Source organism: Dunckerocampus dactyliophorus, chromosome 1, assembly GCF_027744805.1.
Source record: "Dunckerocampus dactyliophorus isolate RoL2022-P2 chromosome 1, RoL_Ddac_1.1, whole genome shotgun sequence".
Classification (NCBI taxonomy): Eukaryota; Metazoa; Chordata; class Actinopteri; order Syngnathiformes; family Syngnathidae; genus Dunckerocampus; species Dunckerocampus dactyliophorus.
Window position 1 is genome coordinate 30,983,969 of NC_072819.1, and position 118,043 is coordinate 31,102,011.

The 118,043-nt window shown below is 41.3% G+C and overlaps 4 protein-coding genes across 13 annotated transcripts in view; 3 read left to right on the forward strand and 1 right to left on the reverse strand.

Moving 5' to 3' along the window:
• Nucleotides 1-24,325: 24,325 nt before the first annotated feature.
• On the forward strand, nt 24,326-88,227 carry LOC129185032 (adenylate cyclase type 6-like). Of its 3 annotated transcripts, XM_054781708.1 has the most exons (23): nt 24,329-24,540; nt 25,587-25,770; nt 25,866-26,760; nt 65,092-65,241; nt 65,575-65,696; nt 67,391-67,502; nt 67,742-67,869; nt 68,014-68,172; nt 68,274-68,415; nt 70,731-70,859; nt 73,072-73,100; nt 73,326-73,473; nt 73,577-73,674; nt 73,781-73,868; nt 74,002-74,118; nt 74,674-74,823; nt 74,938-75,113; nt 77,166-77,195; nt 77,278-77,410; nt 77,488-77,751; nt 80,482-80,686; nt 80,792-80,916; nt 86,627-88,227. In XM_054781708.1, exons 3-23 carry the CDS (start codon nt 25,867-25,869, stop codon nt 86,753-86,755), a joined length of 3,528 nt encoding a protein of 1,175 aa, XP_054637683.1. In that variant the 5' UTR covers nt 24,329-24,540; nt 25,587-25,770; nt 25,866; the 3' UTR covers nt 86,756-88,227. The 3 variants fall into 3 exon arrangements, with proteins under 3 accessions (XP_054637767.1, XP_054637683.1, XP_054637851.1); XM_054781792.1 differs by lacking the exon at nt 74,674-74,823 and having other exon boundaries at nt 24,326-24,540; XM_054781876.1 differs by lacking the exons at nt 24,329-24,540; nt 25,587-25,770; nt 25,866-26,760 and adding an exon at nt 46,782-50,844.
• Nucleotides 88,228-96,120: 7,893 nt separating this feature from the next.
• galnt6 (UDP-N-acetyl-alpha-D-galactosamine:polypeptide N-acetylgalactosaminyltransferase 6 (GalNAc-T6)) lies at nt 96,121-103,058 on the forward strand. Of its 3 annotated transcripts, XM_054780577.1 has the most exons (12): nt 96,121-96,149; nt 96,208-96,250; nt 96,909-97,417; nt 97,874-98,046; nt 99,465-99,614; nt 99,746-99,980; nt 100,063-100,180; nt 100,795-100,992; nt 101,061-101,192; nt 102,027-102,128; nt 102,206-102,364; nt 102,451-103,058. In XM_054780577.1, the coding sequence occupies exons 3-12, from the start codon at nt 96,927-96,929 to the stop codon at nt 102,562-102,564; spliced, it is 1,872 nt and encodes a 623-aa protein (XP_054636552.1). In that variant the 5' UTR covers nt 96,121-96,149; nt 96,208-96,250; nt 96,909-96,926; the 3' UTR covers nt 102,565-103,058. The 3 variants fall into 3 exon arrangements, with proteins under 3 accessions (XP_054636552.1, XP_054636551.1, XP_054636553.1); XM_054780576.1 differs by having other exon boundaries at nt 96,136-96,250; XM_054780578.1 differs by lacking the exon at nt 96,121-96,149 and having other exon boundaries at nt 96,177-96,250; nt 96,542-97,417.
• Nucleotides 103,059-104,011: 953 nt separating this feature from the next.
• LOC129184607 (glucose-6-phosphate 1-dehydrogenase-like) lies at nt 104,012-109,965 on the forward strand. Of its 4 annotated transcripts, none has more exons than XM_054780656.1 (14): nt 104,012-104,096; nt 104,209-104,349; nt 106,899-106,936; nt 107,028-107,136; nt 107,210-107,427; nt 107,501-107,662; nt 107,988-108,113; nt 108,189-108,282; nt 108,356-108,542; nt 108,746-108,981; nt 109,053-109,129; nt 109,211-109,303; nt 109,647-109,712; nt 109,854-109,965. In XM_054780656.1, the coding sequence occupies exons 2-14, from the start codon at nt 104,221-104,223 to the stop codon at nt 109,897-109,899; spliced, it is 1,581 nt and encodes a 526-aa protein (XP_054636631.1). In that variant the 5' UTR covers nt 104,012-104,096; nt 104,209-104,220; the 3' UTR covers nt 109,900-109,965. The 4 variants fall into 4 exon arrangements, 3 of the variants coding, with proteins under 3 accessions (XP_054636631.1, XP_054636641.1, XP_054636650.1); XM_054780666.1 differs by having other exon boundaries at nt 107,504-107,662; XM_054780675.1 differs by lacking the exon at nt 109,854-109,965 and having other exon boundaries at nt 107,504-107,662; nt 109,647-109,783.
• Nucleotides 109,966-116,899: 6,934 nt separating this feature from the next.
• zgc:158263 (ceramide kinase family protein) overlaps nt 116,900-118,043 on the reverse strand; it is an 11,344-nt gene continuing 10,200 nt past the window's right edge. The window contains exons 11-13 of one of the 3 annotated variants that reach the window (XM_054781930.1): nt 117,761-117,957; nt 117,379-117,689; nt 116,900-117,303 (exon numbers count right to left, since the gene is read on the reverse strand). In XM_054781930.1, coding sequence (XP_054637905.1) covers nt 117,204-117,303; nt 117,379-117,689; nt 117,761-117,957 — 608 coding nt within the window. In that variant the 3' untranslated portion in view covers nt 116,900-117,203. The remainder of the gene's footprint in view (nt 117,304-117,378; nt 117,690-117,760; nt 117,958-118,043) is intronic. The other 2 variants (XM_054781921.1, XM_054781912.1) reach the window with 2 other exon arrangements.

Consider the following 118,043-nt stretch of genomic DNA (forward strand, 5'->3'; position numbering starts at 1 on the left):
CCCAACCATAGTAACTCACACGACAGCACTAAATGCCATTTTCTGCTTTACTGCAACTCTGGCTTTGCACACAATCATCCCTGTTGAAAGCGAGGAGTTTTAAACACATCTCTTTAGAAGCCTCACATGTGGAAAGAGAGTCTGTCCTGTCTTACTTTGACGGGGGCTCACGTATCTCTCAAAGTTTCAGTCAACATTAAAGCAGAAATATTTCATCTTTGCATATGATCCAATCTGACATATACAGAGACACGGAGGAGAAAGCAGCGTACTTACTCAGTTGGAGGTTGGAGAGCTACACTCCCCGTCTTGCTCGTCTGCTCTCTCTGCTAGGCAGTCATGGTGCGCTCTCTCTTCTGGGTAACACTGAAGTGCACTGTTGCGTGATTGTAAGCGGTCTATCTCCTGTACTTTCTCCACACCCACCACACACTCCTCTCCTCTCCGTACACAGCTCATTGCTACGTCAGCGAGACGCTATCTGTTGTGCGTATCATGCTTCCCACTCTTTTGCCTCCTCTCGGCTCTTCTCGGCATCCCTATATGAAATGAATAATGCTTGCAAACAATTAATGGACACAAGTATGGGGAAGACATATCAAGATACTCTTATATGATTGAAAGTTATCGCTTAATCATAGCCATGTTATACTGAAGCTTTGACTACAGTAGTGGTCGCTCTTTGATTTAATAATGATGACGAGCCATCACCCGTGGGGCCCGGCTGATCCCAGCGCGGAGAAGCCACATGGAATTTCCCCTTCCTAGACCCACCACCTGCGAGGGCAAGCATAAGGGTCCAGTGCAATATGCTGTGGGAGACATTCCGACTAGACATAGTTTGGGTTCTGGAACCAAACTCCCCTAGAGGGGCTGGACCTTGTTCTACCTTGGAGTTGCTGCGGGGGAGAGGCAGCGAGCTGGTGTGGGCTTATTAATAGCTCCATGGCTCGGTGCCTCTGTGTTGGAGTCATCCCCGGTGAATGAGAGGGTCATTTCCCTACGCCTTTGGGTTGGGGAAAGGGTCTTGACTGTGGTTTCCGCCAAACCGCAGGTCAGAGTACCCAGCCTTCTTGGAGTCCATCAGAGGGGTGCTGGAGAGCAACACAGCTGGTGACTCCGTAGTTCTACTGGGAGACTTCAACGCCCATGTGGGCAATGACAGTGTGACCTTTAGGGGCATGATTGGGAGGAGTTCCATGTTGGAACATAAGGAGGTCCAGAAGTGCACTCGGCATCAGGACACCCTAGGCCGCAGGTCTATGATCGACATTGTAGTTGTATCATTAGACCTGCGTCCGCATGTTGGACCCGCGGGTTATAAGAGGGGCTGAGCTGTCAACTGATCACCACCTGGTGATGAGTTGGATTAGATGGCGGGGGATGATGCCGGACAGACCTGGGAGTCCCAAACATGTAGGGAGGGTGTCCTCAAGGCTATTGATGTTGAGGGACTGTCTTGGCTGACATGTCTCTTCAACATTGCATGGAAGTCGGGAACTGCACCTGTGGATTGGAAGACCGGTGTGGTGGTCCCCCTTTTCAAGAAGGGTGACCGGAGGGTGTGTTCCAACTATAGGGGATTACACTCCTCAGTCTCCCTGGGAAAGTCTACTCCAGGGTGCTGGAGAGAAGGGTACGACTTTGGCTACAGGAGGTGCAATGTGATTTTTGTTGCGGATGCGGAACACTGGACCAGCTCTACACCATTGCAAGGGTAATGGAGGGTACATGGGAGTTTGCCCAACTGGTCTCCATGTACTTTGTGGACTTGGAAAAAGCATTTGACCGTGTCCCTCGCTGTGTCCTATGGGGGGTGCTCCAGGGGTACGGGATTGGCGGCGCGCTACTACGTGCCATTCAGTCCCTATACAACCGGAGCAGGAGCCTGGTTCACATTGCCAGCAGTAAGTCAAGCCTGTTCCCGGTGAACATTTGCCTCCGCAAAGGCTGCCCTTTGTCACAGATTCTGTTCAGAACTTTCATGGACAGAATTTCTAGGCCTAGCCAAGGTGTTGAGGGAGTCCAATTGGGGGGGGCCTTAGGATCTCGTCTCTGCTATTTGCAGACAATGTGGTGCTGACGGCCTCTTCGGGCTGTGACCTTTACTGTAGCGTTTACTGAACCGGTTTTCAGCTGAGTGTGTCCCCCCCTGAGTGTGTTCTACTGGTTCTGCCGGGCTCACCATTCACCATCTCACCGAGGGGTCCTGCCGGCGACCCACCACCGGTCCTCCCACCGCCCATACCTCTTTGACTTTGGACTTATAGGACGCCTGTGAGCCACCCTTGGGGGGGGGGGGGGGGGTTTACTGTCACAATCCGTGAGTTAGCCCGTGTGAGTGTTTGGTTTAATGTCCATTTTATGTCTTAGTTCCTGTTTCATACCCTTATTTTGGTATTACAGTACTTCCATTTCTGCTCCGTTCTGTGTTTCCCTGCTTTGTTTTTCTGTTGTCTCACACCCGCTGCTAATTTTAGTTATGTGTATTTAATTCAGGTGCACGCTTCTTCCCTTGTTGGAGCATTGTACATGTTACTGCTTTTTGTTGGATCCTTACTGCTGCACAGTTATTAAAAATATACATTTTACCTGCAATCAGGTCTCATCTTTCGCATCGTGGGGTCGCTGCCATTACGTCAACATGCCAAACTGTGACAAGTAGAGGTTTACAAGGGGTACACTTCCCAAGAAATTACAGCAGGACACTACACTGGACACAGGGTTCTCTACAAGGTTTGCTGCAATAGTAGGAGCCAAAGGTGTTAATTTTTTGTGAACGACTTTGAAAGAAATTGACAGGCATATCGGCACAGCATCTGCAGTAATGCATTCACTGGACTGGACCTTTGCGGTAAAGAGAGAGTAGAGCCGGAACCATTCGAGCTACAGTATGTTCCCACCCTCACCTATGGTCATGAGCTTTGGGTAGTGGCGGAGAAAACAAGACTGCTGATACAAGCGGATTAAATGACACTCACCCTAACTGGACTCAAACTAAGAGAGAGGGTGAGGAGCTCGGCCATTGGGGAGCGGCTCAGACTAGAGCCACTGCTAGTCTGGATGCCTGGTGAGGTGTTCCGGGCATGCCCAGTTGGGAGGAGGCCCGAGGTAGACCTAGGACGCACTGGAACGATTGTGTCTCAAGGCTGCCCTGGGAATGCCTTGGTGTCCTCTCAGTGAAATTAACTTGGCTTCCCTACTGAGACTGCCTCCCCCAAGACCCGGACCAAACGAAAGAAAATGTATAGATTCATGGATGGATGATTGGCATATGCCCATCAAAGCCATGTAAATTTCCATGGAAATCTGCCAATACTGATTGGTGGCCAATCGATCTGAACATTCCTACTGAAAAGGTTAAAAAACAATAAATTGCATCATCAGTAGCAGGATAGAATGCTTTGAGTCCACTTTGAGACTGAACAGTGGGGCTTAATCGTGTCTTGCAGCAAATGACGCAAAATGGAGTATGGTACACTACTTGTCTGCAACCAGAAGACCCTCTTTTTTATTTGAGCCTTAACTAGTTTGCTGTCTAAAGAAGGACCTTGACATCAACTACGGGAACTCATGAAGCTGTAGTCTCCCGAGAATGTGTGTGACGCACATAAAACAGTCAAACGGAACACAATGCTCTCAAACAATCCAAGTTAAAGTTAAATAGCAAAATTATACCAAGCGAAAACCTATACAATTTACAGTCAACACCTTAAATAATTCAAGGTAGTTGAGGATTACATCAAAGAGAGCTTCTGCCATATATTGTAGTTATGGACAAATCATCGAAGACTCCGATCTCCAAACGGAGATGCACGGAGGACTCTCCCAGACAGGTGTCTCTGTCTATTGACCAGAGACTTACCTGCTTGGATGGCTGCGGAGCGCTCATCAAGGTACTAGACAGGGAGTTCTAGGCCTTCCATGAATCTCTGGACTTCAGCCAAAATCAGTCTCCTTAACCATGGAAAATGCAACTCTCGGTGAGTCGGTCAAATCACTCAGTGATAAAGTTTCACAATGCACCGAGTACAATAAAATCATGAATGGGATGATCCTAGACCTCCAAGCGCGGAGCATGCAGGACAATTTAGTTTGCGGGAATTCAGGAAAAGGCAGAGGAGTACCTGGAGGAAACCATGAGGGTATTCATGGAACAGCAGATCAAACTCAACAAGCGTACGCCAGAAAAAACTTCACCTTTCACCGTGTCCATCAGCTGGGAGCAAAAAAGCCAGACAGCCGAAGACCGAGACCCATCGTGGCAAAACACTTCAAGCAGAAGGAACAGGTGAAGAGCCAGGGCCGAGAGCTGAAGTGAACAGATTCAACCAATTCCCCAGGGAGATCCTAGGCCGACGCAGACTTCTGTTCCCTCTACAGAAAAAACGAATAAGCTGTCATTACTGAGAATAAACTCTTTGTCAACAGACAATTATATCACAATTATACACACCATGGCTGTATTCCAAACATTCGAGTGTGGAAACTAATCTTTGATTAATACTTACACTTTCTCTTTTCCATATAATATGCCTGTTCCTCATATGATACAGCACACATACATATGCCTACAGGTAACCTCCTCTCACCCACAGACTGTTTATATATTATCTTTTTTTCGCTCTTGCACTTTTTCCTTTTTCTTATGTAACCCTACAGTGTGCACCAATCCCTCCTTCTTTTCACGTCGCTTTGTTTACCTGCTGTATGTTTATAACGTCATCAGCATCTTGCCACAATCAGTTTACACACACACTCACAAAATATTAGAAATACACTCCTGATCAAAATCTTAAGACCAGTTGAAAAATTGCTAGAATTTGCATTTTGCACATTTGGATCTTAATGAGGTTTTATGTAGAACTACAATATGCAAAAGCAAGAAGGGGGAGTGAGACAAAAAGCACTTTTAAAAAGTAATTTATTGAAAACAACAATTAAACTGAAATAGGCTGTTTATCAGCTGATCAAAATTTAAGACCATTGCTTAAAAAATAACAAAATACTCTCCAAACCAGAACAAAAAATGTTCTCAGTAGGACTCAGTAATGAGTAGCTCCACGGTTCTTGTTAATCACTTCAAAAATTGCTTTGGGCATGCTTGATGTGAGTGTTTCCAGGAGGCTAGTGGGAACATTGCTCCAAGTGGTGAAGATGGCTTCACGAAGGGCATCAACTGTCTGGAACTGATGGCAATTTTTATAAACTTCACCCACAGATGACAATAAACAATTGTCACACCCACAACCCACAACAATAAATCCAAAGGGTCAGCTTTGAATGACAGTGTCAATACAAATGTTAGAATAATAATATGGGTTTTCATGCCAAATTGCTAGCTAAACATAGACCACTGTCACTCATCGTTCTAGTGAACTTGCAGTTGATAGTCAGTTCCAGTACGTAAATCCATATTTTTTTTTACTAGATCTATTCGACGGATCTTAGAATAATAGTATAGGGATTTCATGCCAAGGCTAAATAACCAGCGATCGCTGTGTATTGGTCTTGTATTTTACAGTGTGCATACAGCTGTCAGTGTCACTTGCTGACTCACAACACAATAGCAGTGAATGTTATTATTCTGTTATTGTTGTGAATATGTCACTTTCTTGACTTTCCTGTGAGTTCATAACTGCATTTGGTTCTCAGAATGTGTTCTGGTAGTGGCGTCGCAGCCGAGATGGCGTTGGTTCAGAAAACTTGCAGGGGGGCGGCGTCTCAAAATCACCACTTCATTTCGTATTTCATAGTTTTTCGTATTTTGTATTTCACACATTTTACACCTACTACATACCTGCTGACGACCAATCTACTTATTGGCATGCAAAATTGCGTACCACCGCGGGGACAAAATGCGTGCAAGTGTAAAAATGTCTTTAATTCACACAATCTGAAGTATTTCCTGTGGTTGTATGACTGCTTGTACTATTAAGGGCTGCAAACTGCTGTTAGACTTCTTATCAAAAATAAATGCATACAAATACAAAAAAAAAAGACTATGGTGAGTTGTGGAAACCACCAGCAAAACTGAGATTCATAATTCATAGGGACGGTTGCAGGAAACAAGTGAAGCTACCAGAGGAAGCCGGGGGGAGAAAAGAAGCAGCCATCAGAATTCTGCATGAGTAATAGATGTGAATAAAACATGAATGAACAGAGGTTTAAAAGTTAAACTCAGTAGTCCTACGCAAGAGGGGGCTGTTTTCGGAGCTGCAGCCAAGCATCGAGTGCAGATGTCTGTCAGTCTGTCCCATTTAAAGCGCCTCAGCTGCTGCTGCTGCTGGTGCATTATGGATGAGCGGCTATTTTAAGGCACTGGGGGTGCTGTGTTTTGATTTTTGAGTGGAGCGACATGACACCTGGCTGATGCTAAATCCCTTCATGCGCCATGTTCGCTACCTGATGGGTTCAGACATGCAGGTGCAACACGTGCTCTCACACGGACCTGAGCTGTCTCCCAATCAAGGGTTGAGCTAAACCGATTGGGTGGATGCAAGATTGGGGGAAGCCAAAGTCACCAAGCAACGCATCACCTTGTCAGTGTACTTTATGTCATGACGAAGACGTTTGGTCTGAACATATTTGAAGTTGTTAATTAAATCACTGTGTAATTTCAAATTAAATACAAATCACACAGAGTGATGGAGTTCAAATCATGCCAAAACCGCACAAACAGACAAAATGTGTTTTACTCAGGCCCAACTATTCACAAACAAACTCAGTGTGGTTTGCAAATACATAACATCATTCACAAGCTAATGCATTTTGTTTTGTAAATAAGAAACGTACCTATCAAACAAATACATCTTGCCTTAGAAACAAATATATGTTTCACACAGAACAAAGGGACACATTTCCTCAATTACAAAAAAATATTGTTTAAGTACAAACTAAAATCTTTCCCGTACAAAAAAGTATCCTTCAAGTCCAAAAACAGAACAACCTTCAAGTACAAATAAAATCCTTCAAGTACAAAAAACAATTCTACAGCTACAAAAACTGTCACGTGACTTTTGGCACAAATTTTCCACCTTGCTGATCCACACACAAATGCACTCTGCTCCACACACAAAAGTGTTCAGATTCACACTGCGGTAAAGCTGGAAATATATTCACAGATTTAATCTCCCGGGTTGAATAACTCTCAAGTGAATGTTAAACAGTAAACAATAAGCTACAACCTATTTTTTAACTAGATGATTGCAATGTCTGAAGACATTGCGTGTGAATGCCTAAGCCTAATGAAGTGGAGGAAAAGAAAAAAAAGCTAAAAAAAAGAACTAATAGAGGAAAGGAAAAAGAAATAAAAGCAAAAGCATGCGAGTGATGCTAACATGCTAATATTAGCATGCTACCACTTAGCATGAACGTACCACCTAACCCTAACCCACCCTAAAGCTAACCCTAACCCTAAATGATTACCCCAACTCTAATGCTAATGTGGAGGTTTTGTGGTTAAGATTCTTGTAAAAAGTATTGGAGGTGGTCTGATTTGGTAGAAAAATGTGAGAAATATGGAAACATTTCCCCATTCATTTTAAACGGGGAAAAAAATCAGTGGTACACAGGCACACCGTACACTATACTTGAGTACCATCTAGTGGTTCAAATGTGTAGTACACCTCATCACGAGTGCAGCTTAGAGGCACCTGAGGGAACGTTCAAAGAAAAGTCCCACAGTATATGGCGTAGACCCAGAATTTTAGCAGAAAAAAAAATTCTCCAATGATTTGAACATTCTGTCTTGGAGATGGTCCGCATGGTGGAAGTTTGAAAAATGGCCCATTGAATTTCAATGGGAAAAAGTCTGGAATTTTTGGATTAACCCTAACCCTAACCCTAACCCTTTTTTCTAATGTTAGTGTGCTAGCAATGCTAACCTCAGTCGACATTCTCCTGATATTTTGTTGTCTTATATTCCATAATGAGTCGCAGAAGTAATTATACTTCTTTTCGTATGTCTTCATGTGCCTCGATGACGGACTTATGCACATGCGTTCTTTCTTCTTCTATGGTTTAGAGCAGGGGTACTCACACTTTTTTAGCCTGCAAGCTACTTTTAAAATGACCAAGTCCCAGTTATACATGTATATCAGGAGTGCACGCACTTTCTCAGCATGCAAGTACAAGTCGAAATGATCTACCTCTTTCTATAAAACATATACAGTCAAACTTGTCTATAGCGGCCACTAGAGGGAGTCTGCAAAAGTGGCCACTATAGACAGGTGGCCTCTATAGACAGGTTGGCGTTCAGTTTGAATGTTGACCAGTAGAGGAAAAAAAAGAAAAAAAAGGGAAAAAAAAAATAATAATAATGTTGACCAGTAGAGGGCACTGCGGACTGCGGATAAAAGTTGTACAGCACTACTAGGCTTGTTATTATCATGGTTCATGGTTTTAATCCTGAACATGCATATGAGTCAAACAGTAGCACATCACATAGTACAATTCACAATTTTGCATGTCCAAAAAGGAGTAGGAAGAAGCAAAGCTTATTTAATCCTACCCCTCATCAGTTTCACATCAGTTGCAATACATTTATTCACCTCTTGTTCTTCCAAGTGTACTTTGTAGGTCTACATGACAATGTAGTGCAATCATAGCCAAGGTTTTTACTTACTAAAAGGAAGCTAGAGGCTTAATATTAACTGATAGAATATATCCACGACCCACAGAACAAAGCTGTGCTAGTAATGTCTTACGCTTGTTTTTAATATTTTACTTTTTATACGGCAGAGTGTCATTACAGTTTTAGTTCATCAGGAAGTGACGGGAAGTGACGGTGGGCGTCCCGAGCAGGAGAGCTAGGCTCAGTGCTAGCTGTGAGTTTCGAGAGAGTTGGGAAGTGTGTTTATGTTGGCGTGGATGTAAAGTCCTGCAGTGTTCTCCGCTGTTAATAAAGCCATTAAAGTGCATCGGCGACGTGAGTCTCTCCTTCCCCACAACAAGCGGCATTACAGTATTGACACACATTGTGCACATTGTCTCACACTAGGAAATAAACGGTGTCACTTGTTACAGGCATTGGCTGGACAGCTATATAGTGGGGCTTGTTTAACCTTTGCCTTGTGGGCAAGCAGGAAGAAGAGACGATGCTGAGAGATGTGTGTGTGGCCGCGTTCAATAAATAAAGTTGGCAGAAGCAACAGGAGAAGTTTCCTTCTTTGCTTCGGAGCTGAATAACACTGACAAGTTAACAGACTACTAGCGAACGGAAAAGAAGACAGCTTTTTTTTTGTGTCGAATACAGAACATGAGGACTTTGATGGATTTGTGGATGAGGATTGATCAAAAATAACGTGAGTACATTCTAAAATACTTCAATTAAGTACAACCGAACTCAGTTTTGCTCCCCCTGCCGCATGCATGCTAGCGTATATATATATTTTTTTTATTGTAGCGTCGCTGGGAGCACATCCTGTTCCCAGCCTAATTTGCGGAATGTTTTGGTGCAAATGCTCTTAAAGTTACATGTTTGACCAGGAAATAGCAAGCTCAAAAGAAGACGGCTTTTTTTATGTGGAACAACTGACAGTTTGTGTGGATCTTGTGAATGATTGTGACTGAGCTAGGACTCAGTAATTAAAGTCTACACGCGACGGCTTCATTGATTGAAAAACGAAACTTTTTCGTGCATGAAGCTTCTACTTGAGTTGGTAATTTGGTCGCTATATGCGGTCAGATATTGACCAAGGGAGACAAAATGGCTGGCCGCGTTGGACAGGTGACTGCTATACACAGGGTCTATAACATGTAAATTTGCTGCGGGGGATTTTTCAGTGGCTGCTATAGGCAGGTGGCCGTTCTATAAAGGTGGCCGCTAAGACAGGTTTGACTGTAATATATAAAAAATGTAACCACTAAACTCTGAAATTCTATTGTAAATATTAATGATTAGTATTTCACGTTCACATTTTCAAAGTTTACAGGTAATCAAAGTAGTTGCTAAAGATAATTACACATAACTCCTAAATAGTTGTGTACATAACCTGACTAATATGTCAGCCAAATTAGCTAAGTTCATAACGTTCATTAGGGAACACAGTTCATGTATTACATCTAGTTAACATTTGCTATCAAACATTACCCATATACAAGAATTTAAAATGATTATGCAAAAGACAATGCAGCCAAAGTCAAGGCAACATTGAAAAGGTTTCACTAATTGGCACATTTTTAATTTCATCATGAAATAATAGTTTAAGAAGCGAACGTGTAGAAAACACTGATTTCTGTAGTAGAGTTTATGACGCCAAGCAAAGCCAGTAAACAATACACTTGTTTTCTACGTAACTAGCCGCTACAAGTGAACAGATAACTTTAGTTACAGATATAGACATCTTACCGCTGAGTTAGTTTATCCATAATCAGAATAATAAAGATGAAAGTCGCATCTTCGTGTGTAGCTTGAAACGCTGCGGGGGACCAAGCGCGAATCAGGAGGGGAGCTTAATGTCAGCTGACTGATGTCATATGACAACTACAAAGTGACGTTTACGCGATCGACCCAAACTACCTTGGCGATCTACCGGTAGCTCGCAATCGACATAATGGCCGCCCCTGGTTTAGAGTGTCATGTGGTTCTGTCTGTGTGCCTGTTCACAGCACCACACGTAGGTGTGCCTTGTGTATTACATCGTTTTCACTCAGTGATGCGTTCCCGTCTGGATGCAACTACATACTAATGCGCCACAGGTTGGACGTGACTTTTTTGCAACCCACCAAAAAAAATAAAAAATCCCAAGAACGTCCTCATGCCTGCCTCCACAAAGAGGCTGAATTAGATGAGAGCCCACTCTCCGCTCATTCCACGACAGAACCAATGCCCGCACTGCAAAAACAAGCCATACTCGAAACAAGCCCAAATTATCATAAAATGAGACAACTTTTCTTATTTCAAGCAAAAAAGTCTGCCAATGGGGTGAGCAAAATTTGCTTGGTTAGAATTCTTAAAACTATAATATTTTTCTTGTGACTTTAAGAATATAATGAGTCCTTAAATAAGAAATCAGGTCTAATTTTAAGCACGTTGTTTTGAATCACATCACTAGATTTAAGTAAAATGTTCTTATTACAAGTTAAGATTGAGCCAGATGTTCTTAATTAAAGATAAAGTTAATTTTATGAGGCAAGACTTAAGCAAAATCTCATTGCATGTTCTAGATTTAGGAAAATTGTTCTTTAGTGACAAGATGTGTGCTCTTAAAATTGCTAGTTGTTCTAATGTTACACTTGTTTTAAGCAGAAATAGAAGGATTCCTAGATATGTAAAAGGGATATATATCTAAAAATAACACAACTTTAAAAGAGGTTTTCCCATTGTATACACCTTATTTAAACAAAAACGTGTGTTAAATGGTTAACGCTGAATGGAAATAAATGCACAGTATATTGTCATGGTATTGCATGGTGATTGATGGCAGTGACTTCAAGATGCAGAGTTGACCCAGTGCAGGTAAAAACTATCTTTATCAGCCGTAGAGCAAAAACCAGAAAGCTCGCAGCAGGAATGTGTAAAAAAAACCTCACACATACAATGTTCCGACCAACTAAAGATTACATGGCAAAAACTACATTTCAAGAAAGTAAAAAAGTCCCATTTTAAGCAACCATTTCTTATTTATTTCCTAAAAAATAACTTGTCTAGTAACTTTCACTTGAGAAAATAATCTTATATTAAAAAAATATAGCTAGCCAATTCTTATGAAGATATTTTGTGCCAGAAATTAGTTCTTTTTTCTAATAACAAGCTAAAAACCTTATTTGGATTATTCTTCAACAATAGATTAACAATGCGTCTGTGTCGTCAACATCGCAGGGAACATTCTAGTGGGCCTCAATCAGCAGTACATCTACACCTTAAAGCAACCAATCACTCTTTTGAGGACAGCGAGGTAAAGATTTTGGCCAAAGAAAACAGATGGTTTGAAAGAGGAGTAAAGGAAGCTATTTTTGTCAAACAACAGAACCCATCATTGAATCGGAATGGTGGTTTGAGGTTTAATTTGGACCCTGTGTTAATTTTGGACCCACAGCTCTTAGTCATGCAAATGAGGTGAAGCCAGGGCCGAGCCAGAACAATAGATGCTAACGAGCCAGTATGAGAGTCGTTCATACCCAACTACAGGGAGCTACACTTCCCTTTGATCGGAGGTGCTAATGGCAGGAGAGGATTAGACCACAACTCCGCCCAGTCTTAGTGTAAGGAACCAATAGGAGGAGGGTGTTGGCACACCAATTCCGCCCACTCTTATTGTATTTAAGGCCTAGGCTACCAGCACTTGTTAGTTCGCTGACGAAGCTCACCCACCAACCCACCAACAGGAAAGTTGCCCTCTGGGTGCAGCTGTTACCTCCACATAACATTGGTTTGTTTTTGATTGGTTGTTTTTTGGTTGCTGCAAGAACGATGACAGTGCTGACAACAAATTTCATGATTAGGCTATAAATGATTTGAAACATGTCTCAACTCTTCCCTGTTTTAAATAAAGACTAAATACTAAACTATTTTTCTATTTTCTAAACTATTTCCGAGCGATTAGTGAGATGTGATTTTTTTTCAAAGAGGCATTTTTGTGGTGCAAATGTATTGTATTACTCTTTTGAATGCATATTGTTTTGAGAAGCCAAACTCCTTACTCCTAACCCGAGCGACTACCTGGAACTATGGTCTTCATCACCGACATCTGACCAGAACTGGTCTTAGGGCACCAAGTGGGGGGTATGTCTCTTTTGGTGTACTACACCACTGATGGGGATGTCATACAACTTAATGTCAAAAAATCCCAACTATCTCTATGGGACTCAACTATGGGACTTTCTTGAAATATAATTTTTGCAGTGTGGATATATTTTCTGTGTGTAGGTCCATTCTTAAATTTCGAAAGTTTAGAAACCAGTTTTATTCTCAATTTAAGACAAATACATATTAAAGTGTTGTTGAAGAATAATCCAAATAATGGTGTTAGCTTGTTGTTAGAAAAATTTATTAATTTCTGGTAAAAAAAAAAAATATCTTCATAAGAATTGGCTAGCTATACTTTATTAATATGTGATTCTTTTTCTCAAGTGAAAATTGCTAAACAAGATTTCTTTTTAGAAAATAAAATAAAGGGTTGATTAAAATGGGACTTGTTTTTACTTTCTTGAAATGTAGTTTTTGCAGTGTAGGTATGAATGGTTGTTTGTCGATAGGAAAATATGTCTTAAATAACAATACTCTTACATCTACAATATGTAATCATTTTGCTTAAAGTACACTCTATCATTCCCTGTTTAAATTCCTAGCATCGTAGCGCACATGGAGAATGTGATTGAGTTGCGTCAACTGTTTCTAGACCTCCTGTAGTTGGCCTGCAGGAGACACACTGATGCAAATAATACAATCTTCCTTTATCTAGAGGCACTTTTCTAATTTGGATGAAGCTTTCTTCTCAGTCTGTATCATCTCTGTCTTCTGACTTTTTAATAACCTTGAACACAACGACTGAATAGGAAACTGAGATGGATGTTGATAATGTTGCAGTTCATTGAGCATCTATTGATCCATCTGTATGAGGGGATTTGTTTACTTAGGCTAAAAGCTAAATTTAGCACGAACCAATGCGCACATTAGGTGGAATAACCTGTTACAAGAGTAGTGTATTATCAATTTAATGGATGGTGGTCATGATGATTAATGTGGTTATTTTAAACAAATGACTGCATTAATACAGAAATACTACTGTAAAGTAACTTGGTAACTAAACCATACTGTACATATATAATTTATAGTTCAGACATAATCCCTTCACAAATTTTTGTCACTAATAATTTACATCTATCCCATTATTAGTCCCAGTCACTGTCAATTTTTCTGTGGTTAGACTCAATTTGAGTCGCTTTTTTCTTTGTCAACAAGCCTTGAAAAAGCACACACTATAATGTGACTTTTCACATTGGGTTGCAAAACTAAATAGAGAATGCATTGCACTAGTGAAATAGGAGCATGGCGATATTATCAGAGCAATAATGATTTTGTCCAGCAAAAGACACCCATTTCTTATTAACTGCTGTTCCAACTTAAACATTTACACAGCATGTTAGTCCAAATATTGATCACAGATATTAAGCAGCCCTTTGCTGTCTTTCAACTGTCACTTATTTAAACTGGCAGACTCCGAGCCATTGCACACTGTCCCACTTGAGATGTGAGCTCTATTAACACTGTCCGACCTGCCTTGGACCTCCTCTGGGCTTGTTCGTGTTTGAAGTGTGCAACATTACGCAGCTTCAGGCATGCATGGTGTGTTCTGTGCTGTCCAAGCAATCCTCAATCTCCCCGTGCCTTTCACGCATGCAGATTTGGTGTGAGCAGACATGAAAAAAGAAGGAACCCACCTCGTTGAGGAGGAAGACGCTTGAATTGGTCAGGGACATCCGTGCCTAAACCAGGGAATCTCGGTCACGCCGGCAGCAAGTTGGGGGGCGGGGGGAAACAATCCCTTTTTCTCCTCAGTGTCGATGACACCAACTGAAGGCAGAGCACCGCGCAATGTCCAAATATTTCTACACATGGAAAAAAAAACAAAACTGCCACATGCGCACCCGTAGGCCTTCACGTTAGCTTGGGTGGATTACAGCTAGCTTCATTCATTATGCAAGACACTTTTCACACTGCCCCTGTCTGCGGCCTCTGGTGGATATCTTAATTTTTATATTCTAATTTGACCATGTCACCAAAAGTCGCTGTTTTAGCATAGTTTAGAGCGTTTGGTACATGTCCTGCACCTGTACCCATACCTGGAAGTGATGTCACGTAAGCAGGACACCTATTTTACAGCAAGGTAAGACATTTTGTTTTTTCAAACTTTAGATTTTTTTTCGAGAGGATAATTATACTGTCCTGAGACCCAGCAATGTCTAACAACATTATTTCAAAACATTGTGCAAGAAAAGCCGGGCTTTCCAGTGATACTGTATGTGATAATGCAACTCACTGTTGATGAGATGGTGTGTTTATGTTGTTTTCCAGACAAATATGGGTTTTCATAAACACTATTGTAACATTATCTATCTCTAAATATTTAGATTCCGCCATAAGAGCCATCTTGTAATGGCTAATGTTGGTTCGTAGTAGTTTTTAATGGTATTTACCACTTTTATTATATATTGGTTTATCACAGACATACAGAGCTACTCGGGAATTGTGCATATCATAATCTACAAAATATAATAATAGTATGTAGCTTTTCAAACTTTTGTCAATGGATTATAGGACTTAATAATACGACTAATAATAATAATAGAACTTGGTGTCAGTGGCGATAATGTTTAAAATAACATCACAGAACATTATGTTGTGTTTTTGACATTGTATGAATATGTTCAATACAATTAATTTGTTTGGGAAGATTTTACTTTCAAAGCCCCAAAAATATAAACACACATCCATATATTCACTCCTGATCAAAATCTTAGGACCAGTTAAAAAATGGCTAGAATTTGCATTTAGCACATTTGGATCTTAAAGAGGTTTTAAGTAGAGCTACAATATGCAAAACCAAGAAGGGGGAGTGAGACAAAAAAAATTTGGGGATTGTAATTTAAACAAAACAAAAAAACTGAAATAGGTGGTTTATCAGCTGATAAAAAGTTTAAGACAATCGCTCCAAAAATAACAAAAAAACAGAATCAAACCAGAAAAAAAAATGTTCTCAGTCGGACTCAGTAATGAGTAGTTCCACCGTTCTTGTTAATCACTTCAAAAATTGCTTTGGGCATGCTTGATGCGAGTGTTTCCAGGAGGCTAGTGGGAACATTGCTCCAAGTGGTGAAGATGGCTTCACGAAGGGCATCAACTGTCTGGAACTGATGGTCATTTTTATAAACTTCCCTTGCCATCCATCCCCAAATGTTCTCTATGGGATTTAAATGAGGAGAACATGCAGGATGGTCCAAAAGAGTGATGTTATTCTCCCTGAAGAAGTCCTTGGTCAAGTGAGCATTGTGAACTACAGCGTTGTCCTGTTGAAAAACCCAGCTGTTACCACACAGACGAGGGCCCTCAGTCATGAGGGATGCCCGCTGCAACATCTGCACGTAAGTAGCCGTTTGACGACCCCGCACCACCTGAAGCTCCAGTGTTCCACTGAATGAAAAAGCACATCAGATCATGATGGACCCCCCTCCACTGTGCCGGGTAGAAAACATCTCAGGTGGGATCCCCTTGTCACGCCAGTAACCTTCGAAGCCATCTGGACTGTCAAGGTTACATTTTTTCTCATCAGAGAATAAAACTTTCTTCCACCTTTCAATGTCCCATGTTTGATGCTCCCTCAAGTTTTGCAGTTTTGTGACGTTGAAGGAGACAAGGTCTTTAAATTCCTTTTTTGTTTTTTCAACCCTTTTCCTGCAGATGCCGTCTGATGGTTATTGCGCTGCAGTCGGCACCAGTAAGGGCCTTAATTTGGCTGGAAGACCGCCCTGTGTCTTCATGGACAGCCGATCGGATCCTCCGGCTCAGCGAAGGTGTGATTTTTTTGGGGGGGTCTACCACTTGACGTTTTTGTTCCATAATGCTCAGGATCTTTCAAAAAATGTAGAACGACTGTCTTACTGCGCCCAACCTCAGCAGCAATGGCACGCTGCGAGAGGCCTTGCTTATGCAGCTCGACAATCCGACCACGTTGAAAAAGAGAAAGCTTCTTAGCTTTAGCCATCAGGAGGGCATGACAGTGTGAATGCCTGACAGAAAATGAACATTTTGAGCAGATTTTGGCTTTTATAGCCTGTGGTCTTAAACTTTTGATCAGCTGATAAACAGTCTATTTCAGTTAATTCTTTGTTTTCGATAAATTACTTTTTCAAAATGCTTTTTGTCTCACTCCCCCTTCTTGTTTTTGCATAGTGTAGCTCTACTTAAAACCTCATTAAGATCCAAATGTGCAAAATGCAAATTCTAGCAATTTTTCAACTGGTCTTAAGATTTTGAACAGGAGTGTATTATATTGTCTCCAGTATTGGCTTGAAACTAATATAGCTTCTGAGCTTGGATTGGCACCAAAAGCCGATTGGTATCTGTGCAGCTCTTCCTTTGTTTGCTTCAAATTGGACTTTAAAATGTAAGTTTTAAATAGTAATTGTCAAACTTTCCACAGTATTAAGGTAGAAAATATTATAGAAATAAATCACATGGGACAATATTGATTTATTTTTGGGCCTTGGCCATAATTGTGATTCACAATATCACAATAATTAAATATGTCCTATTCCTACAACTCGCTCTAAATTATCCATCCATCTTCTATGCTGCTTATCCTCACTAGGTTTGCGGGTATGCTGGAGCCTATCCCAGCGGACTTCGGGCGAGAGGCGGGGTACACCCTGGACTGGTCGCCACCAATCGCAGGGCACACGTAGACAAACAACCATTCACACTCACATTCATACCTATGGACAATTTAGAGTTGCCAATTAACCTAACATGCATGTTTTTGGAATGTGGAAGGAAACCGGAGTACCCGGAGAAAACCCACACAGGCACAGGGAGAACATGCAAACTCCACACAGAAATGCCCCATGTAGATTCAAACCCAGGTTTTCTCGATCTCCAGACTGTGACTGTGTGGCCAACATGCTAACCACTAGGCTACCGTGCACTCCCTTCATTGTTACATGGCTGTTTGAAATGCCAATTGTTTGCTGTGTCTACCTCTGTGTGACGGTTACAGATATTACCATTTTTAACATAATTTAGCGACATCTAGTGGTCTGCTAGGGTGTTGTACCTAGGTCATTTGACAATGGTGTTGACAGCTTCTAGGAATGGCAATGGCATAGGAATAGTTGTTTGGTGAATATTTATCTCGTAAATATTTTGTTCATAAGTATGTTGTTCTGGGAACCACTATCCATTCTTCACAGACACTGAGGCACTTGATTCTGCGGCATGATATGCGAGTAGCGGTGTCACGAGACACCCAACTCACGAGACGAGACAATACACGAGATTCACTCTACAAGACAAGATTTTAATGAGTCTAATGAAAAAATGTGACTGGACAAACAAACTTTTTTTTATTTAAACGAGTCACTAAACAATACAGGTGCGTTTTTACATTTTTATTATCCCACAAAATGACGCAAAATTATATTATTAGCAGCAAAACAAAGCACTCCCAGCCCCCTCCACATGACAAAGGTCAGATAAGTCCCCTCTTTTCATTGCAGTCCTGGTTCGACTGAGTATTAAGGCCACATTGAGAAAAAAAATAGTCTGGCATTTTGAGAAAAAGTCGTAAATTTACAAGAAAACACTCGTAATATTACGAGAATAAAATCGTAAATTTTACAGTCGTAAATTTATGAGAAAAAACTTGTAACTTTATGTTAGAGGCGTTGCCTGAGACAGCTATGAAAAGGGGGGACATATGTGACCTTTGGCTTTGGGTGAGAAGTAAGGAAGGCGGAAGTGAGAAGGGCTACACATCTCACTTTCGGGCTAATCTGTTTGTGCTCAACTGCTCTGGTTTGCTGTCACATTATAAATAAAGGCTTGCCTGAAGCAAGAGGGAAGTTTCCTTCCTTCGTGAAGAGCTATGCTCTATTTTCCCTCTATGACACGTAATATTAAGACTTTATTCTTGTAAATTTACGACTTTATTCTCAGAAATTTACAACTTTTTTTTTCCTGTAAATGTACAACTTTTTTTGTAAATTTATGACTTTATTCTCGAAACCTCTGATTTTTTTTTCAATGTGTCCATAATACTCCGTCGTACGGAACCTGAACTGGTGGATGGTGGGTCAGCATTTATTTTGTGCTTTTAATTTGATGTTGTTCATGTCTTAGTTTTACACAATACATAATAAATAAGATAAATTAGATCGCTATAATGTACGAATATCAATGCAAATCATGACAGTATACGTCACACTGTGTTTAGTAGAGACCATGCTCAGTTATTAAACATGGGTTACCGGCACAGTTAAAGGTACTAAAGAAAATAGCATTTACAGTCAAACCTGTCTTAGCGGCCACCTGTATAGAACGGCCACCTGCCTATAGCGGCCACTGAAAAAAATTTGCGTGTTATAGACCCTGTGTATAGTGGTCACCTGTCTAATGCGGCCAGCGGCCACCCATTTTGTATCCCTCGGTCAACATCTGACCGCATATAGCGGCCAAAATACCAACTCAAGCAGAAGCTTCATGCATGAAAAAGTTTAGTTTTTTAAGCAATGAAGCCGTCGTGTGTAGACTTTAATTACTGAGTCCTAGCTCAGTCACAATCATTCACAAGATCCACACAAACTGTCAGTTGTTCGACATAAAAATAGACGGCTTCTTTGGAGCTTGTCGCAGACAGTGACACCGTTTATTTCCTGGTGTGAGACAATGTGCACTGGTCAATACTGTAATGCCCCTTGCTGTGGGGAAGGAGAGACTCACGTCGCCAATGCACTTTAATCGCTTGATTAACAGTGGAGAACACTGCAGGACTTTACATCCACACACTTCCCAACTTTCTCGACACTCACAGCTAGCACTCAGCCTAGCTCTCCTGCTCGTGACGTCACACCGTCACTTCCTGATGAACTAAAGCTGTAATGACACTCTGCCGTATATATAGTAGCACAGCTTTGTTCTGTGGGTGGTGTAGAATAACAAGCCTAGTTGTTCTTTACAACTTTTATCCGCAGTCCCACAGTGCCCTCTACTGGTCAACATGTAACAGTATAATTACAGTATTTTGCTTATCGGATAATGGGGTGAATGGGAATTGACAATTGTGTCAGAAAAGCAAGGACCTTGGTTTGGATATATGCCACTGGAGCAATAAATACTGCATGTATATATTACAAGTGACACGTTCACAAAGCACTTCAGTTTATTACACTCACCAAACCAGATTTGTCACATTATCACTGGGTTTAAGTCATATTATTGGATTGACAGTGAATACATGTTATGTCTTTCAAAAAAACACCTAGTGTACTTTATTCTGTACATTGGAGAATAGTTTGTATTATAGGTAAAATTCCAAGCATTTGGTGCTGAAACCCTAAATGCTTTCTTGCCCAGTTCAGATCGTACTCTGGGAACGACAAATTGCAGAGTATCCATAGATCGGAGATAGTGACTTCCATGTTTCCTTGTTAAAAGACAAGACAAATAGGAAGGAGTAATACCCAGAATGCTTCTGTAAATAAATACATACCAATGACTGGGGCGTCGGGCACATAAAGATGTCCAGTTAACTTTGGAATAGAGTACACAATGGTGAGTAAGGGGACCACATTTGGTGATGAACCTCAGTGCCCCGTGGTACACACTATCCAGCCTGTTAAGACAGTTGGCAGAAGCATTCATATATGACACATCTCCATAGTCAATAACAGGCAAAAAGGTTGTTTCCACCAATTTCCGTTTCACACAAAAAGAAAAGCAAGATTTGTTTCTGAAGTAAAAAAGTAAAAGAGTTTCAGTTTTTTGACCAAATACTGACTGTGCTCTTTAAAAGACAAGTGGTCATCAATTAAAAATCCTAAATATTTAAAAGTAGATACCAACTCAATTTGTTGACCATTTCTTGTTAAAAATTTTCTCAGACAGTGCTGATCTTGCAGTTTTTGAAGTAGTAAATAACATACATTTTGTCTTCTCTGCATTTAGAACAAGTTGCAGATGACAAAGTTGTTCTTGTATTCTATCAAATGCAAGTTGTAAATACTGAAAGGCCTCAGCAGGAGCGGGTGCTGCACAGTATATGATAGTGTCATCAGCGTAGAAATGAAAAGCTGAGTTTGAAATATTCTGTCCGAGATTATTTATGTAAATGGTGAATAATAAATGGGCCCAGCACAGAACCTTGAGGGACGCCCTTTTTCACTTGTAATACCTCTGAGGAAGAGCCCTCCATCTGAACAGCCTGGGTTGTGCTTGTGAGATAATTTGCAAACCACCCAACTGCTTGCTGAGAAAGACCAATAGCTGAAAGACGTTTGATTAAAGTAATGTGATCAACAGTGTCAAATGCCTTTGAAAAGTCAAAAAAAGGGACAAACAGCATTGTTTATTGTCCAGAGCTTCAGTTATATCATTTATGAACCTTCATGGCAGCAGTAACAGTACTGTGATTTTTGCGAAAACCTGACGGAAATGGTGACAGAATAGAGTAGGTGGCCAGAAATTCTTTTACCTGTTCACTGACAAGGGATTCAAGCACCTTTGCCAGAACAGAGAGTTTAGATATCGGTCTGTAATTTTTTAAAATACTAGGGTCACCTCTTTTTAGGAGGGGGATAACACGGGCAGATTTCCAGTCCAAAGGGAAGTCAAACTTAGGTTAAAAATGTGACACAGTGGTCCAGCTATCATTTCAGCTACCAATTTTAGGAAGAGTGGCTCCAAGTTATCTGAGCCAGCTGGTTTTCTAGGATTAAGTTCTTTTAGAGCCCTCATGACCTCTGTTGTGGTAAAGGAAGTAAAGGTAAAAATCTGAGTATTGTCAATGGCTATTTCAGGAGTTAGCGATACTTCAGTAGTATTGTCAGAATTATATACAAAACCAGAGGAAATAAAATTATTATTAAAATAATTCAGCATTTCTCTTCTGTCACTTACTCTGAGACCATCAACAAGTATACTAGATGGAAGGTTTATTGAGTTACAGCAAAGACAAAGATTTTAAGGTCTTCCAGAACTTCTTTGGGTTCTTAAGGCTTTCCAATGTTGTGGAAAAATAAAATTCTGATTTTGCTTTACGAAGCAGAAAGGTAAATTTATTTCTCAATTGTCTAAAATTCAGCCAGTCCGCTTCTAATCCTGACTTGCGTGCCCTGGCCCAAGCAGCATTACGCTCATGCATTACATCTGACAGATCCGTTGTAAACCACGGATTATCACATCCTTTAACTCTAAATTTACAGAAAGTAGCATGTTTATTCACTATACTCAGGATGCTTTTGTGGAAATATTTCCAAGCCAGCTCAACGTCATCAAAAAGAGCAATTCTATCCCAGTTAAAAAGATACAAGTCATGCAGAAAAGCTTGCGTCTCAAATCATTTCATATTACGTTTTTCAACAAAACGAGGCTTACTTTCAGGAATCCTTGTGTCTCGCACTACTGCAATCACACAATGATCACTCACATCATTGGGGAAAACACCTGATGCAATAAATTTAAAAGGCATATTTGTTAAAATTAAGTCAATGAGTGTAGATTTTTGAGGGCATTTGGGATTTGGTCTTGTAGGTGAGTTAATGAATTGCATAAAATTTAAAGATTCACACTGCGCTTTCAATGGGTCAGACACAGATGTGAGCCAGTCCCAGTTCAAATCACCAACTAACACTATTTCATTGTATTTCAGTTGTGACAGAAGCTTCACTAGAGTAGATAGTGAGTGACTAGGGGCAGATGGAGGCCTATAACACCCCACTAACATAATATGGTGATTTCTGGACAATTTGATTTCAAGCGCTAAGTTCTTTACTTACTGACTCAGAAAGCACTAATTTCACATCAAAGTTCTGCTTAATGTATATGGCCACTCCACCACCTTTTCTTTGTCGATCAGTACGATAGACATTATAGCCATTAATGTAAATATCTTTATCATACACATATTGTTTAAGCCAGGTTTCAGATAAGACTACAATATCAGCATTTGTTGAGTCTATCCAGATCTTTATCATATCCAGTTTAGAGAGTAAACTCCGAACATTGATATGAATAATCCCAAGACCAGATCTAGCTTTAAAATCTGCAGGTGTAAAACATTGTGCAGGTGTGTCAGGACCTGGATTAGTTTCAACATTTCCTGAGAGCAATAACAATAATACAGCTAGAAATCTGTGCTTTGTGTTACCATCCTTTGAGTCATCCTTTAGTCTACAAAAGAGTGTTCTCACCAAAGGGGAGATAGCAGTAATAGTAAAATTATCTTTCAAAACAAGGAAACAGTAAGAATGAATGGACACTACAATTGTATGCAGCCATTTTGTTTTGTCCAGAGTCACAAAATTTCTCAGTTGAAATGAAGTTGAGGTGATTTTGTAGCTGCCACTATAATGGAATGTTAAATTATCATAATTGTCAAACTGTGCATCTTGAAGTAACATAACTTGTGAAGGGGGGTTACCAGATCCGTTTGAGATACCAAAAGAACCACACAAAAGTATAAAACACAATACAATGATTTGTGACATGGTGAAAGGAGACGCTCCACTGTTTTACCACTTTTGATGATAGCAGGCAGGGCTGATGGCTGAAGGCTAGCAGTCAGGTCCAGTAACTAGAAGTTAGCGGACAAAGCTGACGGCTGGAGGCTAGCAGGCAAGGCCGATGGCTAACGGCTGGCAGGCAAGGCTGGTAGTTGGAGGCTACCAGGCGAGGCCGATGGTTGATGGCTACCATGCGAGGCCGGTGGTTGATGGCTACCCGGCGAGGCTGATGGCTGGAGTCTAGCAGGCAAGGCCGATGGTTGGAGTCTAGCAGTCAAGGCTGATGGCTGAAGGCTACCAGGCAAGGCCAATGGTTTAAGGCTGCCAAGTAGGGCTGTCTGCTACTACTACTCCAACAGGTGGATTGTAGGTAGGCCAAAGCCTATAGCAATCCAGTGACATCTGACGAAAATGTATCCACCAGAGATCCCACTTTGCAAAGAATTTGTTGCTCTTGCAGTGTACCACTTATTCAGGCTCAAATGAATAAAGTCTCATACATAAAAACACAAACACTCAGACCTCAGGAACTGACATACTTAACACAAAATGACATATATGGCAATATCTGATATCTGACTACATGAGACCTCTAAGAAAATACATTGTTGAATTCAATGCATTTGTTCAGGTTGTGTTTGAAAATAACATGTTAGTTATATATGGAAAAAATGGCAATTGCAAGGGAAGTTTATGACATTGTTTATGAAATAACAAGTCAAAAATTGTCCCGTGTCAATACACCATTATGTAAAATGTAACCGAAATGTTTTTTTTTTATTTTTGCGGAAGCGCTTTTGCTGTATTTTGTACTTCTAAAAACTTTAAAATAAAAATACAAATTTCATTAAAACTCTGAATTCACGTCATTGGTTATTCAAAACAAGTCACTTACTACAAATAACCACTAGATGGTAATATAAGCTGTCTCGTGAGTTGCTCCTGTTTTTATATGCATTCAAATAAGAAAAACTAATACTGTATAAATACATCTATAAACATACCTTTTGGTGACATTGTGAGCTAAAAACAATCCAAGGAAAACTACACTCCTGGGCTTCAGGACGCACTGCGTGTGATTACGTACGTGCGAGTGCGCATTTTCATGTGTGTTTTTTGAGAGAGAGAGAGAGAGAGAGAGAGAGGGAGAGAGAGAGAGAGTGAGTTCCTAGTACAGGCAGACTACTCCGGGCTCTGAGGATATAGCCTCATCAGGTCGTGTCGGCGGCTACGTTGAGCCTGGAGTCCCGGGGCTCAAACTGGAGCTCCTCTGCTGCTGTATGCTGTATGCTGTGTCCTCTCCTGTACGGATGATCGCCAATGGTAAGTGCACCAACCAGCTTGTCCGATCGCTGCGGTCATGTGTTAAAGTGATATACATTCTTGGTGGGGGTCACCACAGAGTGTGCACATAGCTGCTTACTGTCAGCGTTATCATGTTGAGGAGTGGTACGCGTTGCGGGACTGTGCTTTTTTTTTTTTTTACTGTTTGGAGTTCAAACACCCTCTGTATGTTAGTTCTGTAGGATGGGCTGCACATATCCAAGTTGCTCCACGGAATGCTTGGCTCCCCTTGCATGTTGTGTCCATCCAGGCTGCACAGCAATGAGCTGTCGACTCAATTCGCCTCTAGGCTACTCGTAGCGTCCTGTTATGTAATGCCGACTGCCCACAACCATCAGTCTGGGTTGTACACTTGTAATTATTACTAAACATGTCTTAGGGGGGGGAAGGCCAGTGTTAGCGGTCATGACATACTATATATAGAAATAGTTGCACATAATGGGAGGCAGCGTCAACACAGCCATGCATGCGGGACAAATCGACCCATATGTTGTAGTCACATTTTATCTGGTTTATAGGTTGGATTACATAACAGTGGATGTATCAAAGGTGATCTTAGGAATGAGGGTCCTGCAGGAAGCTTGCACATACATTATGATTGTGACCGCACACAATGCAATGAATATGATGTGTATCATACATTTTCTCTATGAGTCCATAATTGAGAATCTTCACATTTATGCTCGTTGCTGTTTGTCCCAGTCAGAAATTTGCTTATTGGGTTTAGAGATTGGTGTCCTTGATTTGTGCTGCCAGAAGCCATCTTTAGTGAGTCATCAAAGCTAATGGGGGAAGCATGGACAATTTAATGTGACTGGAGAGCCCTTGATCTCTGATTGGTGCCCACTCAGCAGGCCTTTGTTGTCAAATGGAGCACATCCATCCCTGCCCACTGTACAATGTCAGGGGGACAATTGCAACGACTGCAAATCTCGAAACCAGTCTGTTACCAAGGAATATGGTTTGAAAGCAATATAGGCCTGATCTTGTTCTGAACGATTTTGTTTGTGTGTTTGTTTTCCCAGGGGACAAGAAGGCCGATGGAGGCAAGCAGTTGGGTGCATGGCTGAGACATTAACAGTTTAGGAGGCTGGATGCAGAAACATCTCTGATGTCCCTGGTCGGCCTGTGCCCATGGTGTGTACCTGCTGGGATGAAGTAGTGACCTTTCCAAAGAGCAAAGTGTTTGACTTGACCACACCCATACAGGTGAGTGGATTTCTATAAAAACATATGGGTCCTATAACCAATAGCTACAGAAGTGCTGATTACTCCATAGCACGTTGTCTTTTGCATGTTTTTAGGATGTCGTGGGCCAGGGGGGTCTTTGTAGGCAGAGTGGACGAGCGAAAGACGGCGTGGGGAGAGCGCAATGGCAAAAAGAAGAAAGACAAGTCCTCCCTCTGCAGTTCACGCTACATGAGCTGCCTAAGGGACCCTGAGGACTTGGAGCCCCCTAATGTAGCCTCTCAGCATTACCACACCCGAGCAGGCACAAACCGGGGACATTTCGGTCTGCGCTGTGGATGGCAAGAGGACCATTACGGGAAAAGGATGGGTGATGGCATTGATCTGGGCCTAAAGGCTGTAGACTTGGGCTTTGAGGATGGTGAACTGAAGGGCAAGAAAGAGGATGAATACGGGGAGTTGTCAGAGGGCCGGTGCAAGAAGATGAGCGCTGCAGACTGTTGGATGCGCATTGTATGGGTTTTTCAATCCAAGAAGTTCCTGTCGTCTAAACTTGAGCGTCTTTACCAGAGGTACTTCTTCAGACTCAACCAGAGCTCTCTAACCATGCTGATGGGTGTTCTGGTCGTGGTGTGTGGGGTCATGCTGGCCTTTCACTGCATGCAGAGGGCACCGGATGTGGCCTACGTATCAGTACTGTCCGTTGCCATGGTGCTCTTTCTTGCCATGATGGTGGTGTGCAACCGCAATGGCTTCCACCAAGACTACATGTGGATTGTGAGCTACCTGGTGATCGGGGTACTCATCGTTGTTCAGCTTTTTGGGCTGCTGATGGTAGACCCCCGCAGTGCCTCCGAGGGCATTTGGTGGACAGTCTTCTTTATTTACATCATCTACACTCTGCTGCCTGTCCGAATGAGAGCTGCCGTGCTCAGTGGAGTTGTGTTGACCACCATACACACCATTACTGCCTGGCAACGCAACCAAGAAGACAAATTCATTTTCACACAGGTAAGGTGCAAAATCACGTTTTAGATTATTTAGGTGCCAATACAGAACTGCAAAGCTCATGCACACTCACCGATTCATGAGGTACACTTACACAATCATGTAGTCAAATGTTTATTATTGCAGTGGTGTATATCTGCTCTGCATCATACCGAGGGGTGTTTCTTACAATGCGCCCCAAGAGGTTGCCAAATGATTACAAACACTTGAGTATGATGCATTGCAGTTATACACTACTGTAAAAATATTATGAAAGGTACATTGTTTGATGCAGATCATCTCATTAGAATGTGCGTGTGTGCCTAAAACATGAACATAAGTGTCTGGCAACATTAATTAAAGTATTATTTAATAACTGTCAAAATCTCTGTACTGTACATGTAAATGCTGGTTTTAAAACACCATACTTTACAGCTATAGGTGTTATTTTGAAAAGTGTACATATGACCACGAAGCATTTAAATTACTGGGTCAAACCTCCAAAGGTAGACAGTTTGAAGCAAAATACTCCTTTATTTCCTTATCATGTACTCGCACTAAGGTTCTTATTGTTGCAATTACTATTTGCAGGCCCACCAGATAGTATTATCAAGACTGCTGCTTGCCAGCCCAGGTTACCATGAGCCACCATGATCAGCATACAATTGAGCACAATATTGTGACTAGGGATGTAACGATTCGTCTTAATAACGATTTGATTCGTATCACGTGGCTGGACGATATTGGTTCATTTAGAATGATGCGAAACGATTCAGTAACTTTAAATCTATTCAGTAACTTTTTACACAAAAATTGAACCAGTGTGACTGTGAAATAAATATCTGGATACTGGACAGGTGAAGTTTCCTAGATTTGGGGGTTTTTTTTGTAAGGGAATCACATATAAATTATTAATAATGCTGACATATTTAAGAATAAATTATCAACGAGTAAATTATATTTTTTTAAATGCAATACTAAATCAGGATGAACAGAGGTTGGTATAGCTTGCCATGCATGGTTAATTATTTATTTTAAATAGTGCAATCCAAACCTGCACTTTGCACCCAAAGGTGAAGGGCATTATGCACATTTGTCAGCAAATGAATGTGGTATGCTCTCTTGTGACGTACTTTTTGCCTCCTTGTAACTTTTGCCGCTGAGAGGGTTCGGATGGGTCCTTTGACTTTATGACGTCCTTAACAGAGACACTGAACAGGATACCGTGGTGTGATGGGTTTATAAAAATAAGTTTTGAAAACGATGAGACCAAACCAGGAGAGAAAACAGATACTTTGCATTTTAAGTGATGGCAGATCGCGTGCAGCAGTGTAAGGAAACATGGTAATGCAGAAGAAGAATACATAAGAAACGCAAGTGTAAATGTGTGACAAAAGGAATAAACGGTCAACAAAAACTACGGCTTCCCAGCCTTTCCTCTCTCCTCCTTCCTCCCTGGCACAAGCAAGTGCGCCCCATTCATTGCTTCCTTGTATGTAAACGTATGTTTTGACCTGGATACGCCGCGCTGGATGATGATGTCACTGCTACTGGACCGTAAACAACCGTCTATTGGTGTACAAAACGTCCTTTCTTTGCATATTGTCCCCGTAAATGTCACTTAAAAGGAGTTGAAAGAAGGACAGATTAGTTAAATATGATTACTGAATGAAGTGTATCAACTGTCCTGACCAAAAGAAGAAAAAGCGAATCAACTCTATTTCACACGTCCACTACAACTCCTATGACCACCGCATACCCGGAAGACAATGACGTCACCGACAGCCAGACTGCTGCATTTAACATCTTTATCATTAAAAGTGCTAAAAAAAAACACATCCAAATAAAGCCTGCCGTGCATAAATCCATTGCTTCCTTTCCTAGTATCGATTCCAATTGATTGATTACCTTTTAAGCAATGCTTGATTGATATATACTGTATGTCGTCCTGAATGGAAACTTGAGAATCTAAATTGATGTAGTTGAATCGTAGGAATATAAATTGATACATCAATGTAGTGAATGAATCATTACACCCTTAGTTGTTACCCATACTCACATGTGGTATTGCCCCACTTTCTCTTACCATCAATTTAGGACAAACATTCAGCCTCGTCAGCCACTTCTCTGGTGTCAAAGGTGCTATACTAAAAGTAGATGGTGCCTAAGATATTGTCAGCTTTTCAAATGAGATTTTTAATGAGCCCATGTTTTGTGCTGTAAGGCAGCCACTGGCTTCTCTGTTGGCCTTTGCGGAAGTTCATGCGGGTTGAATGAGCCTATTTAGGCATATTGTTGACCAATATCGCGATCATGTAGCACGGTGCCATTCAGCCTACAATCCCCGAAGACAAGGAGGCTATTGTCGCAAAATGAAACAGGACAGGGTAGTATGTTCAGACTGTACAATGAATGGCATGGAAAACAATTATATATATACAGTATATTCTTCTTTTTGGAATTTGTGGAAAAATACAAACTATTATACTTTTAAACTGTCTCTATTCAACACACTATACATACTGTAATTTAATGACTTGTGTTGTGTTTTACTGTGGTTTTGCAGAACATGCTTTTAAATTATTTCATCTAAAGAGACATGTATAAAATGGACAATAGAAAGTTGTAAGTTGTTAACAGAAAATTTAGAATATTTATTGTAGCAAACAAATTTAGCTGCAAGTTGCCCGAGGAAGATATAGGCAAAGGAGCCATACTGTGAAAAAGACCTTAATAATAATATTAATAATAATCACTTGGTTTTATATAGAAATACAGTCGGCCCTCGTTGGTTCCAGACCCGACCGCAATAAGTGAAGTTCCCCGAAGCAAGATACAATATTAATAAATGTAATATTTTTGTAGTTTGAGCATAGAAAACCTGTTTATGACTTTCTAAATACATTTTCTTTACCATCATTAGAGCCCTCTAAAGATAAAATATCACCCCGATAGTCGCCATTACACTCCTATTATTCATTGTTTACACCACATTGCTAATGCACTAGCTATGGGATTACTGCAGGGGCACAGAGAAGGGTACGGCTGCATAGCATACTTGCGAGCTAACTAGTTATCTCTCAGTTTATTTATTCTACACTTATGAAAGGGTTTCAAACGGTGTGGGGTAGAAAGACAGAGTAAGAAGCCAAAAACCTACAACTTCTTTTCACTCTTCATGTCGGACATGCCGTGGCTGACTACATGCAGTGTGACGGTAATGTCATGTCTCGTCAATGTTTTGTGCCATTACTGACGCCTATTGGCCAGAATACTACATACAACTTGTACAGTATTTCAATATTTTTTGACTAATACTGGGCTATAGTCAACCACAACAGTGATCATTTATTAATACATTTTTTTTTAAAACCGCGATAGAGTGAGGGAGCGATATTCAAACCGCGATGTAGCGAGGGATGACTGTATTAATATTTAGATTCATTTCTTAGATGTAAAAATAGTGTGAAAAAAATCTGTGTACGACTGGCACCAGCAACATGAATGTATATAAACAAGGGTTGTAAAAAATAATGCATTAACGGCGGTAGCTAAATTATTTAATTTATTGCGTTACTATTTTTGTAATTTTGTTATTAACAGAGCAGGTTCTGTTCAGGTGATGATGCACTGAAGGGCACTGCCTAACTCTTAAAATGGAAGTACAATTTGCTATAAATACACTCAAAACATGTGAACGCAACTTAAATTGCGTAGTGGCTTTGAATGTAACCCGTTCTCATAAGAACACACTTGTGATTTAGTGTGATTCTAATGTTCTGCTTAGAGTCCGACCTATGTGGAATTTTTGGGGCTGTTGCCGATACCGATATCTTGTGCACTGCAGATGTTGCATCTAACGTAACGCCTGTTCAGTCATTTGTGAAGTGGCTCCACACCTTATATCTTCCACTCTGCCTGTGAAATGAAAATATATACATTTACTGCGTTTTGGTAATTAGCATAGAATTTGATACTTTAGCTGACCATTTTAAAATAAAAACAAGTGGCTGCATTGGTCTGAAAGTGATAATACATAGGCTAATGTGAGGTGTTTTTAAACTCATTATGTGTTTATAAAAGGCTTATTCACAAAAACATTTGTCCAATAGTCATATTTACTAGCTATTGAAAAGTTTCCATCTGCCGCCATTGAGTATTTGCAAACTGCTGAAAAACAAATGCTTAAGCAAATATTAAAAAGTGAAAAAAAGTTACAAACAAAACAAGAAATAATCAAAACATGCATCACGTTACTAGACTTAATACAAGGGACTAAACTGCCTTTTATGTAACAATGTAGCTGCTTTCAAAACATGCAATATATAAATTACAACTAAATACATTACTTGGAACATTTTCAGAATTATTTGAATGAAGACATTAACTTGTGAATGTATGAGCCCCTGTAAATCCTGCATGGAAATATCAAGTGAAGTGGGACAGTGTGTAGTAGTCTTATATTAATGACTGACATGGGAGTTATATCTTTATTTCACTATAAAACGCTGTATAACAGTCTTACATTAGATCATGGTGGAGATCTTTGTTTATCTTACCAACATAATTCGTACAACTTTAAAACGCTGTAAAATAGTCTTAGATAATGGTGGATTAACAGTTGCATCTATCTTTATTTATCTCACAGTGATGCAATTTACACAATGTTAAAAAGCTGTAACACGCTCTCTAAAGCTTGCATGAAGAAAACTAGAATGTTCTTGACAGGGCCTGACAGCGTGGCACTAAAGCGTAATGTTATATTGTTTTACAAAGTCACAGCTTAACATGGTGTCAAAAAATGCAGTTTCTTCCGTCATTTAAGGTTTAAGGTTCAAAATATAGTTTTTTTGTACTCCACGGTCACATATGTACTGTATTTAGAAGTTTTACATTTTCTGTATGTTGTATAAAGTCACCCTTCAATTAATGTTTGTCACTAAATGAGGACAATTCATTTTATAATCTTGTAGTACACAGATGATGGCATAGAAATACTTTAATGTTCTTATTTGTTTGGCACAACATACAGCACAGCACTTACAGGTACAATATGGATTGAACTTGCTCAGTCAAATGCACGGCAGGTTACTGGTTTTCTTTACCAAGCATCGCTATTAAGCAACCAGATGACTGTGGAGCCACTGGGAATGAGACAATATTGACACAACTCCACTGGTTCAGTGAGCTTACAATGTGTGTTGAGTGCTGCAGACCAGACAGACTGACTACATGCACATTTGTCTGCTGCCTCCAATGTTGTCCTGCCAGGGTCAGTTGTGTTACTCTTCTGATGGACGTCTGCCCAGCCTCAAGGCCAGGCTGGACCACCGACACAGTATGTTCCACTTCCATGAGCAATCAATGATGGGACATAAGCTTCAGACTGTTCAGCAATATTGCTGCTGTCTCTCTATCTCTCTCACAAGCTTAAAATAGATGTGGGAGGAAGGCTAGCAACTTTGTTTGGGGTTGTTTATGACACAGATGAACCGTATCCTACGTTTCTAAGCATGAATCTCTATAAATGGAACATCCTTTTGCTATTCTGCCCAAAGAATACAGCAGTATCTCATTGGGAGCTCACTTTCAACAGTTATCACTAGGGGTGTCACAAGATGCGACGATACACAAGATTGGGTCCACGAGACAAGACACGCTTTTAACGTTAATTTAAAAAACAAAAAAAAAGTACAATGGAAAAATATGATTGGACAAACATTTTAATTAACCGAGTTACAAAACAATGCAGGTGTGTTTTGAAATGTTTGTACCACAAACTGATGCTAAACGATATTATTGTCAACATATTTTGAGACCAAATAAACCACAAAAGTTATGACAAGATATAATAATAATAATAATAATAATAATAATACATAATAATAATAATACATAATAATAATAATACATAATAATACATAATAATATATCATAAAAATGCAATATTTACTTTAATATGTGATCTTTCACACTGTAAAGTTGACATGTATTTTCTCACAGGCAATTTGTACCGTCTGACAAATGCTGGGTGTCAGCATTAATAGTTCCAGTTTGTAGTTGAACAATGCCAGCCCACTGTCTTTGTCTTATATCCGCTACTTGTCTTTGTCTATATATCAGGGCTGTCCAGCTGTTCTTTGATATGTATGATGAAAACAAATTTACAATGTATTATAAAAAAATAATAATGTTATTCAGTCGTCCTTCACTACATCGCTCCCTCACACTGTCACGGTTTTCAGAAAGTAATTAATTAGTAAATGACTATGGCCTATTAATAATCAACATATATTGAAAGACAAGTTATATGTAGTGTTGTGGTCACTAGGCATCAGTAATGTTACAGTGATAAGACATTACATTATATTAAATTACACAAACACTGCTTTGAGTCAGCCATGGCATGTCCGACATGATAGAGTGAAAAAAGTTCCTCCTCCCATTCCGTGTGGAAGTGGTACGTGTTTGGCTTCATACTTTGTCCTTCTTCTCCACTCTGTTTGAAACACTTTCTAAAGTTTAGCATAAGTAAATTGGAGAGGCTAAATAGATAGCTCGGTAGCTTGCTATATGCTGTGCTAGCAGTGGCCGTCTCTTATGTCCTTGCAGTTATCCCATAGCCTGCGCAATGTGGTATAAACAAAGAATAACAGGAATGTAAAGTGACTATAGGGGTTATTTTAACCAATTAACTGCAATAAACAAGGGATGACTGCATATATTTAAAGACAAATCATTGTCTTTTTATTAGTTACAATTATCAACATTTTCACACCGATTCAAAATCAGAAATATGGTGTAATGTCCATGATACGCATTACAATTTAGTTTTCTGGAGATCTTTTTCTAATCAATACATTTTGGAGAACTATTTTTACCCCTATTCGCTAAATATAGCGACCATGGCCTGGTTGTTCAAAACTCGGTTATTTTAACCACTGGTTAACCCCTAAACACCGGTTAAATTCTTAACCCGCCATTAGCTAACCCACCGTTAAATATGCGTTGTTCAAAACATGGTTAGTCACATCGTTAGTTAACATCACCATCAAAGTTAACCGTGTGGTTGGCATCAGCGCCAATATATCCCATGAGTAAGTAATATTTAACATCATTTCCAGGTTTACAACAAAATGAACCTCGGGCCCTACACCGGATACCGGAAATACTTAATCAGCCTTGAGCCCAAATTGTATTCTGCAACAAATGAAGCTAAATGTTTTACGAATTAAAAGAAGCAAGCGATTCATGAAACACCCAATTCAATAAAAATGTTCTTGGTTAAAAATATTTAGCTAAATTGTCAACACGGATCTCTTCTATGTATGAGATATGTTATGAAGAGAGTTGGTCACCACAGTACCATTAGATTCAAGATTCAAGAGTTTTATTGCCATATGCACAGTAAAACCTGTGGTTCTGCTATGCAATGAAATTTTTGTTCTGTTCATTCTCCCAAAAAAGAAAGAAAGAAAAACACAAGCAAATGAGTAAGAACAGAAGAAACATTAATATCAATAAATTAAGCAACAACACAACAACATAAGAGACATTAATACAAATAAATAAATAAAGTGCTATGAGTGTGTGCGTGTGTTGCGTGCGGCGTGTGTGAGTGCTTCGTTGAGAAGCCTGATGGCCTGTGGGTAAAAGCTGTTTGCCAGCCTTGTGGTCCTGGACTTCAAACTCCTGTAGCGTCTGCCTGACGGTAGGAGTGTGAATAATGAGTGTTGTGGATGTGTGCTGTCCTTGATGAGGTTGTTTGTTCTTCGTAGGACTCTAGTTTTATAAATGTCTTGCAGTGAGGGGAGGGCTGCCCCAACAACGTTCTGTGAGGTCTTGATCACATGCGGGAGTGCTTTCCTATCACGTGTTGTACAGTTACCGTACCAAACAGTGATGGAGGCGGTAAGGACACTTTCGATAGTGCATCTGTAGAAGCAACTAAGGATTGTGGTGGGCATGCCAAATTTCCTCAGTCTTCTCAGGAAGTACAGTCTCCTTTGGGACTTCTTAATGATTGGTTGGGTGTTGTGAGACCAGGTGAGGTCCTCGCTGATGTATGTGCCAAGGAACTTGAAGGTTTTCACCCTCTCCACCTCAGTCTCATCAATAAACAGTGGTCTATGTGGCTCCTTTTCCCTTGTTTTGGGGTCAGTGATCATCTCTTTGGTCTTATCTGTATTGAGAAGGAGATTGTTATTATGACACCAAGATATGAAGTCCGCCAACTCTCTTCTGTATAACGTTTCAACATCACCAGTGATCAGGCCGATGACTGTCGTGTCATCCGCAAATTTAATGATGCTGGTGTTGTTGTGGGAGGCCACGCAATCATGGGTGAAGAGCGTATAGAGGAGCAGACTCAGCACACACCCCTGTGGGGTCCCAGTGCTCACAATTCTTGAGCTGGATGTGCGATTGTGGACTCTGACTGACTGGGGCCTGCCTGTTAGAAAGTTAAACACCCGGTTACAGAGGGAGGGTGACAGGCCAAGTGTGAGGAGCTTATTTGTGAGTTTGTGGGGACTGACTGTGTTAAATGCAGAGCTATAGTCTATAAATAGAATGCTGACATATGTGTCCTGGCCCTGTAGGTGTGAAAGGGCTGTGTGGATGGCAGTGTTGACTGCATCATCAGTGGACCCGTTCTGAAGCAAGACACCCACTTAACCCTTTATCTTCCAATATATTGTCACCGATATGCCTGACTTTCATTTCTGCAAATACTTTGGAGCATTAACACTGCATAAGCTGTTCACCTCCGATGGGAAAAACCAACCACACGTCACTTGTTGACGCTGAAGTTGGCAACACCAAGATAGGTTGCAGGCAAGTAGGGATTTAAGTGAGAAAATCCGATATTGCCATAAAAATGTAATATCCGTTGATATCGGTATCAGGTTTTTCCATATAATGAAAACCGGTAATAAAAAACCGCTGTGTTCGTATATAGGCTTATGGGTTCCCGTACTTGCCGTCATTGAGGCATCCAGCGGCGCCAATACGTGGAAATACTTTGTCACATACTGTGTTATTCCTCGCTGTCGGAAATGGGCTTGATATGTTGAAACCACGGTGGGCATGGGTGTGCCACAGGTAGCACCAACGTTAGCTAACTTGTTAGCTTGTAGTGGTGCCGGCACGGTCTCTGTTATCAGTCAACATTTTTACCCATTTACCCAAATTTGGAGATGTGATTCACAACGAAACAGGAGTCGAGGGAGATGGCACCAATCAGTTTACTGTCCAAGTGGTTACCAACAACCTCATGACCCAGAAACGGAAGTACACTAGATAGAGCCAATATTGAACATCCCTAACTGAAAGGTTAATAGTGTGCATAAAGCACTTAATGTGCGGTTGCAGTTATGCCTCGCACACCACACTACTACTTCCATATTACTGTATTATCATTCATAGTAGCAATGCCATAGTTCACAGTCTTATTGGCTTCTGGCTGCAGCTGTTCCGTGGAACAGCTTTTCTCCAAACGAGAAATCTCATCATGTTTTAATCTACGCTGCCCAGTGGCCGAGTGGTTAGCATGTTGGCCACACAGTTACGAGATCGGCAAGACCTTGGGCATTTCTGTGTGGAGTTTGCATGTTCTCCCTGTGCGTGCGTGGGTTTTCTCCAGGTACTCCCACATTCCACATTCCAAAAAAATGCATGTTAGGTTAATTGGCACGCTAAATTGTCCAAGGGTATGAATGTGAGTGTGAATGGTTGTTTGGTAATGGTTTAATTCATCTTGAACATGCACTCAAATTACACTGAAGTACATCACAATTCACAATTCCGTATGTCCAAAAAGGAGAAGGAAGAAGCAAAGCTTATTTAATCCTACCCCTCATCCGTTACATATCAGTTGCAATACATTTGTGATAGTAATGAAATGATAATAGCTGATGAAATAGTTGACAGAGACACAGTTTGATGATGAGTGAGTACAGACAATGTACTCACCAGAAATGAAGAGTTAGTAGTCAATGTAAGACTGTTTAGACATAGCATTGTATGTGCACAGTGGTTCAGGTGTCTTCTTCTTTGTACTTTATAAACATAAACAGTTTCTTGAAATTGCTCATTTTAGTGCATTGTTTGTGTTCCTTACTCAATCCATTCCACAACTTGATTCCACACACAGAAATGCTGAAGGTTTTTCGTGTTGTCCGTGCATATAAGTGTTTTAGGTTTAATTTTTCCCTAAGATCATATTTCTTAGGGAAATATGATCCTTTTGTTAGGGATGTGGTTCTGCGATCCCGTTAATAACTTTTTATATCGTTTCCATTCCTATTCCAAATTCCTAAATGTTTGTGCCCTGCGATTGGCTGGTGACCAGTCCAGGATGTACCCTGCCTCTCGACCGTAGTCAGCTGGGATAGACTCCAGCATACCCCCGGAAAATGGATGGATGGATGGGTTTTAATCGACACGAGATCTCGTGATACTCCTAGGTATCACACTGTGTCACTGTGTGGCTTCAGGCTTCTTGCACTTTGATGAATACAGAGGGACGCTATTCTCTCTGTTACGCCCTCTGTATCACACACATAACCTCAAACAAGCTTTGTGGCCCCTGGCGTCACATGGCCAGGCTCCCTGTTCTGGGAAAGTAGCTTTCTCCTTCTGGGACCTCATGATCCTCCCAGCCTTCTCTGTGTCCCACTCTTGTTTTTCCCTTATTTGTATTTTCCCTATGGAGATATCCATGCAGCACAGAGAGCTGAAAAGATATGAGTGATGATGGTTTGGACAAAAGTGTTTTTATGAGAGACCTCCTCAACAGAACAGGAGGTTCCTATGGAGGGGAGGTGATGGAAGCAATTCCGGCGACAAGGGGGTGACCATGGATGGAGAGTATGAACTGATGTGGGGATGACTCACCCGACTTCATAAGGGATGTCTGTCTCTTCTGCCTTTTTATCTCGTGCCACTTTTTTCTTTCTTCTATATCTGAATCCTAAGTCCTTTCTCAATAGATCCCTCTCAGACAGAGTGGACTTTCATTTCACAGAGAGCTGACACTGCGCTCCCCAAACTCACGGCCATTTTCTGAGCATATCTCCGTGTCTCATTATCGCCTCTGAGGGGGTTCGGTGGGCAGCTGCAGGCAGATGAAGATAAAACTGCTCTGACACCAAAGGAAGTTCACGTCAAGTGTCACTTTTTAGGACAGTCATTCTGGGGATAACTGGATAACATGATGAAATGTTGTCCTTCACAGGCCAGTCATTGGCCTGTGACTTGTTCTAACTGGAATGATATGGCCACGCTTTAAAATTGTAACTTGTCCAATATCCGCCAATATCCACATATCCCACCCTATTTGCCCCCATATTTGACTTTTTTCACTGGTTGCCAATCTTGCATGTTCTATCTTTTAGTCCTTCCGTTTATATTCTTTGGATATAGGATGTCAACTTCAAGAAAGTGCCTACCAACATAACTTTTACCAACATAACTAGCCTGTATTATCTCATGTTTATGACAGACACACTGCAGAGAACACGTACAGTCATGGAAAAAATGATGAGACCACCCTTGTTTCTTCAGTTTATTGATGCATTTTAATGTCTGGTACAACTAAAGGTACATTTCTTTGGACAAATAATATAATACATAATGATGATAACAAATATAGCTCACAAGAGTTTAATTTAAGAGCTGGTATCTAGCAACATCTATGGTTTTCTTGATAAGCAAAATCACTTAAGTTCTTACACGAATAGCTATAGCATTTAAAGCCCCCACAAAATTTAACTCTTATGAGCTATTTTTGTTGTCATTGTTATAGTTGTCCAAACAAAGGTACCTTTAGTTGTATCAGGCATTAAAATAAACAAAGGTGATCTAATAATTTTTTCCATTACTTTATATTAGGGTTGTAACAATACGTGTATCTGTATCGAACCATTCAATACACATCCGTACCGAACCGCGACCCCTGTATCGAACAATATGCAGTTTCACATTTATTTTATCAACTTCTGACGGTGCTCTGTGCTGAAAGCTCAGTGTAACTACTCTGGCTTAGGTTGCATTGTCAAGCACAGAGCCACTGAGCTCCGCCTCCCACATTCATACCATGCTAAAAATGTTGAAAAATGAGAAAATGTGAAAAATGTTGGCAATATCAATAAAATTCAAATGAAAAAGGCAAGGTGATTTATTTTTTGTATTGAAAAAATATCGAACCGTAAAACAAATGCATTGAACTTAACCGAAGCGTGAATTTTGTGTATCGTTGCACCCCTATTGTATACACAGTAACATACTGTATGCTTGAAATCTGCATTTGCCCAACTAATTTATGTCATAAAGTTTCACTTCATTCAGATTCACATGAGTGCTAACAAATGACACTGCCAACAGAGGAGAGCACTGTGTGACACTACGTGACAGTATACCAACTATTTGGTATGTGGGTGTATAAGGCTGTTTGTCAATGCTTTTCACCCTTGATTATACATGTACAGATAATATGAATATGGCTGCCACTGAATTAACCTAATGACCAAAGACATTTCTTACTGAGACGAGGTTTCAAGCATATAAACACACATGGTCCAAACCAGATTACTTTGGCTCCTAGTGTGAGCCCACCTGTCTCTGGTGCTTTTGTTGTCCCAGCCTCTCTTTTGGTCTTGTAAATGTACATAAGGCATTCATTGCCGAGCATGGCCTTTTTACTTTGATATAGTGCATGTATTTCTATAACGTTAGTATGAACAGCTGTGTAGCTTATATGTCTTAAAGGGGGATTATGTGCTTCACTCAATTGTTCAGCTATTGTTTTACCTCCAGCCAGTCATGAAAGATGTCAAACATGGATTTACTTTGACCCAAACACGAGATATTCTTTGGCCTACAGCAGGATATATTTGGATACCAAATCCCAAACGGGCTCCTGCATAGAGAATCTATTGACAGACAGGTCAGAAGGAGAGCCAAGTATCAAAGGTACATCAGGGCACGGCTTTTGTTTTGTGTGTTGTTCCAGCAGAGGAGGAAAAACCTGTTCCCTCACTAGATTGTTGTGGGGTCAGTGGATGTGGGCCTGGTGGAAACTTACTGATCCTTGTGCTTAACACCAGTGAAAAAGATACCAATCAATGAAATGTCATAGGCATGACACAGGCCTGCATAATTCATTCAAGCCATAGTTGCATAAGAAAAACGTGACTGCAACCTTTATAACCTTTTTTTGCAATTATTTACACTGAGTGGGATTTCACACTCAAATGTAGGATGGTGAAATGTGATTTCTTAACATACAAAAATGTGCATTTTTTATTCCAGATCAGAGGCTCTCAACTTGCCTCAACTTGGGACTTTTATTAGATGTATCTAGCAAATGTATTTAGAAATAATAACCTTCAAAAATACATCTTTTTTTAGCATAAATAGCAGGGCTGTCAAAAATTTCTTAACGGCACTAACTAAATTAAATTACAGTGGTATGCAAAAGTTTGCATACCACTGTTTGTACCACTGTTTGCATAAATTTGGGCACTCCAACAGAAAAATTACATCAATATTTACTAGATCCTCCTTTTGCAGAAATAACAGCCTCTAGACCATTCTTCTTCACAAAACATCCCCAGTTCAGTCAAGTTTGATGGTTTCCGAGCATGGACAGCCCGTTTGAAATCACACCACAGATTTTCAATAATATTCAGGTCTGGGAACTGAGATGGCCAATCCAGAACGTTGTATCTGTTCCTCTGCATGAATGCCTTAGTAGAATTTGAGCAGTGTTTAGGGTCATTGTATTGTTGAAGTATCCAGCACGGCGCAACTTCAACTTTGTCACCGATTCTTGAACGTTGCTCGCAAGACTCTGCTGATACTGACTGGAATCCATGCAACCTTCAACTTTAACAAGATTGCCAGTACCTGTACTGGCCACACTGCCCCACAGCATGATGGAACCACCACCAAATTTTACTGTGGGTAGCAAGGGTTTGTCTTGGAATGTTGTGTTCTTCATCCACTATGCATACGGCCCCTTGTTATGTGCAAATAACTACACTTTAGTTTTGTCAGTTCACAGTGCCTTATTCCAAAATGAAGCTGGCTTGTCCAAATATGCTTGCACATACCTCAAGCGACTCTGTTTGTGGAATGTGCGCAGAAAAGGTTTCTTCCGCATTACTCTCCCATACAGCATCCCCTTGTGCAAATTGCGCTAAATAGTTGAACGATGCACAGTCACACCATCTGCAGCAAGATCACGTTGTAGGTCTTTGGAGCTGGTCTGTGGGTAGAGTTTGACTGTTCTCACCATCCTTCGCCTCTGCTTATCTGAGATTTTTCTTGGCCTGCCACTCCGGGCCTTAACTAGAACTGTGCCTGTGGTCTTCCATTTCCTCACTGTGTTCCTCACAGTGGAAACTGAGAGCTGTAATCTCTGAGCTAGCTTTTTGTATCCTTCCCCTAAATCATGACGTTAAACAATCTTTGCATTCAGGTCATTTGACAGTTGTTTTCAGGCTCCCATGTTGCCACTCTTCAGAGAAGATGCAAAGAGGAGAACAACTTGCAATTGGCCACCTTAAATATCCTTTCTAATGATTGGCTTCACTTGTGTATGTAGGTCAATGGTCAATGAGCTTACCAAACTAATTTTGTGTTCCAATAATTAGTGCTAAAGATATTCAAATCAATAAAACAAAAAGGGTGACCAAATTTATGCACCTGCCTACTTTTGTTTAAATAATTATTGCACACTTTCTGTAAATCCTATAAACTTCATTTCACTTCTCATATATGACTGTGTTCGTCTGCTATAGGATATATTTAACTGAAATTGCTGATCCAAACAACCAGTGACTTATAAAGGAAAATCTTGAAAATTATCAGGGGTGCCTTAACTTTTGCATACCACTGTAATTAATTATGTTATAAATGTTAACGTAATTAACACATGCACATCATGGCAAGCCACACCTCTGTTATGATGATAGATGGAGGCACAGTGTATCATCCCCACACAGTCTGAGGCTCTTTTATACATTAATTCTGACCTGAACACATCAACAGGAGTGCAATTCCAACACTATATATGTATCTCCAAATCACAAACATATCTCTCCATCCATCCTCGAAACAACACTTCCTTATTTTCCCCGCACTCGCGTGAGGTGCATTCAAGGACAACATATTTATTGTATGTCTATGTGTGGTCTAAATAAACATAAAGACAAAGAAAAACAATAAGTGAAAATCACTCCGTTCATAACTCTTATGGCATAAGTACAATTTGCTGTATTTAAATATGCTCAGAAAACCCAGAAAATACACAAAACATATGAACTCATCTTAAATTACCCCTCATTGCTCATAATAGCACGGTGTGATTCAAATGTTCTGCTACTATTAAAGAGACTATCCATCCATTTTCTATGCCACTTCTCCTCATTAGCGTCACAGGGGTATGCTGGAGTCTATCCCAGCTGACTTCAGACGACAGGCGGGGTACACCCTGGGCTGGTCACCAGCCAATCACAGTGCACATATAGACAAACAACCATTCACACTCCTCTGTGGACATTTTAGAGTCGCCAATTAACCTAACATGCATGTTTTTGAAATGTGGAGGAAACCGGAGAAAACCCACGCACGCACGGGGAGAACAAGCAAACTCCACACAGAAATGCCCAACGGAGAGTCGAACCCATGTCCCGACTGTGACTGTGTGGCCAACATGCTAACCACTAGACAACCGTGTCTATACATCCATCCATCCATTTTCTATACAGCTTCTTCTCATTAGGGTCGCAGGGGCATGCTGGAGCCTCCTAAAGAGACTAGTGTTGGGCAAATAGATTTTTGGACATCTTTTAACGTGATTTAAATTTTCATTTCATTTGGAGCTGTTACTAAATAAAACACAGTTGAAATGGGCATATTTCAGACATACCAGCAAATTATTCATTAAAAACTGTGATTAATCTGATTTAAAAATGTGAATAATTTAACTGCCCTAATAAATAGACATAAGTACTTGTGCGAAGTACGTCAGAGCGCGGAAGGAACGCACGCATTGAAAAATTAATAGTTTAAAGTTAAATTAAATATCAATATTTCACAAAATAAACACCACAACTTTTGATTCCACTTATATTTCGGCACTGAGAACAAACATGACAACTACATATGTAAAATAAATAAATAAATATAAAAGTACAAACATATACAAAATGTCATTGCTATATTTTTTTTTCATAATTTCCTGCAGTTTTTCCGGGAATAATACCACAATCGGACAAGCTCAAAAGGTGGTTATCTATAAAGGGTGCTGCTGATTCAAATCAGTGGTAAGTCTGAGCTGTACTGAGTGACATTCTGGTTATAAATATAAAAGTACAGACCATTGAACATGCAGTCAAATGATAATGATAATAAAACAATATTGTTGCAACAGCATTCTTTTCAATAAATAAATCAAACGCGACATTACATTTTTAACAGCTTTCAAAACTTTTCGGTCTGCAGCTCAAGTGAGATTTTCGGCCCTTCACGCCACACATACTGTAGTCTGTCAAATGGCTGTGATATCCTTGCATCTGAGTAAGCTACATGGATTAGTACAGCTCACTTGGCTAAAAGCAAATGGTGAGAACCCATCATCAGGTTCTCCAAACAATGTGCTGCTTCAAATAATAGATTCCCCCATTTCCCTCCTCCGCCCTTCAGAAAGAGAGTTCATGCACATATTCTATTACAACTAGAGGCAATGGCACAGAAAACATCCACAATCATGGGTGGGAACAGTTAGGATCAGTCATGAATTAAATATTGCTCTTAAAACATAGTCAATGAGAAGGAAAATAATAGCTGGGCTAATAATAGCTGAGTGAGTCGGGATAAGGAACTGCAATCTTCTAATAGCAGCTCATGGTTTACTAACAACTTGGCTCTTTGTGAAAGTAAATACAGGCTGTACTGCGGTGGCGGACAGCCAACAGATATATATTTGGAATCCATTAGTGGTGTTAAATGTTGATCAGTGTGGCATGCAAACCCCGAGGCTTTTATGGCCTGTTCTTTCTCTGCGTCCCACTAAGCGGAGCACACTCTCAGTGACAGGAAGGTAAATTGCTCTCTGTCAAAGGTCAGTGGTCACTTGTTATTTTGCTATCCCCCCTATTAACTGTAGCAGAGTTAAAAAGGCAACCGCATATGTAACGGTGTGATAATGCATTGTTGTAATGGACCAACATGCTTACCATCAGTGTGTAAACACGGAACAACGTCCTGCTGTTAAAATATAACACACACACACACACAAGGCTGACCTCACTGTCAAAACACTTCATGGGCCTGATGTAACCTGTGCAAACCAAAATAGAAGATCCTAACAATTTTTTGTAGCCACTATAGACAAAGACGTGTTGTCTCATTGCACATACATTTTGTAAGAGGTAAGCCATCCCATATACTGTACATTAACAAGCCCCTTGTCTTATGATTACTCACATACACAGGAGAAGACACAGGATCCTCTCACTGAGGTGCAAAAAGCATCACACGTTGTCTCTTAATGAATCACACTCTCTCCATGCACATGCAAAGTAAGGGACCATTTTAATTAAATAGAGAAATGCTAACATTTGAAAACACATCTTGAGAAATGCTCATTTTCTTGTACAACAATAACAGAAGGGCTTGATAATGCTTCACTCGTGAAGTGAACATTTTACTGTGACCAGAGAAGTCACGTCAGTCTCATAACTCAAATTCTATAATCCACTTTTGGATAGGACAAATGTACACTGGGTGAAATAATTACTTTTTGTAAATGTATGCCCTTATAAAGACATGGCCAGTCCAGAATTTTTATGTTAGGTTTCTTTTAAAACAAAAAAGAGATAGTATAACAACAGCAAAATACATTAAAGATTATACATTCTTTTGAGTTGAAATAAATAATTTGATACCCAAGCACAAAATGGTTTAGTACTATGTGGAGAAATCTCTCAGGAGGGATTTTAATCCACTCCTCTTTACAAATACTCTCCAGATTCTGAAGGTTTTGAGGCTGTTGTTTCAGCCTCCCTGCACAGATTTTCAATGGGATTAAGGCCGTGAGACTGGCTACGCCACTCCAGAATCTGAATTCTGTATGTACGCATATTACAGTGTTTTCCAAGACCATGTGACCATCATCATCTGTGTGTAAAAAAATGTCAAAAACGCAGAGATGAAATTGTTGTCCTGTAAATATACGCCAAGGGCACACTCAGACTAGGCAATTTGTAACATGCTTGGGTATGCTTGACACCTTCAGTTTGGTTTGTTTGACTAGGTGAGTGCAGTACACTTTCCTGGTAGGCATTAGAGGTGGGAATCTCTGGCCACCTCACAATTCGATGCGATTACAATTCAGAGGCCTGCGATGCGATGATAAAACGATTATTGATGCATCTCTTTTTTTTGTGATCATTAGTTTGTCCGTTTTTTCATGCATAATTTTTTTCTGTATATAATTTATTTTTACTTACTGTGTACTACTAAAACAAAGCAATTTTGTAAGGATCCACTATTAAAATAAACATGAAACATTAATTTACTTCCATTATCTTTTAATAATTGGAAGGTTACATCTACCAACATATTTCCCATTGCACAGAACCAGCAGGAAAAGTAAAGTCGACCAGTAGCAGCATATTCTGAGTAACCAACATAAAAAATCGGCCATTATTCACAAATAAATAACAGACTTCTGAATTCAAACTAAAATCCTCATCATATAATCTTTGACAAAATAATATTTTTGCTGTATAGCAAAGTCAAAAATAGCTTTCATACAAAATATACATTTCTGTACCAGTGGCTTTCATACAAGAATAATGCTTGCAGACGTCAGTATATTATGAATAACCCAAAAAAACTACCTGACCTTGTTCACAATTGCAGTGTGATTCACTTTGTGATTCACTTCACCTTTTCAGAGTTGGGAGGAAAATTAGTTACCACCTGCTTGATGGTTCTCTGGTTGGCAGCAGCTTCAGCTGGCTGTTTTTCCTCCTGGTTCGGGTGGAAACGTGCTATGTGGTTTCTCATATTTGTCGTGTTCCCTAAATATGTATGACAAAGCTTGCATATTGTCTGGCTCTTGTCCAGCTCATTTTTACCTTCAACTATGTGAAAGCCAAAGTGCTGCCAGATGCTCGCTTTAAATCCAGCAGCAGTCGGAATTTACGCTCAGCCATTTCGGTAGCGTCTTACACTTGTCTTACACTGTATGGCGGCACTTCGGCTTTTCGTCTTTTTGTTCTGTTTTTTTTTTTTTTTTTGTTCCGTCAGCATCGATTATTGACATTTATGAATCGAGTAATGTCGAATCGAGTCAATGTCCGCATCGCCATGCATCTACGAATCCTTTGTAGGCATGGCCCCAGCTCTTGCACAAGTGCCCAACCTGGCTGTGTTACATAATCAATGCAATTGTAATTGATGATTACCACCTCTTTGCATTATGGAAATAAGAAAGGCTAAAAAAAAACACACACACACACTCATCAAAGTTGCAGTGTATACTGTAGTGTTTTATTATTTAGTGATGGTTCATGTAAATGTGCTTAAGTCTGACTGAGTGCTGCACTGTGTGAGTACGGGAGGTAGTACTTGGGCATCTTGTCTATAATCTAACTTCATCAACAGTTTTTTGCAAAATGAGTTGAGCTAGTCTTTGACCAATCAAGATGAAACAACAGCATGGACTTGCCAAACTGTTATTGTGTTTCTGGTGTTTAAACTATAACCTGTTGTTCTGGTCACAGTATTGATTTGTATGCTTTGGAGTAAAAGTAAATATTGTGTTTTGTTAGTTGGGAGGGGGTCCGGAACTGGAAAGAGAGCACGCTGGTTGATTGGGTGGTGAATGTTATTTGATCTTGTATAACTCAACACTGAAATATAACTCTTGTGTTTTTATTAGGAGCTGCTCTTGGCCCACGCGCTCTCATTCAATGTAATTTAATCATCCTATTTTTATTACCTGGTATAGATGCTGTCTGACTGATGTTGGAGAGCTGAAGACATACCAGGAATACATGTACTCCAGCGTGTATTCTAGTCAAATGGTGGCCTTGGGCTCATATTGTACATTGTACTTAAAAGGAGATGGAATGGGAATTCCTGGAAGTTTAGCTCATCGTTCCACAGTTAAAGGTCTAGACTCCTTCACATAGCTGAGAGCCTTGATGGGAGGCAACAGAGGAGTCATAAATGGGACTGGTGGGTTGTTAACACTAATTAACCAAATCTTTGGTTCCTGCAGCCTCCACGTTGTAATTGCAGCTGTGCCTGCAAGGGTGTGAGTGGGCAGGAAATGAAAGGTTAGTGGGGACACAGCTGGGAGGAGTGCTGCACCACTCCCCCCCCAAACCTCCTCCCGCCGTTTTTTTTGTTGTGTCCAATCAAACTGACTGCACTGAGCACTAAAGACCTCGGACAAATAAATACTTGCACATTCCACATGAGCTTTCTATGTAATTCAGTGGCAAATTGAGTACTCCTAGCATTGACTCCCACTTAATGCAAATGTTGTGAGATCACAGCGGGCAGTAGAACCTTTTGGATAACTTCACACATTCCTATACAATGCAAGACCTTTTCTGAGAAAGGCTCATTTAATTCCTGGAAACATCAATATGGCCTGTTTGAGTACAATATAGTCAAGTGGGTTCTTACCATTGGCCGCATTCAACACAGACAGGCATACATACACAACATGGGTGGAAATGTAACCTCCCGAGCAGAGGTAATGAATTATAAGTAGAAATGGGATGAAAATATTCATTTAAAGGAGAACTGCACTTTTTGGGGAATTTTGCCCGTTCTCCACAATCCTTATGTGAAACACGAACACATTTTTTTTTACCTTTTCTCTGCGTTCTGAAAGAAAATGAGTTAGCATGAGCCAGCTAACATTGCACGTCATGGGAGGTACCTTTTACGACTAAAAGTCCTCTAAAAACAAAACCTCTATTAACCCATAAAACCTCTGTTTTATGGTTTATATATATATATATATGCTGTTATCATGCATTAACATGATGATTGATGATTTAAAACATTGGAACTTCTTTCCTAGGGGCTTTGATTTGACATAACCCATAGGAGCTACCGCTACTTCTGTCAACAACAACAGCAGTAGAGAAACAGCGGTGACACTTACTATGTCCGCTCTCATTGGGATGGCTGTGTCTTTCATCACAACACTTGTGCTCCAGTCCTCAGGTAAAAAATGCCGACAGCAAACGAGCATCTTGTTGAGCCTTCGTAGCGAATTTGAGAGCCCGTAGTATCCACTCTTCCGTCTGTCCCGTTGCAGTGGCTTGAGGCGTTGTGAGTGACGCTGAGACGAACAAGGCGCTGTGTTACTCCGCAAGATAAATATAGTTCTTTGCGTTAGCTGCTACAATAACAATATCACTGTAGATTGGTTAATATACAGGTCAGTTTTGTAAATGGAATTTATTTTGAATTTGATTTTTTTTTAGCGCTTTATCATAAAAATAGATACCTCCCATGACGTGCATTGTTAGCTGGCTCATACTAAGTTGTTTTCTCTCGCACAAAGAAAGGAAAAGGAATATGTGTTCATGTTTCACATAAGGATTGTGGATGATGGGCAAAAGTCCAAAAAAGTGCAGTTTTCCTTTAAGGTGAAATTGTAAACTCATTTCCTAGGGCAGTATGTTGAATGTGTGGACATTGTGTTTACTGTGTCTTGTGGCATTACACAGCACCGTGGCTGAGTGGCATCTTTGTGTAGAGTACTAACTAACTAAATAAGGATAGTATCACAATAAAGTTGCAAGTTTGCAACATTAAAGTCGTAATACTGTACTACATGAAATAACTGTAATTTTACCAAAATAAAGTTGTAATATTATGACAATATTATTATGAAATTGCGAAAATACTCATAATGATACTAGTATAAAGTTGTATTAAAACTAAAGCTATACCTGCATTAAAACGAGGAATATTGAAATTTTTAAGTGTCACGCTAGGCTCCAGCATACCCGCGACCCTAGTGAGGATAAGCGGCATAGAAGATGGATGGATAAGTGTTGTCACGTTCGGCGTAAGGCCGGGTTGGGATCCCAAGATGCAGAGAGGAAAAACACGCGTGTATACAAAAAGATTTATTAACAAAAAATCACTCCACAGGAGCAAAAAGGCACACAAAAGAATAATTAAAAAAGGTAACACAAAAACACGGCAGAAGCTACAACTTAACTAAAGGCGCTGCGGAAATTTAGCAGGGAAAAACGTGTAAAAAATCCAGAAACAAAAGACGCTACCGAGAACCAGGTAGGTGGCAATGAGTATACAGTCCAAACAACAAAAGGTGCCCACTGCTGGAGAACGCCAAGCAGGGAATAATGTACTTACAAGGAAGATGAGAATTCAGGGTAAGGATATAAGGCTAACCAGTAGTCGGTGAGCAGGAATACAAGGAAGACAGTCTGGCAACGATGTGAGGTCTGCCAGCACTATAAATAGTCCCGTGATAAATTGGCTGCAGGTGTGGAGTTCCTGGCTCCTCCTCTGCGGCAAGAGGTGCACTGCAACAGAGCGGCAGACAGGCGGCAGTAGCTTGGCAGTGCAGAGCATGACAAGTGTCACATGACGGCATGGTGTTAATGCTGGCGTCAGGATAAAGACTAAAGTGCAGGTAAAAGGTATATTTATAATTATAATGGCTGCCATGCAGAGGCAGGAATGCACAAAAGAGCCGTAATAATCATCAGTGCTCCGACAGGTGAGTCTCAGCAGGAAAGGAAAAGTGGAGGAGAAAAGCATGAAACCAAAGAGGAAATATAACACAATAAAAGCATGACAACCGGAACTCAGGAATAAACAGAAACAATAACAGGCTGTCACACCGGATGTCACGCAGCACGTGACAGTACCTCCCCCTCAAGGACGAATCCCAGACGTAAAAAAAAGTCCACAGTCAAAAAGAGGGAAGGCTGGTGGGAGGACTGGTGCTGGGTCGCCGGTGTGGCCCCTACGGGCATCGGCTGGGTCTAACGGAGCTGGTGAGACCCCTCCGGGGGTCGGCCGGGACGGAGAGCCCAGCGGAACCAGCAAGACCCCTCCAGGGGGCGGGCGAAGCAGTGAGCTCGGCAGAACCAGCAGGACCGCTATGGGGGGCAACCAGGGCGGTGAGCTCGGCGGAGCTAGCAAGACCCCTCCAGGGGTCAGTCAGAATATCAGGTCCAATGAAGACAGCAGGACCCCTGTGGGGGACGGCCAGGATGGTGAATCCGGTGAAGCTGGCGAGATCCCTCCAAGGGTCGGCCGGGAAGGCATGCATGGAGGAGCCGGCGGGACCCCTGTGAGGGACGGCATGCGGGGTAGAGCCAGTGCAGCTCATGCGTCGCCATGAGACGCGAGGAGAGGAACGAGAGCTGGCGCTGCACGTTGGCGTGTTGGCGAAGCCAGGACAGGAACTGAAGCAGGAGGCGTCTCGTCCTCTTGACTTGACGAAGAAGGAGGAGCAGGAGAAGCGGGCTTTGCTGATGCAGTGGGCCCTGCATCTTGACTTGCAGGCGAGGAAGCGAACTGCGCTTTCCCATAAGTCCAGCAGATGGCAGCATTCCCCCTCTCCACAGGCCGGATGGACTGTGCTCCTCCGTCCCACAGCAGGTGGTACTAGGCCCTCCTTCCGAAGGTGGATCCCAGACGCTGTTCACCGCTTAAACCGAAACCAGGGAAGGGAGGCAGGGTGCTTGAAGGAGGGTCTCCAGTTCCACCCGTTGTACCACCCAACTGAAACTGCAGAGGGCCTCAGGTGTGGTGTGGGTGCCGGCTTGAAACACCGTGGGGGGGGCCACCGTCTGGCACCCATACTATGTCCTGCATACCATGTCCTGCAGTGCCTCCAAGGAGTACTTTAAACTGTCCTCTTCCAAATTCTTTAGGACCCGCCAGGCCCAGTAGTCCATCTCTGCGAGGTCGTCTTGTCATGGTCGTAGCATTCTGTCACGTGACGGCATAGTGCTCATGCTGGCGGCAACCCTGAGATGCAGAGATGTTAATGCTGGCATCAGGATAAAGACCAAAGTGCAGGTAAAAGTTATATTTTTAATTATAATGGCTGCTATGCAGTGGCAGGAATGCACAAAAGATCCGTAATAATCATCAATGCTCCGACAGAAAGAGAAGCGCGCAGCTAAACTAAATAGAACACAAATCAGCGCCAGGTGCGTCTCGACAGGAAAATATAAGTAGAGCAGAAAAGCACGAAACCAAACAGGAAATATATACTGTAGTAACACAATAAAAGCATGACAACCAGAACTAAGGAATAAACAGAAACAATAAAAGGCTGTCACGCAGCACGTGAAATAATTACATATATATATATATATATATATATATATATATATATATATATATATATATATATATATATATATAAACAACATCAACACCATCATCAGAATGAAACGTTTTTTGTCTTTTGTTCCATCATCAACAAGAGGTGTTTTTAATGATGTTACTGGATTAATTCATGGCAGGTCTATTGAGAAAGAGAGTGTGTGAATTTTGTCATTTAGTCATTAAAATTAGGACTTTTTTTCCTCATAATTTTTCCTTTGCTTTATTGTCAGAGTGGCTCTAATACTGCTTTATAATATTGGTTATATCACCATTTTGTAACTTAAAACTTAAGGTGTCAGGACATGTTGTATTCAAATAAATGTAATGTTGTTTAAGTATTCCAGATGAGCCAAAGACAATACAGTTTTGCTGAGTCAGACCTTAAAACGTGTTTAATGTCAATGGAAAAGTGGTAAATGGTAAAAGTAGGCATGCCACCGGTACGAGAGAACGATGAGAACTGGTTGTGAAAACATAAAAGTTGACAGTGTAGTTTAAGATTGTGGTTACAATCTATTTTAATCCACAGTTTCAGAGCGGCTGGGAATTTTTCCTCGTGTTTGGGCACAATAGTGTGTATGTGCAAGTATTAATCAGGATGCCTTCTTCTGGCAGATGTGCAAACTGAGTCTTGTTCTTTTTAGGCCACGCAGAATTTGCCTCAGCATTTCACAAAGATGGCTCTGTGGCTTCTTTGGTCACAAGAGACCAATTTTGGTTTCGGCCGATCCGTGACAAAAACAGAGCTCCGCTTCCAGATGTCAGGGACCTAAGACGGCAAAGGCAGGCACAGCTACCGCTCTGCAACTTTTATCTTTTCAAGGAATGGCTTGTTTCTTATGATGACTGTTACACAGTATACTAACCCTATGATTAATCAACCACAGTGTTCCATATTTACTACAATCTGGCACCACATGTTTGTTCTGACAGTGATCAGCAGGCTTCAACTGGGCTTTGACTATAGTCTTTGTAAGAGTCCTCCAGATCCCGAGGAAAGGTCGTTTGGGAGAGAATAACCCCGTCTAAAAACCACAGCATGTGTGTGTGACAGGTCTCAGTATGAGATCCCATGAACAGTTAATAGTTCAGCTGGTTGTGGAGGGTGTGATGGCCTGGCAAAACAGGGATAAATAAGTAAGACATGCTAGCAATGTCTTCTCCATCAAGCCTCCGAAGTGGAATTTATTTACATTCCATTAATAAACATTGACATACAATAGTGTGTTCTTCTGACATCACCACATATCATATCACTTTCCCCAAAAATAAACTCACCTTTCTTTTATAAAAATAAGACACAATTTGCATTAATAAACAAATGTTCTTTCTAGGGCTGTCAATCGATTAATATCGTTAATCGCAATTAATCTATTTTTGCCCATAGTTAACTCATAATTAATCACAGATTAATTCACAATTAATTAATTAATCACACTCACATTTATATCGTTAATCGCAATTAATCAAAAAATTTTGCCCGTAGTTAACTCGTAATTAATCACAGATTAATTCACAGATTAGTTAATTAATCACACTCACATTTAATCACAGATGTGATTTTGTCATGGACGTGACTTTGTGGTCATGTCGTCGGACTTGTGGCCACATGTTTTGGACATTCGGGTGAAGCTCGAGCTGTCAACTGATCACCACTTGGCTCCGATGGTCGGGGAGGATGCCGGTCAGACCTGGCAGGCCCAAACGTATTGTGAGAGTCTGCTGGGAATGTCTGGCAGAGTACCATGTCAGAATGAGTTTCAACTCCCGCCTCCGGGAGAGCTTCGACCATGTTCCGAGGCAGGTGGCGGACATTGAGTCCGAGTGGGCCATGTTCCGTGCCTCCATTGTCGAGGTAGCTGATCGGAGCTGTGGCGGTAATCCCAGAACCCGTTGGTGGACACCAGTGGTGAGGGATGCTGTCAAGTTGAAGAAGGAGTCCTATCAGGCCTTTTTGGCCCATGGGACTCCGGAGGCAACTGACGGGTACCAGCAGGCCAAGCTTCATCGAGCTGTGACCTTAAACTCTCACTGGATCAGTTGCAGCTGAGCAGCTGGAATGAGAATCAGCACCTCCAAGTGGCGAAACTAGGAATGTCCCATTAATTATAATGCATTTGGCAAAAACAGCTTTGTTTCAGTGAAAGTGTAATTTTACTTAAAATAGGAATGTCCCAAACTAATTACAATCTCTCTGATTAATTCAGGCAAAATAAAGTACATCTCACAAAAGTGACCATACATTTTGTGTGTGTCACACGTGTCCACTTACAGGGGATGTTTTATAGAGGATGTAACAGTCCTTTTGAACTTTGCAAAGCATTCAGCTGCTGGCAGATGTGAACTTTTCTTCCAATGCAGGGCTCTTCAGGTGCTGATTGATGAATGAAAACATTGATAATTACAGAACAATGGCTTACTTGATGAGAGCAAGAGCACTTTATAACTGTTTTTGTCAGTTTCAACTCTGTTACTGTATTGTCACTGGAGTTAATAATAAATTCATTTAGAGTTACAGTTTCCCAAAGGGTCAAACATACACCAATCATTTGTTCATTTTCTATACCGCTTAACCTCACTAGGGTCTCGGGTTATGCTGGAGCCTATCGCAGCTGACTATCCAGCAATAAAAAATAATGTATACGTAGCAGAAAGTGTGTATCGAAACTTTGACTATACATCACTGAAAGCGATCTACAGTGCCGAAAGCACTATAGACACACAAACCAAAGCAGATATCATTTAAACACACATCAAAACATTACCGACAACACGTACGGATTCCCAGTTACCATGCATCGGTACCGTATTATTTCAAATGTGAACTGTACCCATCCCTTTGCGTAAAGCACTTAGTATGTGCTTCCAATCCTGCCTTGCACACTGCTACTTCCATATTACTGTATTATCATTCATAGTAGTGATGCCATAGTTCACAGTCTGATTGACTTCTGGCTGCACTGTTGTCGCGAGACAGCTATCTCCAAATTAGAAATCTCGTCACGTTTTAATCTCGCATGATCCCCTAGTATTGCGATTATAGTTTGCAGTAGTTTGCAGTGGTGTAGAGCTCTGATTGTGTCAAAGGTGTTTTTGATTAAATGGATACATGTCTTTCATTGGATCTTATTAGATTGTGAAGTTGCCAGTTTGTGTATATGTAAAAAAAAAAAAAAAAAAAAGCAAATCTTGCCGATTTCCTTAATTTGATCCTTACATATGAAACAAACTTTACCTGCCACCGCAAAGGTGCGTCTGTTGCACGGGTAAGCAAGAGTCATTTGGAGCACTGCTGTGTGCTAGCTAAAGCCTGCGGAAGCATAGAGCCAGGCAGCAGCTGTTTCGGTCAGTCTGTTACTTACTTAGTTCCCCTGCAACATGTGCTAAATCAAAACATTTACATTATCATCCCATTGTAACAGCAGCCCGCTGTTAGCGCTTATGAGCAGAAAAGAGCAAAGCTACTACAAGGAAAATTATGGAGTAGAGATCAAATGATATGTTTTTCATGATATCGATTTTTAATAATCAAGGAGGCCAATAACAAGTTGGGGTGCTCTCCAGCACCCCTCTGATGGAGTCCAAGAAGGCTGGGTACTCTGAACTGCCGTTTGGCGCGTACGCACAAACGACAGTCAGGACCCTTTCCCCAACCCGAAGGCGTAGGGAAATGACCCTCTCGTTCACCGGGGGTGACTCCAACACGGGGGGGCTATTAACAAGCCCACACCAGCTCGCCGCCTCTCCCCTGCAGCAACTCCAGAGTAGAACAAGGTCCAAACCCTCTCGAGGAGTTTGGTTCCAGAACCCAAACTGTGGGTTGAGGTGAGTCTGACTATATCTAGTTGGAATGTCTCCACCTCTCGCACAAATTCGGGCTCCTTCCTCACCAGAGAAGTGACATTCCATGTCCCAAGAACCAGACCGCCCCTTAAAACACATTTCACCGGACCTTTATGCTTGCCCCCGCAGGTGGTGGGTCTACGGGGGGAGCATGACAGTCAACAAGGTCAATTGAACTTGAACTTGTGCTTTTTATTATTTTCAATTAAGACAAAATATTAACAACAACAATGTTTTTTTCTATTGTGAATGAAACCAATAATAAGACATTATCCACCGACATAATCCAAATGATTATGCGTGCGCTAAGGATTTTGCAGATGCTGAATTTGCTCATCTGATGTGTCCATAGATGGTGGGGTTACGTTGAGCACATCAGCAAGCACCCTTTTCTGTTTTCTATGGTCTCGCTGATACGTTATCCACTTTTGCTTCAACTTCTCCTGCTTTGATTTGGAAAGCTCAGCTATTGGAGTACTTGTAGTCTTTCCCTTTTTTAATAACTAAACAGTAAAATAGAAAAATAAAATCACTAAATGACTCTGACTTTAACCTAACATTCTTTCATTCTTTCCATTCAGTATTTCACTGGTGTGTGTGTGTGTGTCTCACTGCCTGTGCGTGTCTGTGTAACCCGTCTGGTCAGCCCCTGCGCACATGTGGGACTCGAACCAGGGTACCTCAAACCAGCCGGTATCAGTTACATCTGCATGTGTGTGTGTGTGTATGTGTGTGTGTGTGTACAACCACCTTTCATACCTTTTGTCTAGTTAAACGGTCCTTACTGGATCTTAGGTTGACTCGTGTTATGTGTCCACTTTTCTTTTTGCTACATAAAGGCATCTATCTGTATTGGGGGAAAATCATTTTTATCTTCGACTATCATTTAACATGTTATCTGAGTTTAAAGTCTTCTTAAAGCTGCTGTTCATTTTCAACATTCAACTGCTCATCCATTGCTGCTACATTATGAAAATACATATATTATGTATAGCTTATGTTGAAAGTGAATGGAACACAAATATTTATGATGTAATTAATATGTATTGTAGATAAACATTTCAAAAATATTAAAGCCATGCAAAATAAATAATTTATCCTAACCTACCAGAGCTTTTTTTGAAGAAAAAACACTTAACACTTAAAAAGACTTCCACACACTAAGTTAGTGCACATTTTTAATCTGTATTAAAAACCAGATATTTGACAAAATCAGCCTCTAACCAAAAGGAATGTAACGCCAGATGCTGCAACCGGTTACACCATTTTACACTGAAATTCAAATTTAACAGGCATTGTTATGGACGTGACCATCTTGTGACCATCGCCTTGATGTGAAGATTTTAAACACATTTAAAAAAAAAAAAAAAAAAAAAACATATGTTAACACTTATTATGAATTATACATGGTTTTCTAAGGTCATACCATTGGATATGAAACTCTAAGCACACCTGACCATACCCTAAAAATGTCAAATTATCAAGATTTTGAAGAGAGCTCCTAACCTTGGCATGCAGCAGTTAGGCTAAACACGGGTCCTTCTTTGTAATATAATTTCCTGCCATTTGGTCATCAAACACAAATGAACAATATTGCTTCTTGAATGTTGGTTAGAGCGCCTTCACAATTAAGAAAGTTGACTTGATAGACGCAATTCCCCAAATTAGTTGTAATGTTCAGAACAATACAATTCCATTTATTTTATTCATTGTTAAACAACACAAATGTACGACTATGCCGAACTAGTTGATCACATGTTTTACTGAATTTCACCTTTTTGAAGAAGTTTAAATATTTGATAAGTTTTTTTTATTACATATTAATATTATATATATATTAGTATTACATATCTTAGTTTTTATATTTTACGTTGACATTTTTACCAATATCCCCTGAATACTCTCAAAATTTATAAAATTCAGAAATTTTAGACTTTGTCTTCGAACACAGAATGTACTCAAGTAATGTGTTTTTTTATGAATATTCATAAAACATACATTGTTTTAACTGGAGCATGCCAGTTGGGATACAATATGGGCATCTACGAACATAAATTTCTATCTCTCTGTCAAGGAAAATTTCAATTATATTTAATTTTCTTAGGTAGTAGCATGACATTGTAAGTATCATCTCTCAATAATCATTGAAACATTGTCTGAAGATGTGTTTAGTTTGATCCCTGTGCAAGACAGAATGGATTTTTTGTGCTTGCCAAGTACAACGTTTTTTTCATCCCTTCCTTTCTTTTGTTCCTCAAAAGGCTATGCACCTTAACAGTAGCCGCACCTTATAAGCCAATGTTTGGACTCCTGCACTGAAAAGCAGTTGAGTAAATGTAGAGCCAGACTTGCAATTGCGATCCAGTCAGGAGACTTTGCTGGAACATTCTCCAGATGTGGTTTTGCTGATGAGATTTGAGCCGAGATGTAGAAGTCTGTTTTCATGGAGTGATTGGCTGGTGTGATTGATTTGCTGGTGTGCTGTGGGGGGCAGGGGTTGTGGACGCAGCAAGCTCTAAGATCAAGCAGTTGAGTTTGTGTATTTCTTTCTCAAAAGCACAATCGACACAAAAAAATCACATCAAACTTCAAATCAAACATCAAAATCAAATCAAATCAAAATCAAATCAAAATCAAACATCAAAACAAGAAGTTCACCGTGCTTAACGGCGCTTTATTTTCACCTTAGTGATCAGCCTAGTATGTTGCTTGTCACATTGTCATCCAAGAGTTAGTCCTACTATTGTCAATGCAGAACCAGACTACATGCAGCCTGTATTTTGCCACTGATGCTGTGAGTTTCAATAGACACTGTGTTTGCATTGCATTTGCAAATACATGCATACAAATCACTGCATTAGCAAACATTTTCCAACTCAGCTCCAAAACCCTCAACTTGGGAGCCACTCAGGCACATTTAAACTCGTTCCTCGCTCATTGCCAAAATGACTGACATGTTGGCTTGGATTGAAATATGAGAATATCACGAATATCTTGTGATATGAAATATCACGAGTCATGGTTCATTTTGGTTCGATTTTGGTTCATTTAGAAGGATACGATCCAAAACGATTCAGTGAAGTTTCCTAGATTCCCGTTGTTTTTTGTAAGGGAATCCGGTATAAATTATTAATAATGCTGACATACTTAAGAATAAATTATCAATGAGTACAAAAATGTTAAAAATGAGTTAAAAATGCAATACAAAATTAGAGTGGAGAGAGGTTGGTATAGCTTGCCGTGATTAATTATTTACAGTACTTTAAATAGTGCAATCCAAACCTGCACTTTGCACCCTAAGGTGAGGGACACTTTGCAAATTCCTCAGCAAATGAATGTGGTATGGTATCTTCAATTAGGTGTGGAAACTTTCTCACCTGTACGGCCGATGGCTGCAGTGGCTTTTTTGTGCTGACAATCATCCTGATCAGAGCAGTCGTTTGAAAGAACGGCCTCGTTGTACCTTTTGCCGCTGACAGGGTCAGGATTGGCCCTCCGTCTTGATGACGTGCTTAATTAACAGAGACACTGAACAGGATACCATGGTGTGGTGGGTTTATGATAATACGTTTTGATAAACCCGGAAAGCAAACAGATACTTTGCATGTGAAGTGATGGCAGATGGCGTGCAGCAGTGTAAGGAAACGTAGTCACGCAAAAGAAGAATACATAAAAAACTTGAGTGTAAATGTGTGACAAAACGAATAAACGGTCAACAAAAATTACAGCAATAATGCAGTAATTAAGGCACAAGCACGTGCACGCCATTAATTGCTTCTGCGTACGTAAGTGTATGTTCTGACCTGGACACGCCGTGCTGGATGATGACATCACTAAGCGTCACTGCTGCTAGACCGGGAAGCTCTCGACAAAAGTCGTCCGAAACATCCCTACTTTGCATATTGTCTCCATAAATGTCACTTATAAGGATTTTCAAATAAAGACATATGAATTAAATATGAATACTGAATGAAGTGACCAAAAGAAGAAAAAGCGAATCAACTGTATTTCAAAGGTCCACTACAACTCCCACGACCACCACATACCCAGAAGACCATGACCGAAGATGAGGACCGTCTTTATCGTCTTTATCGAAGGTTTATCATTAAAAATGGAACAAAACACACATCCAAATAAAGCCTGCCGTGCTTAAATCCAATGCTTTATTTCCTAGTATCGATTCAATTGATTGATTACCTTTTTAAACAATGTTAGATCGATATACGCCGTCAGGAATGGAAACTCGCTAAACACAGATCAATGTACAGTAGTTGGATCGGAGGAATAGAAATCGATGCATCGATGTAGTGAATTAATCATTACATCCCTACGAATTGGCTCAATGTATAGCAAATGCATCGCCCTCTCTGGGAAGTGCAGGTGGCCCTCTGTCTCAGACAGGCTACTTGACGCAGTTAAGCGGGCTCCCAGTGTTCCCAGCTATTTGTTTGGGATCAGTGTGATCAGGTTAGATCAGACGACCCTGTTCTGTCAATAAATTATAAACACAATTGGGTAAACGCTAATTGAGTGCCCATGCTGCGCAAATTCAATACTGTACTTAGATAATAGCCGCTTAGACAGTCTTGGAAAAAAAGCTACATGGTTTTTAGGTAGGTTGTGTAGCCTGATGCCACGCATCTCACACCTCTAAAAATGTTGCACCTGAAAACAGCCTGACAGTTGGCATCAAGCATTCTCCATCATCCTGACATCAAGGAGGAAAAGCAGCTTATTGTATCCAAACCTGACCTGACAGAATACATGTAACTTAGATGTGATTTATTGTTGCTCTCTACTTGCATCATGTGACTATTCAGCCAATAAAAAGGCTTCTGCAGCTGAGAACTAACAGTATATTTATTTTTGCATGCTCCCTGTTTATGTTGCCTATTTGTTTTAGTTGCAAATGGAGGTCATCAGCAGCTGTCTTTTGGAATAAACATACTGGAATTAGTTTTCCTCCTAATGGAAGTTGTCACATCGTCTCTGCCTTGTTGTGGCAACAAATGGCGACTCCTTGTGTATACAGTGTAAATATTCTCTCAGAAACTGTTCCCAAGTTCTTACACAGCTTAGTCCGGAAGTGTTTAAAATCCATCTGGATTCAATTTTCATTTACATTTTCATGGATAAATATGCGTGCGTTGTTTGTATGCTAATCTGCAGTCACGTGCCTCACGTGATAAACACAAGTACACAAACAGACAGTGGTTTTGCAGTTATTTGTGTATTATTTGTTATTTGAAATGTGGTTACTGTTAGAGTTTGAAACAGTCATTCAAGTTAGGCATAAGATTTCCTTTTCAGACAGATTGAAAAGTGTCCTGTATGTGTACGCTTGCATGTCTTATTCTCATTATTGATGATATGATCTTCAGAGGAAACACTCCATGCTCTGGTCATAGGTCAAGTGACTTTCCCAGGCTAGAGTGTGTTTCTGAGCACGGAGGGGACACAGTGTGTTTGTGTGTCTGTGTGGGTGTGAGTGTGTGTTTACATACATGTGTGCGCTTGAGAGGGGAAGTCCACAGCTCAAGGCTCTGTTTCTGATGTGCAGGCTTTGGCTGTGGACGAGTGAAGCAAAATCACTAACAGACACATCTCCAAAAACACAGCACACATTGAAAGCAGCACAGCAGAGGAATGCTTTTAAAGTTGATGACCCCACAAAGCTAAATGTCATTCATAATGCTGTTTTTCACTCACCATCATTTGTCAAAATTGTTCTACTTTGGGAACAATATTGGCCTGTTTCTTAACATTCATTCATTGATTACAATCTTTCCTGCTTTATATTTCTGTCGCACTGCGCTAAATTGTGTCCACTCCCCTAAAAATTCTGGCTATGTGCATGGACATGAATGTTATCACCATTTAGGGAATCTAAGGTTTCACCCAAGCTATGTTTCTCTGCATATTTATCTTTGGTGCTGCCAGTGTCTGACATGTTGTTCTTCACAGTTACAACTATGCAGTGAAATCACATTCAACAATTAGATTAACCTCATTTCTAAATCAAAGTAATGAATAGTAGTGATTATTTCCAGTCAGTGAGTGAGATTAGGTTCTCTTGCACAGTCTAATGAGAACCAGTACAAAAACTGTGTGGCAAAACACTGTAAAATGTTCTGTTTAAAGATATTGATTTTTTTAAAACAGTAATCCCTCCTTTAACATGGTTAATTAGTTCCAGACCAGACAGTGATAAATGCATTTCCGCAAAGCAGCATTTTATATTTCTATGTAGCTAGCATAGAAAACTTGTTTACGGCCTTCTAAATAAGTTTTTGCCATCATTAGAGCCCTGTGGACATGACCTAACATCCCTATAGTCACCTTTACACTTATATTCCCCAATATAGTAGACATAACAAGAATAACTACGCCATTTAAGACATAAATAAGACTCTTGCTCGTGTTTGTTGTGTTGCCTAGTGGAGCAGAGTGGCGGGCGAACAGGAAGTGACGTCTGGGGTTCAGAGTCGCGTTTTAGCTTGCCGTGGATTGCAGTAGATTACAGTAGCCTGTGTTTTTATTAGGGATTTGTATTCAGGATTATTGTGCCTGTTGTGAGATAATTCGCACCTGCAATAAAACCCTGTTGCTCCAGCAACCAAGTCTGGTGTGTGTGTATGTGTGTGTGTGCGTGTGTGTGTCTAACCCAACATTACAGTGACATTACTGACACCTAGTGACCAGTGTACTACATGTCATACATATCTTTGAATGCGATGAATGCGCTACATCGAGTTTTGGCCGGTCATCTCGTCCGATAAATTCAATAATTTTTTGGTTTATTATCTTAGCCATCTGACTGTCACGTACATACGGGAGATTGTCCACATGGCAGCATTAGCTGCCATTTGACTGAGCCTCGAAAACTCACCATAGTCCATCAAGTATTTGTTCTTCAAATGCCGTATTAAAGCTTTTTATTGTGCTAGCCCCGCAAGATAGTTTTTGTGGCATGTTTTGGTAGGTGAGTTCTACATGGCAGACATGATTGTTTTTGTTCGGCACGCCTGTGCACTTTGAAGGAAAGTGGGAGGAGCACGCTGCCCAAGACATTAGTTAGGACAAGACACTACACTATGCATGGATCGCTGCCGGCTGCAATAGAACTAGCCACAGGTGATCAGCTTTTGTGATCGGCATGGAGTGGATGATTTGGAGCAGTTGACGCTCATGAACAATGTAATTGTAACTGGGCTGTACATAACATGCAGGTCTTATGCCAGTGCAGCTGATAACGGAGGAGGACACAGTGTTGCTCCAAAAGAGCAACAGGTGGCCAACTTTCTGCAGTCAAAGGGGGTGGATGTCTGGCAGGAATAACAATACAACACCTGTCATCATCAGAAAGTTCAACGACAGAAAAAACAAGGTAGGATTGCTGAGGGAGAGAAGTAAGCTGAAAAAAACAAATGTCCACATCAATGAGCATCTGACAAAACGCAGTGCTGACATCGCCAAGAAGTCACGTGACTTAAGGAAGCAGGGAAAAATCCAAGGCACTTGAAGCACTAACTGCAAATGGAGGACCGGAGGAAGCCAAACTACTTGTTGTCAAAGACATCAAAGAACTGAACAAATATTGAACATTACATCACATTGACTACAACGAAATTAAAGACACAAAGACTTGATGCAGCTTTGAAGTCAACATCCATCCATCCATTTTCAAGAGTTTTTTTTTATTTTTTTATTGTCATATGCACAGTAAAACAGGTAGTTCTGCCATGCAATGAAATTCTTGTTCTGTTCATTCTCCCCCGAAAAGAAAGAAAAACACAAAAAATGAATAAGAACATCAGAAACATTAATACCAATAAATTAAGCAACAACAACAGAAGAGACATTAATACAAATGAATAAATCAATAAATAAATAAATAAATAAAGTGCTATGAGTGTGTGTTGCGTGTGTGAGTGTTTTGTTGAGAAGCCTGATGGCTTGTGGGTAAATGCTGTTTGCCAGGCTTGTGGTCCTGGACTTCAAACTCCTGTAGCGTCTGCCTGACGGTAGGAGTGTGAATAATGAGTGTTGTGGATGTGTGCTGTCCTTGATGCGGTTGTTTGTTCTTCGTAGGACTCTAGATTTATAAATGTCTTGCAGTGAGGGGAGGGCTGCCCCAACAACGTTCTGTGAGGTCTTGATCACCCGCTGGAGTGCCTTCCTATCACGTGTTGTACAGTTACCGTACCAAACAGTGATGGAGGCGGTAAGGACACTTTCGATAGTGCATCTGTAGAAGCAACTAAGGATTGTGGTGGACATGCCAAATTTCCTCAGTCTTCTCAGGAAGTACAGTCTCCTTTGGGACTTCTTAATGATTGGTTGGGTGTTGTGAGACCAGGTGAGGTCCTCGCTGATGTGTGTGCCAAGAAACTTGAAGGTTTTCACCCTCTCCACCTCAGTCTCATCAATAAACAGGGGTCTATGCGGCTCCTTTTCCCTTGTTCTTGGGTCGATGATCATCTCTTTAGTCTTATCTGTATTGAGATGGAGATTGTTATCATGACACCAAGCTATGAGGTCCGCCACCTCTCTTCTGTATAACGTTTCAACATCACCAGTGAGCAGGCCGATGACTGTAGTGTCAAATTTAATGATGCTGGTGTTGTTGTGGGAGACCACGCAATCATGGGTGAAGAGCGTGTAGAGGAGCGGACTCAGCACACACCCCTGTGGGGTCCCAGTGCTCACAATTCTTGAGCTGGATGTGCGATTGTGGACTCTGACTGACTGGGGCCTGCCTGTGTGAAAGTTAAACACCCAGTTACAGAGGGAAGGTGACAGGCCAAGTGTGAGGAGCTTATCTGAGAGTTTGTTTGAGATTTTCTATACCGCTTCTCCTCATTAGGGTCGCGGGGGCATGCTGGAGCCTATCCCAGTTTTATTTTTTTATGTAATGTTTTACTAATACAAATGTATTCCTTTTTATTATAACAATTTATTCCCAATTGTTCATTTTTCAAATTGTATTTATTCCCTTAATATTGCGCAAGGTTTATAATGTCATTATTTTAACTCCTATTGGTTCTTGATTTTTTTTAAACATCATTAATTTTATACAGGAAGTGGGGAAAAAAATATAAATGACAAATGTCGGAAAGTGAAATATTGTAAGTGTCAACAAGTAAAAGTTATAGTGTGAATAAATTATCAGCAATAGACATGTGTAGGTGTAGGATTAAATATAAGCTCGGCTTCTTCCTACTTCTTGTGAATTGTGAAAACGTAACCATGTGATGTTTGTTTATGTAACTTGTTACGCATGTCTAAAACAAATAAACGTACCATACCATAGCATACTTTGCATGCCATTTTCTGCTTAAACATAACCATTCAACCAATAGTTTAACTTGTGCATTCAAAATGTTTCTACTGTGTGAATATTTTACGCTCAACTGTAATGTATTATGATAATAATGCTTAGTGCTGATACAGCAGTCATGAATTTAATGAATTTACCATTATTATTGCATTTTTAGTACATTTCTTACATTTGTCTGCTGCTGTATTGGGTACAACTGCACAATCTAATGAGATATCAGAAACTGTGCATGGATTATACTTAGAGTTGTTTTTAATATATTTTACACTTCATTTAGTGACACCAGAACTTCCGGTATAATACAGTGCAGTTCTACATCACTGCTACAAATTGTTTAATTAATACAGTTGGAATTTAAATAAAAAAATAAAATAAAAAAGCTTATTATCCTCATAAAGGTACAATTTAATTTAAAGACACAGTTGGTGAGATCGGTGCAGGTGTAACAGATGTTGTGACTGGTGAGTGCACAATATTCCTTGCACTGAGCTTAATAGTCAATAGCTTAATACAAGTAGTTCACATCAGTGTACAAAGCTATGGGAAATGTCCTCCTGTTGTCATACAATTGTTTACATAATTGTTCTAAGCAGAACAAACCACTAGCCACAGTAACATCACCATCTCCAATCAGATCATATTACATGTCCCCCTCATTTGTATGTTTATTAATCTGACACAAGCTCGGCAGAGGTCATCATATTCCCATGTTGTGACATTTTCCTCTGTCGTGTGCTGCATGTTTTCAGATAAGAGCCAACATTGTCATCTTTCTTTGCACTAACATGATCGGGATCTGTACCCACTACCCTGCTGAGGTCTCCCAGAGACAAGCCTTCCAGGAGACCAGAGGCTACATCCAGGCCAGAATTCACCTGCAGAGAGAAAACCAGCAGCAGGTACGCACACACACAAGCACGCGAGCACCTATTGGAGGTAATGAGACAGGGCCCCTCTGTTGGGAAAATGCATGCAACACAGCAACACATGCTGGCTCAATTTTCCTGTCTCAGTTGTTTGTCTCAGTTTACCAAGGTCAACAATATGTTTAGAAGTGTAACACGTCCCCACTCTTGACTAACACATTCCCACGCAGATGCCAACCAGGCAGCGTGACTCATTGCCCATTCTAACAACAGAAACGTGACTAAATAAATGGACTGCCTCTCTCACTGTTGGTCTCGCTTTAATTTCTCTCTGTGTTTTTCTCCCTCTTTCACTATCTCTCTCAGGAGCGCTTACTACTGTCAGTGCTTCCGAGGCATGTTGCCATGGAGATGAAGGCTGATATCAATGCCAAGAAGGAAGATATGATGTTCCACAAGATCTACATCCAAAAACATGACAATGTTAGGTAAACCAAGCACACACACGCAAAAGAGGTCGGCTGTGTTGTCAACTTTGCTGTCACAGACATCGCTCATGGCACTGACCCCACTGACTGATGTGTCAGTTACACAGTCACTCCAGCAGCTATTTCCCTGACAGCATGTATTATGCATGTCATTGTTTATACATTGACAGGACTATTACACTGCTGTGCTTTCTCCAGTAAATTATTGGAGGCAGACCTCAAGATTGCACACCCCCCGTTCCAGCCCTCACCACTGGGTTTCACCCCATGTGAGTGGAAATGACTCAGCCCTTATAGGCAACAGCAAATCTCCGTCCATTAGTCGACCATTTATCCCTGTTGGTGTGTTTCTTGTACCGATTGGCGGTAGGGAACAAAGAAAACAAGATCGAAAGCCTCATCTCCTCTCCGGTGACCCATATACAGCATTTGCATGTGGTGCACTTTGTGAAACAGTCTGTTGCACAAAGGTGTACACTAAAGGAACAGTGACTTGTCCAAATGTAACTAAATAATAGGAACCAAAGGGAACGGTGTCGGTAACCCAAGTGTGTGTTTAAAATGGACACTGCATTCCTCACTATGAACCTTTACCCATTTTTATTCAAATATTAAAAATGTAGGGTTTTTTTATTTTTGCATAGCACATTCCTTTTAAATAGAAGCTATATGATTGCGTGCTGTCGTATCATTCCAGTGAATATATATATATATATATATATATATATTTTGTAATTATTTATTTAATTAACAAACGATAGAAAAAGAAACAACAACCCCAGCTCTGCCCCAGTCCAGCTCCACAATACCCGAAGAGACAAAAAAAAGAGAAGACACACCAAACACACCACCAAAAAACACAAACAAAAGCAGTCAAAACAACGACAATGATAATGATGATCAAGAACACAATCACAACCATAACAATCAGCAACAAACCATAATAACAACAATGACAATGACAATAACTTTTTTCTTTCAAAGAATCAAACCTACAGTGACAAGCAAAAAAAGAAAGAGAAAAAAAAGTACCTCAAAATAAATTACAACAGTCTGACAATCGTCATCATCACTACTACCACCCACAAACGGTACCACCACCATTCCAGTGCATGTTTGTTGACGAAAGCAAGCATTTGCGTACCGCTTCTAGAAGGCAGAGTGATATGGTAAAATGTCACTGTCACTCCTGTCGTTTACAACAAAACATGCCCGCTTGGAAACTCATCCTCTACACATTTTGGACTATGTGTATTAATGCAGCAAATGAAAATATGAAAAAAATGAAAAAATGAAAACGTATGTCTTGTTGATCAGTCTAAACCTGAATGGTAACTATTTGGAGAGCGTTGATACATAAAATAACAATACACACACAAATGCCCCATGATCCCCAACTGTCTGGGCTGCTTTTTTGGGCCGGTTTTGCCCCACTGTATAATCTCAGGGGACCAAAAGCGACATGTGATGTCCTTAATTGGAAATCAGTGTGTGTGTTTTCCCTCGCCTGTCATTCGTATCAACAGTTAGCAATGAATGGCATGTATACAGGGGGTGGCGAGATGTTTCTCATAGTGAAGGGCTGGAGGAGGTGACCTACATTGGCCCAGATGATGAGAGTCGGATGATGATGTCATGTTTTGTCTTGTTGTTTCTGTCTATTTTGGGTACCCTCCAACACCCCCCACCTGCAGCATATTGTTTGCAGACATCGAGGGCTTCACCAGCCTGGCGTCTCAGTGCACAGCCCAGGAGCTGGTCATGACGCTCAATGAGCTATTCGCCCGCTTCGATAAGCTTGCTTCGGTGGGTCCTGACCTCCTTTTAACAACAACTGTGATCATGTGATGATGTACTTCTTATGAAAGTGGATGGTGTGTGTGTGGCGGGGGGGGGTGTTACCAAAGCATTGTGTAACACATCCATTAGACTATGCTGAGGCTGATGAGTCATCTCAGTCATGCATACAAGGGTCTACTGTATATGTATTTGACATGAGCATGCTGTGCATTAGTGCTAATTGAGTGTATGTCCTTGTTGTACAGGAGAACCACTGCCTACGCATCAAAATCCTGGGGGACTGCTACTACTGTGTGTCAGGGCTGCCTGAGCCTCGGGCCGACCACGCCCATTGTTGCGTGGAGATGGGAGTGGACATGATTGAAGCTATCTCGTATGTCACACACTCACAAGGACTCGCAACACCAAAACACACTCTTAATCAGGGAGTCGTGGTTTTCCAGCGAATGTTAAGTGGATGGAAGTGTAAGGCTGAAGGTGACTCTAGTTTTTGACATGTGTGTGTGCGTGTCTGCAGGCTGGTGAGAGAGGTGACAGGAGTCAATGTGAACATGCGGGTGGGCATCCACAGCGGGCGTGTTCACTGCGGCGTGCTGGGTCTGCGCAAGTGGCAGTTTGACGTCTGGTCCAATGACGTGACGCTTGCCAACCAAATGGAGGCTGGTGGGAAGGCCGGGTTAGTTCTTTCCACCCCACCTGCTCTTTTACTGATATAAGCGGCCATAGGCCGTTTGGTTCCTAACATAGCATGTGTGTGTGTGTATATGTGTGTGACAGGCGCATCCACATCACCAAAGCTACTCTTCAATATCTAAATGAGGACTATGAAGTGGAGCCAGGATTTGGAGGAGAGAGGAATGCCTACTTGAAGGAGAACAACATTGAAACGTTTTTGGTGTTGGGCTGCAGCCAAAAGAGGGTCAGTGCACACCAGTGTTGTTTTTGTCAACGATGACGATAACATAGTTGACAAAGCTTTTTTTCATGACTACAACGTGACGAGTCGTGAGTGAGTTTTCGTTAACGAGACGAGACTGGCCGAAAAATTTACGTAAAAAAAGTAGCAATGCTTCCTAGCTTAGCATTCAGCACACTTCCTGCTAAGCACGCCGGTGGCCGGTGACATGGGCAACAGGAGCACTTTAGGTGCATGCACGACGACGCACTGATTTTTAAAATCTAATCCATTCGAAAAAGAAAAACTGAATGCATTGTGCAGAGAGACGGCGGTAAACGTGGCTGCAATCTCAAGCAGCAGCTGAAGGCTCATCACACAACAAGTTGTGTTAACATATCATATACCGTAATTACCGGTGTATATACTGTTTTCTTAAACTTTGAACCCTGCAGTTTATGCAGCAGTGCGGCCAATTTAAGACTATGTTCTAATCTCATGGCATCTTCCTTACTTCAGAATGACAACTAATCATTTAAATTCTGTGCCGCTCACGAGTCAGTGAGAAAACGGTAGCCCTTTCTTTGGCAGGAGCCAATCACAAGCTATAAGGAAACTTAAGACGAGCTTGTCAACCCATCGGAAATCACAGGAGGTCATTACTCAAAACAAAAGTCTGACTCACAGTGTCATTTTAGAAAGAATGGTAAAATCATCATCAATAAGTTAACTCAAAAGGTAGCTAAGAAATATACAAGTTCATTGGACATGGCTGCCGGGGCGCTGCAATGATTCATTCAGCTGCCTGTGTCCACCAGAGGCAGCTCCAGAGGAGCCAATCATGACATAGATATAAAGGGAGCTGATCATACCTCCCTCTGGAGCTCCCTCTGGTAGACACAGGCAGCTGAATGAATCATTGCAGCACCCCAGCAGCCATGGCCAGTGAACTGCCTTGCTGGGAAACAATGCATGATGGGAAGAAGTTAAAATAGTTGTTGTTGTTCATTCTAAACTCGTATTGGTCTTGTATATTCCCTACCTACCTTTTGAGTGTTCAAGCGCTGTGTGATGATTTTAGTGTTCTTTCTAAGATGACACTTTGACTCAGACTGTTATGTTGAGTAATGACCTCCTGCGATTTCTAATGGTTGACAGCTTGTTGTGAGTGTTGTGACTGTCTCTTGTCAAATAGAAAAAGAGCTACCTGGTTCTCACGGACTTGCCACAATATGGCATTTTATGTAGTGGATATATGTGGTTTATAGTCCGGTGCAGCTTATATATGTACAAATCTGTTTTCTCTCTAAATTGAGTGGGTGCGCCTTTACAGTACCTACAATGTGACTCAACAATTGGCTTGTGATAAATTTCATAGTAAGCCTAAAGCTTTCCACGTAAGTCCTGGCGCAAACATACTTTAAGCTAAAGTTAGCTTTGTTTTGCTAACATCAATTTATTAGTGTATGTGCGTGTTACTGTTACGTGACTGTAGAGCATGTGGGGATTTTTGAGTGGACAGCAAGTGTAATGTTGAAACATGGATATGGAGGGCAATGTAGCATTTCAGACCTGTTGCTCTTCCCCATGTTTTTAAATGAACACATCATTTTAGCATCATGTTTTTTCCGTGTTTACATTCACTGACAGCGTGGCCATCTCTCTATGTGTTTATGTTGTGTCAGCACGTTGCTAAACAGGAGGAGTTTATGTGCTTTGTTATCATAGGTAGTAGCGTCTTTGGGCTATAAGCCACAAGGGTACGTCAGTGACGTCATGTAGCCCCTACCATGGTGCGATTACAATGAAGTTGGGACACTTGGGACACATACGCAAAACAAACTCAACAGTACAGATGCATACATAGATGGATCTGATACGTAGTACAGATACGTAGATATGCATATGTAATATATATACAATACATACACACGCGTGTATGTGATGTTTTTTTAAGATATGCTATACCTACATTTCAATTTGTATTCTCCTGTAGAACTTTACAGGTGTACTTTGTACACAGAGACAGAGTAATTGTATCTCCTCTTTGTTTTTTTCCTCATCCAATTTCCAATACTTAGACATAATTATTTTTTTTTTACTAAAACTAGACTAAGAACTAGACTAAGAAGTTTTTGTCGACTAAAACTATAACATACGGAACTGACTGAAATGTGACTAAAACAAGAAGCATTTTTGTCCGAAGACTAAAAATAAAATGGTTGCCAAAAACAACGCTGGTGCACACAGAACATCCCACTACAGTAGTGCTGCATTCAAGAACTAAGTTTGTCTCTAAAAATTCACTTGGTGCTCTTTTTGGTTTGTTTGTTCTCCAGAAAGAAGAGAAAGCCATGATGGCTAAAATGCAGCGAGCGCGTGCAAATTCTGCAGAGGGCTTAATGCCACGCTGGGTGCCTGATAGATCTTTCTCCAGAACCAAGGAGTCCAAAGTCTTCAGGCAGATGGTGAGACACTATTTAAAGTCACATGAATGTCATGATAAGAAAGTGAAGTCTGTGGTCTTTTTATGCATTTCTGACATTTCCAGAAAGTTGCCAAAACCATGCTAAACTTTAATTAACCAAATTACTCATTACACCATTAGTTAGAAGAGCTAAAAAATAATTATATTCACTCCTGATCAAAATCTTAAGACCAGTTGAAAATTTACTAGAATTTGTATGTTGCACATTTGGATCTTAATGAGGTTTTAAGTAGAGCTACAATATCCAAAAACAAGAAGGGGGCGGGAGACGAAAAGCATTTTGAAAAAGTAATTTATTGAAAATAACAATTAAACTGAAATAGGCTGTGTATCAGTTGATCAAAAGTTTAAGACCACAGGCTATAAAAGTCAAAATCTGCTCAAAATGTTCATTTTCTGTCAGGCATTCACACTGTCATGCCCTCCTGATGGCTAAAGCTAAGAAGCTTTCTCTTTTTGAACGTGATCGGATTGTCGAGCTGCATACGCAAGGCCTCTCGCAGAGTGCCATTGCTGCTGAGGTTGGGTGCAGTAAATCAGTCATTCTACATTTTCCTGATCCTGAGCATTATGGAACAAAAAAGTCAAGTGGTAGACCCAAAAAAATCAGCAGCAGGGTCGTCAAACGGCGGCTGCTTACGTGCAGATGTTGCAGCAGGCATCCCTCATGACTGAGGGCCCTCGTCTGTGTGGTAACAGCTGGGTTTTTCAACAGGACAACGCTGCAGTTCACAATGCTCGCTTGACCAAGGACTTCTTCAGGGAAAATAACATCACTCTTTTGGACCATCCTGCATGTTCCCCTCATTTAAATCCCATAGAGAACATTTGGGGATGGATGGCAAGGGAAGTTTATAAAAATGGCCATCAGTTCCAGACAGTTGATGCCCTTCGTGAAGCCATCTTCACCACTTGGAGCAACGTTCCCACTAGCCTCCTGGAAATACTGATGATTTTAGCGTTCTTTATAAGATGACACTGTGAGTTAGTTGTATTGAGTAATGACCTCCTGCAATTTCCAATGAGTTGACAAGCTTGTCATGAGTTTTTTCATGGCTCATGATTGGCTTCTGTCAAATAAAGAACTGCCTGGTCCTTACAGACTCGTGTGCGGTACAATATGCCATTTTATGACATGGACATGCGTGGGTTATAGTCTGGTGCGGTTCATATATGTAAAAATCTGTTTTTTTCTCTAAATTTAGTGGGTGCGGCATAAATACCAGTGCATCTTCACTTTGATCAAATGTAGAATTACTATAGCTTCTTTCTTGGCGACAGCTGTTCAACCCTGATGGAAAAAAAGAGCCTAACGTCACTCGCTGACGCTGGAAACACCAAGGTAGGTATGATTGCAAGATCTGTCGTGTGCGTTAAGAACTAAACGTGTGGTTCCAATAATGCCATGCACACTGACACTTCTATATTACGTGTATTATCATTCATAGTAGTGATGCCATGGTTCATAATCTTCAATCTTCTGGCTGCCCTGTTCTCATGAGACAATGTAACATAATATGTTATGTAAATAATTTGAGGTTCAAATGTGTGGCATGTATTTATCCAAGTGAACGCCGCACCCAGTGATTTATTTGAGCATAGCGGGTATTAGTGTGGGGAGGCCAAGGTTTGAGGAAATACAGGATATTTAGCTCGTTGCTCACTAAGACTATGCAATGTATCCGGGCCTGTTGTGGTGCAAAAATGCATTGAAACATTATATTTCTTGCCTCACTGCAACATGATGTCATTTTTTTGATGCTCAAAGATTGGCAAAATCTTTGCCAAAAAATTACAATTTTGGCTCCAAGAGATGAAGCTGAAAGGAGTAGAAGCAACTGAGCTAAAATGACTTGGACTATGAAATGACTGTAACATTACAGCAGCAACTCCCAACACATCATTTACTAGTGAAGCTAATGTGATGAGGCTGCATCTTGTGATCTATGTCATTATTAAGAAGTATCATTCCCTTCTCCTCCTCTTGTCCTCTGCATCTCAGAGGGTTTGAACCCTTGAGGCAAAGAGGGTGTAATTGGGAGCCTCCAAGCAAGAATTAAAATGTCAGTCTGGCTCTTGAGGATTAACTGTGCAGATGCCTTTGCCACTGTCTGTTTTTCAGCTGCACTGGAGCCGCAACATGATAATCTTCCTTTTCACTCTCTTCTCACTCTCGCTGTTTTTCTTTTCAGGGCATCGATGAAGCATCCAGCAAGGACAAGTGAGTGTTTCTGTTGTGAAGAGTTGCTTTTGTCAGGAGTGGTTGATCAGCAGATTGTTACTGTCTCAGTGTCACTTCAGAGCACACTGTTGGTTTTATTTAGTCAGATCCCACCGGGCACAAATGCCATATTAGCTGTGAGTCATCTTACCCATCACATCACAGACCGACCCAGACAAAAACAACGACCACCACATGTGACCTAATGTTCTGTCTACCTTGTAGTCGCTGCATTCAAGAGGCCTTGAACCCTGAAGATGAGGTGGACGAGTTCCTCGGAAGAGCCATAGACGCTCGCAGCATAGACCAGCTACGGAAGGACCACGTCAAGAAGTTCTTCCTCACTTTTCAAACTGCTGAGCTCGAAAAAAAAGTCAGTGTGTGATGAGAGCTTATCTGAAAGTCCTCTTTGGTTCCACAAAAGCAATGATTTCCTCTGCTGAGCAACTAATCTCACATTGATTTTTTATTGTCAGTACTCCAAAAAGGTTGATGATGGCTTTGGAGGTTATGTGGCCTGCACACTCCTAGTTTTCTGTTGCATCTGTGCCATTCAGATGATAGTTTTTGAAATGTAAGTAGTCCTCCTGAACTGTGGGCAGGAAATGTGCATGTTGATTAGTTGATGAGGGGTTAATGACAGTTAAACACCCTAATGATCCTTTTCCCCTCTTCCGCAGAACACCGCTTATGCTTGGTTTGTACATTAGCATCTTCATCCTTCTAACCAGCATCCTCTTCATCTGTTCCATCTACTCCTGCATCAAAGTAAGGAGCCAAGGTCTTCAGAACTCTTATAATTCGTGCATATGCTCAAATTAAAACCATTCAGTCATGATGACATCTAGCATCACTAATATGGTGTTAACTCTCTTTTTTCCCCTTGCCTTTTGTGTTAAAGCTCTTCCCAGCTGTGTTGCAGACAGTAACCAGGAAAATAGTTCAGTCTCGTGCAAACAGTACACTGGTGGGCGTCGTCACCATCCTCCTCCTCTTCGTTTCTTCCTTCGCTAACATGGTACGGGCTGCAGCTTTGTGAGGGTCATATCATATAACAGATTTGACTCATTCAAATGAGACATATCAATACATTTATAGACATTATGGCACCATCTTGCCACTTTTGAAATGTATCCAATGCACCTTCAGATGCAGTTTGATTAGAGTTAAAGCTATAATTAATTGCATTCAGTCTGTCATCACGTGTTGTCCATATTGACCAATTTTGACTGAATGTTCTCTTGTTTTTACAACGAATTTGTACACTGTTCTGAAAAAACATTGTGTTTTTATGGCCATTATGACCACCTGGAAACCTAAATTTGTCCAAAAGTAACAAGAGCCCCTTAAAGCTCACTGATTAAGAGTTCCTATATTGTGTGTTTTTCTGTTGGTTGCTTAGCAACTTGATGTTAACAGCAGTACTCCAGGATATCATTGTGTGTGGTACAGATCATATCTTACACATAGCCTCCTGTAAAAACACAACTTGTGCACTTGTGAGTAGTATCACTATAGTGTGGCTCTCCTCTTCGCTGACGTTTTTGCTGACGGTAAATTATTTTCCTGCTAGTTTACCTGCAGCAGAGGTCAACTGAAGGACTGCGTGGCGAACAAGCTGAACATGTCAGTGACACTATGTTTGCTGCACAACCTGACCAAGTCGGCAAAGGATGGATTGACTCTGTGTTCCGGCCAGGTCATACCCTGCCATTTGCCAGAAGTCAGTACTGGAGCTTTTTACCCCAAAAGCACAGCTTCATGTTTGCACATCATGTGTTGTCTTGAGGCTATAGCAAGAAAGTTTGACTAGTCCTTCCTCCTTCCTCCCCTGTAGTATTTCAGCTACAGTGTCCTACTGACCCTGCTGGCCTGCTCCGTTTTCCTCCACATTAGCAGCATAGGGAAGTTGGCGCTGATGCTATTCATCCAGTTCATCTTCCTCCTGCTGGTGGAGTGGCCTCAAGTGGTCCTGTTTGACAACGCAGACCTGCTGGTCAAAGCTAACACGCTGTAAGTGACCTCTCTTAACCCTTACCTTTGATTAGTACTGCCTGTGGTTGTTTTCCACTCTGGCATAGCATCACTGGTACTCTTGTGAAACGGTATATACTAGGAGTGTCAGACACCCAACTCACAAGACGAATAAGCTTTGCTTCTTCCTACTCCTTTTGGACATGTGGAACTGTGAAATGATTCATGACATGTATTCCATTGTAACCTTCATGCATGTTCAAATAAAATTAAACCAAACCAAACCAAACCAAAATGAGAAGAAATTTGAACGTGAATTCGCTTAGATATCAGCTTGCGAAATGATAACAAATTTTTTTGAAGCACCCTGCATATATACAGTCATGGAAAATATGATTAGACCATCCTTGTTTCTTCAGTTTCTTGTTTATTTTAATGCCTGATACAACTAAAGGTACCTTTGTTTGGACAAATATAACAATGACAACAAAAATAGCTCATAAGAGTTACATTTTTTGGCAGTACAATGCTATCTATTCATGTAAGATCTTAAGTGATTTTGGTTATTATCAAGAGAACCATGGAAGTTGCTAGATATCAGCTCTTAAATTCAACTCTTACGAGCTATATTTGTTATCATCATTATATTTGTCCAACAAATGTACCTTTAGTTGTACCAGGCATTACAATGGATCAATAAACTGAAGAAACAAGGGTGGTCTATTAATTTTTTGGCAACCACATATCCAGGAAGGTCAATTGAGTTATCAGTGACAACGTCGGTCATGACTAAAAAGACTGATGTGAGAGTGACACTTCTTCTGGCACCGCAAACAGACGAATAGTGATGGAGGGGAGCTTCTTCTACCCCTTCAAATTTCTCACTTGCCTTCCAGTTGCTGGGCATGTGACTCTTCGAAGCTGCAGAGACAGTTATCAAATATCTGTCTCCAGGATGTTTAGCCATGACATCCCATGTGCATGTGTTGATGCCTAGGGCCTTCAAGTCCTTCTTACAGACATCTTTTGGGACTCCGGCTTAATGCTATTTGCCCATAGCCGGGGCCTTAGTAGGTGCTACCACTCTGGGCCAGAGTGGACCTGGGATGACTGGGAACTAAGGGGTAGCCCCACATTCACCAAAACTCCTGAATTCCCAAACCAGAGCCTTCCCAGCGGCTGCAGGTTATTGTCATACCCAGGACATATATACGTTTAAATAGGTGACACATAAGCCGCAGGTGTCCACGTTGCAACATACGGAACATATGGAAGTGGCAGTGCTCGAGGCAGGATTAAAACCGCACATTAAGTGCTTTGTGCACTATAAACCTTGCAATCCTACGTCCACTTGGTGTTCCAAGCGTCACTCGTTAGTTGTGGTGGGTGAGATGTGAGACCCTTTTTTTCATCGGAGTTCAACAGCTGCCATGGTCCAAGCAGTCCAGGCAGACAAGCGGAGGCTGTAGTAATTGTACACTTGATAAAACTTACTTAAGATTTGTCAGATCTTATAAAATAACATTGGTCAGATCAAAACACGATCGGTGCATAAGACTTCAAAATGTGATATTAGCGTCACTACTTCCTGAATCTGCACTCTCAGCATCATGGGATCTGTAGTTCTTTTAGCCTAAACAAACTTAATCTCCTGCAATCTATGTGTCATTGCATACCAATAGGACAACATAAATGATAAGTAGTAGCAGCTCGTTAGCCCATAAAAATCCATAAATTAGCCACATCGTACACAATACTATGCTACTGATTAGGTCTGCTTTTAATTTTCAGGGTATTCAAGCAATCGCAATTGGACTGTTCAGGTTGTGGACAGCTCTAGTCTGACTAGAGTCTAGTCTATGGATTGAATGCCTTGACAATACAATGACCTGGATGAATGAAAATATTCACAGACATATGTCTACTTTTAAGTGATAACATGACCTACTTTCTCATGCGGTTCTATATTTTTTTGAGAATGTTCTTTTTTTCCCCCTATTTTTTTTAATGATAATATTCACCATACTATTATTATGCAGTTTGTGTTATCTAATGTTATTGAATTTGACTTTTTCATGTGTTTTTTTACAGGCTTGGTTTCAATGCTACTGCAGAACAGTGGTAAGTAGCTTTGACTTTGCATGTTTGGTTTTCATGACTCTCTTGACACATGCTATTGACTGAGCAACTTATCTTTCCACAGCCTGGAGAGCGTGACCAAAGTACCCCTGAAGGTCATGACCCCTGTTATCCTGACTGTATTTGTTCTGGCTCTATACTTGCACGGCCAGCAGGTGGAGTCCACTGCACGTCTGGACTTCCTCTGGAAGCTGCAGGTAAGTGGCACACAGCGAGAGCTGAAGCCAAAATGAACACTAGTTTGTAACCCAACAACCTCCTCACCCCTCACCAGGCTACAGAGGAGAAGGAGGAGATGGAAGAACTGCAGGCTTACAACCGCCGCCTACTCCACAACATCCTGCCCAAAGATGTTGCCGCCCACTTTCTTGCACGAGAGCGCCGCAATGATGAGCTATACTATCAGTCGTGCGAATGTGTTGCTGTCATGTTTGCTTCCATCTGCAACTTCTCTGAGTTTTACGTGGAGCTGGAGGCCAACAATGAGGGAGTGGAGTGTCTCAGGCTGCTCAATGAGATCATCGCCGATTTTGATGAGGTGAGAAGTCAATAAGTTTAAAAAGTTTAGGAATGTCTGACCATTCTTTTCTACAAGATGTTGCAGTGTCTTTGTGGGATATTTCGACCATTCATCCAGAACAACATTTGTGATGTCAGAAGTCACTGATGTTGGACATGAGAGAGGGTCAGCTGGCTCACAATGTTCATTGTGTCAAAGGTGTTTTTCCACACCAGCCTCGTCGAAGCATGCTTTTTTAGACCAACTATGGAAGAGAAAAGGGTAGGGGTGTCGCGAGATCTCATGAGATTAAAACGTGATGAGATTTCTCTTGGAGAAAAACTGTTTCATGAGAATAAGGCAGCCAGGAAAAAAAAAAAAAAAAAAAGAATAAGGCAGCCAGAAGCCAATCAGACTGTGAACTATGGCATCGCTACTATGTGCTTTACGCACACTATTAAACTTGCAATCCAACCTACTTCAGTGTTCGTAACGTCAGTGTCAACAAGTGACGTGTGGCTGTTTTTTCCATCTGAGTTTAACACCTGCCGCCATGTTAATGCTCCAAGTAAATAGAAATTAAAGTCAAGCGTATTAGCGATGATGTATTGGAAGGTAAAGTGTTAAGGTGGTTTCTTGCTTCATTAATCATGATACTGTGGCTACCAACTTGCTTCATAACACACCTCATAAGTAGAAGAGATCCGTGTTGACAATTTAGCAACATAGTCACTATATTTAGCAAGTAGTGGTGCACATTAAAAGTGAAAGACAGGAAGTGTTTCTTGTGTCTTTTATTTATTTGGTAATTAAATACAAGCGGTCAAGGTGAAGTATCGGCCGCGCAGGTGAGCGGTGGTGGAGGTCCATCTCTGGACCACCGTGCAATGCAGGTGTGAAAGCTGCATAATCCTCTCCACAATGCAACCCAACCCCTGGCCTGCGACAAAGCCAGCAGAACTGGCATATACTCCTCCATCGTCCACCAGGCAGCACGTCTCTTTCCTGGCGGAACACGAATGGATGCCCAAAGTGGGGCCCAGTGGCCACTGTAGAATGTGGCTCATTGCAGAAATAAAATTAAAAAGACCTCAGCAAAAGTAGAAAAATGCAACAAAAAGGCATAATATAACTAGAAAAACCTAAACTGTTGTTACTAATAAGTAGGGATGAGCCGGATACTCGTTTTAGACAATACATTTTTGTAGAGTACGAGCATGAAACAAGTACAGCTCGTCATTATTCATGACATTATTCGGGTAACTACTTATGTACTCACTCTTCACGCTCTGTGATTGCCCAGTCTTTTTAGTGTAAATAATGTAGTCTGTACTGAAGAGGTCTTACCATCACGACAGGTGTTTGAATGGAACCCCGGGTGGTCGTGTTATCCTCCGTCTCAATTCTTGAGGAGTCCATCAGCTGCAGACATATCTCATCTGCTTTGGTGTAGACTCTGTGTAAGGAGAAACATGTTTTTGAGCCAGTAGCAGAAAAAGCAGTATTTCTACATAGAAAAAAACTTGCTAAATGCATTCTATATTGTGCACTGTAGCGATAGCTGACCTGTTGTGTACCACACTTTCTTTACTGAATGTTTGACCCAGCTTGTTAACTGGCCAGCTGGTGGCACTTAACAACATGACATCTCACATTAAGTGCAGCCGATGAAGCCCTGCTTAATAAAATATAACCATTTCACATTTCTTACAATGTGGTGAAAAGACATATAGAAGGGAAAAACAAATTGTGTCAACACAAAACCACAAACCTCAGAAGTGTTTTCACACACCGTGGCATCAGGCAACTTGGCCAATCAGCATATTATATGCTTAATTCAAACTAAAATGTGTGAAAGTCCGTTGCTGTCACTGACTGTACTATAGTGTTATTGTGTGCTCAAAAGCACTGTTGCCAACTTTTCAGTAAGAAAAGTATCTATTGGCTGTCCTAGAAGTTGCTAGATGATGTCATCGTCCAATTTGCATATCATTTCCACATGATGTAAAATAATGTAGGAAAAAAGCATAACCTCGTAGGAGACACAGTTAGTTAGTTAGACAAAGTTGGTAAAAACACCTTAATTACATTTAGAACTACAAATAAACTTGATTCTTGGTTTGTTAATGTAAAATTGCCCATCATTTCGTCAAACTAAAAGAACTTTAATATTTAATCTCGGCCAGCGCTTCTCAAAGTTCTCCTATCACACATTGGCTATTTAGAAGTTTTTAAAATTAGCAGGATGGAACATCGAAATACAGATTATGCTATGTTTATTTTATGTCTCAGATTACCATGACAGTGTGCTTTGTGAGTAGCACACTCTTCTGGTGAAAAAATGTAATAGCAACTGAGCTTCACAATAAATATAGCAATACACTAGGCTTATCAATATTTTTTCATTGTACTATTCTTAAAATTAATGTTATAATCTCATCACATCTCGTTCTAACAGGTCTCGTGCACCGTTTCGTCTTGTGAGTTGGGTTTCTCTTTACACCCCTAAAAAAGGGCTTTACTCAAATCGTTGCCACAAAGTTTCAAGCATTTAATTGAGGGGTAAAGGATCCAGCCCAACTCCTGATTGAAAATAATAATTTTGTTAAGAAATGTGTTTTAGCCCCGCGACCCTAATGAGGAGAAGCAGTATACAAAATGGATGGATGTAGGGATGGATGTTTTGAGTACATTTGCCCATACAGTGCACATCGACACTTGTTCAGTGTCCTTGCCCTTTCTTCATCTTTCTCCTCCACCACTTTTTAGATCATCAGTGAGGAAAGATTCCGTCAGCTGGAGAAAATCAAAACCATCGGTTCCACCTACATGGCTGCTTCTGGCCTCAACGTCTCCACCTACGATAGAGAGGGTCGCTCACACATCCTGGCTCTGGCAGATTACGCCATGAGGCTTCGGGAACAGATGAAATACATCAATGAGCACTCTTTCAACAACTTCCAGATGAAGATAGGTAAGGCTGGTGGATGGAAGCTATTGCTCCGTGTTGATATTGCAGTTTGGGAAATCATTTTAAATGCAGTTATACTGGGTGACCAATTGTTTGTGCTGTGCTCAGGGCTGAACATGGGACCAGTAGTGGCTGGAGTGATTGGAGCCAGGAAGCCCCAGTATGATATCTGGGGGAACACAGTCAATGTGGCCAGTCGAATGGACAGCACAGGAGTACCAGACTACATACAGGTAACACACACTTATAAGCTGATCACATTACTCATTGTCAGAGGAGTATTAGTGCATTCCACCTGAGTAGCCCGGAAGATACATTGGATTCATAGTTGTGTGTCTGCCACATGCAAGATCTTTTGTGAGGTTATTGTTCAAATTTTGTGTGATGGCTGTAGTGCTTGACTTAACAAATATAATATCTTTTGAATGTCTTTTCATACCCTTATCATTAAATTATTATGTTTTTATTGATAATTCAATGTCATTCAAAAGCCAGTTGACAGTTTCCTTTGAGCATACCACATTAATTGGGCCTAATTGTGAAACAACTTTCACAGCACATATACTGTACAGTACAATTGGAGGATGCCCAGTGGGTTGCATTTCATCATTTCTTGTTCCGGGGCACGTCATTGATGTTTTTGTAGAGACATTTTCATAAATCTGTCCAACCTGAATTTGTATGTCCACAGTATACATACTGTACGTCGCTTTCAAGTAAAGTATGCAGTTCTCCCCGTACCAAGTCAGCGCTATATGTGCCTTATGATTAACTGGCGACCAATCCGAGGTATACCTCTCATCTCGCCTGTCAAGTCAGCTGGGATAGGCTCCAGCCTACCTGAGAAATAAGGACAAACGGTATAGTAAATGGATGGATTCAGCTAATGTAGAATGTCAATCATGTGTGAAAATAGTGTGCTTTTATTTCTACCAAAATCTTAGAACAAGTTCTGTATGTGTAATCCCTAGTTTGTGTTGTCGATAAAATGCTGAGCTGATACGAGAGCGACTGGTACAGTCAGTGCGCTTCTATTTAATATAGATTTTGTGCAGTGAAGAGGCACACGGAGAGACGAGATTGTCCCTGAAATGGAAAGTCACTGGTTCACACATCTGCTCCTTAAACTTTCCCTGGAGGAAGAATCCCTGTTAGCACAGGATGTGATGTTCTTTTGCTGAAAGGGTCCTTTAATGTTTCTCTGGAGAGGCACAAGTCTAAATTCGAATTCCCCTGCCACAAGGAAGGCTAAGCAAATCCTTTGAGTTTGCGATTACATTTAGAACAATGCTGCCACCTGATGTACAATTTGTGTTACTATAAATCATTGGGAGATGGGAGACAACCTTTTGCCCATCAAAAGACCATCCTTAAGTGGGACAAGAATACATGTGTCTCTAGATAGCCGTCTCGTGCTGGCAGTTTTTCCCCAACAGTGCACATAATTGTGATTCACCTATTTCGCCTATTATGCCTTCTCTAAAAAACATCCAAAATCCGCCAACAGCGGCTCATTTACATGTCGTGACCTGCATATTAACCAGGCTATAGCGACATTGTTGCTGTAGGAACTAACACAGAGGAACTACCTTTCTGGCGTAGTGGCAGAGCGCCTCACTCACAGTGCCTAGATCGACCGTGTATATAGGTGTGATATCAAGTTTTTTTTAGTGGGCTGAACATTCTCCTGACCTGTTCCTACTGCCAAAGACTACTGTCTATGTTTTTCACAGAGCCATTTTTCCCGCTGTCGCTTGTTGTTTTTGTTGCTTTATTAAAAGAATTTTATTTGCACACCACTGTCTCTGCGTACTGGGGGTTAAGCATTCGACAGCTCCACCAAACCGTGAGATAGGCAGCTCTTTATTTGACAGGAGCCAATCATGAGCTATGAAAAAACTCACAACGAGCTTGTCAACCCATTGGAAATTGCAGGAGGTCATTACTCAATTTAAGTCTGGCTCACGGTTTCATCTTACAAACAACATTAAACTCATCACACAGCAACTTAACACTCAAAAGGCTTATGTACCAATATGAATTTAAAAATAACAAACAGCAGCTATTTTAACATCTACCCATAATACATTTGGTAGAAATCAGTTCATTGAAAGAACAGAGAACAGAGATGGATGGCGCTGCAATGCTGCCTCTGTCCACCAGAGGAGCACAGAGTCTAGAGGGAGGCTGACGTCATTGTAGCGTTCCAATGAATGCGTTGCTCAGATGCAATGCCTTATCGGAAAACTTTACAATGTTGGGTTTTTTTCATTCTAAACTTGGTGTTGGTACATATTTGTATATTTCTGAGGTATACTTTTGGAGTGTTAAGTAGCTGTGTGATGAATTTAGTGTTGTTCTCAGTCAGATGACACAAGATGAGTCAAACTGTTATCTTGTTATACTGTCATATATAATGACCTCCTGTGACTTCAAGTGTGGGTTGGCAAGCTTGTTGTGAGTGCAAAAATCGCTTGTGATCGGCTCAGGCCACAGAAAGCGTTACTGTTTCCTCACTGACTCGCAAACAACAGTATTTAAACAATTAGTATTAGTTCTGAAGGAAAGGAGATGTCACAAGATAAGAATTTAGCCGTAGGTTAGCCACACCGCTATATAAACTGCAGTGTTCGAAGTTAAAGAAAAAAGTAGCGGCTTATACGCCAGAATTTACAGTACATCCATTCTTAGTGAAAAACTGTCAGCACCAGGCGGCTATCTTAAATGCACAGAAAAGGGAAAGATGTGTGTTCTTGTCTCACACAGGGATTGTGGATGATGGGCAAAAATCCAAAAAAAGGGTAAAGTTTTCCCTAAATAAATTAAATTTATCAAATTAATTACATTTGATGTGCACATAAGACATTTTGTACAGTTAATATGCGGCCAATGTCAGAACAGTTTGGCGAAGGCCTTCTTCTGTGCATGACTATTCCCTAGTGCAGTGATTCTCAACTGGTAGGTCGTGACCCAAAAGTGGATTGTGGATCCATTTTCATTGGGTTGTGGGGTCTTTACAATAAAAAATAATGTAGTGACCCGATGTCCGTGAATGCACCTTGCGTCAGTGCAGTTTGCTCGCTATGCCACAACGAGGTATGTGCCATGTTTTTTGGCGACTTGGTCAAGCCTGAGCGGGAGGGGAAGGATATCAAGTGTGGACTTAATGCGCCATCTGTCCGACACACAGCTAGAAAGCTCGAAGAGCGCGGCATAAAGCAAAAGCTCCCATTGTTTTGCATGGGGGAATTCCGCCCACAATGAAGACTAGCAGGTGTGGTATGACGGTACTGGGAGGTATTGCGCCACGCCCAGGTCTACAGAATAGATGGTCCTTCTATTATTATTAAACTTACCTACTGAGTGTTGAATCAGAGCAACTGAACTTGCTTGGTTTTGTTGATTTGTTTCATTCAACTCTTCCAGAAGGTATACTATGTACTGAAAACCTTCAGATACTTTTTGTTCAATGATTTATGAAGTGCGTCTTTATCTTTATCTTAAGTTTATGAAGATAAAAAGCCTATTGTTTCTGAAATGATCATGAAACTTCCTTTGTGCTGGCACACCTTGTTATTTTGTACTACCTCAAATTCAAATTCCACCTTAATGTCTTTTCATTGAAGAGACTGTTTGAAACTGGCTCAAAATTACACCCCCAGCGCTTAGCAAAGGCTGCTACGCATGTGTGTGTGTTACCTGGCCCGTAGCTTTCATGCTCAGACCAAGAAGAGGGCAGCATGTAATGCTCGCAAGACATTCACAAGTTTGCACCCTCTAGGTAGATGCTTTACTGTCCCTTTAAATTTAGAATTTAAATAAATTAATGACCCTGCGACCCTAGTGAGGATAAGCGGTATAGAAAATGGATGTATGAATAAATAGTAGGGATGTTCGATATTGGCTTTTTTGCCGAAAACCGACTCTCAATTTCCGATTCCGATATCAACCGATACCGATATGTGTAATGTCACATCTTTTTCTTGAGTAAAATTGTTGTAAAGTAACAATACTCTTAAATGAGTACAGTTGTTTTGTTGGCTACTCCACCCTTCTCTGAGCAGATAATTCATGTATTACAAATTTTATATAAGAAGGCATTTGTGTTTCTTGTGCCTTGATTTATGTTATTTTTGGAAAGATTGCATTTATTTTTAGTTAAAGGGGTATCGTTTAAAGTGCATGAATTTGCAGATTATTATTGTAACATAACATAACTTTCATGTTCTTATTTTATATTCATATTTTATTGCATTAAAACTACTATATATATACTGTGTATGGTTTTTCGGCACTACTTTGTGCTCTATAGCGGATGTAATGTGAATTATTGCGGTATTGCATCAATAAAGTTCCTATCTTAGTCGTCTGAGAAGATCCGTACTGTATTTTCCGCACCATAAGGGGCACCGGATTATAAAGCGCAGTCTCAATTACGGGGTCTACAGTATGTCTGTGCTTAACCCATACATAAGGCATTGTTTAGAGCTCACATAGTTGTCGGTTATTCTGCATTATTCGTTGGTAGTGTCTTGTCTGTGTTATCTACCCATTACGTTGTTGTGTGATAGCGCTTTCTTTAAAAAAAAAAACACAGTGAGTAAGACTAGTGTGTGGAATGGTAATCCCCCCGCGATTTTTGAAGGTAAGTTCATTGTGAGTGTTGTTGTTACTCTGCTTGTGTAGTTATAGTTACCTTATTCTCACAAAATTGTGAGCAGCACAGTATTAACTTCATGATGCAGCAAGTTCAGCAGTGTTGCAAATTTGCGAACTTGGCGCTAAAAGCTCTGTATCAGCTTTTATTGTAGGGGAAAAAAAAAAACATGTAGGCCGATATCACGTTTTTATATCAGTATCGGGCCGATAATTATAAGTGGCCGATAATATCGGACATCCCTAATAAATAGATGTAATTTATTAAATAAATAGGATGTTTAAGAAGTTTGCAGCAAAAAATGTCCGCAATTTGGGTCAGCGCTTGTCATTGACGGGTGATGGTGAGAACCACTGCATTAGTGCACAAAGAATAAAGGCATGCTTGGATGAGTTCAGGGTGGAAGCTTCTGTTGCAGTAGCAGAAAGACACTGCACCCACTGCACTCCCGACCAAGGCCCCCAAAAGGAATGCCTAAAAATTGTAAATAAAAATAATCAATTTTGCTCTTTTGTCCTCTGTGGCTGGGTGACAATCTGTGCATCCAACAACACTGCAGTTCTACTTAGCCTTTGGCTTTGGCACGATGGTGGTACAGTGATCTTTGTCCAGGGAGCTTTGAACGTTCTAGGTCATGGGCGGAGAAACATGGTTTGAGGGCAGTCTCATGTAAATTAGCCTATTACATCACAACTGGGCCAAAATCTGAACGGCTTGCTGAAAGACACATTTTCTTACACAGGCAGCAAATACTTGGTTGGGTAATTTCAAACTTGATGGTTGAGGAGGCACTCCAGAGACACAAATATGTGTATACAGTGCAAGCAAATAAAAGTCCCCTGGCCCCTTTAAGTGTTCCTCTGGGTGTAATGGACAGGTGTCCCTATATGTTTGTCCACATACAGTAGCCTATTAAAGGTAACTAAAGTTATTTTTTTTATGTGTTGTCTTTTGAAATACTAACTTATGCTGGTGCCCTAAAAGTGTAGAGAACCCAAAGCCTATTAGCCTTTTCACCTTTTATTTAATATATATAAAAAAAATACTCACACAATTAGTTTTATATTGACTTGTCAGATAATGAAGTAAGAATGTGCTGAATATGCAAATTGGAAAAGGTCCACGCATGTAGACTGATGAATTGATCATAATAACAGACCTGTATGTAGTTAGATACAGCTACGCAGCTTACAAATGCCTTTTCCATTGCGTCCATTAGGTGATTGCTCACTGAGAAACGGAGACCTTCTATTGTGTGGGTGTCAAATGTCCATCTCCTTTCTTAGGTGACCACAGACCTGTACCACGTGCTGGCCAACAATGGCTACCAGATGGACTGTAGAGGAGTTGTCAAGGTGAAGGGGAAAGGTGAAATGACCACTTACTTCCTCACCTCTGGTCCCCAGAGCAGTTAACCAACCGGGCCGGACCACCGCCCCCCCCCACAGGGTTGACCCACTCTGCACTGATGCACAGTGTAAACACTGAGGACAGATGCTGTGTGTGTGTCTTGTCGCACACACTCAGATACACACACACACACACACACACACACACATAGGTGTTTGAAGGCTGTTTTTGCACAAGCGACCACAAAGCCCAGTTGCCTTAGGATGGGAGTATGCTTGTGTTTATGAGCAATAGTACAAGTGTTTTTTCTGGAGGTCATTATTTATTTTTGTGCAGATGGATAAGCTATATAAAAGAAATGGGAGTATATGCAAGGACACAAATGAAGGATGAACATGACCAAAGAACAACTTTCCCAAGTTTACTCATTTAATTATCATTGCAGAGTCCACGGTAGTAAAGTCACTGTCGCCTATAGGGACAAACAAATGTTTCTCTGGGCTAAATCACAAAGGAGAGCATTACACACACATACGCACAGGCAAGAAACAACAAACAACATGCGTGTGTGCCTTCACAGCGCCTTCTTTGTTTCCTCGAGCCTGTGATTCTCCGCAGCCTACACATGAGGCTGCCTGCGGTTCACCAAAACGTTCCATTCATTTGGTTGAAGTCAGCAAGATGACTTAAAGCAAAGGAGAAGCAGTCACATTTGTGTCACGGTACTGATGAAAGCTCTCAACTGTTTTTTGAAGCATTTTATATAAGTGTATGTGAGTATTATGTGTGTATGAATGTGTGTGACAGGATGCTGAACTTTTCTTCTAAAAGAGACATACTGTAACTTTTCACTGTGAGGATTTTTATGATGTAACACAACATGGCTTTCTTGTCAAACTGTTTGCTGCAAAGCATGTTTTATATTCATCTCGAGAGTTGTGTGCCCCATCCTGACTTCTAGTGATTTAAGGAGAATCATGTCTACTGCGTCTTTTTACTGGACGTTCATGTCATTCCAAGCAAAACATTCAAAAGCCCGTGAAAATATATTTTTGGACCGCAACAACTTTTAGACCGAGTGTATGCAGCGTCTCTTTGCCTGCTCACATGGATTGCCTTGATGTTATGTGGTCGCAAGGTCCTTATTTTTATGGACCAAGACTTGCTTTTCTCATCTGAAGGTGCCCACACCCCCAGAAGAGTCAGATGAATGTACATAATAATAATAAACAACGAAGCAACCACTGTGCTACTGGGCATCGAAAGCAGTCAGATTGATTGGACTTTTTGTTTGCTGCAAATTGACAGTCTAATTTTACAGTGTTTATGAGCTCACTTTTTCTGTGGAAGTCCACAATATTTCTGCCTTAAGAGGTGACAAGCCTTTACGTCACTCTCTGCCCCCTGAAATAAAAGGTCAAATGAATTTTTTTTTTTCATTTCCCCTTACATAGGATTATAATCCCTTTGCTTTCTGTTGAGGCACTTCTAGTATGACTGTATTTTACAAAACATAATAAAAGCAAATTGACCGTTACACATCATGCCTGCGGCTCTAATTTGAATGTCATGTCAATCAGAAGCCTGCAATCAAGCTGCCTCCCCATGACAGTAACTTGAGACACCCCCCTTCTTCTGCTTCTTCTCTTTTTCCGAAATAAATCTGTCTACAGTTTCAGGAGGCAATGCAGTTGAGAATTAGTAATTGCTTGCACATGAATAATGAATTTCTGTCCAGCTAATGGCAACATTCACACAGCACTTTATGGTAAACATTACTTGAGTGACATAAATTCATGCTAATCACCTTGTACTAGATCACACTGGAGAGCTGGCACTGTAATGTGTGCAGTGTTTTTGTATCACACATAATGTTTATTTCATGTGACATTCTTTGGTTTGTATGACATGCTTGCTTTGCTTTAGCCCATACGCACTGTTAGGGGCCAATTTTACCCGTTTTGACATGACAGCATGTCATAGTGTGGTGTCCGAGGGCCGGAAAAATTATTGAGGCAGACTTACAGTTTCCCCAGGCTTGGCGTGTTTATTGACAGGGTGGACTCAAACATGTGCAAAAAAATAAGCAAAAAAAATGAAAGTATCAAAGAAATCAACTTGAATTATCAAAAAAAAAAAAAAAAGATTTACTCACTCACTTACATGAAATAAAGCACATGTTTGTAGCAGCACGGACGCATGTCACCCTACATTAACCAAAAGGCCCCCATCTAACCCCTGCTGCTCCTTGCTCCTCCAAACTACATCTGACATTATAACTTTCCACCAACTGGATTTCAACAGTGCTGCTTTTACTGTACATGACCCCAGTGATGCTACAAATATCATAATACACCTCTCATCAGTATGGATCAGTGGTATATTATGATATTTGTCATAATACACCACTCATCCATATGATATTTGTCATAATACACCACTCATCCATACGGTCATTTTCCCTGTCATTTGATGAAGGTGACTCTGAAAGGAGCAGTCAGCAAGACACGTGTTTATGTTGAAAAGCTTTTGTATCTGTTGGTCTCCACTTCCACATCAAGTTGCAGGTGGGACCCACAAGGCTGACCAGCTTCCATGCTTCTAATATTTTGTAAACATCTCAGCTCTTCCTCCATCCAGCCATTAAAAAACATTGCAATGACAAACAGGATGGCATAAATTGTTGTGGTCAACAATGAAAGTTTGTGGCCAGGCCTAATTGCCTCAATGGTATTATTTATTTTATTTCTTTTTCATAAAACTGAAACCCATTTGTGATCTTGCATTTATTTGTATACGAACTCCATGCTCCCTATCCTATCCTTCTCCTGGAAAAGCTCTGTTACTTTGTTGCAAAAGTCTGATCACCTTCTGTTTTGACTGAAAGTATATACATATAATGTGACGTGCATATTAACCAAGCTCCAGCAACTTTGTTAGCTACTAGCAACTAGCTTCATCACACACTCGCCCTCAGCGCATCGGCTCTCAAAGCCTTGGGCCGCTATAAACAGGTTACGCTACGTGTTGGAGCTGCTGCTACTGCTGCTGTATTTTTGTGTTTGAGTTTGGAAAAGTTAACGCTAGGTGTGGGCGTTTGTTTCGATGTTGCTATGTGTAATCAATGCGCCCAGGAAGGAAGTTCTGGTAAAAGGTCTGCTTAAAAGGACCAAAATATGACAAAACAATGTAAGTATTACATGTAATCATGAGTGTACCTGTTACAGCATGTATATAAAACCATAAAACCTTTTTGGAGGTGTTTTAATAGTGGTCTTTGTAGGTGGCATAGGTGTGTCACATTACACGCAGTAATTAGTTGCCTCTTTTTATCTGTTTTTAGATCTTTAGAACGCACAGAAAAGAGAAAGACGTGTGTGTTCATGTCTCACATGAGGATTCTGGATGATGGGCAAAAAAAAAAATATTAAGTGCAGTTTTCCTTTAATTTGTTGCTGACTGAATGATGTTTATGTATTTCAAAAAAGTAAAAATAAACACTGAGGCACCCTAAAAACACCCTATTGAGGCAGACAGGACCAGGGCAGGTGGCGCAGTCGAGCCACCGAGGCCAGAGGTCAGGCCTTATGGGGACCCATACATGCCACAGTATGAAACTGGAGAAGACATTGGGCCTCATTCACGAAAATCTTCTTAAAAGTCTTCTTAAGAAGTGTACTTAAGAAGGCGCGGGTTGGAAACTGCGCCGTATTCACGACACGTTCTTAAGTAGGGATAATTGTTCACACCGGTGTTCTTAGGTTGATGAATGCCAACTGCGATGCCCGTGCATGTGAGCCCTAATTTGCATAGGTCACCGCCTATTATTTCCTATATAAGGTAAAAAATGTGCCGTGCGCAACAGGCAGCTGGAGGCGGAGATGGCAACGCGCAAGGGCAAGACTGAGGAGCAGCTGGACAACAAACGAAAGAAAAACTTCAATTGTACAGAAATAGAGGTGCTTTTACAAGGAGTGACCGAACACAAGACCACCTTATTTTCACGTGTATCCACCGGTCATCAGGCCATCCAAAAAGAGTCGGCATGGAGCACCATTGCAGGAAACATAAATGCCGTTTCCACGGAGAAACGCGGCACCGCAGAGGTTAAAAAGAAGTGTTTTGACTTAAAATAGACTAACAAAAAAAAAAGATTGGACTGCACCGGAGGGATTTGGAGGAAACGGGAGGTGGGCCATCAATCAAAAACCAAACCATTTCGGAAACTCTAGAAAATATTTACACAATCATGATGGAAAAATAAAATAAAAATACATAGTTTGTGTGTGACAATTTATTTTTTCTGTGGTTACATTTGATTAGACGCTGCCTAATTAATACAGCAGCCCCGTGCTCTGGCTCAAGACGTGGCTGGGGGCTCATGTCGTTATCTGGGGGTACTAGTGCGCAATAGGCACACCACGTTTCATTGCGATGTTATTCTGATGATCCTGAACACCTGCAAGAACAGAGAGGGAAGCCTGAAGCCTGAAGCAGGACATCAAATATTCGTGGCTTTCAGCAAATAAATCTACATGGTCCCTTTACATTCTCTCTCTGCGCAGCGCACGTCCAGCCAGCTACTTTTTTTTTTTTTTGATGAATTGGGATTTGAATATATATTTATCGATGGAGTATATTTTAGTTGTTTTGATGATAAATAATTGTTGGGATATTTTATTTGCACTACATTTTTTGGGATCAGGTTGCAAAATCCATCATGAGGGTGATTGCGCATTGAAAGTGCAAGCTTTGCTTGTGCGTAAGAGTCCTCCTGAGCGTTCGTAGAATTTGTTCTTAGATCTAAGAACTGTGAGCTAAGAACACGTTTCGTGAATGCCAAAAATCTTCGTAAGAAGGCTTTAAGAACAGATTTGTGCGTAAGAACGTTTCGTGAATGAGGTCCATGGAGAACTACCTGTTGCGCTTTGAGCGCATTGCCAAGACATAGGCATTGCCAAAGACTGAGTGGGCCTGTCGTCTTGTGGCGCTACTCACTGGGAAGGCCTTGAAGGCCTACACAGCTACGTCTGAGGAGAACGCCCACTCCTACCCCAACATGAAGGAGAGTTTGACCTCTCACCAGAGAACAACCGACAGCAGTTCCGGGACTCAGGAGTCCCACCTGGAGATGACTCAACAGAACTTACCACCGGCTGAAAGGTCTCTACCGACGCTGGATTCAGCCGGAGCAGCACTCGAAGGAGCAGATAAGCGAGCAGATCATCCTGGAGCAGCTTCTACAAATCCTTCCTGCAGCCAAGCTGGCCCTGTTGTAAATCAAAGCCAGGTGAGAAGCCCCATCATCAGCAGCGTTTTCGGACATATGCATGTTCGAAATAAATTAAATATCTAAGTTGTTCCAGTCGTCAGCTCCCATCACAACCCAGACCACCACCCAGATTGACCCAGCGAACATCTGCAAACTCCAGCCTAGCAGCAAGTCAGCAAGGCGTTGGTAAGGGACTTATCTGTTTGTATTGCCAGCAGCCAGGACATAAAGCTTTGTTATGCCCAATACGGACAGCTAAGTTAACTGTGGCCTGTTCCACACGCCGCGCCGAAGCAATGAACACCCTGGGAAGGCACCACCGCTTTCAAAATGTGACTGTTAACTTTTTGTGTGTGCATGGGGACAGACATTCCTACCTAATGGTGGACATTACGGTTGTTGTGGATGAACAACCCTACTTAATGACTGTGGGAGTGGTGGTTCAGACCTCAAAGACTCGGGACAGGTGGCCCAACTCAGGCAGGACACCATCAATGGCCTCAAACAAATCAATAGCACTGCGCTGCCAGGGAATTAAGCACTGGTGCTTCCAGTTTAGACTGCTGCCCAATATCATGTGGCCTATCTCTACGTCACTTTCCCTTGCCAATCGTCTGGAGAGATTGGTGAATGCCCAAGTCAGGAAGTGGCTTGGACTACCAAGATGCCTTAGTAGCATAGGCCTGTACGGTAATGGAGCCCTCTCTCTGCCAATCTCAAGCGTTATGGAAGAGCGCAAATGTGCTAAAGCTATAGCTATAGCTAAAGCTCTGTGCTATAGTCAGAGGTGCTGCTCCCACCTGAGCAAGAGGGAGAAAATGGAAGCCAGGGTGCAGACTGCCCTTTGGTCGCCCTTAGACACCGGGACATAGTGGGGCATGGGAGATACAACACCTTTGGATAAAAAATACCCCATCTGAACGCCGGCATCTGGTTGTGGAGGAGGTGTGCCAACAGGAAGAAGCAGACAGGTGGGCCATGGCTGTGTTGCAAACCAAGCAAAGCCTTTGGATGAAGTGGGAAGGCATGGAGAAAATGACGTTCACATGGAGCAAGTTGAGTGTTTTAGAGTTTTATCATCAAACATCTCTGACATCTCTGATTTGGAGAGCATCCAGCTCGTCCTCGGTGTGCTGTCCCAGCAACACCCAAACACATCCTGGTGGGTTGTAAGACTAGCCTAACTCAAGGAAGATACACCTGGCGCCACAACCAAGCACTTAAGTGCTTGGCCGCCAAACTTGACAATAAAAGGAAAACCACCAATGCCATGCCCCCAAAAGCCCAGACTACCTTCCCACGCTTTACATACTCCATGCGGGAAGGGGAGAAACAGCAGTCCAATCCATCACCACCAAACTCACGCCCATTGCGCGAAACCTGGGTTTGGGAAATGCCGGTAGATCTATTTCAGGGGCTCACTTTCCCATCCAAAATTGCAGCGACCAACCTGCACCCAGACCTAGTCCTCTGGTCTAAATCCTTCCGGCGTGTCTTCATCGTTGACCTAACGGTCCCTTGGAAGAAGCCATCAATGAAGCCTTCGAAAGGAAAAGGCTGCTGCTGCTTCCGTCGAGTGCAGACGTATCTTTGCTTGCTTCTGTCGCCTGCTTACTTACTTTTTCCGCTTTGAAATCGTTCTACTTTTCCCGAAGTTTTGGAGATGATTTAATTTCTTTTCTTTTAAGTGAACCAATCGTTCACTTAAAATCGTTTTTTTCATTTTTCCAACATATCTGACGAGCCAGCGACTACAACTCTCTCAACATGCCCGGAGAGGAGTAATCCAAACAAAGTCTCCTTGTGAAAGCTGTCGGATATATCAGGAAGAAATTTGTGCGCTACAAGCAAGGATTTTTCCCTTAGAAACCGAAAAAGGACTTCATGAAACGCTCCCAGTGGAATCCAGTGGTAAGATGTCCACATTTAGCTCCAAAGGAAAGGGTGCTAAAATTGTTCTAAACGATACTGTGTCTTTTCCAAGACTGGGTAAACACACTTGTAATAGACTTGGTGCCAAGTCGAAATGTTGATATCTACGGAGATTTATCATCACCCAAAATGAAGCTAACAAACTGATTTTTACCACTGTCAGAGCCAAATGTGACTGTTTCTAACAAACAGAGAGAAAACTATCACCATGAAGTCAGCACAAAGTGGCGCTCAGACAGAAAAACTGTGCCAAGTGTCAAGGTTAAAGATACTCTGGTGCTTGGAGACGGAGCCATATCTAACATAAACATAAACAGAATAGCTACTACCAGCTATCCAAGTCCCACTGTCTCTGACATCACAAAACTGATACCTGAGGAACTAGCAAAACACAAAGGGGTGAAACATCTGATTGTTCATTCGAATGCAGTGGATGTCAGAAAGCAACAGTCTGAAACCTTAAAAAAGACTTTAATGAACTATTTGAGAGTCTTGATAGACTTGATAGAAGTGACAATACCAGCGTTCATCAGTGGACCTCTCCCAAATATCAGCTGGCTGCTTCAGCTGAACTCATGGCTTTCCAAAGACTGTGAGTGCAGAGGACTGCACTTCATTGAGACTTTTAATCTCTTCTGGCAAAGAGAGGATCTATTTAAAGGAAAAGGCCCACACCTGAACAGAGGTGGAGTGAGACGAATGATGCATAACCTCCTCCGCGCTTTGAGGCATTACAATGGGCCTGGACCAGATCCTGTGCTGCCACCGAGAGACGAGAAGACGAGCGAGAGAAGATCTCCTGCCTCGCCACCCAAGGACCCAGCGAAGGATTTAGCCACAGCAACCACAGCCTCTCCTCCAGAATCCAGACCTCCAGTTTCAGATGCAACAACTCCTCCCTCACCCATCTCCACCATCACCCATGAGATTCCCTGATCGTTTTGTAAACTTGGTGAAATCAGGGATTAAAATGGTTCCCCTCACTCAGATCAATCCACAATTCCAATCAGGCCTTTCTTAAGCCATGCTTGCACACTCACACAAGCTCATCATGCCCTGCTGGTTGGCCATTTTCTGACTGTTGTCTTTCATGAGTCTCATGCAAGCTCTGCTTGATTTTTTCAGCATCTTCCCTTAGTTGTATTTTTGTATCGTGCAGCTTTGCCGTGTTTTGTGGTGAACTTCGTTTTTCTGTTTTTTGTGCTTTTCTCCCACTCCTTGTGAGTGTGCTTTTTGTTATTTAACATTGTTTTACACATTTTTCGTCATCTCTGCTTTGGTAGACAATCACTGGCTGTACGCCAATCGTAAAAAATATACATTATTTTTCAGTTTGGGGTTACCTTACCATTCACCAATTACCTTTGTACTATTTCAGCTATTCATTGGAGTTGAACAACTTGAATTGCAATAAAAAAAAATACTACCAGCAGTTATTAATACTTACTTTCCTAAAAAAACGTTCTGATATCCATTTGTTTTTTCTTGGGCTGTTCTCGCCGTGTCTCTGCGCGAATTGGAAGCACAACGTTCACATTTGGATTTTTAGTGATGTGGATGTTCTTCATCTGATCAAGTGGAATGGATTGCATGACACACAAGGGGCTTAAACTATTAAGTACTATTGACAGGTTGTATGATTATTAATTTTAATTCACATCCTGGCTACTTTATGTTTATTTTGTCAGCACTTCTTTGGAAAAGAAATATACTTAATCATATATTTAAAATAAAACAACACTAAATTATTTTTAATTTGGCCTAAAATAGGCCTAAAGACACCATGCTCCAGCAAATATTGTAATACAAGAAGAACAACTAGTTCCAACAATAGCACACAGCACAACCAGGATACAGATGGGGAGCAGCAGAAATTGATAACAGCCCCACCTAGGTCACCTGGAGTCGGGGGCCGAAAAGCCTCCGCTAGACGCCCCACCTAGGTCACCTGGAGTCGTGGGCCGGAACAGTATCAATAAAATATCTGTATCAATCAGTGATGCTCATTTGCACATGAATGTAGACTTCAACAATGAGAAATATGATCAAATAATACTTACGTCTTTGATCGTTTCAATCAGAGCTATCTCTGGAGAGGCAGACTTTTGGATGCATTTATTATTTTGTATCTCAATACTGTACTGTAAATTGTGCAAGTGCAAGTGCACTTCTCAGCCAGCAAGAGGCGCCCTTCTGTTAATAGTGTCACTAAAATCACCTGTTGACGTCGTCGTAGGAGGAGGTCGGTTGCCGAGGTTGGTCAGCTAAGTAACACATCACATGGCTATCATTAAATGTCTTTTTTTCCCACAGAAAAATCGCCGAACAGCTGGAAGCAGTGGAAGCGACCCATCAGGTGAGTGCTGTCAACTTTCTAAATGGAGTAATTGCTAATGCGTGGTGATTTCGCTAATGTTACTGTTATCACTGTGATTACTGCCACAATTTCAAGTCGGCTGTGAATGTGCTTGACATAGAACTTCTTGGTATTGTTAATATGAAGGCAATTGTAATTTGCCACTCAATCTTTTAGGGGCCTCTTGAATGACTCATCAGTGTGGGAATAAATAAATGATGCCAAAGTTAAGAGTCTCTCTCAAAACAACCATATCCTGTATTGAGTTGATATCCTGTTTGGGCCATCCAGGAAACAGGAAACTATTGCGCAAAGCCTCTGTGGATGAAGTAGTTGTGACGTCACGTTTCAAAAGTCAAACATCCAGCTGGACACATGGAAGGGGGCGGAGTCACACGATGTGGGCGTCAACATGCAGTCACGTGGCTTCAATAGGGGCAGGTGTTGCTTGAACAGAGGTGTGCTCCTGTTTCTTCTCCACCTCCCCCTGTGGGACTCTCCCACACAGGGAGGCTAGGCAGGGTGGGACGAGGAACTGCTGCCATGACACCTGAAGGCAGAGCATGAGGCGGCTGAACAAATCTGTCAGCGGGTGTTAACTGCTGATTAATTTTGGTCTAATTTGCTGCCACTTCCTGAAATCAGTTTTCCTGTGCAGCCTTGAAAGAACTGTATCATGCGTCTTCTACCACGGCGGCGGATGTCCCCTGTGAAGTGGGCTCTCATTGGGGGGGCTATCTTCATGGTGGCCTTGGTGGTTCTCCAGAAGGATGCCGGCCCCTCACCCGCCAGTGACGCCTGGTTCCAGGACCTGGTGGAGAAGAAGGACAAGATGATGGTCATGGTCCGTGAGGCCGTCAACAACATCCACAACATCCAGATTGCTGCTTTGCCACCTCCTCCTTCTTCAGACCTGGTGGAGCCCTCCAAAAACATTGTTTGCCCACCTGGCTTCTACAGCAAGGACGAGCTCAAGCCTTACTTGGAGAGACCACCACAGGATCCCAACGCCCCTGGTGCTAATGGGAAGGGATTTCAAAAAGACCTTCTGTCACCAGAAGAGGAGAAGGAGAAGCAGACGGGTATGACCAAGCACTGCTTCAACCAGTTTGCCAGCGACCGCATCTCTCTCAGCCGGAGCCTTGGCGAGGATACGCGGCCTCCAGAGTAAGACGAGCTTTGATGATTTGAATTTATCAGTGCTATATTTAGCTGAGTGCTGACACAGCCCACTTCCATTGATACTGTACCTGGGCTCTTTTCAGCGTGGTAAATGATTAACAGCTCATCAGTATCATGGGAATGGGCCTTCTAGTTCAGGCGGCACATTTAGCCTCTCCTTAGAGAATGTAATATCGTCGGGGCCTCCCAGACTCCCCAAAAAAATGATTGTAAGGAGTATATTTTGGATATTTTTCTGCTTACCCAAGACACTGTTAAATCTGTCAACATAGGAAGTAAAAATCAATTCATTTTGCTTTTGTCATGTCTTAAGTTAGCAGGTTGGCTAACTTAAGGCAGGTTGGCAGGTTTGAAAACCCTGTTGTGGTTGAATTGTAGCCACTATATTTTTTGAAGACTTTCATGCATCTGTCCTTTCTCTCTCTAATCCAACTCCCTCAGGTGTGTAGTGCTGCAGTTTCCCCGCTGTCCTCCCCTACCTACCACCAGTGTTATAATAGTCTTCCACAACGAGGCCTGGTCCACCCTACTCAGGACGGTGTACAGTGTCCTGCACACTTCCCCTGCCATCCTGCTCAAAGAGATCATCTTGGTGGATGACGCCAGCACTGACGGTATGAAGACGCAGTCAGACAGGGGGGTCCTAAGTGCGGCCTAAAAAAAAAAAAAAAAAAAAAAAAAAAACAATAACAGAAAAAATGTGCAGTAATTTTACAAAAATAAACTCAAAATATTAGTTGGAAACTAACGAGAAAAAGTAATAATTTAACGAGAACAATGTTGGAAAAATGTGGTATTTATTTAAAGTTGTAGGATGAGAAACAAAACAAAATACTGTTGTAATTTGGGAAAAATTAGGTTGGGGGAAAAAGTTATAATGTTACAAGAATAAAGTCAAAATATTATGGGAATAAAGCCATATTATGAGAAAAAAAATACAAGAATAAAGTTGAAATAGGGAAAAAACATCATCTGTAATTTTACGAGAATAACGTCAAAATATAAAGAGAAAAAAGAAAAGAAACCTGTAATATTATGATGAAAAGTAGCATCATTTTAGTAGTTTTAATTCATAATACTATGAGAAATAAACAAAACAAAATAAAGTTGTAATTGTTGTGGTTGTGGAAAAAGTCATAATACGATGGGCATTGAGTTATAATATTATGAAAATAAAATAAAAGTTACAAAGATTGTCTAAGAAGAAAGTTTAAATATTTGGAAAATTGCATACTAATATTTCTGTTGCACTTTGTGTATATCACAAAGCTGTGATGCAGTTTTTTCTTCAAATATATAAAACGTCTTAGCATATCTAAATGTGTTGCTTCACAGAAAATCAAAGTGACCCTTGCATCCTTTAATTTTCCGGTATGTGGCCCTCCACACCCCTGCAGTAAAACAACATTGTTAGAGTCATTTTAGCAGTTATGTTTGGGAGGGTTAATAAGACAAAACACAGCTATTATATCTTGGCAGTAATTTCCTTGTATTGCTGTACTTATTACTGCACAAATTAGCTTAAAGCATATTTAATAAGTAAAAAGGTCCCACCCAGGGAACAACAACTGTTTTGACTGTTTCCTACTTAAATATTGACAATTTTACCTGAAAAAAGTACATTTAAAAATCATTTAAAGATGCACTGGCTTGACAGAATAGTGTTTCTATCACTGCCGTGGCAGCCTGTGGTCACTTACATTAGTGATTTGTGTTAGTAGACCTGCCCAGACATCTGGGCTAACATTACTGGTCAGAGGTGTTGTGCAAACTTTGCGGCACACTCAAATGATTAGTGTTGCTGTTAACGTACAAGTTGTTTTTACTTTTCACTCTCTACTCAGCTCGTTGGCTAATATTTATGACAAAGAGGTGTGTGAATGTTCTGCTGACTCTGTGACCACTCCCTGGTTGATGGTCTTGCGTCATCTGTGCAACTGCCATTGTCACTTTTAATAGGTATCAAGAGTCAGCGTTCAGGACACTGCGGCTTCCTCCAGACAAACTTTTTGTTGATGTTGTATCCCCACAGAGTACCTGCAGAGCCAATTGGAGGAGTTTGTTCGCCAGTTCAAGATTGTCAGTGTGTTGAGGCAACAGGAGAGGAAGGGCCTTATCACAGCCAGGCTGCTGGGTGCGGGGGTCGCAAAGGGCGAAGTGCTCACCTTCCTCGATGCACACTGTGAGCAAGTACACACAAATAACCACATGAACGACAAGGGTCATAAGGGGCAGTAGTACTAGTATGGTACCCTTGGGGGCCGGTGGGTTGACGTGACAAATTTTTATAAATATGACATTGCGTGGTTTCAGGTGAGTGTTTCCATGGTTGGTTAGAGCCACTGCTTAGCCGCATCGTTGAAGTGCCAACTGCTGTGGTTAGTCCCCACATCTCCTCCATTGACCTCAACACGTTCGCGTTCAGAAAGCCCATTGCTACTGAACGTGCCTACAACCGAGGAAACTTTGACTGGAGCTTGGGGTTTGGTTGGGAGGCGATCCCCGCAGATGCCCGTAATCTGCGCAAGGATGAAACCTATCCTGTCAAGTAAGAAGATAATACTAGACTGGTTTCACTCTGGTCTCATTGGATCTATTGATCTTTTTTTTTGTACTATTTCACATTTCAGAACACCCACTTTTGCCGGCGGTCTCTTTTCCATCTCAAAGAGCTACTTTGAACACATTGGAACATATGATGACCAAATGGAGATTTGGGGTGGTGAGAATGTGGAGATGTCCTTCCGGGTCAGTCATTTTATCCCACCTTACACGTTAGCAATGCACTCATTAGATCTGAAATCAAAACTAAACCAATTTAGAAAAATAGAATTTCGGTACTGACATCCAAGCTGCCATCTTGCTGGTTTGCAATGCATTGTGGGTTTTGTTTTACGTAAACAACAAACATGTGACACATTCACTAGACATAAGAGCAATGAAAGCAGATAAGGGAGAAGATAATGAAGATGAACTATTAAGGCGACCGTTACCTGACAAACCAACTGCATCTGCCCACTTGTATTATTACCAATGCCATAACCAGTGTGACATTTCTTAAAGCACTGAATCATTCTGCTTCATTGTCTCTTATTTCCTTGCTGAAGTACTTCGGGTTCCAGCTGAAATGGAATAATTTGCCACAAGTGCTACCTGTGACACAAAGCGCATAATTCCATTGCATTGATTTTTGAACAAGCAACATGACAATCTGCAAAACACATCTTTAGCAGATATTTACAGCAATTATATTTTTCTCTTTCCAGATCTTCCATTCCTTTATATTTGTAAAATCAGTTAACCACTGTTGACTGAATATCTGCATTGCCTTTTGTTTTTTGTCTTGCGTATGTATGTGACAGGTGTGGCAGTGCGGCGGTCAGCTGGAGATCATTTCATGTTCTGTGGTGGGCCACGTCTTCCGGACCAAGAGCCCACACACCTTCCCCAAGGGCACAGAGATCACTCGCAACCAAGTGCGCCTGGCCGAAGTGTGGATGGATGACTACAAGCAGATCTTCTATCGTCGTAACCAAAAAGCTGCTGCTATGGCCAGAGAGGTCAGTGTGGGGACTCACAGGGTCAGATTTTTTTTTACATATAACAACATTTCCTGTTTTGGTTGTAGCACACATATGGGGACATCTCTGATCGTCTAAAGCTGAGAGAGAACTTGCAGTGCAAGAACTTCTCTTGGTACCTAAACAATGTCTACCCAGAAGCTTTCGTTCCAGACAAAATCCCAGTCAAGTATGGAGCGGTAAGTGGTGTTTCTCTACATTCAAGGTTCCAAAGTGGGGTTGCGTACCCCCAGGGTTACATCCACTGTCATGGCGGTATGTGAATAAAAATGAAAAACAATCAGCGCCTAACACTCACAATTACAAGTGAGCCTAAATGCCTCACAGCGCAAGGAGAGCGGAGCGCAAAGGAGAGCATGAAGTTGTTCATTGCTCTGTGTGCATCATATGAACAAATAAGTACGTTTGATCATTATTTTGTGCATTAAGAGTGTTTAATCTTGACGATTTCATTTATACCGGTGTTCCAATTCCCAGCATGGCGCAGCGGCGAAAACCTGTGAGTGGGGATTACCCCGAAAATGAGGCTTTATCGTCGGTTGTATTTATTTTTGTACTTTGGATACTGCTTTATCATGATCGTTAAACTTTCCCCTTCAATTTGGTATTAAATGAATATGCAGACTTAAACCATAGCCAATGTGAGTGGACAAAAAAGTGAAGCTCAAATTCAACCCATTCAAACGGAAGGATGCCATCATCAGACTGTAATAAAAGATATGTAGGATGATTACTTATCTATTTATTAGTGCTCATGTGAAACTTTATCAAAATGTGACCATGCAAAATACACATTTTTGAACCGTAATTACTATAAAATTTAATATAGCAAGTAATTATGTGCAATATTTCAAGTTTATTATGATAAAAAGGTTTATGTTTTTTGAGTGTGCGGGAGAGAGGTTACATGCTTCAGGTCAAATGTCTGAAGGGGTACGCCATTGTACAAAGTTTGTGAACCGCTGCTACAACCCCAAGGCTGCATCTGTCATTTATCCTGCCTGTTGCTCCAGATAAGGAACGCCGGATCTAGAACCTGCCTGGATACCGGTGAAAAGAACACAGGAGGAAAACCCCTTATCATGTACAGTTGTCACAACATGGGAGGCAACCAGGTACATACACAGAAATCAAATCATAGAAATCAAAAATAGAGATGATTAGCCGAGCAATCTGTTTATGTCTTCTTCAGTACTTTGAGTATACTACCCATAAGGACCTACGTCATAATATCGGCAAGGAGCTGTGTCTTCATGCCGTGCCTCATCCAGCACCAGTGAGGATTGAGAAATGCCAGCTGCATGGAAAGGGCACAAGTTTATTGCCACAACAAGAGTGGATCTTCACAAAGGTTGGGGCTGTTTCAACCCTTGTTTTCATTCTTCAAAGACAAGTGTGACACAGCCAATCAATATCTGTACTATTTTGCCTTTCCAGGAGAACCTTTTGAAGAATCCCAGCAGTGGGGAATGTTTACAGCTGAAAGGAAGCATTATTCAGATGGACAAATGTAATGCTGCTGACCTCTACCAGCACTGGAGCTTCACTTGATTTCCTCTTCTGCTGAAACGTGGCAAACTAGTCATACTTGTCCTAGTAGAGGCCAAATTAGTGCGGGTCAAGGTGGACCTTGTCTGGAGTGAGAAGCATTTGGTTGCAATGAGTAGCTCGATAACATTGCAGGACCCAGCCATGACTGACTCAAATGGATACAATGGTTTTATGATAGAACATGGCATTTGGATGGATTAAGGTGGTCAAGGACGGTAATTGACACTCCACCTTGGGAAATCACTTTCAGTGAATGTAAAGATATGAGGTGTCTGGTTTTAAATTATTTTTATACTTACTTGTGTGAGACATCCTGCCGGTATTGGGGTGGTGACGGTGATGATGATGACATTGCAATAAACTAATTAAAATAATAAATAGACAATACTGTATGTGCCTGTGTGAGTAGTTGTTAGCGGTTTAACTTTTTTGTCTTTCCATTTCGGAACTTCTAGAAACAACAGTCATTAAATACGACTTTATTTGACAAGAAATAGGAGCATGAGGTTGATAGAGGGATTGGTGCAGCGTCTGCAGTAATGCGGTCGCTGTACCGGACCATCGTGGTGAAGAGAGAGCTGACCAGAAGGCAAAGCTCTCAATTTACCAGTCGATCTATGTTCCCACCCTCACCTATGGTCATGAGCTTTGGGTCGTGACCGAAAGAACGAGATCGCTGATACAAGCTGCTGAAATGAGTTTTCTCCGTCGGGTGACTGGACTCACCCTAAGAGATAGGGTGAGGCCCTGAGTCAGCCGGGAGTGGCTCAGAGTAGAGCCGCTGCGCCTTCACATCAAGAGGAGCCAGTTGAGGTGGCTCGGGCATCTAGTCCGGATACCTCCTGGGCGCCTCCCTGGTGAGGTGTTCCGGGCATGCCCAGCTGGGTGAAGGCCCCAGGGAAGACCTAGGTCATGCTGGAGGGATTATGTCTCACAGCTGGCCTGGGAACGCCTTGGTGTCCTCCTGGTGGAGCTGGAACAGGTGGCCAGGGACGGGGGAAGTTTGGGCTTCCCTGCAGAGACTGCTGCCCCTGCCACCCGGACCCAGATAAGCGAAAGAAAATGGATGGATGGTGTAAAATAGTCAGAGAATTGTACAGGAGAAGAACCAGTGGTGGAGACTCAATGGGTCACAATTTAGACATGGGTTTTTTAAATTTGCAATATAAGGGATTTGCAAGTCACTACAGATTGGCACTACAGATAACAGATAAATTACCCACTCCCTCCTGAGGTTTCTGCATAGACACACACACGAAATTACATTTTCCAGCCTCATACTGTTTGCTTTGTTGGAGATGACCTATTACAAACTCTCCACTGTAACCAAAGCAAATGACTTGATCAGAGGCTCTAGTTAATGTTTGTTCAAACATTGTGCTGGGCGGTGTTGAAAGGCGACAAACATTCCTGGCCATTGTGTCAACTGTTTCTGAAGAGCTTGAAAGGTGAAGTGACGGTTCTGTTAAACCTGCTCTGACGGAATGTACGTTTGACTGTCAAGCGACGTTCTAAAAAGAGCACATAGACAGGTAGGATTCTTTTGCAACACTAGGTGGCAGCATTAGCGCAATGTTTTCGCGTTGAGGAAAGTTAGGATTTCAGTAGAGTTTTCATCCCAACTTGTGCCATATATCCAAACAGGCGGAATTCCAGATGGACATGAAGAGGACTACTGAGCCTCTGACTCGCTCTGAGGTGTTTAACCAGCTCAAGAGGGAGCTCTATGGAGAGCATCATTCCGGTCATTCCGAGAACAACTTATTCATCATCCTGGGTGCTTCTGTGAGTTCAACTTCTTAATTGACTCTTTCCACTATTTCAACAGCAAGTTTTATTCATAAAATATGTTGAAGAGAAGGTTTGAAGTGACCGAGCTGACACAAAACCTTAGCTGAAGTGTGGCAATGAAAAAAATCTTCCAAAAATCAATGAAGAAAGGAGAAAGTATTGTTGTAAACATTTAGTTTTCGATAGCCCATACTCACAAGTTTGAAACGTGACTTTTACCAGCCTTTCTTGATTTTGTGTGCCAATGCAAGTGAGTATTGCACATGCATTCGCTTGCAAGTGGAATGTGTTCAAAGTCTGCTCATATTGCCCAACAGATATGCACACTTCACTTTTAGTGTGGAGGCCGGTTTACCTGACCCTTAAATCATGCCGTAAAGGTAGTTTGTATGGCTTATTGTGCCAAAACGGATTTGCTGTGCAGCAGGTTTGCATATAACAGGGCTTTTCAAAGTGTGTCACAGCGAGCCTCCCCTCAGAGAACTTAACATGGCTAGGGCTTAAAGTGTTTGCAAAAAACAACAAACGTTAATCAAACATTTTTGTCATACTGCTGTCATACATAAAAATACAAGTATAAAATACAAGTGAAATTAAGTTGTGATTTTGACAGGATTTTGACATCCCCCCAGAGAGTTTTCTGAACTGTCGCCATCTTGGCTGTCACATCGCGACGAGAACACGTTCCGAGAACCAGATTCAAACACATGCAGCCATGAACTCACAGCAAAGCCAAGACAGTACCCATTCTCACTACAGATGCAAAAATGATGTTTGGTGCTGTCTGTGAGACAGTGACATGCGGTGAGGTTTATGGTTGGTGAGGCTATTACAAGTAACACAGAAAACCTTCTAGAGCAGGGGTGGGCAAACTGGCCCATCAGGCCCGCCAGGCGTCTTTCCAAATTCTTTTTGGAACCTGCCTAAAGCACCATGTGGGCATACAAATAAATATCTACACAAATACCTATGCCAAAAAAAACACTCATGTATTCCCGCCGCAAGGCATGCTGGGTAGCTTGTGGTACTCTTTCTCCCAACATTTTGCTGTGTTTGTCACATTTTTGCTTGGTTGCAAAATATGTTGAGGAGGTCGTCAGAGAAGTAAACAAGGAGGAGTTAACATACTCTTGATATCCGGTATTTTATTGTTCATAGCTCATATTGTTGTTGAAGCTGGACTACCCAGCATGCCTTGCAGGCATTTGAAAATAACAGTGTTAAATTGATTGTTATATTAAGCGCTTAGTTTACCACCGACTTAGTAGTAGTAGTAGTTGTAGCGGATGTGTTGTGTTTTCGTTTCGTTGCACCGTGAGCAAGTATGACGCTCTGTTTGATGACGACCTATATATAGATGGCCCTTGCACCAAATTTTTTAACCCAATGTGGCCCGCGAGTCGAAAAGTTTGCCCACCCCTGTTCTAGAACGACATCAGAAAACTGGAGTGGATATGGGAAAGTTTTCAAACAAAGTAAGTTTTCATCACTGCTGCTCAAGTAACAATGAGTTAGCCCCTAACAGCTAACAGCAGAAAGTCCCATGTCATCAGTGCAGTCCTAGTCTCACTGGTGTTGTTGTCAGTCAAAGGTTATTCTAGCAGCTCTAAAAGAACCTTGCTACTTATCTACCTAGTCAGCCTCCTGAAATGCATTGTGAATAATAATAATTAATAATAATCATAATGTGCTTGCCGACCTGTCGGGTGTACCTGGCGCCACCAGGAATTCTGGGCCCTTGAATAAATAAATGTATATATATATATACATGATTTTTTCTTTTCCACAATCAAACGTCGTTTGGGTTTTTGACTTTTTATTTCCATCTGTGGAGCAGTATTGAAACATTTGCCCCACAAAGTTTGCCGATCATCTGACGATGCAAATGGTGTGTTGTAGAACTGTGAACAGGCTTACTCTGTCTTCCTTAGCGTTCCAGAAAAAGCCTTCAACACAACGGCATAATATAAAATGTATATACTGTATAACAAACATCAGAAATTCATCCAGAACTGGACCATAACAATTTACAAAGAATTGGCATGAACAATAACTTCCGTGTGGGAGCTTCTCACTTACTCCTTCTCCAGTCCTGGAAGAAGTGACAAAAACTGTAAAAAACAAACCCAACCAAAAACAGAACTGTAAATATTCATTATTCAAGCACACATCTAAATATGTCGTTCTATGTTTTCTTTCACGGAGAAAATAAGATAAAAATGTGTTTTGATGTCATGAGAATTTTAATTCTCCTGTTCCTCAAAAAAAAAATTGTTTTTTGGAGCATGTACTCTCTCGTCACAGGAACTAAGAAATAAAATAATTTTGCCTTTAAAAAGTTATCTCTCTCAAATGTCTGCACCTCCAATGAAGTCTAGATGGCACCACCCAGGGCAGATATGGTTGGTCAACCCCGGATAGACAACGGGACATCAGAAACATTTTGTAATGCTTGTTTTAACATAATTTAGGTTGGGTTGGAAAAGGATGAGCAGTTAAAAATAAGCATCAAGGAGTAAACAACAGACCTTTCCCCCTCATAGGGGAATCTTGCAAAGAAGAAGATCTACTCCGCTTTATGGTGAGTAAATAAGCCAAACATAAAAGGAGTGTTGATGGAAATTAATTAATTAATTAATTAATTAATTGTTTGGACCAACTTGTGCTCTCAGGTGGTTGTTCAGAGACGGCCTGCTTCCAGACAACACATACTTTGTGGGCTTTGCCCGGTCTAACTTGACAGTGGAGGACATCAAGAAGACATGCCTGCCTTATATGAAGGTAGCCCATTTTTATATTTCTCACAGCTGTTTGTTGAATGTGTTTATTTGTCGAAATGTGCCCTTTTCTTCAGGTGGCTGATGAAGAAGGTGATTGTCTGTCTTCCTTCTTCAGTAAGAACTCCTACTTGAGAGGCAGCTATGACGATGGCAGCTCATACGACAAACTCGACACACATTTGTCATCTCTACCTGGAGGAGTCGATGCCAACCGGATTTTCTACCTGGCTCTGCCCCCCACCGTCTACCACCATGTCTGTGCAAACATCAGGAAGCACTGCATGAGCCCTACGTCAGCATGCACACACAACAAACATTGTTCCCTAGCTGGTAGAGCACCATTTGTAACCGAACCTGTCCCCAAGCAGAGGGTGGAACAGGCTCATCATGGAGAAGCCCTTTGGCCGTGACCTCCAGAGTTCACAGGAGCTGTCGGCCCACCTGGCCTGCCTCTTCAAAGAGGACCAGATCTACCGCATAGACCACTACCTGGGCAAAGAGATGGTCCAGAACCTCATGGTGCTCAGGTAGCAAGTGCACACATACACACAAACTATTGATGGAGGGGCAGATTGGCTTGAGATTGTTAGGGTAAAAAAAGAAAAGAAACATAGAACACCGACTGGCCTTATACATGACCACTTTGGGTCTGAGATCCAATACAATAATGTAGTATGCAGTGGAGTAGAACTGCACTGGAAACATTTCGGTTGCACAAAAGTGGTCATTAAATGCATGTAGCCATATCAGATGCAGGGCTGTTTTATTCGGATCTGTGAGATATGTGCAGTAGCTGTGTTTTCTGCCCTTTTCAAAAATGTCTAGTTTTGGCTGTGTTGTTCACCCTTCCAGATTTGGAAACCGCCTCTTTGGACCTACATGGAACAGGAACAGTGTGTCATGTGTGGTACTCACCTTCAAGGAACCCTTTGGGACATATGGACGTGGAGCAAACTTTGATGACTTTGGGATCATTCGGTGAGACTCACAGTCAAAATGAGATGAAGGACTATAGAAAAATGCACTGACATTGGTCCATTTTTCTTAACGCAGAGATGTCATGCAAAACCACCTCCTCCAGATGCTCTGCTTGGCTGCCATGGAAAAGCCTGCCTCCACCTGGCCCGATGATGTGAGAAATGAGAAGGTAACAGCACTAAACAACAAAAATTTACCTCCACAGTCATTCACTTGTCTTTTTTTTTTTCAATGAAATCAAGGTGAAAGTGTTGAAGTGTATTGCTCCTGTGGATGCGTCAGATGTAGTGCTTGGACAGTATATGGGGGACCCTGATGGGGAAGGCCAATCCAAGTTGGGTTACCTGGATGACCCCACTGTACCTAAAGACTCCTGCACACCTACATTTGCGACCGCTGTGCTTTATGTCCGCAATGAAAGATGGGATGGTGAGAGGAGACATTTTAATTCCTTTCCAAATTATGACGTTGACCAAATGAATTCACATGTAAGAGGTTTGTATCTATAAAGATGTACATTTTGTTCTGATCCAAATTGTTCACCCTTGGTGGAGGTCTGACCTTTCCTGCCATTCATGTCAGTACTGTATGCCAATGCATCCACTGATCTTCCCATTGTCTTCTTTTCCAAGGTGTTCCTTTCATTCTGCGCTGCGGTAAAGCCCTGAATGAGCGTAAGGCAGAGCTGCGGCTGCAGTTCACTGACGTGCCCGGCAACATCTTTGCAACACACTGTCAAAGGAATGAACTGGTGGTGCGAGTGCAACCAAACGAGGCCATCTACCTGAAGATGATGACCAAGAGGCCCGGGGTTTACTTCAGCCCAGAGGAGACTGAGCTGGACCTTACATACAGGAGCCGTTACAAGGTGCAAGCAATTTAGTAGATGCTCCTTTTTATTTGTACCTGAAACATTATTTACAAACAATCTCATACCAGAATGTGAAGCTCCCAGACGCTTATGAGAGGCTCATACTCGATGTCTTCTGTGGAAATCAAATGCACTTTGTCCGAAGGTTGAGCTCACACTGTTCACCAGTTAGTTCTTTTGTATAAATGTTGTCTTTTCATCTCAGTTTCCTCTACTTCTTGACCAGTGATGAGTTACGGGAAGCCTGGAGGATTTTTACCCCGCTCCTCCATCAAATGGAGAAAAAGAAGACACGCCCCATACCCTACAAATATGGGAGGTAAGCATTTTTTCCCTAAAAGTTCAACCTCTAAAGTCACATGCTCCTAAGGTTGTACAATTTTGAATTCAAACAAAATTTTGGTGAAATGTTTGTATGTGTGTGTACGTTATATGGTGTCAATAGCGCCTTCTTACAGCTTGTACAATACGCTTTCACTGGCTCCTATTTTGGTCAGACTTGAAGACTTTAGCCCTGGAACACATTATTTCTGTTTTCATTATTTTCTATGGGGAAATTAGTTTAAAACTTGGAGATCGACCAGCATTCACTATAATAAATACATTTTCAGTCTACACTGTCCACTATCAGGACCTGATGTTTTTCTTACCTTTTTGCACAGCCGTGGCCCAAGCGAAGCAGATGATCTAGTCAGGAAGGTCGGATTCTGCTATGAGGGAAAATACAAGTGGGTACAACCCCACACATCATGATGCCCACTATCTCTCAAACACTCACGCACGTACACATCAACATATGCACCATCGTTGACAATTTTCCAACAATAAAGTTTATTCCCAACTGTGACTTTGATTTTGTCTGCACGTAGTGGTGGGTCGGTGGGGAACACCAAGGTGTTCCCAGGCCAGCTGTGAGTCATAATCCCTCCAGCATGTCGTAGGTCTGCCCTAGGGCCTCCTCCCGTCTGGGCATGCCCGAACACCTCACCCGGGAGGCATCCGGACTAGATGGCCACCTCAACTGGCTCCTCTCCATGTGAAGGAGCAGCGGCTCTACTCTGAGCCCCTATCTGTCACCCTATCTTTTAGGGTAAGTCCTGCCACAGTGCGGAGGTAACTAATTTTGGCCGCTGCTATCCGCAATCTCATTCTTTCTGTCACAACCCAAAGCTCATGACCATTGGTGAGGGTAGGAACATAGATCGACCAGTAAATTGATAATGTTGCCTTTCAGCTCAGCTCGCTCTTCACCCAGTACAATGACCGCATTACTGCAGACACTGCACCGATCCAACTGTCGACCTCACGTTCCAACCTTCCCTCACTCATGAACAAGACTCGAGATACTTTAACTCTTCCACCTGGGGAAAGACCTTGCTCCCAAACCGGAGGGTGCAATCCACCCTTTTACGACTGAGAACCATGGCCTCGGATTTTGAGGTGCTGAGTATCATCCCCGAAGCCTACATTCAACTGCAAGCCCAAGTAAATGTTGAAGGTCACAGCCCGATGAGGCCATCAGCACCACATAATCTGCAAATTGCAGGGACGAGATCCTAAAGCCCCCAAACCAGACCCCCTCAACGTCTTGGCTGCACCTAGAGATTCTGTCCTTGGAAATTATGAATAGAATCTGTGAAAAAGGGCAGCCTTGGTGGAGGCCAGCATTCACTGGGAACAGGCTCGACTTATTGCTGGCAATGCAAACCAGGCGTATGTATTGTAGTAGCATGCCACCAATCCCGTACTCCCGGAGCACCCACCAATGTTTCCTGTGGGGGACACTGTTGAATGCCTTTTCCAAGTCCACAAAGCACATGTAGACCAGTTAGGCAAACTCCCACGTACCCTCCAGTACCCCAGGTTGTAGAGCTGGTCCAGTGTTCCGTGATCAGGACAAAAACCGCATTGCACCTTCTGTAGCCGAGGTTCGATAACAGCCGTACCCTTGTGTCCAGCACCCTGGAATAGACTTTCCCAGGGAGGCTGAGGAGTGTAATCTCCCTTTAGTTGGAACACACCCTCCAGTCACCTTTCTTGAAAAGGGGGACCACCACCCCGGTCTGCCAATCCAGAGGTACTGTTCCCGACATTCACGCAATGTTCAAGAGATGTATCAGCCAAGATAGTCCCTTGATATCCAGAGAGGAACAACATTCGTAAAACAAGCTTGGATAAAGAGTTTAGAGGGAAATTTTACAGACAAATTCATGGTTGTGCTATGGGCTCACCAGTTTCACCCATAGTGGTGAATCTGTACATGGAAGAGATGGAGAAACAGGCTCTCACATCCTTCTCAGGGACAAAACCAAGGCACTGGTTTAGATACGTGGATGACTCCTTTGTCATAATCAAAAAACAGGAAATTCAGTCTTTCACAGATCATATCAATGCGGTGGACACCAATATCAAATTTACTCGCGAGGACGCTAAAGAGTACCAACTAGCCTTCTTAGACTGCAAGGTAATTAATTATAGGAGAGGACAGACAGCTACTTACAGAGGTCTTTAGAAAGGCCACACACACTGACCAATACCTGCTTTTTGAATCAAACCATCCACTACAACATAAACTAGGTGTTATTAGGACCCTCCAACATAGAGCGGAACAAATACCAACTAGTGCTGAGGGAAAGAAAAAGGAGACACAACATGTCCAGAGAGCGCTCTCAACCTGTGGGTACCCGCGGTGGGCTTTTAACAAATGTCAAAAGAAGAGAGTAGGGAAAGAAACCCATAAGCCCACAGAAGCAAAAAGGAGAGGAGTGGTAGTCCCTTATGGGGGTCTCTGAAAAACTCCAGAGGATCTTATGGCAACACAAAATTCCTACCTATTTCAAACCAGTAAATACCCTGAGACAAATATTAGTGCATCCTAAAGACAAGGCTCCAAACCAAAAACAGAGCAATGTGGTCTATTCCATCCACTGTAAAGATGAGGAATGCAAAGAGCACTACTTTGGGGAAAATAAGCAAATGCTCCAAAAAAGGCTTTATCAACATCGCAGGGACAATGCTAGTGGTCCTCAATCAGCAGTACATCTACACCTTAAAGCAACCAATCACTCTTTTGAGGACAGCGAGATAAAGATTTTGGCCAAAGAAAACAAATGGTTTGAAAGAGGAGTAAAGGAAGCTATTTTTGTCAAACAACAGAACCCAGCATTGAATCGGAATGGTGGTTTGAGGTTTAATTTGGACCCTGTGTTCAGCAGGTTACTGAGACCAAAACCCACAGCTCTTAGTCTTGCAAATGAGGTGGAGCCAGGGCCAAGCCAGAACAATAGATGCTAACGAGCCAGTATCAGAGTCGTTCATACCCAACTACAGGGAGCTACACTTCCCTTTGTTCGGAGGTGCTAATGGCAGGAGAGGATTAGACCACAACTTTGCCCAGGCTTAGTGTAAGGAACCAATAGAAGGAGGGTGTTGGCACACCAATTCCGCCCACTCTTACTGTATTTAAGGCCTAGGCTACCAACACTTATTAGTTCGCTGACAAAGCTGTTCGGGTGAGGAGCGAAACGTCCGACACCTTCTTCACAGAAATACAGATGACGTCTCAAGAAGCCTTTCCCTCGATGGACAACTCCTGTACGACTGAGAGCCTACACAGAAGCTTGGATAAAATAAAACTTCCTGATCACCTTTGAATATTGCTAAAATGACATCTCAGTGGGAATGACAGTTAATAGGCGGCCGCATGTGATGCTGTATGTGTAATGCATAAAATGCCCAAATGTGTTTTCACATTAATATCCAGTAGCGGACTAAGCAATTTTGGGGCCTAAGGCGAACACAGCCAGGGGCCCCCTTCATATGTTCTTTTAACACAAACATGCAGGAAAGCCAGCCTCAAAGGCCCCTGTCAATATACAACCTTGCACTAAATGAATACAGGGTGAACAGAATAAGAGAATAAAGTTTCAAACATAAAACCAGTGTATGTCAAAATGCCAGATATTTATTTTTCAACAAAAACAACCCAGACGTCATCACAACAGATGCCTGTGTGTGTGTGTGTGTGTTTCAAAGAGAAAGAGACTGTGTGTATGTATTGAGGGTGAAGATGAAAAATTTCAATGTAACAAAAGCAATTACTAAACAATATATGCAAATAGTCATATCTATACACCGTGCCAGGAGGAAGGCATGGAAATCGGGAGAAATCAATTGTTTGCAAAGATGACTTGTTTATGTGTGTGAAATAGAGAGACAGAAACAGGGAATGTTTGTGTTCAAAGGGGGTGTTCATGTCTAGAGAGAGAGAGATTATTTAGACATGAATACTGTGAAGCAACTAAGGTGTCGAGTGCTTCAAAATATGTATGTCTAAATAATTACCATTTCATTAATACAATGTCACACACTCCTCCCCCCACCCCCACCCCCTTTCACACCTGTGGTGTCTCAGCACCAAACTCAGCATCCGGTAGCGGATGGAACTTGGCTCACAGCTAGCGGTAGTTAGCGCCGGCTAGTTGACATTTTTTCTACCGACACCGTAAAGAATCTTGACACCTTCGACAACGAGGCAATATGTTTTCTGGCGTCCTCTCGCCGTTTCCTCTTGTCAAACCTGCTCCGATAAATTCGCTTCATTTTAAGTAGCTTCACACTTAGCTTCTCACAAAAGTGCATTACCGACGTCATCATGGAACAGTTCATTATAGTGTGGAGGAGAGGGGGGTAGAAAATATAAATTTAGCTTTCAGATGGCTTTCTTTTTTGTTCTGTTATTTGTTTAGTATGCTAACATAATTATATAATTTGCCTTAATGGTAGGTCCGCCCCTGTTCATACCGATCATACCATACCGTTGAAGTGCACCTGCAAAAAGTTAATTGGCAACTTACCAGTCAAACTGGATTCATTTGTACAGTCTAATGAGCCCCAATACAAAATTTGTACCAACAGATCTACCTTTGCTCAGGATTTATTGGTTTATCCATTTCAAAATTAAGAGTGGTCGTATGTACGTATGTATGTATTATACCGAGAGGTGTTTATAATAGTTTGTGTAATACTTGAGAAGGGCAAAACATTAGGAACAGCTCTCATCTTCACACATTCATACAGTATGAAAAACTGCCTAGTTTCCGAAGGGATCATGCTTTGCTTCAGAATGTCACCATACATGTTGGAATTCGTGTTTCACCTCAATGAACTGCAGCTTGCCAGTTACAGGTAGCACTCATGCAGTCACAGCAGAGCTGACCCTACCCAAAGTGGCGATTTACATTTTAAAAGAAATAGAATGCTATTGTTTTTACTCTCTTTAATTTATGGTTATAGTTATGGTTTAATTTATTTGAACATGCATGCAAGTTATATTGGAATACACCATATATTACAGTTCACAGTTACACATGTCCAAAAGGATTAGGAAGAAGAAAATCTTATTTAAACCTACCCTCCCCCATTTGTTTTACATCTTTTGCAATACATTTGTTCACTTCCTGTATTTCAAATGCACTCTTTGCTGGTTTAAAATACATAGGAAAATGATAAGGTTATATAATAATGTGGTAAAATAGTAGTAAAGTTCTTGTCACCGTAACTACTTCATATGACAATCATAATAAATAATAAGTATAAAACAGACATAACAGAACATAGTTGGATAATGGAAGAACACTGACAATGAACTCAGAAGAATGAAGAGTTAGTAATAAGTGTTGTAGTGATAAGACATAGCATTGACAAATAAAATGTAACAGAACATAGTTGGATAGTGGGTGAGTATAAACAACTCACAAGAATGAAGAGTTAGTAGTGAGTGCTGTAGTGATTAGACGTAAGTACACAGTGGTTCAGGACTCTTCTTCCTTGTACTTTGCAAACAACCGTTTGTATTGTTTCTTGAAATCGCTCATGTTGGTGCATTGTGTGAGTTCCTTGCTCAATCCGTTCTATAATTTGATTCCACATAATGAAAAGCTGAAAGTTTGTAGCGTTGTTTTCGCGTATAAGTGTTTGAAGTTACATTTTTCTCTGAGGTCATATTTCTTTTCTCTTGTTGAGTAGAGTTGTATGACATTTTTGGGTAGCAGATTATTGTTCCCTTTATGCATAATTTTAGCCGTTTGAAAATTTAGTAGATCAGCAAATTTTTATAATTGTGATTTTAGAAATAGAGGATTTGTGTGTTCTTTATACACGACATGGATTATCCTAACTGATCTTTTTTGCAGTACATTTAGCAAGTGGAGTTTGCTTTTATAGTTATGTCCCCATATCGCCACACAATATGGGTATGGTAATACCAGAGACCAATGGAGTGCATGGAGTGATTTTTGATCAATCAATTTTATCTTAATTTGTAAGATTACATGTCACCCAATTTACATGACTAACGTGTATTAAACAAATCTGAAATACAATAGCAACATTCTTACTACAAAAGAAAAAATCCTGTAAATAAGTGACTAAATAATAGTAATAAATTATAAATATAACATCAAACAATATAAATAACCAGAGTTTGCATACAATAGCATCCATATATAAGCTACTTTTACATTATGCAATAACTACATACAAAAAACAAAAGTTACCGTGTTTTCCGGACTATAAGTTGCGGAGTGTAAGTCGCACCAGCCAAAAAATCACAATGAAAAGGAAAAATAACATATAAGTCGCACTGGACTATAAGTCGCATTTTTGGGGGGAAATTTATTTTATAAAAAATAAATTTTCCAAGAACAGACATTTCATCTTGAAAGGCAAGTTATAGTAATAACAATAAAATGGATAACAGGCGAAATAGGGCTGTTAACGGAACGTGAATAGGTGGTATGTTAACGTATCATATTAACAGTTATCCAGATAACTATAGCTTAAACAACATGCAAAGTTATAAAGGTGTTCATCATTTGTGTTCCTTCTTTCTCAGTTGTCTTCATAAGCTGCACACCTACACCTACAGGCACGCAGACGGAACCACGTGACACTCCAAAGCAAGGAAGAAGAAAGAAATGATGCTCATAAGTCCGTCGTCTTCCGCTTCCGAGAAGTGGAATTACTTCTGAGAGTCATTAGGGAGTGTAAGACAACAAAATACAGGGACGAGGCGGTGATGGGTCGATTACATCATCGTTATCGTATTGCCTGTATACATGGCAACGACAAGCCGGCGTTTTCAGATTTTCCCACTCTAGAAGCAGTTTTCAAAAAATATTGTTTCAGGTCACCCAGAACGCCCTTCCCGTGTGGATGAGAGACTGAAACAATAAAATACTTTGTCATTTTGACCTGAAAATGTTTCAGTGTGGATAGCCCCTCAGTTGTCTTTATAAGTTGATGTTTACGTTGTAAGTTTTCAGTGGTACAGGAGTGATGGGAGTAGCAGATACAGGCACACAAGCCGAGTGCGCCCTCTTGCGGCTGTCAGTATAAAAAAAACATGCAAAAATCGCCCTTATAGTCCGGAAAATACAGTACATACAAAAGCTATATAAAATACCTATATACAACAGTATGTGCAATGATATGTACAAAAATGATGGGAGCAGGGAGGCTAATTTGTTATCATTTGCAGTAATATAAATTGGGCATTGCTTTACATTTGAATTCATGTGAGCGTTTCCATTTTAAGAGATCATAGTAATAACTAGTTTTATTTCCCAATTTTTTGGCACTCCATGGAGGCCACGGCACGCTTAGCATTTGCCTATACAGTATTGCCTAATGGGCCAGCCGGCTCTGAACCCCTGATCATTATGCTACCACCACCATGCTTGACTGTAGGTAAGACACAATTTTCTTGGTACTCACTTGTGTTGTCAGTTATTTAGACAATAATGGCTGTGTGTTGACAAATTTTTAGCAAACAGTAAATAAAACATGCTATACAAGCTGTACACTGACTCCTCTAAACTACTCATGTTTGGATGATAATATATTCAATTAATACGTAAATACCTTTCTGACACAGTCAATCAAAAACTGAGCATCTTGTCTTGGATGTCATTAAACTGTACATGAGTATAGGTAGTATAGTAAAGTTCTCTTTTATTTCTTTTTGCACCAAGTAAACATAAATACAAACATAAGCTCAAACCTAACAGCAAAGAAACCTATCAGCATATCTTACAGTATATTGTAACAGCAAATTCACACTTGCCAAAATAGCATATTATTTAAATCCTTAAAAAATCCATATGAAATGACATTTCAAATTACACTCAGTGAAAGGTGCCTTTTCATGACCCTATTTGTCATTGTCTTTCACATTTCACCATTCCGTCTTTGTAGCCGTGCATGGCCGCTGCATCTTCTATGCCTCTGGCGTACAGTCGTACCAACTGGCCGTGAATCCTGACAGACAACAACACACTTCATGAGCAGACATCAGAAGGAGGAGTGCAAAAGGATGTTTTTGCTTTAGCAAACCTGCAGAGGATATCAGTAAATGGCAGAATCTCTCCATCACAGTTCCACACAGACAAGGTGGGGGCTGTCCTGCAGCACAGACCACAGAGGGGGGTGCATGTTGCCTTTGGATGTCCCCCAAGTTTCTCTGTGAGGCGCTGCTGAGATCCATTCCTGCTTATGTCCTCCACATATCCTCCATCCTCTTCTGCTGCTGCTGCTTCTACTTCAGTCGACTCTCCTACCTCCTTGTATGCTTCCTCCACTTCGTTAGACAAGACAGAGAAGCGAACAGCCTTTACACGATGGACCTCCACAAATGGCAGATCAAACTAACAAAAAAAAAACAGGAAAAAAACGTTCATAACCATGTTTATTGTCGTGACACAATATACAATCCTACTCTGTCCTGTGTGCTTGTGTGCCTGTAGAGGTACTTGAGGAAAGCAAGTGGATGAGTGTCCCACACCAAGATGAGGTCCCCTGTTCCGTCCGCCAGGTGAGCGGATGGAGAGAGTCCGAGAGGACTTCTGGGACACGAGCAGGACATACAAGTGAGAGACACACACCTGAACTTGCCCTCCACGCTCACCCAGTCACCTAATGGACACAGAGACATTGTACCATAAATGCCCTATTTATAGCTGGGGCATTTTTTCTACTTAAACGGGAAAGAGGACAGGATG

Excerpts from the sequence above, each read along its gene's own strand:
- galnt6 (XM_054780577.1), top strand. The coding sequence starts at position 96,927 with ATGCGTCTTCTACCACGGCGGCGGATGTCCCCTGTGAAGTGGGCTCTC. Across the intron at positions 99,981-100,062 it reads GATGAAACCTATCCTGTCAA|AACACCCACTTTTGCCGGCG; the intron begins GTAAGAAGATAA and ends TTCACATTTCAG. Across the intron at positions 102,129-102,205 it reads ACAACATGGGAGGCAACCAG|TACTTTGAGTATACTACCCA; the intron begins GTACATACACAG and ends TGTCTTCTTCAG.
- LOC129184607 (XM_054780656.1), top strand. The coding sequence starts at position 104,221 with ATGGACATGAAGAGGACTACTGAGCCTCTGACTCGCTCTGAGGTGTTT. Across the intron at positions 106,937-107,027 it reads AAGATCTACTCCGCTTTATG|GTGGTTGTTCAGAGACGGCC; the intron begins GTGAGTAAATAA and ends TTGTGCTCTCAG. Across the intron at positions 108,982-109,052 it reads CATACAGGAGCCGTTACAAG|AATGTGAAGCTCCCAGACGC; the intron begins GTGCAAGCAATT and ends ATCTCATACCAG.
- LOC129185032 (XM_054781708.1), top strand. The coding sequence starts at position 25,867 with ATGTCGTGGGCCAGGGGGGTCTTTGTAGGCAGAGTGGACGAGCGAAAG. Across the intron at positions 26,761-65,091 it reads ACAAATTCATTTTCACACAG|ATAAGAGCCAACATTGTCAT; the intron begins GTAAGGTGCAAA and ends GCATGTTTTCAG. Across the intron at positions 74,119-74,673 it reads TTTCTTCCTTCGCTAACATG|TTTACCTGCAGCAGAGGTCA; the intron begins GTACGGGCTGCA and ends TTTTCCTGCTAG.